The sequence below is a fragment of the Lactuca saligna genome, chromosome 4, assembly GCF_052625555.1.
Source record: "Lactuca saligna cultivar CGN05327 chromosome 4, ASM5262555v1, whole genome shotgun sequence".
Classification (NCBI taxonomy): domain Eukaryota; kingdom Viridiplantae; phylum Streptophyta; class Magnoliopsida; order Asterales; family Asteraceae; genus Lactuca; species Lactuca saligna.
The window spans coordinates 272,509,569-272,653,747 of NC_136420.1; the positions used below are offsets into that span (position 1 = coordinate 272,509,569).

Consider the following 144,179-nt stretch of genomic DNA (forward strand, 5'->3'; position numbering starts at 1 on the left):
TGCAATTTGTCTATTCCACAAAAGTAAGAACCATAGGTAAACATTGTGTGCATGCTAGGAGCATGGGACAAGTGTAATAATTCAAGTAAGAAGTTGATTACCCGAAACGAAAAATAATGAGTAATCGATATGGTGATAAATAAAAGGAGTTTTATTTATACTCAAAGTTTTGAGGCCATATGGGATTAGTATTATTCTTGTGTTTCACTTTGCATGTTTTGACTTCCAGAATAATTGAGTTTATTAAGAATAATCGAATTATTCAAACGGGCCACAGTCTTTCATATGTTGGAAGTAGATATGAATGAAGACTGTCGTGAATTGGTGTGTGTATTGTCTAAAAGAGTATTAGACATAAGAAAATGTTTGTTGCAACATTCATGAGTGCTTATGAATATGAATTTGAGCATTGGATTAAACCCACGCTCACTTGGATCACTCCATGAATTGTATCACGAGTGATTGGTGAGACGATAACATCTTATATTCTTGAAACCGAGATGTGTGAGTTGTATCTTGCTAATCGGTTGCACATTGATAATATGAAAACGCACTAGTAACTTGGTGTTATAAAACATATTGTTGTGTGTGATTTGGTTAGCGAGTGCAAGCAAGCATTGTATCAAAGTTTATCCGTTCCTTTTATCCAAAGAAGGATAAAAGCGATATCTTTTGGGCCCCTCGATGGTTTAGCGTTGACAAACATAAATGCTCAGCCGGGCTAGGGCTAATTTGATTTGTTCAATTAGTCAGTCGTCATAAATTACCAATCGAGATATAGTACAAAGAGAATGATTAGAAATCATATCTCATACGATATCTAGAATGGAGGAATATATGATCCCTTATCTATGGACACGCGTATCTGATAGGATCAGAGTTGACAACGGCTTTGGAAAGCTACGATTGCAGATCAGGATTTGAAGTCATACACAGAATAGTTATTAGACTTATCCAAGTGGGAGACTGTTGGATTAGTGTCTAAGTCCATAACTATTTTGGTATGTACTTGACCCAATGGTGTATGGTCCTTTTGGGTTGCCTTCACCGAAGCAACTTGATTGGAGAAATAAATAAAGAGAGAAAGGTTATTATGATTTATTAATATGTTATAAGAATAATATATTAAAGGATAAATCATATTTGTTTAATTAATATTGGTCAATAATTAATTAGGAATTAATTTTGTGATCAAGTGTAATTAATTAAACTAGAGGGGTTGATTTGTAATTATGTGATAGTTACAAAATAAGGTAAGGATTATCTTAAATATAGGGTGAATGAATTTATGGAGATAATGCCTTAGAATTCGACTAGGATAAGGGTTTCTAAGACTTATCTTATGGTTACTTGGTAGGCAAGCAACTAGATAAGGATAAGGATTAAAACCCTAATCTTTACACCTATATAAACCCCCTAAGGCTCATGAATTCGTCTAAGCCTTCCCAAGAAGTCCTAAGGACGAATTCTAACCTCTCTCCTCTCTCTTTATACCTTCTCCATTTGCTCTTGGTGTTTGTAAGCCATTAGAGGAGTGATACTTGTGACTCTAAGCCTTCCAAAGTCAATACAAGGAGATTTGGGATTGTTATTGCTACATAACAATCAAGGTAACATTATAAACTTATTCTTATGTTAATATGATTACTTGTATGCTAGAATTAGGGTTTATAGTGTTGGATTCAAAGCATGCACAATAGAGAAACCTAGACCCAAGCATTAGGGTTTGTATGAGCACATAGGATGTCTTATGACCAAAACCCATCAGGAACCAGTTGCTTCGTTTGACTATGATAACTCCAAAGACTCATAGTTTGACATGCCTATCACCAAAAAAGCATTTACATTTCACTGCTTTGAGGCAACTGTTGAGGTTCCATATCCACATCCAAAGGTTGACAGGGAATTAATTGATTTTTACTTGAAGAATGGTCAACCGCAGTACTTGAATTGGAGTGCACAGAAGATTTCTAAAGTCAAGGTACTGAAACCTTCACCTGTAGGGAGATTCATAAATGTCAATTTCAAGATCAACCGTGGTTCAGCAAATACGGAGTCTTTTATCTCTCTGGCAGATCTTCCTAACCTTAATCCGCATGATTGGATTCTGCTATACAACATTTTGCTCTCTAATCTTAGGGAGTATGAGCCGATTCTTGAACATCTAAAAAGAATGTTGGCCTCCTATATTCATGAGCTTGCAACCATGGATCAGGAGATATCAAAGGTTATGAACAAGAAGCCAACTGTGAAGCCGACATCTAAACCTGGTGACGTGAACAAAATGAAATTGGGGTAGATAGATTCAACAAATCTGACTGTTATGTTCACTAAAGGTGATAGACACAAGTTTCTGTTTGCTCTAGTCGATAAGCATCTGTTTTCAACAGATTGTTTAGATCATATCATCGGTATCATACACCGATGCAAGCAGAACTCGACGGCTGACAAGAAGAACTTTACAGACATGCTTCGGTGGTATATTACCTTTCGACATCTGTGACATCCCCATTTTCACGGCCAGAAAAGGCCGATTTTGTTTATGATTTATAAAAATCAGAGTACTTCTTTTAATAAAAATGTTGCGGAATTTGTTCCCAGAAAAACATGATAAATACGTTATTAAAACATTTTCGAAGAAGCGTATTTTATTCATTTCAAAACGTTTGGGATGTCATCGTTAATATAGAAACATAAGCATAAACATAACTTACATTTATTTACACTAGTGATCTACATCTCTTTAAATCTCTTAGTGTAAAGTGACTTCGTATCAACACCTGTGATATAAATAAACTGAGTGGGTCAGGTTGGGAAACCTGGTGAGTACATAGGGTTTTCAACCCACAATAATATAATTATTATGTTTAAACAATCAAACAATCAACCCAATTACCCATCCCCATTATCTTATTTAGTCTTAAGGATCTACCCTAAGAATCAGCTATTCCTCGTTTATTTATTCCTAAGGATCATCCTAAGGAATCGACACGAAGTCCATCATTACCAAGGCTTATAGAATATATCTGGTGAACACGTAGTCCGAAACATCTGGTAAACACTTAGTTCAAAAGTAACTAGTGAACACACTTATTTCAAAATACCTAGTGAACACACTCAGTTCAAAGATACGTAGTGAACACACTCAGTTCAAAATACCTAATGAGCACCTAGTTCAAAAACACCTACAGGTTATGAGCTTACTAGTTTTCCACCGGACCATCTAGTATCGCCCATTGTTATCATCTATACTCCACTAGATGACTGGATCACTGACAATATTGATGTCTCCCATCGTGTTATCACAAAACAACTATTTCATCTACCCATGTTTTACCCAACACATTTTGTAGACATAAAATACATATACAGTTTAAATCATTTAAAACATGTATAAAAAAATCTTTCACCCAGCATAGACAGCAAGTATTCAGACAATATGCACACACAACACGTAATTTATATTAAAATACTTCATATCTATGTGTAAGATGAAAAAGACTATGCACTCACCTGAGAAGGTGGTGATTCAGCACTCGGACAACGCTTTGATACTCTCAAAACAATTTCCTTCGATAAAATCTAGTACCAATACCACTAGGGTTTAGTCTAACGATAACCGCGACAAATTAATTAGTCTGACTATTATTATTATTATTATATAAGCGTTAATAACACTCAATATAACTCATAATAATATCCCAAATAATTATTTTAAGGACCTAATAACATTCCTTTAATTATTCGAAAGCCATATTAAAAGTTGCGTAAGCGTAGCTCACTTACAGCGAATTTTATCGAAAACCGGAACTTTATTTGGAGCAGCGTTTCGAAACCAAAAAACTCCTTTTTCTCGGGACTCAGGGAGCCTCGGGGCTTCCCTAGGGTGCTAGGGGATCACCTAGGCTTAGGGGAGGGTTAAAACCCTTATAGAGAGAAAGAAATCTAGAGAGAGAAGGAGAATGGTGTGGAAAATGAAGGATGCTTCACCCCCTTTTATAGCCTGCGAGGCCTCGGATTACGCTGGGCGTAATCCTTGGGTACGCGGGGCGTAATTCCGGATGAGGCTGCCAGCGACCCTCCAGCTGTCTTGCACTCGGAGGGGATAAGAGCGAGGGTAAGCGGAGCATACCGAACTCAGACGCGGGGCGTAGGCGAGGAGACGTGTCCTCATCGGATGCGAGACCGTGGGGGGCAAGGGAAGGTCAGGATCGTGCCACGTCATCGTAGTTTCGCAAATTGCACACTTAACTTCTAAAAATCATAACTTTCGCATACGAGCTTCGTTTTCGACGTTATTTATATCCACGTGAAGGTGGGAACGTACTCTACAACTTTCGTTTAGACTTCGTCGGCTAATTTTGAGTCGATTTTAAATTGTATATTTTTAACAGACCGGGACAGGATTGGTCCGTTAAATCCTCATAACTTCTTCATCCGCCGTCAATTTTCACCCATATTTTTCTCGTTACGCTACTGTTAACGAGATCTTCGATTCTCGTTTAGGTCGTGTCGGCTGAAAACTGCTCGATCAAATATTCGAATTTCGGGTTGTACACTGCTAATCCGAAACTTCGAAAAATCATAACTTCTTCATACGAAGTCAGATTTGGACGTTCTTTTTATCGATGTTCTTAGTTTAACACATTCTACGACTTTTTTTAGATCGTTAAGGCTAAATCTCACTCTATCATAAATTCACTATTTACTTTTCCCGGTATTGTTTCGGTTCCGTCGCGAAACTTCAACGGGTCATAACTTCTTTGTTATAACTCGGATTTCGGTGTTCTTTATATGTACGAAAACCTTGAGAAATATTCTACAACTTGGTTAAGATTATTTATTCTAAATAATCTTTTGTAGAAAAGTCATTTTCGACCCCTATTACCTGTAAATTAACTAGCCCGGATCTACGGGCGTTACAACATCATATCTTGGCCATTATACCGAAGGTGTTTAAAACAGTGAAGAAGCCTTTTGCAGTTAAAAAGGAATGAAGTTTCTGCTCCAAGGACGCAAAGGGGGAGATTGTTGAGTCTATTTGTGTTGCGTCTTGGGCTATGTATTTTGTATCCGGATTGGGCCTGTCCATCTGTGTCTATCTAGATTAGTTTCATTGTTATCTAGATTAGTTGTTAGGGTTATAGTATATATATATGCATGCATGTATGCATATATTAACAAGTTATCTATTATGTTGATTCTTGTAACCCTAAACGCCTCTACAGATTGAAGTTTTTTATCGAGCTCTTCTGAGGTGTTATTTCATTAATCATTCGACATATTCAGTGTCATACTTGTGTTCTTTATTACGTTCTTATTTAATATCTTGCTTAGAATCATACGATCCTAAAAGAACTTTGTTCTAACATAGCCATTTCTTGATCTTTGTGGTTGATTCTTGCAAGAAGGAGGTGATTCAAGCTTAGAGGAGACCAAGGAAGTTGGGCATATGTGGATTTTGAACAAAAGACTTCACCTTTGAGGTATTATATCGCCCTTTATTATGTTTTGTTGGAGGGATCCATAGATGTGGAGTTTTTATGTCCTTTATTGGAATGAAGTGTGGGAATATGGCCCCTATTCATATTGAGACTTCTAATCTGGACCCGTAGTGGTTTAAAGAGCTTATTCCAGCTTGCTTTATGTTGAGCTATGGAGGTTTTGAGCTTAGGATGTTATTTTTAGGGCTAAATCACCAAGTGAGACCTCCTAAGCGTCCCATGAGTGTCAAGATTCTAGCTTTACGTGATTATCGGGCTTGGGGAGGTCAGATCTATGGATCAAAGGAACAGATCTGACCTCAGGAGGTCAATTGAGTTTGTGCATGTCATGAACTCACCGAGTCCAAGAGCAGACTCGACGAGTAGGATTAGGGTTTTCCCCAGAGTCCACCCAGTGGGTACTTGCCGAGTTGGGGAATGACTCAGTGAGTTAGAGGAATTTAGAAGACTGGAGTTCAAGGCGGAACTCGTCGAGTTCATTATGGGACTTGGTGAGTTGAGTCGAGGTGGCCCCGCGATTCATGTTAGGTGTAACCCATCGAGCAGGGGGTAAGACTTGATGTGTCATGCGGGACTAGAGGAATATTGGACACGTGTAGACTCGCCGAGTCACCTAAGTGTACTTGGCGAGTCGGGTCAAAGTTTGACCATTGACTTGTTGACTTTGAGGGTTGGTCAACAATGGAGTCTTTGTGTCAAGATAGGGTTGAGTCTAGTCTCGAGAGTTATATTTATGAGAGTATTTTACTTTATGTGATTAGGCGGAGGCTAGACCATATTTCCACCGAGTCGGAGATTTACCGAGACATCTGAGGTGAGTCCTCTCACTATACCTTACCTAGAGTGGTAACATAGTTTGTGTTAGTGTACTAGTGAGTTATGTGCCAGTGCATCTGTATGCTATTTATGTGTGTTATTATAATATGTGATCTGCATGATTAAGAGTTTCCAGAGATAGGACCAGTGGGTCCATAGAGTTAGGGCTAGAGAGCCTACAGAGAGTTGAGACTAGAGGGTCCCACTGAGACATACTGACCAGAGGGTCAGCAGAGCTATAGCCTTGAGTGGCTAATATATGTGTTAGAGTGGTATTTTGGGGAACTCACTAAGCTTTATGCTTACAGTGTTATGTGTTATGTATTTCAGGTACCAGTGATGATCGCGGGAAGGCGCCGACATGATCTGTACACACACCTGCGGAGTTTATTATGATTTGATCCTGGGATTTGTAATGAGATAATGTTGATACGATGTTTTCTTGAAAGTGATTATGAATGAATTTAAATGGTTTTAAAAAGCATGTTGTGTACCCTATCTGCACGCGAGGAAGCTTTTTTTTTCTTTCATAAATTCATATCTTTGTCATACGAGTGTCATTTTTGACGTTCTTTATATCCATGCATAGTTATCGACGAGTACTACAACTTTCATTTATACTCTGTCGGCTAATTCTCATTTTACTTTTAAGTTATATTTTTAATAGACTTAGATTGTTAAACACTATCTTTATATCGACGGATTCATACTCACGAGATCTTTGATTCTCGTTTAGATTGTTTTGCATAACAATCGACTGATTTTAATTTCAGTTTCTGTGTCGCACACTGCTACGCTGAAACTTCAAAATATCATAACTTCCTCATACGAAGTCAGATTTAGGCGTTCTTTATATACACGTTCTCACTATTTTGATAGCTATTATTTTTGTTTAGATTACTTAGGATAATAAGTAACCTAACTCCAATTCACTTTCATGACGTGCATAGATGTATCATTTTGATGGGGAAACTTCGCAGATGCATAACTTCTTCATACAAAGCCGGATTTAAGTGCTCCTTATATTCACAAGATAGTCATTACGACTACTACATCTTTATCTATGATTATCTATTATATCTTAAATTTTTAGATTGAATTTGTGGATGTTATAGATAGTTTGGTTTAGCTCTATGAATTTGTTATTACATATTTCTGTTTATATCTGCAATATGTCTATGACTAGGCAGAGAGGGAGTGGTTCAAGCACTAATTTTGTTTCTGGTTCAGGTGTGAGTGACCAAGGAGGATTGGGTCCGACTGATACAGACATGTGTAATATAGTGATTGATGGGGTTTTGAGAGTAGTTATTGACTTTACCCTCGAGATGTTAGGCAGGACCAAGACTAAGTTGATAACCATGTTCGATAAGCGATACACCATTGATGTTGGTGTTGGTCAATTGAGGCCAGGACCGTGACATAACGAGACTTTACAACTACCCAACCTCCCATGTTTGAGGGAGGAAAGGATATGATTACCACTATGCATTGGATTGCTGAGGTAGAGAGTGCCTTTAATACTTGTTTCTTTCTGGAGGAGGCGAAGGTCAGGTTCGCGGTGAACCTTATGCACTATATAACGAAGGACTGGTGAGGTTTGGTTACGCAACCCCTATCTATGGTTGAGTGTGGGGCTATAACTTAGGAGCAGTTCATTGCTATCTTTAGGGAAGAGTATGGTCCTTTGGTGGATATAGAGTGTCTGACTTAGGAGTATTCGACCCTCACATAGATGATTGAGAGTCTGAGACGACGACAAAGATCACCAACAAGTTCACGAAGAAGGCATTGTTTTACCCCAAGTACGTAGCTACTAAGAAGATAAAGATGTCTCGGTACTTAGGCATGTTGAGCATTGATATCAGAGAGTTCGAGGTAGTAACTAAGTGCTAGATGCTAATGGAGATGGTGGTTGGGGCCAGAGCGATAGAGGTGGAGCTTGAAACCCACCATAGACAAAAGAAATAGGTTCTTGGCGCTTACTAGATTCTTTTTTTATTACTTTTCTTTCCTATGCGTAAAATTGAATCACATTAAATTAAAAGTTTATAGCTCATTAATTTCTTTTCTATAAAAACCATATTTGCTTCTTCTTTTTTTTTTTTCTAAATATTTTTAATTCATAATTCTCTATTTTTTTTAATCATCTATTTTTTTTTCTAAAATCCACATTGTCATTGGTATTGTTACTTGTGAATTCAATATTTTGATTTAGTTAATTATGATAGAATTAATGAATTTTGGTCATAAGTAAAAAAAATATATTTAGGGCCCATTTTGTAGTCTTTGTACAGAACCCCTAAAATCCACGGACCCATCAATGATCATACTATTCATTGGATTGACATGCAAATGATCTTGCTGGTGCTACTTAGATTAATATAATATCATACACATGGTCCAAGTTGCTATAGCATCTAATGAGTTGATCTCTTTTTATCTCATGGTCATAATTTTCGTTTCATTTGGTTGGAGTTTAGAGACTTTGCTTAGATTAAATGATCTTGGTGATGTTTATTCTATTAGGTGGATGGCTTTGGTAGTCTTCTTTGAGTTTGTTCCTTTTACTTCGTTTTAAATATGTTTGTTGAGATTTTTTTATTTCTATTCGGTTCTCTAGATCTTTGTAATTAGTCCAACACTCCAACTCTTCCACGACTATTTTTTTTATTTTTTTTATTTTGATATATTATTGTCATTCTTAAAAAAAAAAAAAAAAAAAAAACATAATCATTTTTTAAAAAAAGTTGATTTTTCACAAATTTACAAACCTATTTGTGACATAACTCGAATACTTCACATCCCAAATTATAAGTGTTGAAATAGTTTGGGGACATTTCATAATTCATTTTAGTTTGGTGTCTAAATTCATAATTTCAAATTTTCAACTTCCTAAATAAAGTCAAAGCGAAAGATTACAGTCAAACTTTGAGTCACTCGATATTGATCCCCTAAACATAAACAAACTCCACATTCCAGAACTGATGCACACCCTTTCGAGACTGAGATGCCTTTCTCTATTACAGAACTACAAATCATCATTTTCCACAAACCATATCATACAAATTCACTCTCAAATCATCTCCAATGGCCTAACTCAATCACCCTCCATTGTTGCCCAACTTGTCGAACGTTACTGTGCATCATCATTGTCATCATCATCAGCTCCACATGCCAACAATTACGCTCCTCTCATTGTTTCCCAATTTTACAGTGACGATCATAAATCCAATCCATATCTCTTAAATGTTTTGATTCGATGCGCTCCTCCAACCGACTCAATTCTTGTTTTTGCCAATTGGGTATCTAAAGCGACGCTAAAGTTCGACGATTTCACTTACATTTTTGTTCTCGGAGCTTGCGCTCGACGTGTTAAAGCGCTATGGGAAGGGCTCCAGATACACTGCCGAGTAATCAAACATGGGGTTCTCTCAAACGTCAAGTTGCAAACTACTTTGATTCATTTTTACGTGAACCACAACGCATTTGCGTTTGCAGAGAAGGTGTTCGACGAAATGCGTGTGAGAACTTCCGCTACATGGAATTCACTAATAGCAGGTTATTGTTCTCAGATACAACACGCCCGAGATGGATTGCTGTTGTTTATCTGCATGTTAAGAGGTGATTATGGAGTAAAACCTAACGACACCACCATTGTTTGTGTTCTTTCAGCTGTTTCACGACTTGGTTCTTTAGAAACAGGCGTTTCAATCCATGGATACATCATAAAAACAACACCCAACATTGAAAGCGATGTTTACATAGGAACATCTCTTGTTGACATGTACGCAAAGTGTGGGTGTTTGGATACAGCTTTAACCTTATTCCACAAAATGTCTTATAAGAATGTTCTCACTTATACATCCATGGTGTCTGGATTAGCTATTCATGGGAAAGGAAAACAAGCATTGAAGCTTTTCACTAACATGACAGAATCGGGTATTTTACCTAATTCAGTCACCTTCACAAGCTTATTATTCGCTTGTGCACAATCAGGGCTTTTGAATGAAGGTGTTTCTTTATTTCAAATTATGAAAGAAAAGTTTCATATTTTGCCTCTTCCACATCATTATGGTTGTATAGTTGATCTTCTTGGGAGAATTGGGCATTTAGGTGAAGCGTATGAGTTTATTATGAGTGAAAATGTTGAAGATGATGTGGTTTTGTGGAGGAGTTTGATGCATTCTTGTAGAGTACATAATGATATTGTGATGGGTGAGAAAGTGGCTAAGATTGTTATGAATCTTGAAAATTATGAAAAAAGTGAAGATTTTGTTGCTTTGTCGAATATTTGTGCTTCTGTGGGAAGGTGGGAAGATGTGGAAGTCGTGAGAGAGATGATGAGTGAAAAAGGGATAGAGATTAATCCTGCTATTAGTACCGTTTTCGCTTAGAAACACAATATAGTCGTGCAAGAATCATCTTTATACTGTCTTTTGCATGCATTGAACTGAGTCAGATATAAATTCAACAAAATTTGCAAAGAAAATTCTCAACCAGAACGCCAAATTTTATAAAAAACATTGTAGTTTGTTGATTTTTCAGTTTAATCAGCAAAAGAATATTTATTTTGATTTAAACTTTCAATTTTTTTTTTAAAAATAACTATGTAAAACATAAATTCCATAATAAAAACATTATAGTTTTGAATTTGTTTTCTTTAAAGAAACAATTTTGACCAAAAAATATCGTTCCCATTATAGTTTGGAATTTCTTTTGATTACTTTCTTCTCTGATCCGTGCAAATGCCATGAATACCCTCTTCATCCTCATCACTGAAAAAGACCCATGATGTATTATTACCTTTTTGCCCTTGGTTAGATGCAAGGTCTAATTTAGGGCAACAAACAAGTACGGAGGCCAAAGAAGAAAATGAGGACTAAAGATGAACAAGGAGATCAAGGGAGCAACAAAGTACAACATGTAGATGTCAATCAATCTTGAATTCAAATTTACCCATCAATTCAAATAACAAACTCTCAAAACCACTATACAAATAGTCTTAAACATTAAAAAAAATCAATCTACAAATAGAAATCAAGATCTATAAAGCACGAAAACTATCAGCTTTATCAAGTCTTGCAGTCCCTGAGCTCGATGTTTCCCCCATTGCATCCGAAGAGGCAACCGCTACTTGGGATGTATCCCTCTTTAGGGAAGTCGGCATCCCCGATATCTCCTAAACAGTATTTCATTAATCAACATCTAAAGACTACAGATACTGATAATATTGATACTGATAATATTGATACTGATACTGATAGACAGGGTTTCTAGGGAGTATTTTAGTTTTTCTTACCTTCATTAAATGCAATCTCATGTCACAAGGCCGAGCTTGAAACCCAATACACGCCATTACAAAATTTGAATATTGAAACGTGACATCAGCAGCACTTTGCTTCTTCTGCTCAATCTGCAGTCAATATTTATGTTTACAACAAGGAAGAGAAACATCACAAGAAATTTGATCATCATCATGTTTATACAAATCTTAATTTATGATCGAAATGGGATATCTTTTCTATGGGACATAATAACTCATCAAGTTATGCATACCTAATTACCTCATCCAATCTGGTTGTTGAGAAACAAGATTACTAAACACTAATGGAAAATCAGTCGCATATATCATATTTACGCCCTCATCTTGATTCATCGACCCATGATTTAGATTTGATATTCATTAACTAAGCTGAGATTATGAGGATTAAGGAACACAATTATTAGTGAGAAAGATTAAATTTCGGTTGTTCTTTATGATTCAGCTGAAAACTAATAATAATCACCCTTCGATGAAATGACTCATGGAAGAAGAACCCTAACGAACCATGAATAATTGCCGAAACAGAACGGCTAAACGATTCGGAAATAAGAATGTCATGGATACATACAGACCAACAAGATAGAGTAAAATGGAAATCTAGGGTTTTACAGATAAGAGGGAAACCAGAAAACCTTTTACTGATGAATTATGGAGAAGGATGTATAATCTAGGGTTTTTTCGTACCTCATAATCGTCATTCATCGTGAAAAAGAGAAAGCTTGGTAAATCTCCGCCTTATCAAATTGATCAATTTTTGCTGTCTCTAATCTATCAAATTCTCTGAAATTCACTTCTTGAAAGATCGTACGGAGTCCTTAGATCCAATAGCTATACTAAAAACATGAATAAGCTTATTAAGGGTTATTCGGTTTGTTAAGGGGGGTGTTTGGGTAAGTGCCTTATTTTTAGAGTTATTTTTTCTAGTTTATTTTTTAATGGATTGGTTCAGGTTATGATCTGAAAAGTTGGTTGTTAGCTGAAAACCTAAAAATGTTAAATAAAAAATCAACCGATAGCTGAAAAGCTACTTGATAAAAAATAGTGTTTGCTAAAACTAGCTGAAATATATAAAATTACATAAAATGACATTTAAGAGTATATGTTTTTATAATTAATCGAAGGGTATATTTGAAATTTTTTTAAAAAAGCTAGTCTAAGTAGCTTTTCAAAAATCTATCTTATAAACTACTTTTTATCTTGCCAAACACAATAACATAAAAAAATCTCGAAAAATAAACTAGCTTATCAGCTAGTTGTGACGCTTCAAACATAGCCTTATTTTCTTAGGGGCTGTTTGGCAGGATCTGGATTTTTAAGAGGTCTGAATTTCTAAGAGGGTCTGAATTTTTAAGATCTGAATTTTTATCATGCTGTTTGGTTGGAACCTCTGAATTGTTGTCTGAATTATGAAAATGACCATTTTACCCTTGTGTATTATATTTTTCTAAAAAATGTTTTTGTTTAGAATATAACTAGACCAACTTCTTGGATATATATATATATATATATATATATATATATATATATATATATATATATATATATATATATATATATATATATATATATATAATCCAAATTAAACAAAAATCAAAATCAAACATAAACATTTGACAAATCTAATCCAATTAGCAATCATAGCTGCTTTGTTTTGGATGAAATTGCTTTAACTAAATAGATTTTTTCAAAATACAATACAATGGTCTAATAGGACGAGGTGAAAGTTTTACTTTACAATAAAGAAATCAATAAAAGTACATTGTTATTTCTTACATATCATGACAAGTATAAACGCATTCTTGAAAGAAAAACCCTTAATAGTTATTCTTGAAAGTAGTTTACAAGTTGTATCAAGGAGAGTGGTAACTCATGAACTGGAAACAGAGCACGCAAAAAGGCATAGAGACATGCCCAATTAATGAACCAGAGATATAATCTTCGATGAACTAGATTTGAAATTAGAGCCCATATCATTGATGGTGGTTCCTTTTGTTTTAGCTGGAATCAGAACCTATGCAGAGGACTTCGGAGTTGGAATTACTGGTATCATATCACTTGTCAGCAATAGCTTTATGCTCAACTACATAACCACAAAGAGGGACAAATACATCATGAAATAGATATAACAGATTTCACAGCTCATAAATAGAATAAAAAGAAAAAAAAGTTAATAGAAATAGATATAATAGATTTCACAGCTCATGATTATAAGGGCCCGTTTGGTTGGATGAAACATAGTTTGAATACACCTCACAAACAACTCTCTTAACACACACGGGAATTGAAATCTTCAATGTTCAATTGCCCTTATTTCAAGAAAGTAGGAGATTTTGTGGTTTTAGATCTCAATGGACAATTCCATCCATGAAGTTTTAAATATACAAACAAATTCAAATCAAAATTTAATTAGATAAAAAGATTACTTAATTTTTTGAAAATTAATTTCACATATACTATCTATTGAACGCAAATATTGATTTTGATTTTTGAAAACCGATTTCACATAAACTATCACATAAAATCAAGCATAACATCAATATTGATTTTGATTGAACAAATCAGAAACAGATAGCATAATATCAAGATCTTATTTGGATTTTTGATTTTCAAGTTTTGGGGAAAGAAGGAAGAAACAGAAGAAGAGTAATAGATTTGATTTTAAAAGAAGAAGAGAAACAAACCTGTTGCGCCGGCGGAAGAACGAGTTGGAGACAGAAGAACTTGCGGCGGTGGCGGCGGCGTTGCTGGGTGCAGCGTCGTCGACGTTTTGGGTGGGCGGGCGTCGTTTCATCGGCATCGTTGGAAGGTGTAGAGAAACAGACGCGGAGAAGCAAACACGAAGGGAAGAAAAGAATAGGAGGCGGTCAATCTAGTTTAGGGCAAATAAGGAACGTGTCTCTTTTTTATTTTTCAAACTTTGTTTGATATCTGAAAAAATAAGAGGCATTTATAATTTTAAGAGGTAAAAAATAATATGCAAACAAACAATCTAAATCTAAAAATTTAAGACATTGCCTCTTAATTTTACAATTAAGAGGTAAACAAACAGGACCTTAGTGTAAGTCTTAATAAACTTTTAAGTTGGAAAATAAATCAGAAAAAATAAGCTCAAAAAATAAAACATTAATAAGCTTAGACAAACACCTCCTAAGGGAAAAAAAAAAAAAAAAAAAAAAAAAAAAAAAAAAAAAAGCCTTTTAGTTTTTATATTTCTAATTCAAAAAGTTTGGTTCTTATATGATTTTACGTCTTTAAAATTTATAAGTTAATTTCATTTTACCAATAATTTTGCAAAATGAGAAATTCAAGCTTTCAATTACCTTTTGGTTTTATCAAATTATTATATTGACATTAGAGTGTTAGTCTCTTAGAATCCAAGTTGTGCGTTGATGTCATTAACTCAAGGTAAAGTTTAACAAAGATAAGATAAATCAATTATTAAGGTAATTTTTTCCAGTCCAATTATCTATGAAAAGTTTAATATTATACACCAATTCAATTTAATCGGATATATTTAATCAAATTGAATATATCCAATTAAATATTATATTGGATCAGTTTTATTTATTAGACATATCCGATTGATTCATTTAATAAACCTAACTTTTGTCTATATGTCACACTTACTTGACCAAAAGATGATTCATTTGATAATCCATAATATAAGATGATACATATAAAAGTTCAAAATATACACTTGTCTTCTAGTAAAAGAGTGTTAGAGGTTATTTTTAGCATAACCTAATGGAATATTTGAAACTTTAGAAACATATGTGTGTTTATCATTCGAGACCTAGATAAGATAGATTATTTGATGATATTGTTGTTTTTTATTTTAATTAGGTTATTCATCGGAAACATAAATTCCATATTTTTTGGAATTTATGGCTATAAAATCATATTTTGAACATTTTGTTGTAATTGTTTCTTTTGGCCCTAGCTCCTTGCTAGGGTCTTTATTTATAGAGTAAATTACATGAATGATCATTATGGTTTGGGATAATTTGTGTGTTTGGTTCATAACTATTTTTTTTAACTTGGGAGGTCCCTACTATTTGTTTTTGTTACATGTTTGGTCTCTACTGTTTGTTTTTGTTACGCGTTTAGTCACCTTTTACCTAAAAAGAATATTATTTAAATAGGAAAAACTGTAGGATGGGTAAGGTAAGGTGAAGAGATGGGGTTGGGGGTGTGTTTATTTAAAGAAATTAAAAAATAAAAGGCAAAATAGTTTTTTTAGGTAAGACATTGACCAATTGCATAACAAAAACAAACAGTAAAAACCTTATGAGTTAAAAAAAACAAGTTAGGAATCAAACACGCAAATTACTCTGAACCATAGGGACCATTCATGTAATTTACTCTTATTTATATATCTATTCAACGTTCAAAAAAAAATGTAACCTTATTTTTAATTTGTCATGGACATTTCCTTGTAAATATTTAAATACATAATTAGATTGGATCGGTTCAATTTTTATTGGATCTGTGTACAAAATAACCAGAGCATCTAATTGGGATATTACAAATTTGGAATGACGATTTATTTTAAATGAATTGGTTAATTTTTACATACAAAAATACCAATGTTGTAGGAATATATTTAATTAAAACTAGGTAAGAGACCCCGTTCCGCGGGATTCAGTTTTGACCATAGTTTTCGTACGAATGGAATGGTGGATTCCAGTATAATATGATAATATTGTACCTGAGGAGTAGGGTACCCTCCAACATGCCAAGCCAAAGGCCACTTCATTGCTTAATTCCAATACATAAATCATATAAAATGTATATAACTTTTTCTTCAAAATGAAGATAATTATGAAAAAATAATTAAAATTCACTCAAAAAACCTAGCGGGGAACTTGTGTACAACTTTAGAATCACTGAAAATCTCAGCAACCTTAGCACGTTTGTTTGTAGGGATAGGCACTCCTTGTGGAGTGTATGTGACAGAAACAAAATAGATAATTTAAGAAAATAGCAATTTTTCAAAATATTAAGAAAAATATTTAAAACTATCAGGATGTTGTTGCCACCACAGAAAGGGTCATTAAAGATTGCATGTGGACTACAAAAATAAAATTATAATTATAATTACTTCAAGTAAAATGAAATTTGTTAATTATTTATTTATTTATTTATTTATTAAATATTGTTTTATAAATATGCATGTAGCATGTTTTGAGGAAGTAACTTAAGAATAATGTTGGAATAGTATGAAAGTTTGGGTCTTTCATAAATACGAAAGTTGGGGTCTTTCATCATCGTATCGGTGGAGCGTGTGTGGTTAACCGACACATCGATTAAAGGGTAAATATTAAGGGTACCAAGTATATTTGCATGGTTATTCACACCTTGTTTTGTGATCCTCGGCATCCCAGTCACAAAACTTGAGAGGGCACAATCGATATTGAAACATGTCATTGAAAAGTTCAATGAATCTCAAAAGATCTAGGAGTTTCAAATCCAATTAAAACCTAATAAATTATTTCGTTTTTCATGGTGGAAATTGGTGAATTGTCATTTACATACCTTCAAATATTTTATAGCTTGGATTATGGCATCCCTCTTTCAAGTTATAAAATATTGTGTTGGGTTCTAGCCTTAATATTTCATATTGGGTGTCATATTAAAGACTTTAAATCAACAAATTTGAATTTCTCCCATTAGATGTCTAGTTTAGACATCTATGATCATTCCCAAATCCCTTGGAACAAGCTTTCTTAATGAAGATGACTTCCTGAGTTTGGCTCATGGAAATCATTCTTCACTTCCTCCACCTCCTCCAATTAATTCTTCTTAACCCACAAGTTCAAGGTCACTCAAGCTCTATTGGCAAGCAAAGTGTATGTGTGCTCACATCTTGGAGATAAAGTCAGATATGGACATGTCGGGAGAGTTGGGTGTCAAAGTCTTGAGAAATTTGGATGTTTAATCACTTTTTATGTCACATAGTAAGTTCCTTTAGGACTACTATGGAACAGACTATGACATAACCCTTAATGATCTTATCTATTTGCTTGGTGCTTCTAAATCAACAATGATTAGGAGGACTAGTAAAGAAAATTTGATTTGAAGATCAACTTAGGACATTGACAAAGGTACATGGTAAAGGGGCATTGGTTGTGAAGCTGCCACATTTACCTGAAAGATCATAAGGATGGTGAAGTCAATTAGTTTGACTCTACTTCAGGTAAAGTCAACTCTGTTAAGTTTCTATTCTGAGATTCTTATTACATGATGTGGCTGGGTCAGATGCTGATGTTTAAGAATCAAAGAAAAGTGAAGAAACTTAAAGGAAGTATATGTTGATTCTGATCGCGGAGATGGATTTCGATCGCATGGTTCGGTGATTAGAATTTTGAGTTGTTACTTAGGAGTTATGATATATTGCTTAGGAATAGATAACAACAAGTTTTTCATATGCTTTTGCATTGTAAGGATAAGTTTTCCGCAAAGTTTTAAAATAAATTTTTTGTTTTTAATTATTCTAAGTATCCTTACAATGGCATTTGTGAAAAATTGTTGTTTATATGATTCCATTAATATCAATGCTGGAAAATAGATTTGATTCTTTCATTTGTGGTAGTGTCTAAATTTACCAAACAAGGAAAAATTCTCATCACCCAAGTTTCAGTGGGATAGAAACTTGGAATCATGTAAGTTGTATGATGAATGAGAATTTCCATCTTTGAAAAAAATTACGATTGATTTCTTGTTCACATGTATATGTGACTCAAGTAAAGGACTAAGGGATCGAGTACACATTCTTGTGCACCGATCAAGTCCACCACAAAAGATTGTTAAGACCATTCGTCATGATTTACTAAAGTTAGTATATATGGTTATACTTACAATTTTAATTATAATTCTGAAACATTGGAAAATTTTCAGTGTATGGTAGAACGGATGAGAAGAATTAAATAAGGCAGAAAGATAAAAGTTTCTCCAATCTGAAGAGATAGGAGAGTACTTGAGTATCTTGTTTTATGACCATCTTAATGAATAAAGAACCATATCACAATTGGTCTTCTAAGGACATCTTAGTGCATTCTTATGGCTAAGAAGAGGAGTCATGAATTGTTGAAATGGTTAAATCAAGAAGATGAGTCATACTTTGTTCCAAAAACAATTCTTAGATTCATACTCCAAGATTGTAACGTGAGGTTTATAACACTTGTCAAATGTAAGAGTAAAAGTGTCCTACTCTTGTACATTTGAAATTGGTAAGTTGTGATGTTTTGGATAAAACAAAGACCAACTAAGGCCAATTGCATGAAGTGTTTGTCTTGATAAAGAATCCGCACTATGTCTTGAATATTTGGCAAGTGAGTCTTATATGTCAAGAGTACAGTGGGAGTCTTAAAAATCCTGAAAGAGTTTCAAGAATCAAGAATGAAACCTATGGTTTATTACTAGCACACGATGTGAGGTTTATAGCCTATCGTATCGACATATTCCTATTTATGTGCCCATTCCAGTTAAAGTTGGCTTTGCATATGAGTTCTGAGAGTTCTCAACTGGTTGCATAACAATTTGGAAGCAATGGCAGACCCTTGTGCTGCCAGGTGGCAAGACGTTAAGACTGCACAAGTTCAATCCATAAGAGTTTTGATTTGTCACTAACCTTGTCTTGTGATTATGGTTTTGACAAATTCACATGGATAGGAACACATACACCATAAAATCGAAGTGTCATAAGGTTTCTCTCCGATTTATGAAAATGATGGTGAGGATGGTAAGGAAACGCTTTCACTAAGTAGATTTTAAGTAGATATCATTTGTGATATTTGCATTCTCAAAGTCGTTAGTGGAGCGTGTGTGGTTAACCGGCACACTAACATAGACTTATGAGGAATGGCAAAAAGTCTAAACAGTTGAGACTATGATTACAACATCCCTTTTCATAGTTCTAAAAAAGTTTAGATACACCTGTGAGCTATCTGAGATAAGGTGTATGATTTTGATAAAGTCTTATCAAAGCAATATTGTATCAAAAATCTAAACTTTGGTAAGAAAGTCAATACAATATTGACTTCGAGAAGTCCAACTATTTTCTTTTACATGTCAAAGCTAGTGGGAGCATAAGTGCTATGCTAATAATCATCATGTTAGTGAGAGCACAATAATTATGATAAGTATTGCAAGTTAGCAATGTTAATTATAGAAAACAAAAGTTTCAATTCGTGAGGTTGCAAGGGTTGGAGAAGTTGTTTTGCTATAATTTGGGGAGAGGAAATTATACTTCGTTTCAACTCAAAAAACTTAGATTGATATTTTAATCATCTTTAGTCAATGATATATATATATATATATATATATATATATATATATATATATATATATATATATATATATATGAATTTTATGTTGGAATGGCTCAACATAAGGAAATTCTATATATGAGTACATTATTTGCGTTCTAAAATTCGATTATGATTACGATATCTCTTTTCATAATCTGAATTATGAGAACATGGCAAATAGAAATAGAAATATTATAGCAAAAGGACTAGTCTAGTATCATGTCTTTATGTGAGACATCATGAATCGTGTCCCATATGTTGCGGATATAGGATCGATTGCATGTGTTACAATATTCATCGTTTCTAAAATTTTCAAATGCGTAGAGCATTAAGAGAGAAAAATATAGAAGTGGATATGACTAAACTGATTAAGCAATTGTCAAGGAAAATCTAAGGTTTACCAGATATTGGTTGCTCAAGGACAAATTGAAGTATGGTGTAAATTTTGGAGAGGACCTTATTGACGTATTCTGAAAAGAGGAAACTCTTGTTCAGAAGTAATAGTCAAAATGGGAATATGGAAATGCTTCCATAGGTGGAAGTTATTCAAGGATTAGAAAAACTTAATGCAAGAAGGATGTTTCCATGGAGTTGATGTAACACCCGTAAAATTCAAGCCAATTTAAAACTTTTTAAACAATCTAAAACCCATTAGTCATTACAAAATGTTTTCAAAATAGTTTAATATCGGAGTATCCTAGAAAAAAGGTCATAAAAAGTGAGGAGTTGTACGATCACGCCTTTGCCTTGCACGATCCCCTGAAGTACCTGAAATAATAAACTGAAACTGTAAGCCCGAAAGCTTAGTGAGTTACCCCCAAAATACCGATACACATACAATCCATATAACGATATCATCAATATCATAATATAACAAACTGAACAGAATAGCACATAATAGCCTATAGACTGTAATACCCACGAGCCCACAACACGAGACCCCCTCAACCCGTAACTGGAATGCTCCTGAGGCCACATTATGAGTCTCCCTTAGCCCGTAACTGAAATGCTCCCAAGCCCATAGTACGAGTCTCCCTTAGCTCGTCACTGGAATGCTCCTAGGGTTTGTTGGCTACCGTACAAAGCAGTACAACCTCAACCCCTTCCATATGACAAACACATAAATCATAAGAGTCGAGCATGCAATAATCACATAACATCACAAATAGTCCTACGGACCTACCTAACAGGCATAATAACTAGCATGGAACACTAAGTCATACTCAACATTTAACACAACTCAAGATAACATATCCAATGGGTCGGCCTTGGTGCCTTAGACCCCTTATTATAGTGAGGATAACTCACCTGGCACTGCTGAAGTCCCACAGATACAACTGCAGCTGCTGGTGGACATATTCCCGAACTGTCAACATCAAACAATACCCAATTAATAATTAGGTTACAAGCCCAAGGTTCAACTCACACTATGAAAGCCCAATAGCCAAAGGATGGGCTAAAGCCCAACATATGGCCCAACTTTCCAAATTGGGCCTAGACCTCTACATGGTCTTTCCTTAAGGCCCATCCAATTATCCCAATCCAATTCCCATGGCCCAATATTGCATGATCATAAAGGCCCATTCATGGCCCATCTATGTTCCAATTTTCCAAATTAGGCCCAAGACTCTCACATGGGCCTTATCCTAATACCCATATAATTATTTAGTCCATTTGCTTATTCTTGGAAGTCCATTGATAGTCCAATTACCAAAGCCCACTAGGAAGGCCCAACTCAAGGCCCGAGTAAGATTAGGGTTTCCACATGAAATGACGATTAGGGTTAAGTATTTCTTACTTAACCTATTAAGGCTTAATCCATTAAGTCTCATATTATCTAAGGTTAATTTGCAATGATTGTTAATTATTATTTTAGGTTATTTAATAATTCTCGTGCATGTCCCGATCAATTCCAAAATTAGGGTTTTAAGCCATCAGGGTTTTCCAAACCCTAATTAGGGTTTCCTACCCAATACTAGCCCATTTAATTGATTAGTTGGGCTATTAGGTCACTTTGGGCCTCATTGGGCCCATTAAGATTTTATTAGCTCAATTAGGGCTTTATTGGGACCCATTAAGCCCACTAGCGTTTCATTAGGCCCATTAGGGTTCCAAGCATCCCAACGAATCGATACCACAATGCAAAGCACACCGCCACCCGACACGACGGCAGGAGGCGGTAGCCACCACCTTACGGTGGTGGTTAGGGTTTTCTTTACTATTCTGATGGATTACACAGTACGATGCCATATTCCAATACACACACACAACAACATACACACCCTCCATGGCGGTCTTGAGTCGGCAGCCATTGTGGTTTTTTCCTTGATCTTTCTTCGGCAGCAGTAACCCAAGACACCCACAATCTTGTGAGACACGGTTGAACACACACATACCCAAAACAACAGAAGCGCTCGACTTGCTAGGAAAGGACGCCACCAATCGGCGAAAGAAGGATGCCGGAGAACTTGACTGGATGAACCAACCGCAAAGCGGCGGCGGCGGCAACAGCGTGATTCTTTGGCGGTGACAGCCGTGACTAACGGCAACATCAAGGTCCAGCAGCCACCGGCGAAACGGAAGAGGGAGGCCCAACCACAAAACACATCGGCCTCTACAATCGTTGGCTTCCGATATCTAAGACTGAATGACGATGATGGCGTCTTGCAACAGTGGAGTGGGTTGGCAGACGTCGACAGCCAAGATTGATACCGGCGGTGAATGGAACAGTGACGCTCGTGACCTACGTCAACACAACGATCTCGGGTGATCATGACTTGGGATGAACGGAGGTCGATGCCGGTTTTCTTCCAGTAGCCTTAGCTGATCGGAAAGATGATGAGGGAGTTGGCAGTTGAGTTGGGCGGCGATGATGGAGGTTGGAGCATAAGGTGGCGGCTCCCCTCAACAGATTAGGTTTAGGGTTCGAATAGTGATAGCGGGTTTATATACCCCCGGTTCCCTTATAACATTTTCCCATAATAACATAACTAGTCCCCCCCATTCTTCCTTTTAAAAAACCCTTAATTTACAATCTAAACACTCATTTCTGAAATCCTTACACATTAAGTCCAAGTAATTACCATATGGCCCCTCCATAATGAATTCTTTTCAAATCAGATCCAAAACTTAAACTTCAGCCCCTTACTCCATAAAATCCTTTCAATATAAGTCCCGCACTTACACTTAAACCCTCGGAAATCAAAAGTATCTCATTTGGCACCCCGAAACCAACCCCCACTAATTAATATCAGAATTGAACTATAATAATATAAAATAATAATAAAAACTACTTCTCGGGGTTCCAGGTTTATTATATAATTATTCTATTAACACAAGATGTTATAGTTGATCTCCATTGGAATACTCTGTAATGTATGTTGATAAGTCTTTGTGACTTTGTGCACAATCATTACAAGAGGATCAGTGCATATAAGTTTAGAATCTAACGGATTTAGGCAAATGACAGGAATTTAGAGTTCTTTCATTTTCGGTAAGGATTTTGGATTGTGAAATGAAAATCATTGGAATTATGTTCAATCGATCTATTTCACAAAGTAAAGATCATAGACAAACTTAATATGCATACTTTGTGTATGTCATGACTAGTGTTTAGAAAAACATAGTGTACATGCTTGGAGCATGGCATAACTATTGTTTTAATTCAAGTATAAAGTTGATAGTTTGAAACAGTATGAAATGAATGATGGGTAATCAATATGGTGATAAATAAAAGGTGTGTTTATTTATATTCATAAGTTCTGAGACCATATTGGATTCGATTATTCTTGTGTTTCATTTTGCATGTTTTGACTTCCAGAATAAACTAGGTCATTCTTCCCGAATGACTAAGTTATTCAAACCATCCATAGTCGGTCATATGTTGGAAGTAGATATGAATCAAGACTGTCATGAGTTGGCTTGTAGAGGTCTAAGATGTTGGACAAAGCGGTGCTACAACACTCATGAGTGCTTATAAGTTTTGAGTATTGGATTCAACCTGCACTCATTTGAATCACTTCATGGATTTTATCACTAGTGATCATGAGATGATAATATTATATATTTATCAAACCTAGAGATATGAGTTGTTACTATGAGTTGGTTATACATTGATTGCACGAAAACGCATCGGTAACTCGATGTTATAAAACATGCATTTATGTATGATTCAATAATTAGTAGAACAAGACATATGAATCAAAGTTTATCCATTCCTTTTACCTTCAAGATAAAAGCGATATCTGTGGGCCCCTCGACGATTTAGTGATGAAAAATGTAAGTGCTCGGTCGGGCCTGGACTAATTTGATTTGTTCAATTAGTCAGTCATCATAAATCGGAAATCGGGAAACAACAAATGGACATAGAGAATGATTTATAATCCATGTCTCAGTCCATATGATATCTAGAATGGAGGAATATATGATCCCTTATCTAATGGACAAGTCATTGACAAAGTACAGAGTTCATCGACAAGGTTAGAGTTCGACAGTGGCTTTTGAGAGCTACGATTGCCAGTTAGGTTTTGAAGTCATACTCAATAATAGTTTTAGACTAATCTAAGTGGGAGACTGTTGGAATAGTGTCTAAGTCCATAACTATAAGTGGTATGTACTTGACCCGACTTGACATGGTCCATTTGGGTTGCATGGATCGGAACATTTGGATAGACCGTTTGTGAGAAGAGGACATTTGTGACATATTAATATATTGTAAGTTATAATATATTAATATGAAATCATGTTATTTAATTAGTATTGATCAAGAATTAATTTCGACTTAATTTAGTGATCAAAAGAGACTAATTAAATATATGAGGATTGATTGTGTAAATCATTCATTCTTATATATGTGGGCTTATGATCCATGATTCCTTATGTTGGGTTTATCCCATGTGGTGATCCATGGATACTCCATGGAGGTTAAAACCCATGGAGCATAATGAATGGGTAAAGTCATGGGTTACATGGTGTAACCCTAATGTGCACGATATATAAAGACCCCATTGCTTGGAGAAATCTGCACTAGTGCATAATATGGAGGGCAAGCCCATTTTCAAGTCTTATGTCTTCTTCTCATGGTTATTCCAAGTGTTGATGATGTTGTGTGAACCATTTGAGGTGCCACACTTGAGGCACTAGGCTCTCGAGCTTCATGGAGTCAAGCTACATCAACAAGGTATGTATTCTAACTTGTTATATTACCCAAGTTTCAAAGATTGTATGCTAGATAGGGTAATACCTTGGAATATTCATATTTGCATGTATAATAGAGAAAACATAAATCCAAGGTATTTAGGGTTGCATGTACACTTAGGAGTGTTAGAATGCTCAAAACCCAACATAAAGTTCATACCTTGGAGTTTGTTTTGATAGATCTTGTTTAGGCTTAGATTTTTGTCCATTTTATCCCAAAACTTTGACCTTTGTGACTATGGAATACTCTGGAGCATACGAGCTGTCCTTTCAAACGTTTTATGGTACTTAGAGTCATAAAAATGTTATCTTGGTCCTTTCCTTTCTTCCATTCATGTGTTATGGACTTTTTGGTGATGTTAGAAGTTAGAGTTTTAGTATTAAGCTCTCTTTAGCCATGCAAAGGCATAAATTCAGAGACTTGATGTATCAGGATGTAATTTTAGGGTCAGATCTGAGGTTGCAGCAATTGTCTTAATGATTAAGATCTTAAAAATAGAGTTTGGGATCAACCGCATATGTCAAGCGTAATTCTAGCTACGCCCAGCGTAGCCAGTTGCGAGCTCGATCCTTTCCTACCTTGAACTCTACGTCCAACATAAAGCTAGGTACGCCATGCGAACGACCACATGCTGACTTTCGTTGACTTTATGACCATTTGTTCCTTAGGTGGATTTATGAGGGATTTGAAGGGGAAAATGGTATTTTTCCCTAAATGTGGATTAGACTTGTCTTGGGATTAATGGAGTATGAAAAATTACCTTGATTATTAATTAGGGTTAATTGGTGTAATTATTAGGCGGAGTCTAGTTCCGGCAGTTCGGGTGTGAGTTCTATTAGTTGTCTGTGCGAGGTGAGTCTCCTCACTGTTCTTACCTGCGTGGTAGAATATATCTATATTTGTGATGACAAACTAGGTCTATATGTTATTACTGTGATTTGTGTTACTGTGTGTGCTAAGACTTCAGGTAATCTCCAGGGTTGTTGATAACCCACCGGGTGTATTGTTTCCCCACCGAGACTTCGGGTAGTCGGAGGGTTGTTGATAGCCCATAGCTATTTATTTTGTGATGTCTTGTATGTGGAATTTTGGGGAACTCACTAAGTTTTGTGCTTACAGTTGTTGATTAAATGTGTTTCAGGTACTTCTGAGGATCGCGGGAAGACGAATGCTTGATTGTACACACTCGTCTATAGTTTATGATTCCAGATATTTTGGGACACTCTGATATTTTGATGATAATTTGTATTTTACACTTGCGGTTTTCTTGTGATGGTTTTTATGAACAATGTTTTTATACAAATTTAAAATAAAAATTTTGGTTTGAAAATTTGGATGTTACAATGCATGAGGAATTGTGTTATGTTTGTCATCCCGCCACATTAGATTTTTGGCATCACCTCACTGTCACATCATATTTGCCACACACCATGCATGGCATGTCATTTTGAGGGGGTGGGTCTATATTGATTTTTCTTTTTCTTTTTTATTTTAAAATATAAACTATATTTTTTTATAAAAAAAAAAACCAAACATTTTAGTGAAATAAAATATAAACTTACAACATTTGAAATATTATAACTAGACTTAATACTAGACTTAAAACCTGACATAAAAATTTAACTTAAAACATGACTTGAAACAAAAGATCGTTGAAAATTAAATTGGTAAGTTAAATATTTAATATTGAAAAAAATAACAAAAGAGTTGTTACCCTTTCCCTCTCTTCTCTCTCATCGACATTCCAATGTCATTTGCCATCTTCTTACTCAGCTTCATCGCGGGATGGCGTTTGATGAGAATATCGGGGTTTTGTCATTCCCTTTGTCGAGCCACTTCGTCGGGTCTTACGCAAATGTATTTTGAACACTTGAGTCATACGATACATTTAATATCAAATATCCATTTATATTTTGTTTTTATGATTCATTTTTAGTAACTTTTAAACATTATTAATGAATATGCGTTTTTATAAATTATTTTATTTTCAATGTTATTAATATAAATCCTATACCATATATTGGAGTTTAACAAAACAAATGTCGTGGCCCATTAGCTCAGTTGGTTAGAGCGTCGTGCTAATAACGCGAAGGTCGCAGGTTCGAAACCTGCATGGGCCAAATTTTGTATTTTACTTTTGTTCAACTTCATTTACGTTATAAACCCTGAATTGTTGTTACATTTAGAATCTCAGCCCTCTACAAAAACAACATTTATCTATATTAAATACCCTTAACTCCGTAAGTGTGAGAAGTTATCAAAAAATCCCCCATGTCCGCAATTATGTATATTAAAAAGTAAAATTTTGGAGAAAGACATGAAATGTTCTTGAAAAAAGGGCAACAACTTGCAAAGAGACCAAAACTGAACATGTTATCTACTTATCTATGCAGCTTGTGTTATTACATTAACACAATAGAACAAAATATTAAAATTCTAAACTTATTTTAATATCAATATCGATAGATAACCCTATAACTCATCTTACGTAAATATGCTGAAATTATTACCCAAGTGATCTCTGAAGATTGAATCATGACAATGGTTGAGTTTTGATTATGGGTGTAGGTTTTCTTCAGTCCATGTAACAGAAAACTCCAATTACAATCGAGTAGAATACCTCATATATATGAGGATTAACAAGCCATAAGCTAACTACAGAAATGTATGGAATGAACACTCAATTATGAGAAAAAGGAGGCCTGTAAAATCATGTAGATATATCACACAAGCAATAAATATAGAGTTTTGAAGAACAATGTCATTAATATTAATCTACTTCAAGATAATTCATGTGAACTAAGAGATTTACAAAGAATAGGGTTCTTTATTACGTCATAAGTCATGATCTTTATTGACCTTAATCATTTTAACAACAATTAATTAATTAACGCATTTTCAATAGACATCATCGAGGCCTATTAGCTCAGCTGGTTAGAGCGTCGTGCTAATAACGCGAAGGTCGCAGGTTCGAGACCTGCATGGGCCAAAATAATAATCCCTTTTTATAATCTTCTTTAACGTAAATACGTAATATACCCTGAAGTGTTGCTTATTTTCAATTCAACATGTGCAAAAAGTCGTTTTTTTTTCAGCAGTTTTAAAATTATAGATGCCGTGGCCCACTAGCTGAGTTGGTTAGAAAAGGTTTTACTGTGTTACTTAAGTTAGAACTTTTTTAATATGTATCTATTTTCATTTTGGAATTTATTGATAACATTCAATTTTGAATTTCCTAATTTTTTTAATAGTTGAGAACATTGAGCTTGTCTTGATTTCATGATCTGGATATTTGATAACAAAACATTGATAATTGTTTTTTTAGTTTGAAACCTTTGTAACTTTAATTTCATAATCCAATTTTAGAATCAAGAATGTCTTTGTATAATTTTTTTGAAACGAAAGAAGATAATGAGAAACATAAGTATATGAAGGTTGATATAAACTCACTACCTATCGATCCGACTACATATCTAAGTATCGATCCGACTACACATCTAAGTATGAAATTTTATCATGTGAATCAAAAAGATGAAACTAGAAGAGTATATTTGCAATGTTGGGTTAATCGGATTTATGAGTGTATGAGTATTTTAGGGAAACCCTTTTTATTTTAAGTATTCGATTTAGATTAAGAAGTTGTTTGCTTGCTTAACAAGTATTATGTATTATTTTAGGTTTCTGCTTTCATTAGTATAAATAAGGACATGTATTCGTTAGTTTAGATACAGATCTATAGCAATAAAATGCTTTGTCACAATTTTTTTTGTTCTTCCTTTGTTTCATGTACGTAGTTTCTCTTGGGTATCAAGGTATTACTAGTTTAATACCTTACACTTGGTATCAGAGCCTAGGGCTCGTGAAGACGTAGGGCAATCGGTTTGAGAGTCGGTTTCAAAAAAAAAAAGTGTAGCCCTTTGCCGCGGGGCAGACGCAGCGGAAATCGGGTTCAGTTTAAGGGGCGTGGATTGTTTTTGAGCGCGAGTTGAAGCATCTCAACAACAGCCCTGATTTTTCTTGATCGGGTTTGTTCTAAGGTAGAGAGAGACTAACTGGAGGGGCGGAATAAAGGGACGAGAAGACGTCAAAGCGAGTAGCTTTGATTCGGTTTGTTTTGCGGGTGACGGAAAACGGTAAAAGTGATCGTGACCTTGTCTTGTTCGGTGGAAAAGTGTTTTCGGTACAAGCTTGATTAAAGAGGTCGGGGTTGTCAAAAGAAGAATAGGATGTTGTTGGTTAAAGAAGAAGGTTTGATGACGTATCAAGTTTCGATTTTGACTCCAACAAATTATCTGGTGTTTTCAATCAAAGCCAAGTTGATTATTGATGCATACGACATATGAGAGATGGTTGAATTGAAGGTGTTCGGTGGAAGAAAATCTCGGAATATGATTGATCGGAAAAGGTATGGTTGTCAAGACATGAGGGGAATGGACAAACAACACGGTGTGAATACTATAGTGGTGGAAGTTCAAATCGGATGGCTTTGGATGTGGCCGGGGAGAGGTCGTGAATCCGGGAAAAGTCTAGATGGTAATGAACGTATCCAACGAGATGCCATGTTACATGTTACGTGTGTTGTGAACAATCAAAAGGGTATGGAGGACTTTGGACTTGACCGGGATGGAGGTCGGCTGTCCGGGAAAAGTTGAGAAGGTTCGGGAAGATGGTGATTCAACAATGTTGTGAACGAGAGGTATGACCAATCCGATTAAGGGGGTGATTGTAACACCGTAAAAATTTGAACAATTTTTCACTTTTGTAACCCATAAAATATCATTTGAAATCATAAATAAAACATTGTATCAACATTGTATTAGTACAAAACTCAAGATCAAAGTATATATAAAAACTTCGATGTGCGTATGTACGAATCATGCCGGCGCCTTCCCGCGATCATCACTGGTACCGGAAACACATAACACATAATACTATAAGCATAAATGCTTAGTGAGTTCCCCAAAATACCACTCTAACACATAATAGCCACTCGAGGCTGTAACTTTGTTGACCCTTAGGTCTATGTGTCTCAGTAGGGCCCTCCAGCCCCAACTCTCTATGGGCCCTCTGGCCTTAACTCTATGGACCCGAAAGTCCTAACTCTGTGGACCCGAAGGTCCTAACTCTGTAACTTTGAATCATACATAGCACATATCACAATAAATCATAGCACATAAATAACATGCAAGTACACTGGCATATAACTCTAAAATACTCTATCACATAACTCTGTTACCACACTAGGTAAAGTATAGTGAGAAGACTCACCTCGGGTATCTCGGTAATCTCTGACTCGGTAACGCTGGTCTAACCTCCACCCAATCAAAATAAATACCCTAATTATTATAACTCTCAAAGGCTAGACTATGTCTTCTTATGACACTCTCAGAAGGGTAAAAGACCATTTTACCCCTCTCATATCTCAAAGGCCCCACAATAGACCATACCCTAAAAGTTAACTTTCCGGGTTACGCTGCGCGTACCAAATGTGTACGCTGGGTGTACCCGGCTGCCTCTCAGGATCGGGGGACGCTACCCAGTACGCACGGCGTACTGGGATTACGCCCGTCGTACTCCCAGCTTCAGCACCTTAACTCTTTTAGGTCTTAAACGGTTAAGACCCACGTCCAACTTTTAGATCTGACCATTTCTAAGTCTCTTAAACCATAAAGTCGATGACTTTAAGCCTTTGCATGGCTTAATAAGTCACTAGCACCCAAAACATTTCATTCTCTAACCCTAGAAAGCATAGAACTCAAGCATGACCTCCTATCAACGACCAAGATGGGAACTTTATGGATCTAGACCTCAAATACCACTGAAAAGGGACAGATCTCTGACCATGGAGCACCTTACACTCATAAAGTCTCCACCTTTAGGGTTTTTAACCCTAGAAATGGCACATGCAACATCAAACCAAAATAAAGAGGAAAGTTTTAAACTTTATACCTCTAAATGCAGCTCCTTTCTCTGAAGATCTCAGATCCAAACTTGCACTTCAATCTTTTAGTCTCCACAAGCTCCTTTCTTCCTTCTTCACTAACACACCAAGGCACTATTAGCTCCAAGAACACACACACTCATAAAGGACGATGGAAGGCTCTCTCTTAGGGTTTTACTCACTGATATGGAGGCTGAGAAATGAGCCTTAGCATCCTTTAAATAGTGCACAACACAAAATTAAGGTTTTGCACCTGGATCGGGTATGCCCGGCGTAACTCTTGGTACGCCCAACGTACCTTGGCGATAACGCGTTCTTTTTAAGCGCTTAAGTACGCGCAACGTACCCCTATGGTACGCCCAGCGTACTTGCTTGCTAAACAAAATTTCATCCAAGGCTAAAAATGGCCAAACAAAAAGAGCAAGGATGAAAGAAGAATAACTTAATCTCGGGGTGTTACAATTATCCCTCACTCGAACCAGACTTCACCCCCGAAGTCTCATTCCTCGAACAACTCTGGATGTTGCCCCCGCATCTCTGACTCTGACTCCCAAGTCATCTCGGACCCCTTCCGATGCTGCCCTTGAACCAAAACCAGAGGCACTTCCTTGCTCCTCAAAACCTTGATCTTCCGATCCCTGATCGCCACCGGTCTCTCAGCATAATTCAGGCTCGCATCCACCTGAACATCCTCCAAGGGCACCACTTCCGACTCATCTGCTATACATTTTCACAACTGCGACACGTGGAAACTGTCATGAATCTGACGTAACTCTACAGGTAGCTCCAAGTGATACGCTACCCTTCCCACCCTCGCGATCACTTTAAATGGCCCAATATACCGGGGTCCCAGCTTGCCCCTCTTTCTGAATCGGATCACTCCTTTCCAAGGAGATACCTTCAGAAGCACCAAATCACCGACCTGAAATTCGAACTCGGATCGTCGCCTATCAGCATAACTCTTCTAGCGACTCTGAGCGGTCAACAACCTCTGTCTGACCTGTTGCATCTGCTCAGACGTTTGAAGCACTATCTCCATACTACCCATCACACGCTGCCCCACTTCTCCCCAACAAATGGGGGTCCGAAACCTCCTCCCATACAACAGCTCAAAGGGTGGCATACCAATGCTCGAATGATGGTTGTTATTGTAGGAAAACTCCGCCAAGGGTAAGTACGTGTCCCAACTCCCGCCGAAGTCCAACACACATGCCCGGAGCATATCCTCGAGCGTCTGAATCATCCGCTCACTCTGTCTGTCAGTCTGGGGGTGGTACGCGGTACTGAAATGCAGTCTAGTACCCAATTCCTCATGGAATTTTTTCCAGAATCTAGAGGTGAAACGCACATCTCGGTCTGAGACAATTGAGATCGGTACTCCATGCCGTGATACCACTTCCCTCACATACATCTCTGTCAACCTCTCTGCGGAAGAGCTCTCTCTAATAGCGAGGAAATTAGCGCTCTTCGTCAACCGATCTACAATCACCCAAATTGCATCGATGCCCCTCGCAATCCTTGACAATTTGGTGATAAGGTCCATGGCAATCTGTTCCCACTTCCACTCGGGAATCTGTGACAACCCGAAATTTCCATTTGTACGAACATTAGCTATTCAATAGAAGCTAGTCCAGTTTCAGTGATTTTCAGACTTGTCCGAACAAGTTTGTGTACATTAGGGTTTACGTTTCTGGATATATCAGGAGAGTGGATGCTCCTGTAATTGTGAAACTTGAACATTGTAAGTTTCATAATGTTATAGTTCGACTTCCGGAATAAAAATATTTTCTATCAAAATATTTCAGGACTATAAATAGATTTCTGAATTTAATTAATTCATTATTCACAATTCCAACTAGAGAAAAGCCAATTCTCTTTGACGGATCTTCGGGTTTTCATCCCGGATTGTGAGTCTACTTTCCTAAATGTGTTTTAATACTTGTTATATGCTTTATAACATTGTTTACATGTCCAAAATACAAGATCCGGGAGCTTACGGCCCAAGAACGTTCTTGGGGTGTAAACTCCAAAACGGAGCCTAAAGGCTTCCTAGTCCCGATTCCTTGTTAGACAACTTGTTTAGGGGTTAATGTATAAACATTTGAGACTAGAAACCAACAAAGAAACCCTAGTTATAGGATTTTACGGCCAAGGAACTCTCTTGGGCCGTAAACCCCTTTTTAAGGGTTATAAATGCCCTAAATCACTCCCTAAAGCTTAAGGACTTTTCCCTCTAATGCTTGTGCTTAATTTGGACACCAAAACACTTTAAAATCTTAGGGTTTTAGGAGTTTACGACCAAGGAAAGATCTTGGGCCGTAACCCCTTTTTCAAGTGTTAAAGATGCCCTAAACACTCTTAAAGCCTTAAGACAATTAACCTTGACTACTTGGGACTTGAATGGGGAACAAACTACATCAAAATCATCCCTTAAAGGGAGTTTACGGCCAAGGAACATATCTTGGGCCGTAAACTCCAAGTAATGACACAAAAGTGTGCCTAATGTCCCCTTTAGCCTTAGATAAAAACATAGAAGCTATCCTACATGTGCAAGGGCCTCAAATGAATTAAAACCAACACCCCATAGGAGTTTACGGCCGTAAACTCTAGGGGATATGGTCCTTCGGCCGTAAACTCCCCAAAGGAGCATTCCAAGGCCTTAAACTACTTCAAGGATTATTCCAACAAGGCTAGGCTTATTCTAGGATCAAGATAACACTTCAAAACACCCAAAACCACCAAGTGAGGAGTTCACGGCCGTAAACTCATGGGTTCACGGCCGTAAACTCCAAAGGGTGGGATTTTTTGGGTGGTGAACTCATATACAAGGTCATTGGTGCATTAAACCCCCTTTTGCCTTGTCCCGTATCAACTTAGATGCAACCATTAGGACCTATAACACTTATATAAAGTCTATACATGTTCCTAAGTGTCTTAACTTACTTGGTTAAGTTATTATTTGGCTAATTAGTTATATATATGCTCATTATATGATAACTAGGCTCGAACGTGTGAACAAGTCTCCGTTTGCCACCTAGCACGGTACCCGATACATCAATCCAATCTACTCACCACAAGTGAGTTCATACCCCTTTAATCAACCTTTGAAATGCTTTTAAATGTTTTAAATACTTTATGGGGGGGGGGGGGGGAATACAAGTTAAATACTTATAGTTATTACATCAATCACATGTGATTGCATTAATCACATGTGATTAATAACTAGAAAATCAATGATTTTATCACTGTTCAAACTGTTTATCAAACTGTTTTATTTCAAAATGTTTTACAAACTCTTTTACTTATCAAATGCTTTTATTAAACTTTGTTTTACTTCTTATAAATTGCATGCCCATATATGTATAGATATATAAGTAATGTTTAAAGGGCTTAGGAAGGCCATCCGCCCTATTTCCTTTTCGCGCACTGAGATGTGGTCTGGTGGGATTTCGGGTGACCATCCGAGGGTCGTTTCAATATTAGTTATACGTCATATATACATATATAGACATAAAAGTACTTCCATATTCATATTCACCAGTACATCAATAGCTAGTTACCATCGGGGTAATACAAGACATATACAACTATACTAGAAACGATACATATACAGCTAGACTAGAAACAATACATATACAACTATACTAGAAACAATACATATACAATTATACTAGAAACAATACATATACAATTATACTAGAAACAATACATATACAACTATGCTAGAAACAATACATATACAACTATGCTAGAAACAATACATATACAACTATACTAGAACGAGAAACATTACATATACATGAATACGTTAATTATTGTGATTTAAATTGGAGCATGACTTAAATGTCATGGCTCGAGTTGTAGCCAGAATTCTCTTGGAGGGAGAGCGTGAGTTTGCGTATAGATCTATACTGGATTGACAATCCTACACCTTGCTGCTAGCTACAGCCGGACCTGCAGGTCTGCGGGTGCCAAACGTCATTCCGTTATTACGACCATTCATTATGTCGTTGTTACCAGTCGATAGCATGGTGCAATTTATCACATTATACCTTAATATAAATCCGGTTTAAGGTAGTTAGTACAACAGTAGTTCTTATAATACAAGACTACAATACTACAATGATTTACCCATTACATATTTTAGTGATAACCTCACTTAAACGTTAATGTACAAACTATATTTTGTTAAATGATAGTTACACTTGGGAAATCACACACTTTTACATCAAACGAGCATACAAAACAGTTAAGCCTTGGTAGAAGGCTACTTTAATAGAAAATATAGGTTTTTCTGAGAGATTCAAACTTTTACAAACAATTACAAATCTTTACATACATTTTACAAACTTATACTTGATACATGTTCAAACATTTTTGGATGACAAATACCAACACTAAAATACTTATGAACTCACCAGCTTAATGCTGATAAACTCTTTCAAAATAACTTGTATTCTCAGGTCGTCAGTAGACAGGTACCGATGCCAGCTTTTGAGAAGATGGAGCGCATTCAAGACTCATCTTATTATTTTGATATACATTATTTTTGGTGTCTATACTGTACAGAACACGCTTGTATTAAAATTATATATTTAATGCAATGGATGATGTTGTTTGCGTATTTACATTTACTGTGTTGTGATACTTTACATGACGTCCTCCACCCCAGAACGTTTCCGCCGTTCTTGGTTTTGGGGTGTGACAGAATCTCCAACAGCTGCAACTTTTCGTGCGGTCTCTGATGTTCGGCCTTAACCCTACGACATGTTAGACACCTCTCCACGAACCATGCAATGTCCCTCTTCATACAGGGCCGCCAATACTCCCTTTTCAGGTCCAAATACATCTTAGTGGCACCGGAATGGATCGAGAACTTCGATCGATGAATCTCTTCCATCAAAATGGTACGCGTTCCGCCCACATGCGGTACCCAGATCCGACCCTGAAACATCATAAGCCCCCGACCATCGGTGACGAACTCTGATACTTTCCCGACAACCCACTCTCTCTTCTGGTTTTCTGGCCTAACGGCCTCGGTCTGAGCTCCTCGAATGGTGTCCAACACCGGAGTCATCACCGTCAACCTCATACAAATGCACGCATCGGAACACTCTCCACCCTACGACTCAAGGCATCGGCCACCACGTTGGCTTTTCCTAGGTGGTACAGGATCTCGTAATCATAATCCTTTACCACATCCAGCCATCTCCTCTGTCGCATATTCAGGTTGTGTTGATCCATCAAGTACTTCAGGCTCTTGTGATCCATGTATATGGTACACCGGACCCCATATAAATAGTGACGCCAGATCTTGAGGGCGAACACTACTGCCCCCAACTCTAAATCATGGGTAGGATATCTCGCCTCATGAGGCTTCAGCTGTCTCGATGCATACGCTATCACATGACCCCTCTGCATAAGTACTGCTCCCAACCCTAATATCGACGTGTCACAATATACCACAAAATCGTCCATTCCCTCTGGAAGGGCTAACACCGAGGCTTCGCATAATCTCTGGCGAAGTGCCTCGAAGGAGGCCTGCTGCTCTGGACCCCAAGCAAAAACTACACCCTTCCAGGTCAACTTAGTGAGTGGCACAACGATCTTGGAGAAATCCCTGATGAATCTACAATAATAGCCTGCCAGACCTAGAAAACTCCTTATATCCGTGGGTGACATCGGCACCTCCCAACTCATCACTGCCTCAATTTTGGCCGGGTCGACCAATATCCCTTTCTGGTTAACGAGATGTCCGAGGAACTGGACCTCTCATAACCAGAAATCACACTTGGAGAACTTGGCATAAAGCCTCTCCAATCTCAAAACCCCTAGGATCTCCCTCAGATGCTCCTCATGCTGCTCTCTAGATCTCGAATACACCAAAATTTTGTCGATGAGTACGATCACCGAGCGATCCAACATCGATCTGCACACCCTGTTCATGAGGTCCATGAACACCGTTGGTGCGTTGGTGAGCCCGAAAGGCATCACCACGAACTCGTAATGCCCGTAACGAGTCCTAAATGCTGTCTTCTGAATATCCTCATCTCGCACCCTCACCTAATGATATCCAGACCTCAATTCGATCTTGGAAAACCAAGATGCTCCTTGCAACTGATCGAACAAATCGTCAATCCTCGACAACGGGTAACGGTTCTTGACCGTCAATTTGTTCAACTCCTGGTAGTCAATGCACATCCAGTTTGAACCATCCTTTTTCTTGACAAAAAGGATAGGAGCTCCCCACGGTGAACTACTTGGCCGAATAAATCCCTTTCCTAGCAGCTCCTGCAGCTGCGAGGATAACTCCTGCATCTCTGGAGGTGCAAGGCGATAGGGCGCCTTGGCGATAGGCGCGGCCCCTGGAACCAAATCGATACTGAACTCCACCTGTCTCACAGGAGGTACACCCGGGAACTCCTCCGTAAATACATCCAGGAACTCACGCACTATTGGAACCTCTCCCACAGACCTCGGTCTCTCTGACTCAACCCTCGCATCCATAACATATGCTATTAATCCCTTACATCCCTGCTGAAGGCTCTGCCTCGCCCTGGCGGCTGAGCAAAATGCTGAACCGGAACGTGTAACCTCGCCGTACACCGTAAGAACTCCCCCACTAGGGTCTCGCATGGTCACCAGATGTCGCTCGCAGTCGATGATCGCTCCAAATCTGCTCAACCAGTCCATGTTCACGATGACACAGACATCCCCCATCGCAATAGGGACCAAATCTATCGGAAACTCAACCTCGGAAATCTCGAGTACACAACCACGAATCACCTCGGTGGCATACACCGCTCTCTCATCCGCTATGGAAACTCTCAGAGGTCGACTCATCGCCTCTCTACTAATACTGATGTGTCGGCTCAAGGCCAACGATAAAAAATATCTACTCGCACCCGAGTCAAATAACACTAGAGCAGGTACAGAATTCACAAGGAAGGTACCTACGCATAACATAATATAAGCACAATCATCACAGAATATAAAAGAATACATGAAAGAGTACATACCGGCCACGACATCGGGTGCTGCGCGGACCTCCTCCACAGTCAACTGGAAGGATCTCCCACGTGCATTCGGTGCCTCAACCTTCGCAGGCTGAACATTCGCAGCTCTCATCGCAGCAGGGGCTGATCCCGGAAATGCTCCCTGCGCTGACCCCCGTAACTGTGGACACTCTGCCTTCCGGTGTCCAATCTGGTTGCAATGAAAACAAACTGAAAAACCCTTGGGGCAATCCTTGGCCATGTGCCCCTCCTTGCCACACTTGTAGCAAGACCCTGCTCTGCATATCCCATCGTGACTCTTGCCGCACTTGCCACAAGTGCAGGCCTTCTGGTTCCCAGATCTCAAATCAGCGGGTTTGGCCCGCTTGGCTGCCGGCTGAGACTAAGCCGGCCGCTGATCCCTTCCCTGAGACTCAGCCTCCTCCCTGGCTTGGGTCACCAACTATATCTCCATCTTCCGGGCATTTTCCTGAAGCTCGAAAAATGTCCGGTATGTCGAGTTCGCCACGAACTCACGTATATCCCTCCTCATAATGCTCAAATATCGGCTCATACGTGCATACTCGGAGGACACGTGCTCTGGGCAGAACATCGCCAGCTCATGGAACTTCCTCGTAATCACTGTGATAGAATCAGTACCCTGCGTGAGGGTCAGAAACTCCTAGGCCAAACGCTCCCTCTCCACCTGGGGAACGTACTCATCTCGAAACATAGCGGTGAACCTCTCCCAGGTCACCGCAGCAAGCTCGGCAGACATAAAATGCGCAGTCACAAACTTCCACCAGTCCTTCGCTCCCAAGCGAAGCTGGTTCAGTGTGAACCGGACTCTCAAATGCTCTGGAGATGAGCAAGTAAAGAAACACCCCTCTATGTCTGAAATCCATCTCATCGCCGCGATCGGGTCCTGGGTCCCATCAAACTCTGGTGGTTTTTGATAGGTTTTGGTCATAAGACATCCTATGTGCTCATACAAACCCTAATGCTTTGATCTAGGTTTCTCTATTGTACATGCTTTGAATCCAAGACTATAAACCCTAATTCTAGCATTCAAACAATCATATTAACATGAGAATAGGTTTATAATGTTACCTTGATTGTTATGTAGCAATAACAATCCCAAATCTCCTTGTATTGACTTTGGAAGGCTTAGAGTCACAAGTGTCACTCCTCTAATGGCTTACAAACACCAAGAGCAAATGGAGAAGGTATAAAGAGAGAGGAGAGAGGTTAGAATTCATCCTTAGGACTTCTTGGGAAGGGATACACGAATTCATGAGCCTTAGGGCCTTTATATAGGTGTAGAGATAGGGTTTCAGTCATTATCCTTATCGAGTTGCTTATCCATAAAGCAACCCATAAGATAATCCTTGAATCCTTAGTCGAATTCTAATGCATTATCTCCTTAAATTCGTTCACCCTATATATAAGATAATCCTTACCTTATTTTGTAACTATCACATAATTACAAATCAGCCCCTCTAGTTTAATTAATTACACTTGATCACAAAATTAATTCCTAATTAATTATTGATCAATATTAATTAAACAAATATGATTTCTCCTTTAATATATTATTCTTATAACATATTAATAGATCATATTATCCTCTCTCTCTATATATTTCTCCAATCAAGTTGCTTTGGTGAAGGCAACCCAAAAGGACCATGCACCATCGGGTCAAGTGCATACCAAAATAGTTATGGACTTAGACACTAATCCAACAGTTTTGTGTTGCTGAACTCTCGGAACAACAACACATCACCACCCTGCGGCCTAGTCGCAGCTATAGCCGCAGTGGCCGCAGCAACAACAGCCTCAAAAAGAGCAGTGTATCCAGGGCTGGTCCAAACATATATGGGGCCCAGGGCGAAAAGAAAAAAAAGGACCCCTCAAATACAAATATAATAAAGATTCAGAAAAATATCATTACTCTTCAATATAGACGTTTTCAATTAGAAATAAAATGCAAACTAAATTGTTTATATTTTGAGCTAAATTGAGTTTCAACCAACTTTAGGCCCTAAAAATCATTTAGATAATAATTTATATATATATATATATATATATATATATATATATATATATATATATATATATAACTACATAGCCCATAAATTTTGGGCCCCTGGAGTCGTGGGCCCTGGGCGGTCGCCCAAGTTGCCCACCGTCTGGACCGGCCCTGAGCGTATCTCTCATCAAATGTCTCCATCAGAGTGGTCTTGATAGACCCGAACATCTCTAGTATCTTGATATGTGCATAATTAGTTAATTATTTAGTATATATTCTTAGTTATTTTTGATTAATTATGTGAATAATGTGGACAAAAGGTACTTAAAATGTTGTGAATTTTGTTTTCAGTCCAAAAGATATGCTTGGAAGTAAAAAGGAGAAAAGGGAAGCAATTGAAGATCAAAGAGTGAAAGAAGGTGATATACTCGGCGAGTAGATCGACCCTACTCGGCGAGTACACTAGGATGTTTCAGAAGATAAATACGACTGCTGATTCAAGACGGATAAGTATGGACCTACTCGGCAAGTTGGTTCTGCTACTCGCCGAGTACACCCTGTTTTGGGATATCTATAAAATACGAATCCTTATCTCATGGGATCACACTCCTAGTGATTTTTGAAGGTTTAGCTGCGACTAAGAGCCCCAGGAGACGCTAAGGAACCCTAAGCTTCAATATTTGGAAGAATTCAAGCAATTAGGTTAATTCTACCACTTAGACTTAGGAATTGAATATGTTTGCTTTAGTAAACTTTGTTTTTATGTTTGTTTCTACTGCAATTATGAGCTAAATTCGTTTTTGTTTCTATTTGGGGAATTCCAAAGAACTCCTATGGTTTGATTATTGATTTTTGCTTAATTGTCTATTGGTGATTTATTAAATTAAATTTGTTAAAGAACCTTATGTATTAATCACTACTATTTTCTGTTAATTGGAAGGCAATTAGGTTGCATGAACATCACTTAATTGTTAACCGCATATGTCTATGTGAATACTAAACCATATGCTTAGAAGTAATGATTATGAAACTAAGATTAATAAGAAAATAGGAAGATTAATGTGTGAGCTTGTTTGAGAAACCATCAACAAGAGGTTAATTGAATTAATAACTTAATTGACCATTACAAATCTTATTTAATCCAAATAATTAATCTAAGGAATTAATTAGTTTAAACACTTGATCAACGCTTAAATTAGTTAATTGTCTAAGGGTTAGGAGTAATGAACATGAACCTAACTATTATAATTGGTAACCAATAGCAATTAATCTACCTTAAACTTAAATAACCATAGGAGTGAATTGGTTGAACCTAAATGGAAACATCTTTATCAAATTTGGTGAATGGTTGTTGCTTTATTTAATTAGTAAATTTAGTTTGTCTAAGTTTCTAGTCTTGCAAAACTAGAGAAAAACCCTTTACTTTTATTATTTGTTTTAATTAAAATTAGTTATTAGTTTAATTTTCCGTTCCCTGAGTTCGATACCTTACTTATCAATCTATACTACTTAAGGACAGGTTCACTGCCTTTGTGTGCTCAATTTATTAACTAAAAGTAGGGATAAAACTAGTTGGTTTTACACACATCAAGTTTTTGGCGCCGTTGCCGGGGAACGGTTCTAAATAATTAAGCTAATTCCTAATTTTTCCGATCCTTTGTGTGAGTTTACTTGCATAAAGTTCATTTATTGCAATTTAGTAATTAGTAATTAGGTTTTAGTATCTGTTTTAGTTCAGTTTAAAACTTAGAATTTTTTTTTTGAAATACCACTCATACTCGCCGAGTGCAATCGCACCTACTTGGCGAGTAGCAGTTTAGTCAGTAGTAGATTTTCTTTTTTTTTTTTACAATCTTTTTGTTCTTTTTACGCTTTTTATTCTATTGATTTCAGGACTTTCATGACCAAAGGATCAAACACACCACTGGTACCCCCGTTTAAAGACCCCGAATCTGCATTGAAAAGAAACAAAGGGAAGGACGTGGAGAGTTCAAGCACACCAAATAAATCACCATTGTCCAACTTGAAGACTGTTTTTGGGAAAAAGAAGAGCAGTAAATCAGGAGCTTCTAGCGTTTCTTTGATAATTGAGGAGCCAATTCAAGAAGATATTGGGTACGAGACCGAGGAAGAAGAGGAGGCAACGTACGAGCAAGAAACCGATTCGGAGGAAGAGTTAGCGTTCACTATGACTAACATTGATGAAATCCCCATGGGAGAATGGAAGAAGAGGATGCGCGACGACAATGGCCCGGGACTTGTGCAACCCGCAATTCCTGCGACTGCTACCTTCGAGCTAAAAGGTCATATCCTAGCTTCACTCAAGGAAATACCTTTCTATGGGAAAGATCATGAAGATGCCTACAAACATTCGGATGAAGTCAATGATGTTGCTAATTACTTCAATATTCCAAATGTAACCCGCAAAACTCAACTACTTCGTATGCTTCCGGTAACCTTCAAGGGTGCTACTAAAGACTGGCTCAAGTCACTTCCCCCCGGATCAGTCACTACTTGGGCCAAGATGAAGGAAGAATTCGTTGATCACTTTTGCCCACCATCCAAGATAGCCAAACTGAAGAAGGCCATTGCAAACTTTGAACAACAAGCTGGAGAGTCTCTATATGAAGCATGGGAGAGGTACAAAAGTCTGCTAAGAAACTACCCACACCATGATCTAAACAGCCAGCAAGAAGTTTCCATCTTCTATGATGGAGTAAATGTCACAACCCGGCAGTTGCTAGACTCGCAAGGCCCACTTACAAAGAAGCCACCCCCGGTGATTAAAGAATTGATTGAAAAATTCTCTAAACACTCTAGAGAATACCACAACCCTAGGCATGATGTCACAAGGGGAGCCGCGTATGCTGCTACTGAAGACTTATCCGCGGTCATGGCTATGTTAAAAACCATGGATAGGAGAATGGACAAAATGGATCAAACTATCCATGTTATTCGGGTGGGTTGTGAAAACTGCAATGGACCTCACCTCACTAGAGATTGCGATTTGGATGAGAATGGCAACAAGAAGGCGCAAGCATGTTATTCGAGCGGTGACCGATATGATGAGGACTGGCGCAAACAAAAGAAAGAGTGGCTTCCTTACGAAGAGTAAAAGAAGGCTAAGGAGGAGAAGTATAGACAAAAAGGGAGAGGATTTTATCAAAAGGAGGAGCCGGTGCAAGAAAGGAAGCCAAGCTTGGAAGATATGTTTACTAAATTTGTGGCTGCTTCCGAGAAAAGGCATAGTGACCATGATGCTGCTATCCAAGAAACAAGAACCATGCTCAGGAACCAGCAAGCATCCATCCACAACATAGAAACGCAGCTTGGGCAACTTGCTCAACAACTTAACCAAAGGTCACCGGGTGAACTTCCTAGCAAAACCGAAAACAACCCAAGAGGCGCACAAATAAACATTGTCACAACGAGAAGTGGGAAGATCATCACTCCCCTGGCCCCCATTCGAACTGAAGCAACCAGGGACTCGCAGAAGGAAGGAACGGAAGAACAAGCAGAAAACAAAGAATCACAATCTGAGAGTTCTACTCACCGAGTAGGGCCGACGGACTCGGCGAGTACCCCATCAAAAACGAATGAACAGCCTCCCTTAAAGCCTTACCAGCCTCCAATGCCATACCCAGTCCGAGCCAAGAAAGAGAAGCAGGAAGAGGAATATCATAAGTTTCTAGACCACATTAAAACTCTTCAAATTAACATTCCTTTCATTGAAGTCGTCATGCAAATGCCCAAGTATGCAAAGTTCCTTAAGGAACTCCTCACCAATAGAAGAAAGATGGAGGAAGTGCAGAAGGTAGTGCTTAATGAGAACTGCTCCGCCGCAATGCTAAACAAGCTACCAAAGAAGAAGGGTGATCCGGGGAGCTTAACTTTACCTTGCCAATTTGGCAACTTGGATGCAATTCATGCCTTAGCTGATTCTGGAGCAAGTGTGAACCTTATGCCCTACTCGTTCTTTAAGAAGCTAGACCTCCCGGAGCCAAGGCCAATTCGCATGGCAATTCATTTGGCAAACAAGACTATCACCTTCCCAAGAGGCATATGTGAAGATTTGCTAGTGAAAGTGGACAAATTTGTCTTTCCAGCTGATTTCATCATTCTAGACATGGAGGCAGATCCGCAAGTGCCAATTATACTTGGAAGGCCTTTCCTCAACACAACTAGCGCTATCGTAGACATGAGAGATTCTAAGCTCACCTTGCGAGTTGGGGACGATTCAGTAACATTCGGGGTAGACCAAGCCATGAAGTACTCTAGGAGTAGTGACGACACGGCGTTCTCAATCGACATGCTCGACGAACTATTGGAGGAAGACATACCTGAAGATTTCAGCAAGTTTGCAGCTTTAGATGAAGCATTTGATCCAGAAAAGGATTTATTAGAGATTGAAAGACTATTGGAAGAAGCGGAGTATGAAGAAATAATGAAGCAATCTGAGAGCCCTACTCGCCGAGTAGACCCGATCTACTCGCCGCGTACATCTGAAGAAAAGATAGAAGTCGTGAATGCAGCTGCAAACTCGCCGAGTACCACACCTGCACTCGGCGAGTCCGTCACTAAGAACAACCAAACAGAGCTTAAAACGTTACCTGACCATCTGGAGTATGCCTTTCTGGAAGAAGGAAATCAGAAGCCTGTAATCATAGCCTCGGATCTATCCAAGACGGAAAAGGAAGAACTTGTACACGTGTTGAAGAAACGGAAACAAGCCATTGCATGGAGCATCTCCGACATCAAGGGAATAAGCCCATCCTATTGCTCTCACAAAATCAATCTAGAAGAAGGAGCAAGGCCGGTGGTGCAACACCAAAGACGTTTGAACCCGAACATGCAAGAAGTCGTCAAGAAGGAGGTGGTCAAACTCTTAGATGCAGGAATCATCTACTCCATTTCCGATAGTCCATGGGTGAGTCCGGTCCAAGTGGTGCCCAAGAAAGGAGGAATGACGGTCATCACCAACGAAAAGAACGAGTTAATTCCGATGCGAACGGTAACCGGTTGGCGAGTGTGCATCGATTATCGAAAGCTAAACGATGCCACTCGTAAAGACCATTTCCCCCTTCCTTTCATAGATCAAATGTTAGAGAGACTATCGGGCCATAGCTATTACTGCTTTCTAGATGGGTTTTCAGGGTATTTTCAAATACCCATAGACCCAATGGACCAAGAAAAGACCACATTCACATGCCCAAGTGGGACTTTCGCCTATAGACGCATGCCTTTTGGACTATGCAATGCACCTGCGACATTTCAAAGGTGTATGACCGTCATATTCCATGATATGGTGGAAAAATTCATGGAGGTCTTTATGGATGACTTTTCTGTATTCGGATCTTCTTTCCATGAATGTCTCACAAATCTTGACTCAATGCTTGCTAGGTGTGAGAAAACCGACTTGGTCCTAAATTGGGAAAAATGTCACTTCATGGTCAAGGAGGGTATAGTTTTGGGACACAAAGTCTCTAAAAAGGGAATTGAGGTGGATCGGGCAAAGATAGACACCATTGCCAAATTACCCCCACCAACTAATGTGAAGGGCATTAGGAGTTTTTTGGGACACGCAGGTTTTTACCGGCGTTTTATAAAGGATTTTTCCAAAATCACGAAACCTCTAACACAATTATTACTTAAAGATGCACCCTTTAATTTTACTAAAGAGTGTTTAGAGGCATTTGAATTTCTAAAGGAAAAATTAACTAATGCCCCGATAATTATTGCACCTAATTAGAACTTACCCTTTGAGATCATGTGTGATGCTAGTGACTATGCATTAGGAGCGGTCCTTGGTCAAAGGGTTGATAAGCACTTTCAACCCATCTATTATGCTAGTAAGACCTTAAACCCCGCCCAAGAGAATTACACTACTACTGAAAAAGAATTGTTAGCTGTGGTTTATGCTTTTGACAAATTTCACCCTTACTTGGTTTTATCTAAAACCACTGTTTTTACTGACCACTTGGCTATCAAGTATTTGTTTTCCCAACAGGATGCTAAGCCAAGACTGATACGATGGGTGCTGCTTCTTCAAGAATTCGATATAGAGATACGAGACAAGAAAGGAATGGAGAATGTAGCGGATGATCATTTATCTAGGCTCGAGAACCCGTAATTGCAAGAAGATAAGGATGGAGATGACTTTCCGGATGAATACATTATGGTGTCCGTGGGAGAGGAGCCATGGTTCGCAGACATAGCTAACTATTTAGCTACAAATTATGTCCCGAAGGATTATAGTAGTCAACAAAAGAAGAAATTCTTTGCGGAGATCAAATATTACTTTAGGGATGATCCATACCTCTTCCGAAGCTGTGCGGATGGAATTATAAGAAGATGTGTGTTCGGGAAGGAAAGTCGAAGAATATTAGAACATTGCCATAGCGGGCCCACGGGAGGACATCATGGAGCACACTATACTGCAAAGAAGATCTTTGACATTGGGTTCTATTGGCCTACAATCTTTAAAGATGCAGCCCAATATGTCAAAGAATGTGATGCTTGTCAAAGGGTGGGAAACATTTCATCTCGAAATGAAATGCCACAACATAGCATCCAAGTGTGCGAGGTGTTCGACGTATGGGGCATTGACTTCATGGGACCTTTTCCCACATCCAAAGGAAACAAGTACATACTAGTGGCGGTCGATTATGTCTCAAAATGGGCGGAGGCGCAGGCTTTACCTACAAATGACGGACGGGTAGTGGTACGATTCTTGAAGAAACTATTCTCACGGTTTGGTGTTCCGAAGGCCCTAATCAGTGACCGAGGCACACATTTTGCCAATGATCAATTGGAAAAGGTGCTCAAGAAATATGGGGTTACCCATAAGTTCTCCACGTCATACCATCCACAAACTAGTGGACAAACTGAAGTGACCAATCGAGCCTTGAAGCGTATTTTAGAGAAGTCGGTGGGAAGCAACCACAAGGAATGGTCGGATAAATTGGATGACGCGCTATGGGCATTTCGTACAGCTTTCAAAACACCTATTGGTACTACACCATATAGGTTAGTTTATGGAAAGCAATGCCATTTACCGGTCGAGATCAAGCATAAGGCATATTAGGCTTTAAAAAGGTGCAACTTCGATATAGAAGAATTGAAGACCAACCGTTTGATGCAAATGAATGCCCTTGAAGAACTCAGAAATGATGCCTATTCTAGTTCGTGGCTCTATAAAGAAAAGACCAAGAGATGGCATGATAAAAGAATCAAGAGTAAAGACATTCATGAAGGCCAAAAAGTATTGCTTTTCAATTCCCGATTAAAACTTTTCTCGGGCAAACTCAAATCAAGGTGGGATGGTCCCTTTTTGGTCAAGACGGTGTTTCCACATGAGGCTATAGAGTTGATATCAAGAGACGGCACACCATTCAAAGTCAATGGTCATAGAGTAAAGAAATATGAAGAAGGTGTCCCCCAGAATGAAGGATTGGAGGAGTTGCTACTGTGCGGGATTGCAAATACGTAGATGGGGCGGAGTCCAGCTAATGACTCCATCAAAAGAAGCGCTTCTCGGGAGGCAACCCGAGTTTCAAGTTTGCATTTTCTTTCCTTTTCTTTATTTTTCGTTTTGTTTTTTTCATTCTTCTTCGTTTATTCTATGTCTCTAAATGCTTGAGGACAAGCTATGCTTTGAGTGTGGGGTGGATGGGCTAAACAAATGAATTGATACATTAAATTTTGCCAAAAATACAATTTTTTTCAACCTGTGACATCTACTCGGCGAGTATATCGATTATACTCGGCGAGTAAGTACCCGACTGCAGCCAAAAGTTGATAATACGCGCGTCTACTCGGCGAGTAGACCCATTCTACTCGGCGAGTAGCCGGTTCAAAACCAGTAAAATAAAGCCTGTAAAAAAATGTTATTATTCACCATTTCATCCAAACACTCGTCGAGCACTTCCTCTCAGCCGCCTCTCTAAGCACTTTTCAAGATCTCTCCAAATTTCTACTTGTTTCTCTTCATTCAAGCAACAAGGTAACATCTTTACCCTTTAATTTCATGAAAGGTTCAATTTTTATCACAAATCTGCCCAGATTTGATGTGATTTCAGATTTGGGGAGTTTTTCCCAAATTCTAGGGTTTTGATTTATTCATAAATTAGATGTTGTTAGGAGTAATTTCTTCAAGATCTATGGTTAGATAAGTAATTACAACAAAACCCTATGAACAATTTGGACTAATGCACAGATTACACAGATCCGATCTCGATTTGTCAAGAAGTTCATACTACTCGCCGAGTAGGTTCGTGTACTCGGCGAGTAGGTCACAGTCAGATCATATATTTTCTTGTTTTAATTACTGGGTGTTGTTTGTTGCTGTGTTCTTGATATGTGTATGCAGGTAACATGGCGAGAAGAGGCCAATCTTCACGTGGGGGAAGCCATGGTGATATGCCATGGTTAGCTTTTCAACAAATCACCTCCAAATCATCCAAGACACGAGCTCTAAACAGGTTGGAAGCACTTCGACAGAAAGAAATCCACCTTCCAAATGCAGTGGATTGGGGATGGATGGGCAATGTTGGCTTGGAAGAAGAACTCACCCCATACTTGGTGAAAGATTGTAATTTGGGCTATGCCAACATCACTTGTGATGGTTGGTTGCAATTGTTCAAAATCCAAGAGCCGGTATACGCGGAGTTGTGCTGGGAATTCTTTGCTACCATCTCATTCCGAGGTGGTAGTGAGTTTTACAATCCTAACACGATCTCGTTTTCTTTGGGTGGGGAGCTGCGACAATGCAGCATGGTCGAGTTCTCTTGGCGGTTGGGCATTTATGACCAAGACATGGCGATGACGGATTATTTTGAAGCCTTCTTGGAGAATACCTACAAAGAACTTCCCAAGGAGGTGGTGGCATCGACATGGTGGAGTACAATTGCTAACTGAGTCTACATACCTTCCACTGCTCAAGAAGGTCATATCCGTTGTCCGATCCACCGACTCATTCACCGGTTCGTTGCAAGCACGATCAACATGAGGAAGGATGGGGACAAAGTTCCCACCCCTAACATCTTCTACTTGTGGAGTATCATCACTCCAGACGTTTTCTGCAACCTTCCGTACTGCATTGCCAAATTTCTTGCGGATGGGGCGGTCAAGGAGAAGATAAATTCGAAGATAAATGGGGGCATGTTCATTACCCGACTTGCTAAATCATTTGGGATCTTGGATTTGCCGCAAGCTCAAGCGCTAACGATTATCCACCCTCCTCTGTTCAACACTGAACTTTATAGGAGGGCGCGGATAGTTGAAAATTTTGGTGATTCCTTTACTATTCCGAATGAAGATGAGCTGGCGGTCCCCGAGGAGCCGGGAAGGCGGGTTCGGCCAAGGAGCGAACGGGTACGGGAAGACCCACCGGTTATTCTGGTGGAGGATAACGATGGTTGGAACCAAGTAGAATACCGACACTACTTGGATGATATTGGGAGAGGGGTTAACTACACTAATCAATCCTTCGAATATCTTTTCCAACAAATGCACATTGCCCCGAGACCTGGACCCGGCTACCCTTATATCATGGATTGGGACGAGAGGATGCGAAGAAGGGATGGAGAAGGAGGTAGTGGAGCAGGAGGAGCCGGAATGGAAGAGGAAGATTGAAGACTTTGTTTTTTTTTTATGATGTTTTGTTTTAAGATAATTGTTGACATTTTTTGGATTTTGTATGGTGGTTGAAATATTAGTATCACTGTTAGTTTTCTTTTCAGGTATTGAAGATAGGAAGCATGCTAATTAGGAAGGGTCAAGAGAGGAATGAGAGCCTTTTTGAGTGATTATGGAGTCTTGTCCCTAGGATTGAGTCCGTACAAGTCAAGAGTCTTATGGAGTGTTGCTGCTTAGGAAATTCGAGTGAGAGTACATTTATATTTCCATTTCAACACCAAAGTCAAGAGATACAGCAGTTAAAAGAGATCTGGAAATATAAGCCCTACTCGGCGAGTACATCTTCTTTTACACGAACTGCTTTACCATCGAGTTCTACTCGCCGAGTCTTCGAGGCTACTCGCCGAGTAGCCTGCTGCATGAGGAGTTTCTGAATTGCTCGGGTTAATTTTTCTGCAACATTCATACACTTTTTATGAATTACTACTGAAGATTTTTCAACACCCTGTTCCTTGGAGTTTTCGAGCTATCAACCACATGAGACGTACGACACCCGTGCCATGGATGAGTTGTTCCCATGGCTAAAGTCAATAGAAGAAGGAGCTGAAGAGGAGAGTGTCAACCTAGCGACTACTACCCCAGGGGAGTTTGTTCCAACTTTCTCTTTATTTGCATTTTTAGTTGGTATAATATGCAATGAGGGCATTGCATAAAATAAGTGTGGGGTAGGGGGTTAGTCACATCTTAGAACACTTAGAATCTTAATTTAGGCTAATTTTTAAAAAATTGTTGCATACCAAAAATGCTTAGGTCATATTATCTCCTTAAATTCGTTCACCCTATATATAAGATAATCCTTACCTTATTTTGTAACTATCACATAATTACAAATCAGCCCCTCTAGTTTAATTAATTACACTTGATCACAAAATTAATTCCTAATTAATTATTGACCAATATTAATTAAACAAATATGATTTCTCCTTTAATAAATTATTCTTATAACATATTAATAGATCATATTATCCTCTCTCTCTATATATTTCTCCAATCAAGTTGCTTTGGTGAAGGCAACCCAAAAGGACCATGCACCATCGGGTCAAGTACATACCAAAATAGTTATGGACTTAGACACTAATCCAACAGTTTTGTGTTGCTGAACTCTCATAACAACAACGCATCACCACCCTGCGGCCTAGTCGCAGCTATAGCCGTAGTGGCCGCAGCAACAACAGCCTCAAAAAGAGCAGCGTATCCAGGACCGGTCCAAACATATATGGGGCCCGGGGCGAAAAGAAAAAAAAGGACCCCTCAAATACAAATATAATAAAGATTCAGAAAAATATCATTATCATTACTCTTCAATATAGATGTTTTCAATTAGAAATAAAATGCAAACTAAATTGTTTATATTTTGAGCTAAATTGAGTTTCAACCAACTTTAGGCCCTAAAAATCATTTAGATAATAATTTATATATATATATATATATATATATATATATATATATATATATATATATATATATATATATATATAAACTACATAGCCCATAAATTTTGGGCCCCCTGGAGTCGTGGGCCTTGGGCGGTCGCCCAGGTTCCCCACCGTCTGGACCGGCCCTGAGCGTATCTCTCATCAAATGTCTTTATCAAAGTGGTCTTGATAGACCCGAACATCTCTAGTATCTTGATATGTGCATAATTAGTTAATTATTTAGCATATATTCTTAGTTATTTTTGATTAATTATGTGAGAAATGTGGACAAAAGGTACTTAAAATGTTGTGAATTTTGTTTTCAGTCCAAAAGATATGCTTGGAAGTAAAAAGGAGAAAAGGGAAGCAATTGAAGATCAAAGAGTGAAAGAAGGTGATATACTCGGTGAGTAGATCGACCCTACTCGACGAGTACACTAGGATGTTCCAGAAGATAAATATGACTGCTGATTCAAGACGGATAAGTATGGACCTACTCGGCGAGTTGGTTCTGCTACTCGCCGAGTACACCCTGTTTTGGGATATATATAAAATACGAATCCTTATCTCATGGGATCACACTCCTGGCGATTTTTGAAGGTTTAGCTGCAACTAAGAGCCCCAGAAGACGCTAAGGAACCCTAAGCTTCAATATTTGGAAGAATTCAAGCAATTAGGTTAATTCTACCTCTTAGACTTAGGAATTGAATATGTTTGCTTTAGTAAACTTTGTTTTTATGTTTGTTTCTACTGCAATTATGAGCTAAATTCGTTTTTGTTTCTATTTGGGGAATACCAAAGAACTCCTATGGTTTGATTATTGATTTTTGCTTAATTATCTATTGGTGATTTATTAAATTAAGTTTGTTAAAGAACCTTATGTATTAATCACTACTATTTTCTGTTAATCGGAAGGCAATTAGGTTGCATGAACATCACTTAATTGTTAACCTCATATGTCTATGTGAATACTAAACCATATGCTTAGAAGTAATGATTATGAAACTAAGATTAATAAGAAAATAGGAAGATTAATGTGTGAGCTTGTTTGAGAAACCATCAACAAGAGGTTAATTGAATTAATAACTTAATTGACCATTACAAATCTTATTTAATCCAAATAATTAATCTAGGGAATTAATTAGTTTAAACACTTGATCAACGCTTAAATTAGTTAATTGTCTAAGGGTTAGGAGTAATGAACATGAACCTAACTATTATAATTGGTAACCAATAGCAATTAATCTACCTTAAACTTAAATAACCATAGGAGTGAATTGGTTGAACCTAAATGGAAACATCTTTATCAAATTTGGTGAATAGTTGTTGCTTTAGTTAATTAGTTAATTTAGTTTGTCTAAGTTTCTAGTCTTGCAAAACTAGAGAAAAACCCTTTACTTTTATTATTTGTTTTAGTTAAAATTAGTTATTAGTTTAATTTTCCGTTCCCTGAGTTTGATACCTTACTTATCAATCTATACTACTTAAGGATAGGTTCACTGCCTTTGTGTGCTCAATTTATTAACTAAAAGTAGGGATAAAACTAGTTGGTTTTACACACATCATATCTCTGCTCTGATGGCCGCAACCACCTCCTCCTGGATGATCCTACGGATCTCCTCATCACCCGAACTGCCGATCACTGGTGTGTGGTGCGTCCCAACCATGGTCTCCTTCTGAAATACAATATAAGAATATTAGAGACCCTTTTCGAGTATAATCACACTCGATAACTCCACCCTACTCGTTCCTTGGTTCCCAAAGGATTCTTACTTGGACTGCGTACCACCCCGGTATCTTCAGTAGTACGGGCCCAATACTACCGTCTATACCGCATTGGCATTCATCCCAAGTCCTCCTCCTTGAGCCTCAAATCCCAAGTACTCTACTCTCTCTATCATGTGCTACTCACTAACAAAACTCTCATAAGCACCTCGCTGCTATCTAAATCACTCTTAAGCATCTCTAGCAGCAAAACCCCTAGACTAAGGCATCATATATCAGGCCACTCTAGTCCTAATAAGAATACCTAGTCTACTCTAGCATGCATATCATAACTCATCATATAGCATACATAACATATCTGATAATCACTTATTATGAGGGTATTTGGGGAAATCACCGTTCGGGTGCTGGCTGATCGTACACACGGCTCTGCTCTGTTTGTCTCAAGACTCTTTTTACTCTTTTTCAAAAATATTATTTTTATTACTAAAAATTTCCTTAAATCCCCAGTTTGAGTTTAGATACGCCCGAAGATATATCAGAATCCCTCAAACCAAGGCTCTGATACCAACTTGTAACACCGTAAAAATTTGAACAATTTTTCACTTTTGTAACCCATAAAATATCATTTGAAATCATAAATAAAACATTGTATCAATATTGTATTAGTACAAAACCCAAGATCAAAGTATATATAAAAACTTCGATGTGCGTGTGTACGAATCATGCCGGCGCCTTCCCGCGATCATCACTGGTACTGGAAACACATAACACATAACACTGTAAGCATAAATGCTTAGTGAGTTCCCCAAAATACCACTCTAACACATAATATCCACTCGAGGCTGTAACTCTGTTGACCCTCAGGTCTATGTGTCTCAGTGGGGCCCTCCAACCCCAACTCTCTATGGGCCCTCTGGCCCTAACTCTATGGACCCGAAAGTCCTAACTCTGTGGACCTGAAGGTCCTAACTCTGTAACTCTAAATCATACATAGCACATATCACAATAAATCATAGCACATAAATAACATGAAAGTACACGGGCATATAACTCTAAAATACTCTATCACATAACTATGTTACCACACTAGGTAAAGTATAGTGAGAAGACTCACCTCGGGTATCTCGGTAATCGCTGACTCGGTAACGCTGGTCTAACCTCCGCCTAATTAAAATAAATACCCTAATTATTATAACTCTCAAAGGCTAGACTATGTCCTCTTATGACACTCTCAGAAGGGTAAAAGACCATTTTACCCCTCTCATATCTCAAAGGCCCCACAATAGACCATACCCTAAAAGTCAACTTTCCGGGTTACGCTGCGCGTACCAGATGTGTACGCTGGGCGTACCCGGCTGCCTCTCAAGATCGGGGGACGCTACCCAGTACGCGGTGCGTATTGGGATTACGCCCGTCGTACTCCCAGCTTCAGCACCTTAACTCTTTTAGGTCTTAAACGGTTAAGACCCACGTCCACCTTTAGATCTGACCATTTCTAAATCTCTTAAACCATAAAGTCGATGACTTTAAGCCTTTTCATGGCTGAATAAGTCACTAGCACCCAAAACATTTCATTCTCTAACCCTAGAAAGCATAGAACTCAAGCATGACCTCCTATCAACGACAAAGATGGGAACTTTATGGATCTAGACCTCAAATACCACTGAAAAGGGACAGATCTCGGACCATGGAGCACCTTACACTCATAAAGTCTCCACCTTTAGGGTTTTTAACCCTAGAAATGGCACATGCAACATCAAACCAAAATGAATACGAAAGTTTTGAACTTTATACCTCTAAATGCAGCTCCTTTCTCTAAAGATCTCAGATCCAAACTTGCACTTCAAGCTTTTAGTCTCCATAAGCTCCTTTCTTCCTTCTTCACTAACACACCAAGGCACAATTAGCTCCAAGAACACACACACTCATAAAGGACGATGGAAGGCTCTCTCTTAGGGTTTTACTCACTGATATGGAGGCTGAGAAATGAGCCTTAGCATCCTTTAAATAGTGCACAACACAAAATTAGGGTTTTGCACCTGGGCCGGGTACGCCCGGCGTAACTCTTGGTACGCCCGGCGTAACTCTTGGTACGCCCAGCGTACCTTGGCGATAACGCGTTATTTTTTAGCGCTTGAGTACGCGCAGCGTACCCCTATGGTACGCCCAACGTACTCACTTGCTAAACAAAAGTTCATCCAAGGGCTTAAAATGGCCAAACACAAATAGCAAGGATGAAAGAAGAGTACCTGAATCTCGGGGTGTTACAGTGATTGTTGGTTTAATCTCGTTGATTACTCATTCCATTATAATATGCATATTTCATATCCTCAACTTCAACTTTGTTCTCTTGTTCCAAAAAAAAAAAAAAAAAAAAAAACCTTCAACTTTGTTTTATCACAATATAAAAACAAAGTAATCTTCCTAAAAAGTAGTTTCCATCCTTCATCCCTAATTTCTTGAATTGAGTTTTTAGAGCTACTTACTTGATCATATGATTATTACTTCATGTTATGACCATGGTTGCTAATCTTTGTCCGACATACTCCTTTGTTCTATAGCCCTGAGGCTATTTACAACTATCAAATTAATAATTCTTAAATGTATTATTACTAGAAGTGCAGCAAAGATGTGGTCACCGATTCTCCTCTGGCACAATCAATTGAAGAATTCAAACACGTGTGTGTGTGTGTGTGTGTGTGTATATATATATATATATATATATATATATATATTTGTAAAGTAGTTTGTTTCAATGTGATGGATTGTCTTTGGTTCATAAAATTTTGACACTTTTGCATAGCAAGATTGTGTGGAGTTCCAGCTTTATGACTATCTATTCTTGATTTCCTATTTCAAGCTTTGAATCCGAATTTTACAAAATGATATGATCCATCTTGTTTTGGTATAGTCTATTTGAATAGATAACAACATAAAGATAATGCATAATCCTCTTTTGTACTATATTCTAACCAATAGTTATATTAATAAACCAAGATAGAATAAATCTTTAAGGTTTACCTCTAAAATCACGTGGTGGTAACTTTTGGTCTTGAGGTTAGAAAGGCCCTTGTTGCAAGTGTAAGGTATTAAACTAGCAATACCTTGATGCCCAAGAGAAACTATGTAGACGAAACAAAGATGGAATAAGAAAAACTGTGACAAAGGATTTTATTGTTGTAGATCACTATCTAAACTAACAAATACATGTCCTTATTTATACTAATGAAAGCAGTAACCTAAACTAATACGTACTACTTGTTAAACAAGCATACAATTTCCTAATCTAAATCAAATACTTAAAATAAAAAGGGTTTTCCCAAAATACCCATGCACTCATAAATCTAACCGTATAATCTCAACCGTTTGAATGAGTTTTACATGCGGGTTACTCATGAATAAAATTAAATATAATATATGGCTTAATGTTATTTATAGTTTTTGTTATTGTTAATTAATTTTTTAAAATTTATTTTTTTAACATTTTAATTTCTATCATTGCAATTATTTAAAAACATCAGACATTGTTTTTTGATTTTAAAGGTAACAATATAATCATTTATATAATTTTTTCTTAACTATTGTTATTGTAAGTTATTTTAAGCTACTTATTTGAAAACTTCTAACGATTATACAAATATCTTTAGGAAATATTTTAGTTAAATTGATATTATAATTTAGTTTTTGCATTTAACACTACAATTTATCACTTTTAACTATTCACAAAATATTTATTGAGTTTTTTAAGTGGAACTGAAATTTATATTTAAGTCGATACTATAATGTTATATTTTTAACAATTTGAGTATTTTTTCCAAACTGTTCCAAAGTTGTAGCTTTAAATTGATAATGGTTTACATACAACAACATATTAAATCTAATAAATTAAGTATAATATGTTAAAAGTTAAAGACATTACTTTATAAGTAGAAATAAAGATATTATTTTAATATTGAAATTTAGTTTATTTATGATTACAGTTTATGTTTGATATTTATTTAACCTTATTAACCAAATTATAATCATTATTAGAAAGATATTACAATTTATTACTTTTAACTACTTACAAAATAGTATTTAGGCTGTTTAAGTTAAACAAAAATTTATACTTAAGTTGGTCATGTAATGTTATATTTAAGTTTATTATTTAAATATTTTATACAAATTGTTCAAAAGTTGTAGCTTTAAAATGATAATGGTTTACATCCAACAATATATTAAAACTAATAAATTAAGTATACTTTATAAAAAGTTAAAAAAAAACACAACTTTATAAGTAGAAGTAAATATATTCTTTTAATATTGAAATTTAGTTTATATATGATTACACTTTAGGTTTTATATTTATTTAATCTTATTAACCAACTTATAATCATTATTAGAAAGAAATTGAAAAGTCATGGGAGTTTCAAATGAATGTGGTGAAAGGAAAAATGCATGGGAGTTTCAAATGAATATGATTACACTTTAGGTTTTATATTTATTTAATCTTATTAACCAACTTATAATCATTATTAGAAAGAAATTGAAAAGTCATGGGAGTTTCAAATGAATGTGGTGAAAGGAAAAATGCATGGGAGTTTCAAATGAATATGGTGAAAGGAAAAATGCATGGGAGTTTCAAATAAATGTGGTGAAAGGAAAAATGCTTCTTTTATAATATAGTATGATATGATATGATATGATATGATATGATATGATATGATGTTTTGTCAATGGTTATTAATATATAAACTAGTTTTTTTATTTAAAAGTTAACAACTTGCATCGCTATGGAGTTGATATATTTAAGGCGATGATTGATATATAATTTGAAGCGTTAACCATCGGTTTAAGGAAATCAACACAAATTTACTTATTTGCATTGCTTGTTTGTGCCCGAGTGAGTCTTTCAAAGACTTTAATTTGGATAAAATAATGGAAATAGCTACATTTTATTTGGAAGAATCTCCAACAAAATATGATTTTCGAGTTGTTGAAGTGAAATTTAGAAATTACATTAAAGATGTGAGAGAAAATGAATGATTCAATCATTTGAAGACCATTGAATTAATCATTTGAAGACCATTGAAGATCATGCCAAAAATACGGTGGAAGAAAATAAGTATTATATTTCATAAGGTTTATCTTCTTTTGAAACTTGCATTGATTTTACCTATTGCAACAATAAGTATGGAACACATATTTTTAGCAATAAAGTTGATAAGACTAATATACGCAACAAAATTGGTGATCAATTTTTTAGTGATAGTTTAGTTTGTATATTTGAAAAAATTATTATAGAAAGTATCGATAACGATATAATTATGAATACATTTCAAGATATAAGATATCGTATTGTCCAATTGCAAGAGCTTTGTTATAAGTATCGAAGTTACTTTTAAATATTTGAAGGCATATGAACCGACACACCACTATTTTTTACATTTTCATTTTTTTCGATTTCATTTACCCCCGACATCCGTGTACCTCATTACTCGGAATATAACCATAAGAAACTCAACTTGTCTCAAATAAAATCCTACTAGATATATTAATGCCACTAAAATCACCAACAATTTGGAGTTTAGGACCGTCCAATATAACAATATTGCTAACCAATCTTAACCCTCGATAAGTTATATCAGCTTGATTCTAAGTTTCTAACTTGATACTCAGTGTATCATTAGGCTTTAAAGTTTAGAGTTTAGGTTTTAGGATCTAGTCTTTTAAATTAACCTAAGTCAGACACCCATAATTAAGAACATGGTATATCAATATACGTCTTAAAGGTTTCTTGAAGAGGACAACAACTCGATCTACGCTTAAAGAAATGTTCCAAGTGTATCCAAATACAATTGGAAATTAATCTGTGTATCTAGTGGCGGAACTAGAATTTTTTATATGGGGTACAAACATTATCAATAAATATTCTATGTAGTTATCATATTCGGAGCATTAAAAAACATAATATAATCTCTTTAGTTGGGGATACAATAACAATAACATAAAACAATATTTTTAGGGATGTTATAGTACCCCCAACGCATGTGGCTCCGCCACTGTGTGCATCCGTCCTAAAAAATTCCTAATCTTGGATCTCATCAATGCAATAACCAAAAGACATGGCATGCATGCATTCATCTTAGATATATATGACTCATTTGAATTCGGTAATATGATTTTTCGTTTGCTAGCTCTTCATTAAATTGGTAGATAATTAAGCAAGAGTTTTAACTATATAGATACCCTGAAATTATTACCCATGACAAGTGATATCTGAAGATTAAATCATGACAATGGTTGAGTTTTGGTTATGGATGTAGGTTTTCTTCAACTCATGTAACAGAAAATTCCAATTACAATCGAGTAGAATACCTAATATGAGGATTAACAAGCCATAGGTTGACTACACAGATACTGCATGGAATTAACACCCAATTATGAGAAGAAGAAAAAAAAGAGGCCTTTAAAATCGTGTAGATCACTATAGCATTTTTGAGCAATTGGAAGAGCATTAATCTACTTGACAAACTAATGAGATAACTCATATGAATTAATAGAGTTACAGATAATGTTGGGTACTTTATTGTTCACAAACATCGAAGGGGCCTATTAGCTCAGCTGGTTAGAGCGTCGTGCTAATAACGCGAAGGTCGCAGGTTCGAGACCTGCATGGGCCAATTTTTGCTATCTTTTTGTTTTTAAACATCATTTGCGGAATATGCCCTGAAATTTTGCTTATTTTCAATTTCAACTCAGTGCAAAGAGTTATTTTTCATATATTTGATTTTAACAAAAAAATGTCGTGGTCCATTAGCTCAGTTGGTTAGAGCGTCGTGCTAATAACGCGAAGGTCGCAGGTTCGAAACCTGCATGGGCTAAACTAATAATCTTTTTTTTGGTTGAACAATTTCATTTACGCCAAACTAGAAAACAACATTTTTGCTCACATTCCACAACTGTATTAGATCATCTTCAAGGTTTTTTGGAATGTCAAATATGAATAGTCAATTCAAAATTTTGTTTTTCTAATCAATCGGTTAGTTTTACATTAATAATACCAACTATTTTTATATTATTAATTTTTTTTTAAAGTTTGATGTTTTATACAATTTATCGTTTTTATTTAATAACATTCTATTTTATTATTATTTTGCATACTTAATTTTTTACTCTTTTTGATCTATATTAACTAATAAATCTGTAATGGTCATATAATATTTTTATCATTTCTTATTTTTATAACTATATACATAAAATGTTTGATTAGATAAAAAAGAAATATCAACTTCAATTTACTAGTATTTATTGTAATGTTTTGTTTAATACATTAATTTGTATAATTTATTATCAAGTCCTTTTTTATTTGATAAATATTACATATTTTTAAAGATAAAAAATTAGATATAAGGGATTCATAATATATTTTCAAACTCAAAATTATTCAAAAGACATAAATACTCTTCTCATCTTACTCATAAAAGATAAACCTAGAATGCCTACTATTCAATTCCATCACACCTAGTTTTGTCTCAAGTAACAAATACAACTCTAATGCATCATGAAAGTACCAAAAAGGTCGAGATGAGAAAAAGACATAAATACCCTTCTTACCCTGCTAACAAAAGCTAAACCTAGAAAACCTACTATTCGGTTTTGTCTCATGTAACAAACACAACCCTAATGCATCACCAAAGACAACCAATGGCTCATAAAACATTCAATCAAACCACAAATCAAAGCTTCTTAAATGTCAAATTTAACAAATTCCTTATAACTACCATGCCAAAAGTCTTAAAACAGATGTATCCAAAATGTCAAATAAGAAAACAACAATAAAAAACCGGGTGAGAAAAAGACATAAATGCCCTTCTCATCCTCATGTTTCCTTAGCAGGACCCTTCTTTGCCGCCTCAGCAGCCGCCTTTTCTGCTTCAATCTCTGCAACAATGGCATCAATTTCAGCCTCCTCAAGTTGCCTCAGCCCTTCCTTTGTCATCACAGCAACTTCTATATTCTTCCCTCCACTTTCAACAACCTAAACACATCATAAATCATAATCCCTAAGTTTCAATCCCAAAACAAACAAAATCAAAATATAAATTTTACTCTAAAAAACCTTACTTCAAGCAAAGCACGAATTGCAAGTTTGATAGTTTCTTGACCAGATGTTTCTTTGTAATTCTTTTCAAGAAATTCCCTCATGGAATTGGAGTTTCTACCAGTGGCATTAGCTTTCCAAGCAGAAAATGTTCCTGAAGGATCAGTCTGATATAATGATGGGACACCAGTATAAGGATCAAATCCCACAATTAGAGTTGAAAGCCCAAATGGCCTCACACCTCCACTTTGTGTGTATTTCTGTTGAAGACCTGCAATGTAACGTGTGATATATTCAACAGTTACTGGATCTTCAACAGTTAGCCTATGGCTTTGGCATTCAATTCTTGCCCTGTTGATGAGAACACGGGCATCTGCTTTAAGTCCAGCACAAGCCAATGCTATGTGATCATCCAAGCTTACAATTTTCCTTACTGATCTGCAAACACAGGGAATTAAAAGTTTCAGAAAAGAATAGATAAGAACACACAAACATACATGTCATAAACAATCAGTAAAGTAAAGGACTTGTATGTAAATTGTAGCAAACATTATTTGCGTCGATTCTCTCCATTCAACCTAATACACGACATGATCTTCAGATCCGAATTCCGAGCTGATACAAAATCGCAATTCCAGTGTATATGATTTATAGTGTCAATGAAAAGTCGAAGAGCAACTTTATGTGCTCAAAAGGCTGTTAATTTGTGAAAACTGGATCGCAATTAGGGTTTGAAATGTACGAGCATGTCTGCGATATTTCGCATCAGTATTGGCAAATATCAGTTGAAGGTAAACGAAGAAGATGAAATCGGAAAGAAAAGGTGTAAACACAAATGAAAACAGAAGTAAATTTAACCATAGCTCTTCCTATTGAAGAGTCACGATGATGATTTTTTGTTCATGTAAATAAATTACGAGAGAGTTTCGGTGTGGACCTTGAGTCTTGAAGTTTAACGGTGGACTTCTTCTCGACGCCAAGGACGATAGTGTCAGTGCCACGAACACCGACGGCGGCGTTACCCTTGCGTACGGCTTCCAGGGCGTATTCAACTTGGAAGAGGTGACCATCGGGGGAGAACACCGTTATAGCTCTGTCGTATCTCGCCATAGCTGATCAGATTCTACCGGAGATTTAGGTTTTCGTTCTCGGATTCGAACTTTTAGTTTTGATCCGGGACCAAAAATACAGAGCTCTTAATAATGGGGGATCTCTCGACTTTGGGAGCAAGGCAACTCATTTAGAAAAGAAACAAATAGACCCCCAAACTTTAAAACATTCTAGTTAACCCCCCAAAACTTTTTTTTTCTAGTTAACACTTTACTACCTCGTGGGTGGGTTTAGAGATAAAAGGAGAATAAAATAAAATAAAAATAAAAATCAGTTTCGGGTTTTAGCCAACGGGCAACCCCAACTAGAATGGTGACCTTTTTAGTTTTTACACCAAATTTTATTTTATTTCAAGCATGTATTGAAATATCACATCAATAAACATATTTAATATTTTAACAATAAGATGATGTATTTTAGTACTATAATTTATTCACAAATTGGTGTAACTTTGTCAACAAGGGGATTATATATTTGTATCACATGCTCAACACATACATATAAAAGCATGGCTAAGAGCGAAATTCGGTTTCCATCATGACATTAAAAGCTAAACAATCTTCAAAATGTATGCATACACTTGGTAAGTAACAATGATAATATCTCACAAGGAAATCTCAACTCATCAATATCACATCATGTATAAACAATGTACTCCTAATGTAAATGCAATGACATTCTATGCAATGAGATGAAAATACAAAATGCAACACACACTACATCTATGAATCATATGCTATATTGTATGTTTGTTTCTCTCTTTACAAATAGACACATGTAAACAATTTTACACTAAATTCTTAAAATCATTATTTATATTTACATTTTATTTTACGAATCCATCTATTAATCTGAGTACCTTTTAAGGTTGCGTTTGTTACACGAGACACGATTATACAGTATGGGATTAAACTAAACTCAACTGTACAAGGGATTGTCTGTCTCACTCTCAGTCTCAGTCCCTGTCCCACCTTCTTAGACAAACACAGTACAAAGCTGACTGTTCAACAAACTAGGTATTATCTATCTATAATGATTCACTTGGATGTTTTTTGGGAATCTTTAGCCTTTATGTCTTTAAGTGCTTTATTCCTCATCTCTTCGGTTGCATCTTTAAGACCAGTTTTTGTAAGCACAGAAGGCGCCACAACTCCTTTTGGATTCATTGCGGTTCTAATTTTGAAAACTGTCCATGCGGCTCCTACCGCATGGCCCGCCGCATCCAGCCCTTCATTTGTTGCCTTCGCCGCCTCTTCTCCATATCTACACCCAAACAAATTGCACTGAACAGGTTATACTGCGTTTCACATGCATTGTACATTGTACTGGATCTCAGACTGATGTCAATAGTACAAAAGATGGAACATATATTCATAAGACTTACTTGTAATTAACGAGTTCTGTTGTCACAGTAGATGATGTTGACATTACATTCTTTCCAGAAACTTCAAAAGCATCACAAATTTTGCCTATACACAAACATTTATATCAAATTAGTTGATAGCTTTTAAATTTAAAAGTTGCAGTTTTTAGTTTTTGTCAAATTGAGAATAATGTAAGAGAGAGCTTACTAAATCCATCCAGAGTCGCGAGTGCTATTTCCCCAGGCAAAAATTTGAAGAACTTCTTGCCAAGTTTAGAGCTAGCAACAGAGCTTGTAAAGAATCCAGTAATCTTCAGAACGCCAGAAAGAAGTCCACCAACAACTGTCTCTGTCATCTTCGTCACCTTATTAACCCTAGAAGAATCACCCACAGAATCAAAATGCAAATATTCACAGAAGAATCTTGGAAAACATATAAGAAAATAGTTTCAACTTTCAACATCAACTTCAAAACCTGTGTATAGCCTTTAGAAGTTCAGGATTAACTGCTGTGTTGCTGGCAGGTCCGATCTTTAGCTTCAAAATCTCATTACCCTTGATTAATCTATCCACTGTAACATCTCCACACCAGAGAATCCCTTTAACAAGTTGCCCTGAACCCGCAGCAATTAATTTTGCAGCCTTCGTACTGTAATCCTCCACATTTGGGGCTAATGTCGTCCAATAAGCTCGACAAATCTGCTCCATCTCTTCCTTGTTTGCTTCCATTTTCAGATCTGAGGGACTCATTCGTTCCGCCATTGTTAAATCCAAAGCCCCCTTCTTCTCCTCCACTTTCTGCACCGAGAAACTACTGCAATGCTCCAATAACTCATCCATCTCTTTCAACAACTTCTCTTGTCCTTTCGAAGCAAATGTCAATCCGTAATTTAACATCATAGCGTCGTGTTCTTTCTCCTTTGGAGCGCGTAACGAGAAGAAATAATGAGACTGGTCTAACTTAACGCAAGCCTCGTGTCTCGCCAAAGGCCATTGGATCTCTCCACCAACGCGTGCGAGAATGGCGATCAGGCTGTCGGATTGACGTAGTTTGACTATCGAGAAATCTCCCATCGCTAGTTGCACGCTGTGATTCTTATCGATTAAATGTAGGATCGCGCCTGGAACAGAAACGATAACTTCTTCAAGTGATTCGGATGGATCGTGTGGCGAATTTGGGCCAGAGTCCGGGAAGAGATTGTCGGACGCGTCATTCGTGTCTGCGTTTGGATGAAGCGACGATGACGATGATGATGGTTGATTAGGGTTTGATGACGAGGGTAATGGAGGTGCGTAAGGGCTTTGGGATGTATCGCTTTTAGGGCACATTAGGGTTCTTGGAGATTTTGGGGTGGAATTAGGGTTTTCTGACGCCATGTTTGTTGAATTTAGGGTGAGGAAGACCAAGATACGCTAGGGGAACATGGCAATGGCAATGGCAATGTTAACTGCCCGAAAATGGGAATCACGAAGAAGAAGAGCGCGTGGGCGTACAAATACGCGCGAAAGAAACAGTTGAATCTCTCATTGTTTAACTTCTTTCACTTGCGTCTACAAGTTTTTTATAATATCATGTTTTCCACTTTTATTTTGATATATTTCAATTTGGTCCTCCTGCCCCAACATTAAATATTTTTATAGCGACAAAATTGCAAATTTGGTCATTGTGGTTTGTAAAAATCTTGGGATCCAAAAAGTTTTCAGCTTGCACAGAAGGTCTGAAATCAAGATTTTTCTAGATTTTTGGTCAAAAAAATGAAATTACCTATCTACCTTTTTAATTTCAGTTTTGTATTTTCTTTTCTTATTTGTATTAATATTTTATGAAATAAAATAAAAAACAAAGAAGATGACCCTTACTCCACCCCTACCGGTACCTCTCTCTTTCTGTCTCTCTCTCTCTCTCTCTCTCTCTCTCTCTCTCTCTCTCTCTATCTCTCTCTCGTTTCACACACATGACCAGATGAACTCATTCATCCTTTATCCTACTCTTTTAGACTTCCTGAATCTCCAAATTCACTCTCAATGTCCTCTTCGTCTTTCTCAATCTAACCATTCTCTTAAATCATAATGTTTTGGGATTTCTCTGTAACCATTGTTGTTTGAAATTGCAATCTTACATCCAACAACAGTTTCTGGGTTTCAGAAATCCATGATGAGGTTTTCGCCTCTGTTCCTATGTAACCTACCTGATTCGAATACCATTCGGTTCGGGTTTAATTTCCCATTTGTTGTTGATCAAGGAGAAGAAGATTTCAAAAGAATCGGGCAAGTCTTAGCCAAGAAAACCTCAAGAAATTCACTCCTAATCGAGGTTTCTACTGATCATGTCCTCGTTGATTCACAAATTCTTTAAAGATGGGTAAAACATATTTCTTGCCTACCAAATTACAAGGATTAAACGTAATCAACATCGAGAGAAGGAGATCCGTGAATTTCTTGTTGGGAACTTGAGTGGAGATATGATGAATTTGAAGTTAAAGGAGGTAAGAGACAATGTCGACACTTGCACAAGCTCCAATGTGATTCTCAATCTCGGAGAAATGAAGTTGTTTCTTGATGGGACTTGAATCTGCTTCTAATCTCCTCTTTTTTGTGGTGGCGCCGTGGAAGGCAGCAGCAACTCCGGTTGTTGTTATGTTGTTTTTCTCTTATGTTCTTGTTTTGTTCTTGACTGGTTTGAAAGGGAATATACAGGTGTTTGAGTTGAGGCTTGGTCACCAAAACAGGAAGGGACAGAGGTGGAATGGTGGTAGGGTGGTGACTGTAACGACGTAATTTTTTTAAACAATTTTTTTAGAACACATAAAACTCATATATCATATTTCATAAAATCACAAGTGTCTCAAAGTCAACATAAATCCACAAGAAAAGTCAAATCCGAAAACCCTCAGCAAAATCTCGAACAGGTGTGTACAATCATGTCGGTGCCTTCCTGCGATCCTCGGAGGTACCTGAAACACATAACACATAACACAGTAAGCATGAAGCTTAGTGAGTTCCCCAAAATATTGCGCACATATAATTAGCCACTCGAGGCTATAGCTCTGTAAGACCCTCTGGTCAATGTGTCTCAGTGGGACCCTCCAGTCCCATAAATCTGATGGACCCTATGGTCCAAACTCTGTGGACCCTCCGGTCCTAACTCTGTAAACTCTGAGTAATACACATCATAAATCACAAAGAAATAATGCAGGATATCACAATACACAAATAAGCACATAAGCATCTCTATTACACAAAATACCACTCATGGTAAAGTATAGTGAGAAGACTCACCTCGCAAGAACTCATATATTCTCGAACTCAAATCACCGGTCTAGCCTCCGCCTAATACACACACAATAATCATCCTTAATTAATAACGATTATCACAAGGCTAGACTAATCCTTCCATACACTCACAGAAGGGTAAAAGACCATTTTACCCCTCTATGGGCTTAATAGACCACATGTTGACCAAACCCTAAAAGTCAATAGAAAGTCAACGGCAGGGAGTACGCTGCGCGTACCAACTCCCTACGTTGGGTGTACTCGGCTGCCATGCATGCATCGGGGATACTCGACCCATACGCTGCGCGTACTGGGATTACGCCCAACGTACGTTCCAATTCCACTCTCCTTACATTTTTGCTCTTAAATAGTTAAGACATTGGCCCATAATTCATATCTGGGCTCCTTAATGTCTCTTAATCCATAGATTCGGTGACTTTAAGCCTTTGCATGGCTGAATAGGTCACAAACACTCAAAACACCCATCCCCTTTCCTTATGAAGCTCATAACTCATGCATGGCTCACTCCTAACGTCCAAGATTGGATTTTCATGACTATACTTCACAAAATACACTGAAAAGGGGTAGATCAAGGTCTCTGGTGCTCATTATCTCATAAAGTCTCCATCTTTCGGGACCAAAACCCTAAAACATTCCATAAGAATGAACCAAACCATAGAATGAGAAAGCTTGAAGCTTTATACCTTTTTGTGAAGCTTTCCACACAGCTAAGCTCAGATCTAAACTCATGGGCTCTCACTCCTTCTTCTCCAAGCTCCTTCTCTACTTCAAGAACACAAAATTACACTCACAAGCTCCCAAATGCACTCTCCGGGTATAAGGACGAAGATTTAGAGTTAGGAGGGTTTGGTATAAGGAGCTCAATAACAATTAGGGTTTTATTATGAGCCTAGTACACCCAACTTACCCACTTGTACGCCTAGCGTACAAAGTGGCCTCTGCGTCACATGCACGCATTCAAGTACGTTGAGCTTACACTATAGTACGCCCAGCGTATTCGTTTGCCATCTTTTCTCTAATAAGGGCCAAAATGGACAAGAGCTCAAAAGATCAAGGTTTACAAGATATACTTGGACTTGGGATGTTACAGTGACAATGTAAGTTGGTGTTGGGGGAAGCAGCAACTCCGGTTGCTGTTGTGTTTTCCAGTGAGCAGGGCAGAAACGAGAGAGATAAATGAGGACTTCGGGGGGGGGGGGGGGGGGGGGGGGGGAGGAGGAAGAGATAGGGGGTGGGGTAGGTATATATATATATATATATATATATATATATATATATATATATAATTCGTTTTCTTGCATTAATATTTATAAAATAAAAATATAAAAAATACAAAAAAGAAATTTAAAGGGCAAAACAGTCAGTTCAAGTATTCCATGGACCAAAACTACAAAAATTTCTTAAGTTTAGGACTAAAAACCTAAAAAAACCTTGATTTCGAACATTTTTTGCAAGTTGAAAACTTTTTAAACATCATCCAAAGATTTTTGCAAACCACAAGAACCAAATTTACAATTTTGTCCTTTATAGCGGACATTTACCCGATAACCAACTTTTCCAAATATCATCTCATTAAAAAATTTATAAACTAAACAAGATAAAATATATATATATATATATATATATATATATATATATATATATATATATATATATATATATATATATATATATATATATATTTATCTTATTCTCGTAGTGGCATAGTGGTCTCAGTGCATAAAGCCTAAAATGATTTATTTGTATCCTAAAATAACTTTCAAAGTCTATATTAAAACGTACAGATTGGGTTTCACATATCTTCAAAAATGAAAAGATATGTAAATTTTCTCCATTTTTCTTCATATATATAGTGTAATGTGAATTAGTATTTTGTTAAGTTTTTAGATGAAAAAGCATTGTGAACATCAAGAACATGTTTGAAAATGATACACCAATTTTCGAATATGTTCTACGTGTTTGCAAATGTGTTTCTAGGTTTTATTTAAAGAGTGTTCATTTATATTGGTCTATTAGGTCGTAGATAAAAAGATTTTTTTATCATATCATATTCTTCAAAAACTATGAGCATGTTCAGAAAGTATCATTGAAGCTTTGAACTATTTTGAACATCATGTTTTCAAAAATAATATTTTGATAATTATACATTTAAAATTTTGAAAATCTATTTTGAAAACAAATATTAATGCAAAATGGGTCGTTTTCTGGAAAAAAATTCCAAGAAAAATAAGAATTTTAAAAACACGTTTAGTTCGTCTATTTTTTTAAAAATTTCGTTTTTCTAAAATTACAAAGAAATTAATTTTTTTTGGAAAACCAATAATCATTGTTTTCAACATTTTTTTAATTCTAAATTTTTTCTAAAATATAAACACACATATTCTCATCCCACTCACCTCTACTCAACCCACCTTAACACCCCAAACTCACCATACCCCTACCTATCCACCTCGCACACACACACACACACACACCCCCACCCCACCCACACCCCCCACAAACACACACACACACACATACAAACACCCCCACCCCCACAAACATACACACACCCACACAAACCTACACCCACCCCATCCCCCCACCCCACCACACACACACACACATACACACCCCCACAAACGTACATACCCACCCCTACAAACACACACACACACACAGAGACAACCCCCCCCCCCCCCCACACACACATATATATATATATATATATATATATATATATATATATATATATATATATATATATACCCCACAAACACACCCAAACCTATCTCATACCTACCCGCCCCTACTACTTACTCCAAAGATATGAATTAATGCATTAAACTTAGCCCAAAACATCATATGAATAGCATTAAAATAAAATGCACCATGAAATGATTTAGTAACCATGGATGATCCATCTTAGATCAATATGAGGTAGGGTAAAGTGGGGTGGGAAAGGGTGGGTAGGGGTTGGTGGGGTGGGGTGGGGTAGTGTGGGATGCTGTAGGGTAGGGTAGGGCGGGGTGGGGTGGAGTGTGAGTGGGGTTGCGGGTTTGTGTTATGGTAGTTAAAATAACAAAAATTGGAAAATGAAAACTGATAGAAAAATGCATATCTAAACGTGTTTTTTAATTTTCTAAAATAGAAAATGAATAATAAATAAGATTTAACTAAACGCGTTTTCTAAATTTTCCAATGAAAACTGAAAATGGAAAACGAAAATTGAAAACGGAAAATAGAAAACAGAAAATGAAAACTGTTTTTCCGCAACTAAACGCAATCTAAGTTTTCAAACTGAAGAATACATGGCATTTTCAGACCTCTTTATATATAACATTGAATTGTAAAGTACTTTACATTTATAGTCTTTTTACAACATCTACTAACCAATGATGTTAATTTCAAAATCTTTTACAACAAAACATGTTTAGGTGAACATGTTTCGCCCCTTACCTACCTACCACTGCCAAAGACCTACTTCCTATTCATACGGTCCTCAATTGCAAGGTGATATATGATCCACCATTTCCCAACCATCTATTCTTATTTAGGATAGATAGGCATGATCTTATATTGAAACATCCCAAAAATCATGACCAAAAATTTCGTTTTAATTTAGTATATCTAAACCATAGTTTCCAAACATTCGATTCATAACGAAAACACTTGTATCAATTCATAGTATCATCTCAATACATGTTCTTATTATCAGAGTAAATATCCCAGGCTAAACTTCTTGGTGTGTGTGTGCCATGCAGTCATCCCGAGCTCTGCCCTCCGCTACCGGAAGTACCTGAAACCAAAACTGAAATTGTAAGCACGAAACTTAGTAAGTTCCCCAATCTACCACATACCATACATAATTATATACTACAAACATTGGGCCTAGCTCGCTACATCGGGCCCTGCCCGATATTAGACTAATCCGGCATCATGCCCTGCCTAGCATCGAGCCCCGCTCGGTATACATATCTATTTCTCTTAAGCCTCGCCTGTCTCTGGGCCCCACCCGCTAAACATACTCAAACATACACATAAAACATAATACATAATCTAAACATGTTCTATTGCAATTTATGTTCTAAGGCTTCGCCTATCTTGGGCCTCGCGCTTGTCCTGTTACCGGTGAGTCATGGAACCCCGTCCATGCTCCTGCAGATAGTGAGATATGGGCCCCCACCCACACTCACCTCTCTACTACCTCGGACCTCGCCCCTGTCCGCTGCTAATGAGATACGGAACCCCGTTCGTACTTTGCTAGTGATGAGATATGGGACCTCGCCCATACTCACCTCCCTACTAGGTATTGGATTAGGTGTCTAATCCTATAACTATTATTGGTATGTATTCGACCCGAGAGTAGCATGGTCCATTTGGGTTGCATATCATCAGGACAATTTGTTAGGATGGACTTTTGAGAGAAGAGGTTATATATGATTTATTAATAAATTATAAGTTCTAATATATTAATATGAAATCATATGTTTTAATTAGTATTGATCAAGAATTAATTTGGAATTAATTTAGTGATCAAAAGAGACTAATTAAAACTATGGGGACTAATTATGGTAATTAGTTATATTTATATGTGTTGGGCTTATGATCCATGTTGGACCAAGTTTATGTATGGATACATAAAAAGTTGGGCCACATGAACCATGGATCATAAAATCCATGGATATGGGTTTGGGTTATACCCATGACTCTTAGAATTCAACACATATAAATACATATGTTATGACCTAAAAACTGCCACTTTTAGTGTGTGTGTGTGTGTGCATGTTCTTGGAGTTCATGAAGGTTTTAGAGTGCATAAAGATTCTCTCTCAAGTCCTACCTTTGTCCTTGATGTGTTGTGACTTCATTTGAGGCTTCCACACTATTGGGGCTAAGTTCTTAAGGCCAAATACACCAAGAACTCCAGCCACACAAAAAGGTATGTTACATTATCTAGTATTCTATATAGTTTGTATGACAATTTCATGCTAGCTATAGGTTCAATACCTTGGAAATCATTTGCATGTATAATTAGTGAAAACATATATCCAAGGTATATAGGGTTGTATGTGCACCATAGGATGTTGTATTATACCAAAACCCAACAGTGGTATCAGAGCCATGGGTTGTTTTTCAATTATACTTGATGCAAATAGCTGAAAAAAAACCGAATTTTTTGCTGTCTGGACAGCAAACTCGACGAGTCCAGTGTGTGACTCAACGAGTCCATGAACAAATGCATCCAACTCATCGAGTTTGTTCATGCACTCGACGAGTTGGACCCCTTGACAGCACATATTCGTGTTTTTTGGCCTGTTTTGGATTAGAATCATTACCCCAAAATGTTTTTGTTCATAAAATTTGTTTTTGGCACTATGGTAATGTTTATTCTCATCCAAATAAATTTATAATCAAAGTTTCAAGTTTTATACAAGTTTATATGATGCTTGAAAATTGTTGATTATGAATGTCCATGTTTGTGAGTTTGTTTAGATTAATAGAAAAAATTATGTGATAGTTGTTTTCAATCCAAATTAATCTAGAAGTTGGTAATAATATATGTTTTTTGTAACTTGTCCTCAGGTTACTTGAAAAGTCACATTTATGAGTTTTAAAAACTCAGAAAATTGCCATAGGTTACAAAATGAAGAGTCTTTTTGTCATAAATAGTTTTATGAACTTCATAACTTGTCCTCAAGTTATGAATGTTCAAGAGTCTCTTCATTAAAGTTTTCTTAATACCTTAATTAAACTCATAAGTTATGAAAATCCAAGGGTTTTGAAAAGTTTCAAAACTTGCCCTCAAGTTTTGGAATTTGTAAATTCACCCATATACACTTTAATTCCAAACCCTAGAATTTTAAAAGTTAAAATTCAAACTTTATGGACTTCATTAAATTAATTAAAGTGTTTAATTAAAAGAGTTAATAGTTCCATAATGGCATGGTTTAAGTTTAATTAAATTAAGAGTATAGTTTAATTATTAGATTAAACCACCAAGTATTTTAATGTGTAAAATACACTCTTATACTATTATAATATTAAAAGTTAATATTTATATATATGTATAAGATTAAAATTCATTCTTACCGCTAGTAGGCCTCATTCACGAAGCCGGTCTATAAGGGGGGTATAAGGTTACTGCCTATAAAATGGTAGTTTAATGGGTATCCACTCTCACCCACCGCTTCCTTGACTGGTGGAGGGTCGTTAGCTGAACAGGTAGGAAAGGACTATAATTCTTCCTTCATTAAAAGTATTAATGATAAATACTTAGGAAAATGTGAATTTGGTGCTAACCCATGAAATTCACACTTTGTACCTTACCAAGTCGTTGGTGGAGCGTGTGTGGGTAACCGACACACTAACTTCGACTAGTAAGGATAACGAAGGGTGACTTAATGTTTGTCATGGATCGGTGGAGCACGTGTGGGTAACCGGTACATCGATTAGGTGATAATATTAAGGGTACCAAGTGAATTTGCATGGTTATTCACACCTTGTTTTGTGATCCTCGGCATCCCAGCCACAAAATTTGAGAGGGCACAATCGAGATTGAAACATGCCATTGAAAAGTTCAATGAATCCAAAAGATCTAGGAGTTTCAAATCCAATTAAAACCTAATAATTTATTTCGTTTTTTCATGGTGGAAATTGGTGAATCGTCATTCGCATACCTTCAAATATTTTATAGTTTGGATTACAGCATCCCTCTTCCAAGTTATAAAATATTGTGTTGGGTCCTAGCCTTAATATTTCATATTAGGTGTTATATTAAGGACTTAAAAATCAACTAACTTGAATATCTCCCATTGTAGATGTCTAGTTTAGACATCTATGATCTTCCCAAATCTCTTAGAATTTCACTTCCTCCACCCCCTCCAATTATTCTCCCTAACCCACAAGTTCAAGGTCACTCAAGCCCTATTGGCAAGCAAGGCCTATGTGTGATCACATCTTGGAGATAAAGTCACATATTGACAAGCCGGGAGTGTTGGGTGTCAAAGTCTTGAGAAAGTTGGATGTTCAATCACTTTCTAAGTCACATAGTGAGTTCCTTTGGGACTACTATGAAACAGACTATGACATGACCTATTATGATTTTATCTATTTGCTTGGTGTTGCTGAATCATAAATGATTTAAGGACTAGTAAAGCAAATTTGATTAGAATATCAACTTCCTAAACCTTCTATTGCCAAAGGAAGGGGCATTGGTTGCGAAGCTGCCTAATTTACCTAAACAAACATCAGGTTGGTAAAGTCAAAGAGTTTGACTCTACTTCGGGTAAAGTGCACTATCTAACTCTATTAAGTTCCTATTTGAGATTCTTATACATGATGTGACCAGATCACATTTTGATGTTTTTGTAGAATCGAAGAGAGGAAGCTTAAAGGAAGTATATGCTGATTTTGATCGCGAAGATGGATTTCGATCGCATGGTTTGGTGATCAGAATTGTGAGTTATTGCGTAAGAGTTGTGATATATTGCTTAGGAATGGATAACAACAAATTTTTCATATGCATTTTCATTGTAAGAATAAGTTTTTCCGCAAGTTTTAAATAAAAGATAAGGTTTTATTTTATTTATTTTAAATATCCTTACAGTGACACTTGTGAAAAATGGTTGTTTATATGATTCCATTGATAGCAATATTGGAAAATGGATTTAATTCTTTCGGTTGTGGTAGTGTCATAATTTACCAAATAAGGAAAGATTCTCATCATCCAAGTTTCAATTAGACCAAAACTTGGAATCATACATGTTGTATGATGAAGGAGAATTTTCATCTTTGGAAAATTAAGTCAAGTGAAAGGACAAAGGGATTGAGTACACATTCGTGTGCACTGGTCAAGTCCACCACAAAGATCTATAAGACTATTCGTCATGGTTTACTAAAGTATAGTAAATATGGTTATACATACAAGTTTAAGTATAATTCTGAAACATTGGAAAATATTCGATGTATGGCAGAACGAATGAGAAGAATCAAATTAGGCAAAAAGATAAAAGTTTCTCAAATCTGAAAAGATGGGAGACTACTTTAGTATCATGTTTTGTGATCATCTTAATGATTAAGAAATCATATCACAATTCGTCCTTTAAGGACATCTTAGTGCATTCTTATGGCTAAGAAGAGGAGACATGAATTGTTGGATTGGTTAAATCATGAAGATAAGTCATAGTTGGTTCCAAAAACAAAGTCTTAGAGTCATACTCCAAGATTGCAACTTGAGTGACATATCTTGAATAAGGTTTATTAACACTAGTCAAATGTAAGAGTAAAATGTTTTCTACTCTTGTACATTTGAAATTGGTAAGTTGTGATGTTTTGGATAAAACAGAGATCAACTAAGGCCAATTACGTGAAGTGTTAGTCTTGATAAGAATCCGCACTTTCCCTTGGATATTTGTTTTGTCAAGCAATGGTTCTTGACAAGAGAGTCTTATATGTCAAGAGGACAGTGGGAGTCTTAAAGGTCTTGAAAGTTTCAAGAACTAACAAAGGATAAAATCTATAGTTCTTCACTAGCACACGACTTGAGGTTTATAATCTATCGTGTTGACATTTCTGTGTCCATTCTAGTTAAAGTTGGAATTGCATAGGAGTTCTGAGAGTTCTCAATTAATTGCATAACAACTTGGAAGCAATGATAGACCCTTGTGCTGCCAGATGGCAAGAAGTTAAGACTGCACAAGTTCAGTCCATATGAATTTGAAATTGTCACTAACCTTGACTTGTGATTATGGTTTTGACAAAATTCACATGGAAATGAACACATACACCATAAAATTTAAGTATCATAAGATTTCTCTCCTATTCATGAAAATGATGGTGAGGAAACACTTTTACTAAGTAGATTTTAGTAGATAGCAATTGTGACATTTGCATTCTCAAAGTCGTTAGTGGAGCGTGTGTGTAACATCCGGATTCCCAGGTATATTATTCTAATATTTTATTTCTGGAATTTGTGAATGAACTCGGCGAGTTGATGCTTAGACTCGCCGAGTAGGGTCGCGAATTATCATCCGGTTTCGCGACTGGACTCGGCGAGTCCACGTTGTTTAATGAAACCCTAATCCCCCGGGGTTGGAGCCTATTTAAGGGCACTCATAGTCACCCATTGCGGCTACCAGTCCCTTGAGAGAACCCTAAGTGAGCTAAATCGTTTGGGAGGAAGGAGAAGCCATATTTGATCTTTCTATCTTTGGTTTAGCAAGAAGAAGGTGACCAAGATCAAGAGGAGACTGAAGGAGGTGTGATTCTAGTGGTTTCAGAGTCCAGAGACTTCAATTTGAGGTATTTATTCGGACCTTCTTCCGTTTTGGTATTGATTCTTAGAGTTAGGGTTTTCTAACCTCTTTTGAGGATGTCTATGTGGAGCAATTGGTCCCTTCTCGAGTTTATGCTTTGGATCTGGACACAAAGAGGTCCAGAGACCTTAACCCTTGGAGCTTTATGAATTATCTTGGGAGTCATGAGCTTAGAATGTCATTTTTGGGGCTAAATCACCAAATGAAACCATCTAGATGATATATTAGTGTCAAGGTCTGGACTTTATGTGATTATTATGCTTGGGAAGGCCAGATCTATGGATTAGAGGAACTGATCTGACCTCAGGAGGTCAATGGAGTTTGTGCATGGCATGTACTCGCCGAGTTGTTCTTGAGACTCGGCGAGTTGAGTCGAGGTGGCCCCGCGATTCATACCTGGGGACTCGTCGAGTAAAGGGAGGGACTCGACATGTTAAATGGGACTAAAGAGTTAGTGGACTCACCGAGTTGCCCAAGTGCACTCGACGAGTCGGGTCAAAGTTTGATCGTTGACTTTGGTTGACTTTTAGGGTTTGGTCAACAATGAGGGCCTTTGAGCCAAAGGAGGGGTAAAATGGTCTTTTACCCTTATGAGGGTGCCTAGAGAGGGTTGAGTCTAGTTCTGAGAGTTATATTTATGAGAGTATTACTTTATGTGTTTAGGCGGAGGCTAGATCGTAATTCTACCGAGTCAGTGATTTACCGGGACATCTGAGGTGAGTCTTGTCACTATACTTTACCTTGAGTGGTAATTAGAGATATGTAACAGAGTTATCGTATGTTATTATGTGATGCGTTGTACAACATTATTTCTATCTGGTTTATATCATGTGTATATCAGAGTATATCAAAGTTAGAACCGAAAGGTTCACAGAGTTAGGACCAGAGGGTCCACAGAGTTAGGGCCCATGGGCCTACAGAGTTATAGCCTCGAGTGGCTAGTATGTGTTATGTATGGAATTTTGGGGAACTCACTAAGCTTTATGCTTACAGTGTTATGTGTTATGTGTTTCAGGTACCAGTGATGATCGCGGGACGGCGCCCGCATGATTCGTACACACGCATGGATTTTTATGTATTTTGATCTTAGGGAATATTTGTGAAACAAAGTATGATACAATGGGGTTTTTTATCAATAAATGTGTTGGAAAAGTGTGTTTAAAAATGTGAAAAGTTTGTTTTGAATTTTACGTTGTCACAATTTGGTATCAGAGCCTTGATTTGAGGGATTCAGATGCATCTTCGGGCGTATCTGAACTCAAACTGAGGATTTGAGGAAAAATTTGATAATAAAGTAAATTCTTTTTTAAGGAGTAAAAAGAGTTTTGAAACAAACAGAGCAGAGGCATGTGTACGATCAGCCAGCGCCCGAACGGTGATTTCCCAAAATACACTTACAATAAGTTGTAAAAGAAATGTTATGCTATGTTATATGATTAATTATATTATGCATGTTAGAGTAAGACTAGGTATTCTTATTAGGACTAGAGTGGCCTGATATATGATGCCTTAGTCTAGGTATTTTGCTATTAGGAATGCTTCAGAGTGTTGAGATAGCAGCAAGGAGCTTATGAGAGATTTGCTAGTGAGTGGCACATGATTAGAGAGAATAGTGTACTTGGGATTTGGGGCTCTGGGAGGAGGACTTGGTGTGAATGTTGAGTCGGTGTGGTCGGTAGTATTGGGCCCATACTATCGAAGGCACCGGGTCAGTGCGCAACCCAGGTAAGAATCCTTAGGGTACCAGGGATCAAGTAGGGTTGGGATATCGAGTGTGTGTACATCCAAGCAAATTACTGATATCTTATGTTGTATTTCATAGAGGCATCATGGTAGGGACACGCCACAGACCAGGGACCAGTAGAGGGGGTGTGAGCGACGAGGAGCTCCGCCAGATGATTCATGAGGAGGTGGCTGCTGCCATCCACGATGAGATTCCAGAGATGTTCGGGTCTACCAAGACCACCCTGATAGAGACATTCGACGAGAGATACGCTGCTCTTTCTGAGGCTGCTATTGCTGCAGCCACTGCAGCTGTAGCTGCGGCTAGACCACAGGGTGGTGATGCGTTGCTGTTCCGAGAGTTCAGCAACACAAAACCACCGGAGTTTGATGGGACCTAGGACCCGATTGCGGCAATGAGGTGGATATCGGACATAGAGGGATGTTTCTTTACTTGCTCGTCTCCTGAGCATTTGAGGGTTCGGTTCGCGCTGAACCAGCTTCGCTTGGGAGCGACGGATTAGTGGAAGTTTGTGACGGCGCATTATTCGCCTGCTGAGCTTGCTGCAGTGACTTGGGAGAGGTTCACTGCTATGTTCCGAGATGAGTACGTTCCCCAGGTGGAAAGGGAGCATTTGGACTAGGAGTTTTTGACCCTCAAGCAGGGTACTGATTCTGTCACAATGATTACGAGGAAGTTCCATGAGCGGGCGATGTTTTGCCCAGAGCACGTGTCCTCCTAGCAGGCACGTAGGAGCCGATATCTGAGCATTTTGAGGAGGGATACATGGGAGTTCGTGGCGAACTCGACGTATCGGACATTTTCTGAGCTTCAGGCAAATGCCCGGAAGAGGGAAATAGAGCTGGGGACCCAGGCTAGGGAGGAGGTTGAGTCTCAGGCGAGGGATCGGCGATCAGCACAGTCTCAGCCGACAGCCAAGTGGGCCAAGCCCGCTGATTCGTGATCTGGGAGTCAGAAGGGCCGCAGTTGTGGCAAATGCGGCTAGAGCCACGAGGGGGTGTGCAGAGCGGGGTCTTGCTATAAATGTGGCAAGGAGGGGCATATGGCCAAGGATTTCCCCAAGGGGTTTGCAGTATGCTTTCACTACAACCAGACCGGACACCGCAAAGCAGAGTGTCCACAGTTACGAGGGACTACCTAGGGAGCACCTCAGGGATCTGTCCCTGCTGCTATCATAGCTACTGAGAGCCAGCCAGTGAAGGCCGAGGTACCGAAGGCGCGAGGGTGAGCCTTCCAGTTGACTGCGGAGGAAGTCCGCACAGCGCCCGATGTCATGGCTGGTATGTATTCTTTCATATATTTACTTTTATGTTGAGATATTGTGCTTATATTATGATATGTGTAGGTACTTTTCTTGTGAATTCTGTACCTGCCTTGGTGTTATTTGACTCGGGTGCGAGTCGGTCTTTTGTATCTTTGGCTTTTAGTCAGCACATCAGTATTAGTCGAGAGGCGTTGAGTCGACCTCTGAGAGTTTCCATAGCTGACGAGAGAGCGGTGTATGCCACCGAGGTGATCCGAGGATGTGTACTCAAGATTTTCGGCGTTAATTTTCCGATTGATCTAGTTCCTATTGCGATGGGAGATGTCTGTGTCATCGTGGGCATGGACTGGTTGAGCAAGTTTGGAGTGGTTATCGACTGCGAGAGACAACTGGTGACCATACGAGACCCTAGTGGGGGAGTTCTTACCGTGTACGTCGAGGGTACGTGTTCTGGGTCGGCATTTTGTTCAGCCGCTAGAGCGAGGCAGAGTCTACAGCAGGGCTGTAAGGGGTTTGTAGCATATGTGATGGATACAAGGGTTGATTCAGAGAGACCGAGGTCAGTAGATGAGGTTCCGATAGTGCGTGAGTTCCCGAATGTATTTCCGGAAGAGTTACCGGGTGTGCCTCCCGAGAGCCAGGTTGAGTTCAGCTTCGATTTAGTTCCGGGAGCTGCGCCTATCGCCAAGGCACCTTATCGCCTTGCGCCTCCATAGATGCAAGAGTTATCCTCGCAGCTTCAGGAGCTTTTGGGGAAGGAGTTTATTCGGCCGAGCAGTTCGCCATGGGGAGCGCCTATCTTTTTTGTTAAGAAGAAGGATGGCTCACACCGAATGTGTATTGATTATAGGGAATTGAACAAGCTGACGATCAAGAACCGTTAAACGTTGCCAAGGATCGACGATTTGTTAGATTAGTTACAAGGAGCATCTTGGTTCTCCAAGATCGATTTGAGGTCGAGATATCATCAGGTGAGGGTGCTAGATGAGGACATCAAGAAGACAACATTCAGGACTCGTACGGGCATTACGAGTTCGTGGTGATGCCTTTCGGGCTCACCAATGCGCCGGCAGTGTTCATGGACCTCATGAACAGAGTGTGTAGGCCGATGTTGGATCACTCGGTGATCGTGTTCATTGACGACATATTGGTGTATTTGAGATCCAAAGAACAACATGAGGAGCATCTGAGAGAGATCCTCGTAGTTTTGAGATCGGAGAGGCTTTACGCCAAATTCTCCAAGTGTGATTTTTGGTTACGAGAGGTCCAGTTCCTAGGGCATCTCGTTAACTAGAAAGGGATATTGATCGATCCGGCCAAGATTGAGGCGGTGATGAGTTGGGAGGTGCCGAGGTCACCTACATAGATCAGGAGTTTCCTAGGATTGGTAGGCTATTATCGGAGATTTATCAGGGATTTCTCCAAGATCGCCGTGCCACTCACCAAGTTGACCCGGAAGGGCGTTGCTTTCTCATGGGGCCTAGAGCAGTAGGCCTCCATTGAGACACTTCGTCAGAGGTTATGTGAAGCCCCAGTGTTAGCCCTTCCGGAGGGAATGGAGGACTTCGTGGTATTTTGTGATGTGTCGATATCAGGGTTAGGAATGGTGCTTATGCAGAGGGGGCACGTGATAGCATATGCATTGAGGCAGCTGAAGCCTCATGAAGCAAGGTATCCCACCCACGATTTAGAGTTGGGCGCAGTGGTGTTCGCCCTCAAGATCTGGCATCACTAGCTATATGGGGTTCGGTGTACCATATACAAGGATCACAAGAGCCTGAAGTACTTGATGGATCAGCCCAACCTGAACATGCGGCAGAGGAGATGGTTGGATGTGGTGAAGGATTACGATTTTGAGATCATGTACCACCCGGGTAAGGCTAACGTGGTAGCTGATGCCCTGAGCCGTAGGACGGAGAGCGTCCCGATGCGAGATGTTTGTATGAGATTGACAGTGATGACTTCGGTGTTGGACACCATTCGAGGGGCCCAAGCTGAGGCTGTGAGACCAGAAAACCAAAAGAGGGAGCGAGTTATCGGGCAGGTATCGGAGTTCGTTACCGATAGCTGGGGGCTTATGACATTTCAGGGTCGGATTTGGGTGCTGTTTATGGGCGGGACACATACCATTTTGATGGAAGAGGCACATCGATCGAAGTTCTCGATCCATCCCGGGGCCACTAAGATGTTTTTGGACCTAAAGAAGGAGTATTGGTGGCCCTGTATGAAGATGGACGTCGCGTGGTTTGTTGAGAGGTGCCTAACCTGTCGTAGGGTTAAGGCCGAGCACCAGAGACCACATGGTAAGTTGCAACCGTTAGAGGTTCCTGAGTGGAAGTGGGAATAGATTGTTGGATTAATGTCTAAGTCCATAACTATAATTGGTAAGACTTGACCCGACCCGACATGGTCCATTTGGGTTGCATACCATCATGCACTTGGATAGACTAAATGAGAGAAATAAGACACTTATGGTTATTAATATATTATAAGTTCTAGTATATTAATAATAAGAATAATGAGATTATTTAATTAGTATTGATCAAGAATTAATCTAGCATTAATTGAGTGATCAAAAGAAGACTAATTAAATATATGGGTTGATTGTGTAAATCATCCATACTTGTATAGTGGGCTAATGCTCCTTGGATTATCTAGTTGGGCCAAAACCCATATGATGCTCCATGGATGTTCCATGGTGTATTTGAACCCATGGATCCAAGGAAATGGAAAGTCATGACAATTAGGGTTTACCCTAATTGTATAACTATATAAGCATCTTATTCTTGAGGAAAAATCGGCCACTAGTGAGAGTAAGAAAGGGCTAGCCAATTTTCATGAAGTGTAGAACTCTCTCAAGTTATTCTAAGTGTTTTTGATGATTGTGAACCATTTGAGGTGTCACACTTGGGGCACTAGGCACTCAAGCTTCATGAAGACATTCTACATCAAAGAGGTATGTATTCTATCTTGTTATATTCATAGTTTTGTATGCTAGATTAGGATAATACCTTGGATGTTCATATTTGCATGTATAATAGAGAAAACATAGATCCAAGGTATTTAGGGTTGCATGTACACTTAGGAGTGTTAGAATGCTCATAACCCAACAGTGGTATCAGAGCCTGGTCTTGTTTTCTTGTTATACTTGCAATAGAAGTTGAGAAATCGAGTTTTGTTGCTGTCTACCCAGCAGACTCGCCGAGTCCAAGGCAAAATGCATCCAACTCGCCGAGTTATGTTCATGCACTCGACGAGTTGGACCCCATACAACATATTTTCGAGGTTTTTGGCTAGAAATGGACTAGGAACATTACCCTGAGTTGTTTTTGAACTTATAAACTTGTTTTTTAATGTGGTAATGTTCATGCTAATCCATTTTCAAAGATAATTGTCAATAGATTCATGTTTTGTATTAGTTTAAAGGTTAGACTAATTACATGAAAAAGTTTGATTTGAATTATCTTGTTCTTATGAGTTGCTTAGATTAATAGAAAAGTTAATTGAAATAGTTGTTTTCAATCCATTTTAATCTAAGAGTTGAGTATAAAATGTGTTTGTGTAACTTGTCCTCAAGTTACATGAAGAGTCACATTAAAGACTCATAAAACTCATAAAATTGGCAAAGGTTACAAAAATGAAGAGTCTAGTTCTAATTAATTGGAGTTATGACTCCATAATTTGTCCTCAAGTTATGGAGGACCAAGAGTCTCTTCATTAAATAAAAAAAAATAAAAAAAAAGGTGTAACCTTAATTAATTCCATAAGTTATAAAAATAAAGAAAAGTTAATTCTTTTATTAGTTTAAAGTCTTCCATAAGTTATGGAACTTGAAGAGTTTTTGGATTAAAACTACTTTAAACACATAAGTTATGGAATTAATTAGTTTTGAATAGTTTCAAAAACTTGCCCTCAAGTTTTGGAATTTGTAAAGTTTTCTCTTATGAATACTTTAATTCCAAGTTAGCCCTTAGAATTTTAAAAGTTAAAATTCAACCCTTATACTTTATAATATTATAAGTTAATAATATATATATATATATATATATATATATATATATATATATATATATATATATATATATATATGTATAAGAGTAAAGTCGGTCTTACCGCTAGTACGCCTCATTCATGAAGCCGGTCTATAAGGTGGGTATAAGGTTGTTGCCTATAAAATGGCAACTTAATGGGTGTCCACTCTCACCCACCGCTTGCTTGACTGGTGGAGGGTCGTTAGCCGAACGGGTTTGACAGGACTATAATTCTCCCTTCATTAAAAGTATTAATGATAAAGAATAAGTAACTAAACTCTTAATAATACCCAATCTTAGTTACTTAGGAAAATGTGAATAAGGTGCTAATCCATGAAATTACACTTTGCACTTTGTTTAAGTCGGTTAGTGGAGCGTGTGTGGTTAACCGGCACACTAACTTGGACTTAACAAGGTAGGTAAAGGGTGACTTAATATTTATCATAGTATCTGTAGCACCTGGTTTCCGGTATGTGAATTTTATTTGAGAATTGCCCTATTTTAGCCTTGGACTCGGCGAGTCATAAGGTCCGACTCGCCGAGTAGGGACGAGACTCAGGACACGTTTAAGTGGGCGACTCGGCGAGTCCATATCCTGGACTCGGCGAGTCACCGCTGCTGGATGAAACCCTAAGTTTCAAGGGTTTGCACCCTATTTAAACCCTCATTCCGCCCCAACTCGTCCCCATTCACCCCCATAACTCCCCCAACATCGTTTTCCCTTATTTCCTTGAGAGATTGAAGTGTTCTTGGTGTGTTCTTGAAGGTTTTGAGGAGAAAGAGGAGTAGATCAAGAAGAGGAGAAGGAGATCAGCCATCTTTGTGTCATTTCAACATTTTCCTTGAGGTATATCTCGTTTTTCCCCTGTTTCTATGCTTAAGATCCCATTTGAGACACTCTTGAGCAATTCTTCAAGCTTGTTTGTGCTTAATGTTTCGTAATAAGTGGATTAACCTTTAGATCTAGGCAAGATTGAGCTCCAGGAGCTCAGATCTGTTAGCTTTATGGCCCCATGTGGCTTGTTCATCCTAGATCTACCCTTTTGAGGCATTTTGCACCCTAAAATCCACATTAGTGAATATCCACACGTAAAGTTGGAAACTTTACGTGTGATTTGTGTCCTAGAAGTCCAGATCTATGAATGGCATGGACTGAAATCGAGTAAATCGGTGTATTTGGTGGATGCATGGCGGCGACTCGGCGAGTCGTATTGGCGACTCGGCGAGTTTGGTCGCGAGTCACCGATTTGGTCCCTTCATGATGTATCGAGTTGAGCCGTGAGTCACAGGGGGTGACTCGGTGAGTTGGGAGCTGAACTCACCCATGTTAGGACTCGGCGAGTCAATGCCCTGACTCGGCGAGTCCAAGGCAATCTTCATAGATCAAGAACAGACTCGGCGAGTTGTTCATACAACTCGGCGAGTCTTAGCATAAAGTGTTCTTCGGATGAAGATGAACTCGACGAGTTGTTCATACAACTCGGCGAGTAGGACGAAGGAGTTGAATGGCAGTTAGAAGATGAACTCGTCGAGTCATAGCCCAACTCGACGAGTAGAACCAGGGACCCAGGACAATAGTTTGCTAGGGACTCGGCGAGTGGAGATCCACTCGGCGAGTCGGGTCAACTGAAAGTTGACTCTAGCATTGGCTTAGAGCTAGACCGGGGGTAAAATGGTCATTTTACCTAAAGGACAGTTAGCAGTGTTTGATTGAGTATGTTGTGGGAATTGCAGCCGGAAGACTCCCGGAGCAGCAGCAGTCAGTTAGTTCCCGATCAGTTCAGCAGCTACTTTGAGGTGAGTTACCTTCCAGTAGCGGTGGGTCTAAGGCCACAATGCCGGCCCACCAGTAGGAGACATATGATAGATGATTGTCTTTGTGAAATCATCTAGGTTTGCTATTACCTGTTATGTTATATGCTATCATGATACGTTATATGCAATAGTAGTAGAGTTCGGTCGTTAGGACCGCTGGGTAGTCAGACACCCCAGAATTATCTGACTGTATGTGATGGTATGCTTGTATGTTGGTCTGTTATGTTATGCGATAGAGGTAGCGGGAGGGGACCAGTCCCTGAGGATCGGTTGTTAGGACCGATGGGTAGTCAGCACCCCAGAATGGCTTGACACGGGTAAGACGGCACCCCAGAATGGCCGCATGGGTAGGCCGGCACCCCAAAATGGCCGTACCGGGTAGTCAGGCACCCCAGAATAGCCTGGCAGTACGTATGTTATGTGTTTGTGTGGTATGTGGTACGTTGGGGGAACTCACTAAGCTTTGTGCTTACGTTTATAGTTTTGTTTTCAGGTACCTCGGCACCGAAGGGGAAGGAGCCGGCGCGGTAGCGGCACGTCATACACACACTCTTCGGTTTCCGCATTTACGAGATTTACTGGGATTGTACTCTGATATTTTGATGGGATGTATGGTTTGACCTTTTAGAACATGGTTGCGATGTGTTATGGTGTGATCAAACAATGTTTTTATTTATTAATGTTTTCTAAAGTAATATTTTAAAATGAAATTTTCGGACGTAAAAATTGGGTCGTTACAGTATCGATGGAGCGTGTGTGGTTAACCGGCACATCGATTGAGGGGTAATTTATTAAGGGTACCAAGTAATTTGCATGGTTACTTCACACCTTGTTTTGTGATCCTCGGCATCCCAATCACAAAACCTGAAGGGCACACTCGAGATTGAAACATGCCATTGAACATTTCAATGAATCTCAAAGATCTAGGAGTTTCAAAAACCAATTAAAACCTAATAATACATTTCGTTTATCTTGGTGGAAATTGGTGAATCGTCATTCACCTACCTTCAAATTGTTTTATAGCTTGGATTACGGCATACCTCTTCTAAGTTGTAAAATAGTTTGTTGGGTCCTAGCCTTAATATTTCATATTGGGTGTCATATTAAGGACTTTAAAATCAACTATCTTGAATATCTCCCAAAAAGATGTCTGGTTTAGACATTTATGATCCTCCCAAATCTCTTGAAACAAGCTTTCCTAAATGAAGATGATGTCCCATGGAAATCATACTTCTTTCACCTTATCCGAATGCTGCTTGCTTCGTGCTTGGTGGGATTCTGAGTAATGGGAATTAGCCACTAGGTAAACACGTCACACCGCATGTAATCAGGGTTGAATAATCCCAAAGTATTGGAACTGGCCCTATTGCGCAGCTCTTGTTTGAGTCCAACCGTTGTAGGGACGGATCTTTTACTTGAAGGATTATCTAATCCTCATCACATGTGATGGTGTTTAGGTGGTGGCTAACTGGCATTATGAGGAGACCTACAGCAGCTGAGGACCAGTCGTGTTGAACTTGAGTTTTCCCTTGGGCAAGCCTAGGATGAGAATAACAGAGAGTAGCAGTAGTAAAGGGGAGCTGGTGGAGTCGAGGAATTCCTCGGAGAAGGTACGGGTAGATGTGGAAGGTAGTATGGGCCCGTACTACTGAAAGCAGAGGATCCGTACCCGAGCCGAGGAAGGCCTAGACGAGACCAAGGAACCTGTAAGTAGTTGAGATCCCTCAGAAAGTAGCAGTACCACTAATGATTATTATGATGTTTTGCAGAATGGTGGTACTTCGACCGAGATCGACAGATGGCGGGTCAGGAGAGGGGTCAGGTTCAGGATCAGGCATCGAGCCGATTGATGAGAGGCTACGTGAGTTCATCACGTCGGAGATCACTAGGGGCATCCTTGAGTCGACCCCCATCATGTTTGGGTCGATCAAGGAAGGGATCGTGGAGTTGATGGAGGATCGCCTACGGGCATTCAGGAGCGACTTGGCCTCTAGCCAGTCGGGATCTCGCACACTGTCCTTCAAGGACTTCAGGGGCAGTGGTGCGCCGGATTTCCATGGGGTGAAGGACCCCATTGTCGCCAGGCGGTGGATTGTGGATATTGAGTCCGCCCAGTTGACCAGCTTCTGCCCCGAGGGGTCGAAGGTGAGGTACGCAGCAGGGTGTTTACGGGACCGAGCCCGGGATTGGTAGGAGTCAGTGGGTGACTCGTTGGGAGCCTCGGCTATCGAGGCAATGACCTGGTCGGACTTTGTGGCTAGGTTCAGGGTAGAGTTTGCACCAGTGGTCGAGCTTCAGCAGCTGGCCAGGGAGTTTCTAGACATGAGGCAGACGACAGAGACCGTGGCGGAGATCACCGCCAAGTTTCGGGAGAGGGCTTTATTGGTGCCCCAGTATGCAGGTGATGAGGATATGAGGAGGACTCGTTACCATGATATGCTACGAGCTGACATTCGGGAGCATGCTAGCTTTTCGGCTTGCCCTACCCTGGACTCCATGATTGCCAGGGCTAGGGAGAGAGAGATAGATTTGGAGCACATCCGGAAACAGAAACTTGAGGACGGTCAGGCAGCAGGGGCTTCGGGGAAGAAATCCAAGGGATCAGATGGGAGGCCGAAAGGCCAGTCGGGACCGAGCCGCTGCAGGAGGTGCGGCAGGCCGCATGAGGGGGCGTGCAGGATGGGATCGTCAGACTGCTACAAGTGCGGCAAGTTTGGGCATATCAGCAGGGATTGCACTGCTCCTGCGACAGTTATTCAGACATCGGAGTTGCTGTGTTTCCACTGCAACCAGAGGGGCCACAAGAAGGCCAATTGCCCCATGTTGATAGTTTCATCGCCAGTGAAGGCGCCAGCTCCAGCGACCCTGCGGATCACGGATGGTCGTCAGGGCAAGGCAGAGGCTCCAGTGGTGAGGAGTCGGGCATTTCAGTTGACTGCCGAGGAGGCACGCGCCGCGCCCGATGTGGTGACGGGTATGATTCCTTCCTTCTATCTTTTATTTTACGTTGTTATGATATTGATATGTGCTCCGTATGTATACATGTGTATTAGGATCGTTCCATGTGAACGGCATCCCGGTTCAGGTATTGTTCGACTCGGGTGCATCCCGATCGTTCATTTCTCTTGCTCTTAGCAAGAGATTTCATGAGACTTCAGGTGAGTTGGATTGCCCGTTAGAGTTAGAGATTGCTGACGATCGATCGGTGCGAGCATCGATGGTGTTTCGAGATTGTGTTCTGCGACTGTTTGAGGAGCGTTACCTGGTAGACTTGGTTCCCATTCCATTGCGTGGGAACAAGGTGATTATTGGTATGGATTGGTTGAGCCCTAATGGGGCAGTGATAGATTGCGCGCAGCAGCTAGTGCGAGTCAGGACCCCAAGCGGGGGAGAGTTAGTGATTCATGGAGAGCGGCCGCAGTGTGGACCCACTGTATGTTCAGCAGCGAGGGCTAGGCGCTACCTTCAGCAGGGATGCGCGAGTTATGTCGCGTATGTGATGGATACTCGGGAGGCGGGTAAGGCGACCGTGAGCGAGGTCCCGGTGGTTCGAGATTTTGCTGATGTTTTCCCGGAGGAACTACCTGGGATACCTCCGGAGCGACAGGTGGAGTTCAGGATCGACCTCATTCCCGGTGCGGCTCCGATAGCCAAAGCACCATATCGGTTGGCTCCTCCCGAGATGCAGGAGTTGTCTACGCAGCTGCAGGAGCTACTGGACAAGGGATTTATTCGGCCGAGCAGTTCACCCTGGGGAGCCCTGATTCTGTTTGTAAGAAAGAAGGACGGGTCGCATCGGATGTGTATAGATTATCGGGAGCTGAACAAGGTAACGGTGAAGAACCGATACCCGCTTCCGAGGATTGACGACCTATTTGACCAGCTTCAGGGAGCATCTTGGTTCTCCAAGATTGACTTGCGTTCGGGGTATCATCAGATGAGGGTCAGGGAGGAGGATATACAGAAGACTGCGTTTCGGACGCGCTATGGTCATTACGAGTTCGTGGTGATGCCGTTTGGGCTCACCAATGCTCCTGCCGCGTTCATGGACCTCATGAACCGCGTGTGTAGACCGATGCTGGATCGGTCTGTGATAGTCTTTATCGATGATATCTTGGTCTATTCCAAGGCTCGGGAGGAACACGAGGAGCATCTGAGGGAGGTATTGGAGACCCTGAGGAGGGAGAGCTTGTATGCCAAGTTCTCCAAGTGTGAGTTTTGGTTGCGCGAGGTGCAATTTCTTGGACACCTCGTCAACCACAACGGGATTCTGGTTGATCCGGCTAAGGTCGAGGCCGTGATGAGATGGGAGGTCCCGAAGTCTCCATCCGAGATTCGGAGCTTCCTGGGATTGGCGGGCTACTATCGGAGATTTATCCAAGATTTCTCCAAGATAGTCGTACCCCTGACACGACTGACGAAGAAAGCCGTGGTCTTTCGGTGGGGACCCGAGCAGCAGGCTGCGTTTGAGATGCTGAGACAGAAATTGTGTGAGGCACCGATCCTAGCCCTGCCTGAGGGCGTAGAGGATTTTGTGGTTTACTGCGATGCGTCCATTTCAGGGTTGGGTGCAGTTCTGATGCAGAGGGGGCATGTCATTGCCTACGCTTTGCGGCAGCTCAAGCCTCACGAGGCAAATTACCCGACGCACGATTTGGAGTTGGGGGCGGTGGTCTTTGCCCTCAAGATTTGGCGGCATTACCTCTACGGGGTTCGGTGTACCATCTACACGGACCACAAGAGTTTGAGGTACCTCATGGACCAGCCAAATCTGAATATGAGGCAGCGGCGGTGGTTGGACGTGGTGAAGGATTATGATTGCGAGATCCTTTACCACCCGGGGAAGGCCAATGTGGTGGCCGATGCGCTTAGCCGCAAGACGGTGCCGATCAGGGACGTCTGTTTGAGGATGACTGTGGTGACTCCCCTGTTGGAGCAGATTCGGGAGGCTCAACAGGAGGCTATCAAGGAGGAGCATCGGAAGAGCGAGCGTGTGGTGGGTCAGGTTTCCTCCTTTGGTTATGATGGCAGAGGACTTTTGACATTACACCGTAGGGTGTGGGTGCCGTATCACGGTGGCGTGCGTCAGATTTTGATGGAGGAGGCGCACAAGTCCCGATTTTCTATTCATCCCGGGGCGACGAAGATGTATAGGGATCTTCGTCCGGATTATTGGTGGCCTTGCATGAAGCGGGATGTGGCATGGTACGTCGAGCGGTGTTTGACCTGCAGAATGGCCGCATGGGTAGGTCGCATGGGTAGGTCGGCACCCCAGAATGGCTTGACACGGGTAAGACGGCACCCCAGAATGGCCGCATGGGTAGGTCGGCACCCCAGAATGGCCGTACCGGGTAGTCAGGCACCCCAGAATAGCCTGGCAGTACGTATGTTATGTGTTTGTGTGGTATGTGGTACGTTGGGGGAACTCACTAAGCTTTGTGCTTACGTTTATAGTTTTGTTTTCAGGTACCTCGGCACCGAAGGGGAAGGAGCCGGCGCGGTAGCGGCACGTCATACACACACTCTTCGGTTTCCGCATTTACGAGATTTACTGGGATTGTACTCTGATATTTTGATGGGATGTATGGTTTGACCTTTTAGAACATGGTTGCGATGTGTTATGGTGTGATCAAACAATGTTTTTATTTATTAATGTTTTCTAAAGTAATATTTTAAAATGAAATTTTCGGACGTAAAAATTGGGTCGTTACAGTATCGATGGAGCGTGTGTGGTTAACCGGCACATCGATTGAGGGGTAATTTATTAAGGGTACCAAGTAATTTGAATGGTTACTTCACACCTTGTTTTGTGATCCTCGGCATCCCAGTCACAAAACCTGAAGGGCACACTCGAGATTGAAACATGCCATTGAACATTTCAATGAATCTCAAAGATCTAGGAGTTTCAAAAACCAATTAAAACCTAATAATACATTTCGTTTATCTTGGTGGAAATTGGTGAATCGTCATTCACCTACCTTCAAATTGTTTTATAGCTTGGATTACGGCATACCTCTTCTAAGTTGTAAAATAGTTTGTTGGGTCCTAGCCTTAATATTTCATATTGGGTGTCATATTAAGGACTTTAAAATCAACTATCTTGAATATCTCCCAAAAAGATGTCTGGTTTAGACATTTATGATCCTCCCAAATCTCTTGAAACAAGCTTTCCTAAATGAAGATGATGTCCCATGGAAATCATACTTCTTTCACCTCCTCCAATTATTCTCCCTACCCCACAAGTTCTTAAAAAGTTTAAGGTTACTCGATCCCTATTGGCAAGTAAAGGTCTTGGTGTGATCACATCTTGGAGATGTAGTCACATATTGACAAGCCGGGAGAGTTGGGTGTCAAAGTCTTGAGAAAGTTGGTGGTTCAATCACTTTCTAAGTCACATAGTGAGTTCTTTTGGAACACCTATGAAACAGACTATGACAAGACCCTTAATGATCTTATCTATTTGTTAAGATCAACTTCCTGAAACTTTATGGACATTGACAATGGTGACACTGGAAATACAGAAAAAAAAAACATTCTCTTCCCAAGGAAAGGGATTGACCATAGTCAACTAGGTTGACCAAATGGTAAAGAGAAAAAGGCTAAGTCTATAATAGTCCTGTGTACCATTATCAAAGGGTCCATATGTTTATATTGCCAAAGTAAGGGTCATTAGTTGCGAAGCTGCCTAATTTACCTAAGGATGTTAAAGTCAATAAGATTGACTCTACTTCAGGTAAAAGTCCACTAATCTAACTCTGTTAAGTTTCTATTTTGAGATTCCTGATACATGATGTGACTGGGTCACATGGTAATGTTTTAAGAATCAAAGAAAAGTAAAGGAACTTAAAGAAAGAATATGCTGAATCTGATCGCATAGATGGATTTCTATCGCGTAGTTTGAAAAATCGGATTCTTGAGCTAATTCTTAGGAGTTATAAGATATTGCTAAGGAATAGATAACAACAAGTTTTTCATATGGGTTGTAAGGATGAGTTTTTCCGCATAGTTTTAAAATAAAAGAAAAATTTTGGTTTTATTTATTTTAAAATATCCTTACAATGGCATTTGAGGAAAAATTGTTGCTTATATGATTCCATTAATAGCAAGAGTGGAAATATGAAATTGATTCCTTCATTTGTGGTAATGTCTAAATTTACCAAATAAGGAAAGACTCTCATCATCCAAAGTCTCAATTGGACCAGGACTTGGAATCATGCAAGTTCTATAGCATGATGAATGAGAACTTTCAAGTATTGGAAAATTAAGACTGATTACTTGTTCACGTGAATGTGTGAGTCAAGTAATGGACTAAGGGATCGAGTACATAGTCTTGTGCACTGATTAAGTCCACCACAAAAGATATAAGGCTATTCGTCATAGTTTACTAAAGCTTAGTAAATATGATTATACTTACAAGCGTAAGTGTAACTCTGAGACATTGGAAAAGGTTCCAATGCATGGCAGAGCGAATAAGAAGAATCAAATTAGGCAGAAGGATAAAAGTTCCTCAAATTTGAAAAGATGGGAGAGTACTTTAGTATCAGCTTTGTGATCATCTTAATGATTAAGAATCCATATCAAAATTAGTTCTCTAAGGAAGTCTTAGTGCATTCTTATGACTAAGAATAAGGGATCTTGAATTGTTGAAATGGTTAAATCAAGAAGATGAGTCATACTTCGTTCCAATACGAGTCTTAGAGTCATACTCCAAGATTGTAATATGAGTGACATGTCTTAAAGAAGGTTTAAGAACACTTATCAAATGTAAGAGTAAAAGTTTTCTACTCTTGTACATTTGAAATTGGTAAGTTGTGATGTTTTGGATAAAACAAAGACCAACTTAGGCCAATTGTGTGAAGTGTTTGTCTTGGTTAGAATCCACACTATCTCTTGGATGTTTGACAAGGGAGTCTTATAGGTCAAGAGGACAGTGGGAGTCTTAAAGGTCTTGAAATTCTCAAGAACTAATCAAGAATAAATCCTGAAGTTCTTCACTAGCACACGACTTAAGGTTTATAGCCTATCGTGTTGACATATTCTGTGCCCATTCCAATCAAAGTTGGCTTTGCATATGAGTTCTTAGAGTTCTCAATGTGTTGCACAACAACTTGGAAGCAATGGCAGGCCCTTGAGCTGCCAGGTGGCAAGAAATTAAGATTGAGTTCAGTCCATATGAGTTCAGATTTGTCATTATCCTTGTCTTGTGACTATGGCTTTGACAATTCACATGGATAAGAACACATACACCATATAAATCTAAGTGTCATAAGGTTTCTCTCCGATTCATGAAAATGATGGTGAGGAAACACTTTCACTAAGTAGATTTTAGCTAGATAGCAATTGTGATATTTGCATTCTCAAAGTCGTTAGTGGAGCGTGTGTGGTTTACCGGCACACTAACTTGGACTTGTGAGAAGTGGCAAAAAGGTCTAACCATTATGATTACGGCATCCCTCTTCATAATTGTTTAGACACACAAGTGTGCTATCTAAGGGAAGGTGTATGTTTTTTTATAAAGTCTTATCAAAACAATCTAGTATCAGAAATCTGAACTTTGGTAAGAAAGCCAATAAAGTATTGATTTCTAGAAGTCGAGCTTTCTGAGTACATGTCAAAGCTAGTGGGAGCATAAGTGTTATGCTAGTAATCATCATGTTAGTGGGAGCATGATAATTATGATAAGTATTGCAAGTTAGCAATGTTAATTATAGAAAACAAAAGGTTTCAATTAGGAAAAAGTTGTTTTGCTATAATTAAGGGAGAGGAAATTATACTTCATCTCAAATCTATAAGCTTAGATCGTGAGGTTTTAATCATTTAGTCAAGGATATATATGAATTTCATGTTGGAATGGCTCAACATAAGGAAATTCTGTATATGGGTCCATTATTTGCGTTCTAAAATTCGATTATGATTACGGCATCCCTTTTCATAATCTGAATTATGAGAACTTGGCAAATAGAAATGGAAATGTTATAGCAAAAGACTGGTTTACTCTTTATGTGAGACATCATGAATCGTGTCCCATATGCTTCGGATATAGGATCGATTACATGTGCTATATTCATCCTTTCTAAAAGTTTCCAAATGCCTGGGGCATTAAGAAGGGAAAAGGTTTAGAACTGGATACGACTAAAAGGATTAAACAATTGTCAAGGACAATCTAAGGTTTACCAAAGATTGGTTGCTCAAGGACAGTTGGAAGTATAGAGATAATTCTGGAAGGACCATATTGACATAATCTGTAAGGAGGCAACTCTTGTTCAGAAGTGATAGTCAAAATGAATATGGAAATGTTTCAAAGTCAGAAATTTCAATCTGTGTAAGATTAAGGAAACTTAATGCAAGAAGGATGTTTCCAAGGAATTGATCTCCTTTGGAATACTCTGTAATGATTGTTGCCAAGTCTTTGTGAATTTGTGCATAATCGTTACAAGAGGATCAATGCATATAAGTTTAGAATCTAACAGATTTCAGTAAATGGCATGAATTTGGAATTCTTGCATTTGCAGTAAGGATTTGGGAGTGTGAAAAGAGAATCATTGAAGTTATGTTCATTTGATCTAGTTCACAAAGTAAAGATCATAGACAAACATAGTATGCATACTTGGTGTGTGGCATGACTAGTGTTAGAAAAACATAGTGTACATGCTTGGAGCATGGGACAACTATTGTTTTAAATTCAAGAATAAAGTTGATAGCTGAAACAGTATACAATGAATAATGTGTAATCATATGGTGATAAATAAAAGGTGTTTTATTTATGTTCATAGGTTTTGATACCATATTGGATTCAATTATTATTGTGTTTCACTTTGCATGTTTTGACTTCCCGAATAAACTAGGTTATTCTTCCGGAATGACTAAGTTATTCAAACCATCCACAGTCGGTCATATGTTGGAAGTAGATATGAATTAAGACTGTCATGAGTTGGCTTGTAGAGGTCTAAGATGTTGGACAAAGGGCTACCACACTCATGAGTGCTCATAAGTTCTAAGTATTGGATTCAACCCGCGCTCATTGGAATCACTTCATGGATATTATCACGAGTGATCTGTTGGGTTTTGACACCTTATCCAACAGACTCCCTCGATGATTTTGTGTTGACCCATGTACCAGGCCTGGTCAGAACTAAACCGATGTGTTCAGTGAAGTTCTTCGTCAAACAAATCGGAAAATCGAGAAACAACTGCTAGACAATAAGCAAGACATAGTTCCATGTGTTTGTCCGGCTGATATCATGAGAACAGAGGATTATGTGATCACTTATCTAAAATGGCGCTTCATAGTTCGACAGAGTCTTCATTGTTCGAGGGAGTTTTCGAGAGCTACGATTGTTGGTTGGTTCCTAAAGTTATAGGCAAATATAGTTATTAGACTTATCCAAGTGGGAGTCTGTTGGATAAGGTGTCTAATAACTATATTTGCCTATAAATTTTGGATGACACCTTATCCAACAGACTCCCACTTGGATAAGTCTAATAACTATATTTGCCTATAACTTTAGGAACCAACCAACAATCGTAGCTCTCGAAAACTCCCTCGAACAATGAAGACTCTGTCGAACTATGAAGCGCCATTTTAGATAAGTGATCACATAATCCTCTGTTCTCATGATATCAGCCGGACAAACACATGGAACTATGTCTTGCTTATTGTCTAGCAGTTGTTTCTCGATTTTCCGATTTGTTTGACGAAGAACTTCACTGAACACATCGGTTTAGTTCTGACCAGGCCTGGTACATGGGTCAACACAAAATCATCGAGGGGCCCAGATATCGCTTCTATTTCTTAGAAGGAACAGATAAACTTCGACTGATATGCTTGTTCTACTACTTATTGAATTGTACACAAAGGCACGTTTTATAACATCAAGTTACTGATGTGTTTACGTGCAATCAATGCACAACCAACTCATAGGTAACAACTCATATCTCTAGGTTTAAAGATTTATATGATGTTATCGTCTCACGATCACTCGAGATAAATTCCATGAAGTGATACAAGTGAGCGTGGGTTTATACCAATACTCATAACTTATGAGTACTCATGAATGTTGCAGCAACCATTGCCATGTCTAAACACCTTTAAGGCATCTACAAACCCAATTCATGACAATCTTGATTCATACCTACTTCCGACGTATGATCGATTGTGGAGGTTTGAATAAATTAATTATTCTGGAAGTCAAAACATGCAAAACTGAAACAATAGTAAATAATTGACAATGATAGTAACACTTTACTCATAAATAAATCACAAATTTTATTCATCATCAAACGTCGATTACATTTTACAAGTTTCAGGAAAACTATCTAATCTGTAAAACTAATATCGTCCCTCAGACCGATGCATCTCGCATGCTGAAAATGCTTAACCCTCGTCAGTCCCTTCGTAAGGGGATCTGCAGGATTCTCATCCGACGATATCCTCCTTGTCACAAGGAGTCCTTCTTCAATCTTGTGTCTTATGAAGTGATATTTTCTGTCAATGTGTCGGGATCTGCCATGATCTCTTGGTTCCTTGGCTAAGGTAACCGCACCATTGTTGTCACAGAAAATCTCTATAGGTTCCTTAATAGCTGGTACAACTCCAAGGTCTCCGATGAAGTTCTTTAGCCATATCGCCTCCTTCGCTGCTTCACTCGCCGCTATATACTCTGATTCACAAGTCGAATCAGCCACCGTCTCCTGCTTGGAACTCTTCCAAGAAATTGCTCCTCCATTTAAGGTAAAGATCCAGCCCGACTGAGAGCGGAAATTATCCCTATCAGTCTGAAAACCAGCATCACTATACCCTAATATTCTCAAGTCATCACTGCCACCAAGGGTAAGGATCCAATCCTTAGTCCTCCGTAGGTACTTGAGAATGTTCTTTACCGCGGTCCAATGAGCCTTGCCAGGGTTCCCCTGAAACCTGCTGACCATGCTCAAAGCAAATGCCACATCAGGATGGGTACAAGTCATAGCATACATGATCGAGCCAATTGCGGAAGCATATGGTAATTGGCTCATCTCAGCTATCTCTGCCTCTATACTCGGACTCTGAGTCTTACTCAGTTTGGTATTGCTTTGGATCGGTAAATCTCCTTTCTTGGAATTCTCCATGTTGAACCTTTTCAACACCTTATCCAAGTATATACTCTGACTAAGTCCAATTAGTTTTCTACTCCTTTCTCTTAATATCCTTATCCCTAGGATATAGGTAGCCTCCCCTAGGTCCTTCATAGCAAAGCACTTCCCAAGCCAGGACTTAACCTCCTGCAAGGTTGGGATGTCATTTCCTATGAGTAGTATGTCATCCACATATAGTACCAAGAAGCTAACTATACTCCCACTAGCTCTGACATACACGCAAGACTCATCTTCGCTTCTCAAGAAGCCAAACTCTTTTACCTTCTCATCAAAACAAAGATTCCAGCTACGAGATGCTTGTTTTAATCCATAAATGGATTTCTCAAGCTTGCATACTCTATTAGGGTACTCTGCATTGACAAAACCCTCTGGCTGATTCATGTACACATCCTCAGCCAACTTTCCATTAAGGAAAGCGGTTTTGACATCCATTTGCCATATTTCATAATCATGAAATGCTGCAATGGCTAACATAACCCTAATAGACTTAATCTTTGCTACCGGCGAAAAGGTTTCATCATAATCAACACCTTGAGTTTGAGTAAAACCCTTCGCAACCAGTCGAGCCTTATAAGTATGCACTTTTCCTTCCATGTCTGTCTTCTTTTTGAAGATCCATTTGCACCCGACTGTTTTACGGCCTGGTACATTGTCAACCAAGTTCCAAACTTGATTGTCATACATGGACTGTATCTCGCTGTCCATAGCCTCCTTCCATTTAGCAGACTCCGGGCCTGCCATGGCTTCCTTAACACTGCTAGGTTCATCCAAATTTACTAGTGTACTATCACTAATAAACGTATCACCTTCCGTAGTAATATGAAAACCATAATAAAACGAAGGTGTGTTCCTAACCCGTGTGGAACGCCTCGGAGGTACAGACTCGTCAGTTGGATCAACAGGAGTTTCCTCCTCAGGTTGATTGCTAGTGTCTGAGGTTCCTTCACCAATTGATTCTTGAATTTCTTCAAGATCAATCTGCCTCCCACTGTCTCCTTGGCTTATAAATTCTTTCTCGTGAAAGATCCCTCTTCGTGCTACAAAGACCACATTCTCACTGGGTCTGTAGAAGAGGTAACCGAAGGATTTCTGTGGGTAGCCGATGAAAATACACCTTTCACTTCGGGGTTCAAGCTTATCATGAGTTTCACGCCTCACGAAGGCTTCGCAACCCCAAATTTTGATGTGGTCCAAATTGGGAACCTTCCCAGTCCACATCTCATGAGGTGTTTTGGTAACCTTCTTTGTAGGGACTAGATTAAGGATATGGGCGGCAGTCTCTAAGGAATACCCCCAAAAAGAGATTGGTAACGAAACTCGACTCATCATAGAGCGAACCATGTCCAACAAAGTTCGATTACGCCTCTCAGCTACACCATTCAGCTGTGGTGTCCTGGGAGGAGTCAATTGTGAGACAATCCCACACTCCTTAAGATAGTCAAGGAACTCGGTACTAAGATACTCACCACCTCGATCGGATCGAAGCATCTTAATGTTCCTGCCCAATTGATTTTCTACTTCCTGCTTGAATTCCTTAAACCTTTCAAAGGTTTCGGACTTATGTTTGATTAAGTAGACATACCCATATCTACTAAAATCATCAATAAAAGTCACATAATACCGATTAGCATCCCTTGTGGCGGTTTTGAATGGCCCACATACATCAGTATGTATTAGGTCCAACAAACCCTCAACCCTCTCACAAGTTCCAGTGAAGGGTGATTTTGTCATTTTTCCAAGTAGACAAGATTCACAACTATCATCTGATTTAAGGTCAAATGATTCCAAGACTCCACTCTTTTGGAGTTGGCCTATGCGTTTCTTGTTTACATGTCCAAGACGACAATGCCACAATGATGCTTTATCTAGGCTAGTAGAAGAATCAATATACAACACATTATTTCCTAAGTTGTCTACAATCGACACAGTTTCATACACGCCATCACAAGGTAATGCTTTAAAATAAAACACATTATTAAAGAAAGCATTAATACCACCACATTCATTATCAAATGAAAAGGTAAAACCTTGTTTGTACAAAGCATGAAAAGAAATAATATTCCTCGCCATTTCAGACGAGTACACACATTTATTCAAATCTAATTTTAACCCATTATTAAGCAACAAAGTATAAACTCCAATCTTGGAAACAGGTGAAACCTTCTTATTCCCCATGATTAGGTTTATCTTCCCGTGCTCCACATCCTCACTTCTTCTTAGGCCCTGCAAATCAGAACATATGTGAATACCACATCCTGTATCAAGCACCCAAGAGTTAGAATATGTTGAGTAATTAGACAATATAATGTAAATACCTGCATAGGTGGGTTTCACTTTCCCATCCTTTAGATCCTGCAAGTACTTAGGGCAGTTTCGCTTCCAGTGTGCCTTTTCATGGCAATAAAAGCATTCAGCATCCTTGGGAATGGCAGAAGGAGTGAAAGAACCGTTCTTAGTATTTGATGAGGAGCCTTCAAGAGACTTTCCCTTGGTACCCTTCGAAGGGTGATTCCTCTTTTTCCCTTTGCCTTGCCCAATAGCTAAAACAGGGGTAGAAGTCGGAGTAGGAGTAGTAGAGGTAACAACCGCTTTACCCTTAAGACCGGTTTCAGCGGTCTTCAAGAGTCCTTGAAGCTTGCTGAGGGTAACTTCCTCCTTGTTCATATGATATGTCATTCGAAAATGATCATAACAAGAAGGCAAGGAGTGCAAAATGATGTCAATTGCCAACTCCTCGGGGATGTTAACATTCAGCTTCAGCAAACGGTCCACATACCTTTGCATCTTTTGCATGTGACCCGTGACGGATTCACCATCCTTCATGCGGGTAGTTATTATGGAGGAGATTATTTCATACCGCTCCTGACGAGCACTCTGATGGTACCTTTCCATCAGGTCTTGGTGCATCTCAAAAGGGTAGAAATCTTCATACGACTTTTGGAGCTCGGTTATCATCGTGGCCATCATGATACATGCCACCTTAGTAGCATCTCTCTCATGAGTCCTGAATTCAGCGATCTCCTCAGGAGTAGCAGTAGACTCATCAAGTTCCTTTAACTCCTTATCGAGGACATATTCCTTGTCCTCGTAACGAGTAACCATCCTGATGTTCCTAATCCAATCCATGAAGTTGGAACCATCAAAGATGACCCTCCCACAAAGATTCATGAGAGAGAAAGAACCAGTTGGGTTAGAGCCTGAAGCATTAGTGTTGGAAGACATCTGAAAGAAGAAAGTAAGTTTAGATTAGATATTTAGGATCCTTAATAAGACACCCAAATGTAATATTAAGGCTAGGATCCAATCACAATATATTACACTTAGAAGAGGGATGTCGTAATCTAAGTAATAATATATTTGAAAGGTAGGTGAATGACGATTCACCAATTTCCACCATGAAAACGAAATGATTTATTAGGTTTAATTGGATTTGAAATTCCTAGATTCTTTTGAGATTCATTGAACTTTTCAATGGCATGTTTCAATCTCGATTGTGCCCTTCAAGTTTTGTGACTGGGATGCCGAGGATCACAAAACAAGGTGTGAACAACCACGCTAATTCACTTGGTACTCTTAATATTATCACCTAATCAATGTGCCGGTTAACCACACACGCTCCATTGATCTATGACAACATTAAGTCACCCTTGGTGATCCTTACTAGTCCTAGTTACTGTGCCGGTTAACCACACACGCTCCACCAACGACTTGGTAAGGTACAAAGTGTGAATTCCATGGATTAGCACCATGTTCACATTTTCCTAAAATAACTAAGATTGGGAATTAAAAGAGTTTAGTTACTTTATAATATTCATTATACTTTTAATGAGGATTTAAAGTCATTGTTCTACCCGTTCGGCTAACGACCCTCCACCGATCAAGCAAGCGGTGGGTGAGAGTATACACCCATTAAGTCGCCATTTTATAGGCAACAACCTTATACCCACCTTATAGACCGGCTTCGTGAATGAGGCCTACTAACGGTAAAACGACTTATTCTTATACATATATATAATAATTAACCATTAATGTTATAAATAGTATAAGGGTTGAATTTTAACTATTAAAACTCTAAGGTTTGGAATTAAAGTTTATTAAAGTGTGTGAAACTTTACAAATTCCAAAACTTGAGGGCAAGTTTTGTAACTTTGCAAAACTCTTCATTTCATAACTTATGAATTAAAGGTTCATAAAAATGAAGACTCTTCATTTTCATGTAACTTATGTGTTTTAAGTGTGTGTTAAATGAAAGTGACCTTTGGTAATCCATAACTTGAGGACAAATTATGGACTCCATTAAAACACATAAATGATAAAGAATTAATCCTAAACAATTCAGCAAATAATTCCTATCATTTTTTAAATTCATAAGAACATGAACATGATCATCAAAAATTCAAGAATTATATGAACACATAAAATCATGGAATTTTGATATATGCTATTGTAAATGGATTAGAACAACCATTACACTAACTAAAATAAGTTTTATAACACCAAAACAGTTTAGGGTAATGTTTCTAGTCCATTTCCAGCAGCAAAAGTCGAGGTTCTGCATTCTTTCGATCCTACTCGTCGAGTGCATGAACTGACTCGTCGAGTAGGTTGAATTTTGCCTTGGACTCGTCGAGTCCCCCCAATGGACTCGGCGAGTCCACCATGCAGACAACAACGATTTCGACTTTTTTTCACTATTTTGCATCAAGTATCAAACAAGCAAGCCTAGGCTCTGATACCACTGTTAGGTTTTGAGCAATCTAACACTTCCTAAGTGTGCATGCAACCCTAATAAACCTTGGATCTATGTTTGTCTAAATACATGCAAAATAATAATTTTCCAAGGTTTATAACCTATCTAACATGGCATGGGGAACATTTCAACATAAAAGAGTTAGAAGAGATTACATACCTTTTGGTGAGTTTGGTTCTAAGGAGTTTGAGGGCCAAGCACCAATAGTGTGAATGCCTCAAATGGAATCACAAACACCACAAACTCTTGGAAAACTTTGATGAGAGTATACACCTTGTATAAATCGGCCACACACATGCACACACACACACTAGTTCACTAGTTTTCTCTTAGGCTTCATTTCATGCTCCATAAGCATGCTTATATAGTGTGCATGGTTAGGGTGAAACCCTAATAACCCATGTCTTTTCCTTTTCCAAGGATCCACGGGTTAAAAGCTCCATGGATCATCCATGGACTTCCACATAAGCCTAGCCCATTAACAAATGAGTATTAGCCCACACTATATAAAACAAATAGCCCATAATTTAATTAGTATTCCTTTTAATCTCTAAATTAATTCATAATTAATTTAAGACTAAAACTAATTAAATAACGTAACTTCATATTAATATATTATAACTCATAATATATTAATAAACATATGTGTATAACTCTCATAAAATTATCCATAATAGTTTGGATGAGATGCAACCCAAATGGACCATGTCGGTCGGGTCAAGTATATACCAAATAAGTTATGGACTTAGACACCTTATCCAACATGATCATGAGACGATAATATCTTATATTCTTCAAACCTAGAGATATGAGTTGTTACTATGAGTTGGTTGTACATTGATTGCACGAAACTGCATTTGGTAACTCGGTGCTATAAAATGTGCCTTTGTGTATGATTCAACAAGTAGTAGAACAAGCCATATGAGTCAAAGTTTATCCATTCCTTTTACCTTCGGGATAAAAGCGATATCTGTGGGCCCCTCAATGATTTGATGATGACAAATGGAAGTGCTCGGCCGGGCCAGGACTGATTTGATTTGTTCAATTAGTCAGTCGTCATAAATTGGAAATCGGGAAACAACAAATGGATAGAGAGAATGATTATAATCCATGTCTCAGTCTATATGATATCTAGAATGGAGGAATATATGATCCCTTATCTAATGGACAAGTCATTGACAAGATCAGAGTTCATCTACAAGGTCAGAGTTCGATAGAAGCTTTTGAGAGCTACGATTGCCAGTTGGTTCCTGAAGTCATACGCAATAATAGTTTTAGACTTATCCAAGTGGGAGACTGTTGGATTAATGTCTAAGTCCATAACTATAATTGGTAAGACTTGACCCGACCCGGCATGGTCCATTTGGGTTGCATACCATCATGCACTTGGATAGACTAAATGAGAGAAATAAGACACTTATGGTTATTAATATATTATAAGTTCTAGTATATTAATAATAAGAATAATGAGATTATTTAATTAGTATTGATCAAGAATTAATCTAGCATTAATTGAGTGATCAAAAGAAGACTAATTAAATATATGGGTTGATTGTGTAAATCATCCATACTTGTATAGTGGGCTAATGCTCCTTGGATTATCTAGTTGGGCCAAAACCCATATGATGCTCCATGGATGCTCCATGGTGTATTTGAACCCATGGATCCAAGGAAATGGAAAGTCATGACAATTAGGGTTTACCCTAATTGTATAACTATATAAGCATCTTACTCTTGAGGAAAAATTGGCCACTAGTGAGAGTAAGAAAGGGCTAGCCGATTTTCATGAAGTGTAGAACTCTCTCAAGTTATTCTAAGTGTTTTTGATGATTGTGAACCATTTGAGGTGTCACACTTGGGGCACTAGGCACTCAAGCTTCATGAAGACATTCTACATCAAAGAGGTATGTATTCTATCTTGTTATATTGATAGTTTTGTATGCTAGATTAGGATAATACCTTGGATGTTCATATTTGCATGTATAATAGAGAAAACATAGATCCAAGGTATTTAGGGTTGCATGTACACTTAGGAGTGTTAGAATGCTCATAACCCAACATAGATTACCATGGATTTTATCACCAAATTGCTGAAGATTGCAAGGGGCGTTGATGCAATTTGGGTGATTGTAGACAGGTTGACGCAGAGCGCTCACTTCCTTGCTATTAGCGAGAGCTCTTCCGCGGAGAGACTAGCAGAGTTGTATGTGAGAGAGGTGGTATCGCGACATGGAGTACCGATCTCGATTGTCTCAGATCGAGATGTGCGTTTCACTTCCAGATTATGGAAGAAATTTTATGAGGAGTTGGGTACGAGGCTGCATTTTAGTATCGTATACCACCCACAGACTGACGGGCAGGGCGAGCGGACGATCCAGACGCTCGAGGACATGCTACGAGCGTATGTGTTGGATTTCGGTGGGAGTTAGGACACATATTTGCCTTTGGCCGAGTTTTCCTACAACAACAGCCATCATTCGAGCATTGGTATGCCACCCTTTGAGCTGTTGTATGGGAGGAGGTGTCGGACCCCCATTTGCTGGGGAGAGGTAGGGCAACGTGTGATGGTGTGACATCCCCAAAATCTCGGCCAGAAAAGACCGATTTTCATTTATGCTTTTAAAATAATTTCACAGTAAATCCTTTTGATTTGAAAGAGTTGTGGAATTTGTTCTCAAAAACAAAGTATGATAAAATAATATTTACCAAAGCATTTCATAAAGAAATATATTTTCATTATATAATCAAAACTCGGGATGTCATGTTCTTATACAGACCTTAAAGCATAAACGATATCATTACAAGTCATTCAACAAATATATACATATACAGACTTGTAAACAAAACAACTTGATGATTCATCCATCTTATGCCCTTGCGCCACTTCCTGTAATACAAATAATCTGAGTGGGTTAGGCTTGGGAGCCTGGTGAGCATACAGGGTTTTCAACCCACAATAAATAATTATATTTAATTCCACCAACCACAATAACCCAATTACTCATTCCCGTTATTCTCAGTTTACGTCCCTAAAACAACTAACACATGGGACCTAGTCTTAGAATATTTCATCGGGGCGAAAACACATGCATTCGGGGGTTTCCCGGCAATATATGTCAAATAAGGCAACCATGAGGGGGATGGAGTACAACACGTGAACACCTGAGTTCATTAACACCTACAGGTGGCGAACCTGCTAGCGTTCCACATGACTGTCTAGAAAAGTCTGTGGTCGTCATCTAAACTCCGCTAGATGACTGAATCAAAAACAACATCGAGGCCTCTCATCTGTTTATCACACGTCAATTATCTACCCATGTTCTACCCGACATATTAGTAGATAAAAATATATATTTTTATACATAGTTTAAAACCTATATAGCATTCTCATTCAATACATATTCCAAAACAACAGATGAGACACATACACATAACACATATTTCATAGAGAATAAATCATATCTATGATATAGAAGAAAGTGAATATACATTCACACATATAACACAAAATATACACATAACACGTATTTCATAGAGAATAAATCATATCTATGAGATAGAAGAAAATGAATATACATTCACACATATAACACAAAATATACACATAACACGTATTTCGTATAAAATACTTCATAATTATGCGTTAGAAGAAAGAAACCACACACTCACTTGATCAGAAGATGATCGGACAGCACTACGGCTTATAGAAGTAGTATTCTTCGGTAGATCTGGAAGATCTTCACAAAAACCAGACTCCTCGCGGGCAGAGCTTCGGCTCGGGAATCGCACTTCTCGGGATCTTCGGGGCTTCGGGACTTGCTTCGGGGCTCGGGATTAACATCGGGGCTTCGGGGTATAAATGGCACGTAAATCAAGGCAAAAACTAGAGAGAAAGGAAGAATTTTGCAAAAGAATAAGGTTGTCCTCGCATGCCCTTTTATAGGAGGTTGGCCTCGTAGTACGCTGGGTGTACAGCTTTACGCGGGGCGTACTACCTCAGATCATCATTGCATGCGTCATCGGAGCACTCGAGTCCGAGGCGGTGCATGCATCGGGGTGCGCTAGGCGTACTCAACTACGCTGGGTGTAGTTCGGATCAGAATCGTGACTCCTCCCCCCTTCAAATATTATACGATATATATATATATATATATATATATATATATATATATATATATATATATATATATATTAATAAACTTTAAAAATTCATATCTTCTTCATACTAACTCTGTTTTCGACATTCTTTATATCCACACGTGGGTGAGACTACGCTTTACAACTTTCATTTAGACTCCGTCGGCTAATTTTGACTTTTATTTTTATTATTTATTTTTAGTAGGCCGGGACAGGAAAACTTCGTTATAAATTCATAACTTCTTCATCCGACGTCCGTTTTTGCCTATCTTTTTATCGTTTTACTACTATTAACGAGACTTTCGATTCTCCTTTAGATTGTTTCGGCTAAAAACCGCTCGATCTCAAATTGAGTATTCGGGCTGCATACTGCTAAGTCGAAACTTCGAAAAATGATAACTTCCTCATACGAAGTTAGATTTGGGCGTTCTTTTTATGCACGCTCTCGGTTTAACGAACTCTACGACTTTCGTTTAGATCACTAAGGCTAAATATTGCTCTAACATAAATTTCACTTTTTACGTCAATCAGCGTTGTCTGTTCTGTCGTGAAACTTCGACAGGTCATAACTTCTTCGTTATAACTCGAATCTTGGCATTGTCGCGAAACTTCGACAGGTCATAACTTCTTCGTTATAACTCGGATCTTGGCATTCTTTATATCTTCAGAATCCTTGTTTCGACCACTACATCTTTATGTAAAGATACTGGGCTTATCTTATACTTTAATTTTGATGCTTATTTTATTCTTAATTCATTAATTTATAATAATTAAGAAAATAAACACATAATTCACATAATACTCAAATATTTCATCATTAATACTCCAAAAAGAGTTACAAGGGTTAACCTAGACTATTACATCAATGATAATGCCTTGCCTAGAAACGCGGGCGTTACAATTCTCTCCCCCTTAGGATGATTCCGTCCACGGAATCACACATCAACAAACAAATGCGGATAGCGACTCAACTTGTCACTCTCCGTTTCCCAGGTGAGATTTGACTCATTCGTATGTTTCCAACAGACAAGCACTAATTCGACCAACTTGCGTCGAAGCTTCTTAGTCTTTCGGTCAACAATTGCCCATGGTTCTTCAATTAACCTCTTGTTTTCATCAATTCTCAATTCATAAATTGGACTTATATCGGGAACTTCTCCCGTGATCTTCCTCAAATAACACACATGAAAAGTGTTGTGAATTCCATTCAGTTCTTCGGGTAATTCGAGGTTGTAAGCTTGGTTCCCAATTCTCTGAAGAACTTTAAACGGTCCAATAAACCTTGGACTCAACTTTCCCCATTTACCAAATCTTATAAGTCCTTTCCACGGCGAGACTTTAAGCGAAACCGAATCTCCAACCTCAAAAGTCATCGGTCTTCGCTTCTTGTCAGCATAGCTCTTTTGACGATCCTGAGCTGCTAACATTCTTTCCCTGGTTACTTTCAACTTCTTAGCTGTTTGATGGACCATCTCGGGACCCATAAACTGCTTTTCCCCAGCCTCAAGCCAACAAGACAACGTACGACACTTTTGTCTGTACAAAGCTTGATCAAGTGCCATATTTATGCTTGAGTGGAAACTATTATTGTAGGAAAATTCTACCAAAGGTAAATTTTCATCCCAATTACCTAGGAATTCCAGGGTACATGCTCTTAGCATATCTTCGAGTGTTTGTATTGTTCTTTCCCTCTGACCATCAGTCTGCGGATGGTAAGCTGTACTTAAACACAACTTAGTACCCATTTCCTCTTATAGACTTTTCCAAACCCTTGAGGTGAAACGGCTATCACGATCCGATACAATTGTTAATGGAGCACCGTGAAGCCTCACAATTTCCTTCACGTAAGAATTCGCAAGCTTTTCCATAGACCATCTCTTATTGGCTGCTATGAAATGCGCACTCTTAGTGAATCGATCAACGACCACCCAAATCATGTCGTGACCACTTTTTGTTATGGGTAGTTTGGTGACAAAATCCATCGCAATGTCTTCCTATTTACCCATAGGCACAGGTAAAGGTTCTAAACTCCCATATGGTTTCTGATGTTGTGTCTTGACTCTCGCACAAGTCACACACTCTGCCACATACTTTGCAACATCAAGCTTCATCGTTGGCCACCAGTAGTAGGGTTTTAGGTCCCTATATATTTTAGTGCTACGAGGATGAATCGAGTACATGGTTTTGTGAGTTTCTTCCATCAGAAGATCTCTAATTCCTCCTGACTTAGGTTACCAAATCCGATCTTGGAACACCTTTAGTCCATGACTGTTTATACCGAACACCAACATTTTGCCCAAACGTTCCTCCTTTCGGTCATTTTTCTCAGAAGCTTCTTCTTGAGCTTTCTTTATACTCTCCACAATTGTCGAGACAACTTCTATTCTCAACGCTTTTGACATCATTCTTTCAAGATTGACTTTCCGACTGAGAGCATCAGCGACAACATTAGCTTTACCGGGATGGTAAAGTATCTCACAGTCATAGTCCTTGAGTAACTCCAGCCAGCATCGTTGCCTCATATTCAATTCTTTCTGATTAAAGAGATATTGGAGACTCTTATGATCAGTGAAAAGTTTGCACTTTGTGCCATAGAGGTAATGCCTCCATATTTTCAGAGCGAAAACTACCGTTGCCAACTCCAAATCATGAGTCGGGTAGTTCTTTTCATGCTCTTTCAATTGTCGAGACGCATATGCGATCACCTTATCTCTTTGGGTCAAAACACAACCCAATCCAACCCTAGACACATCTCTATAAACAACAAATTCTTCAACTCCATCGGGTAGAGAAAGTATCGGTGCCTCGCATAGCTTCTTCTTTAGCTTCTCGAATGCTTCTTTGTGCTTATCACTCCAAGCATAAGTAGCTCCTTTGTGGGTCAAAGTTGTTGATGGAGTAGCAATCGAAGAAAAGCCTTGGATAAACCTTCAGTAATATCCGGCTAATCCTAAAAAGCTTCGGATCTCCGTGGGACTTTTCGGTTGTTCCTACTTCATCACAGCTTCAATCTTTGCTGGATCAACCATTATCCCTTCTTGGTTGAACACGTGACGAAAGAATTGGACTTCACGAATCCAAAAATCACATTTGGAGAACTTTTCATACAACTTCTCCTTATTCAAAACTTCTAACACTTCTCGCAAGTGTCTGCCATGCTCCTCTTGGCTTTTCGAGTAAATCAGAATGTCGTCTATGAATACTATCATGGATTTATCAAGGAATGGATTACAAACCCTATTCATTAAATCCATGAATGTTGTTGGAGCATTGGTTAGTCCAAACTACATAACCAAGAACTCGTAGTGTCCATATCTAGTTCTGAATGCAGTCTTCTCGATATCCTGCTCTCTCACTTTTAGCTGATGATATCCTGACCTTAGATCGATCTTTGAGAAATAGCTCGAACCATGCAATTGATCAAATAGGTCATCAATCCTTAACAACGGGTATCTATTCTTTATTGTTGCCTTGTTTAGCTCTCTGTAATCGATGCACATTCTCATACTTCCATCTTTCTTCTTCACGAATAACACTGGAGCTCCCCAGGGTGATGAACTAGGTCTAATGAAACCTTTGTCCAATAACTCCTAAAGTTGCATCATCAGCTCCTTCATCTCCGTCGGTGCTAATCGATAAGGTGCTTTTGCTATTGGCGTGGTCCCTGGTAACAAGTCTATTCTGAACTCCACTTGTCTATAAGGTGGTAATCCAGGAAGATCTTCGGGAAATACTTCCGGATAATCACACACCACTGGAATACTCTGCATCACCTTCTTTTCCTTCTTAGCATCAATCACGAATGCTAAGTATGATGTACATCCCTTTATCAAACACTTTCTGGCTTTCATTAGAGAAAGGATTCCAGAATTTACTTTGCATTTGTCCCCATACACCGTAAACGAATCTTTCCCAAGCGGGTTTACTTTAACTATCTTCTTCTTGCACAATATATCGGCATCATTGGCGCTAAGCCAATCCATTCCCAACACGATGTCGAAACCATTAAGTTCGATAGGTAATAATTCCTCGTGAAACTTATTCCCATTAAGGTCGATTAAGATGTTTTTCATACGATGGCTAACAGGTACAAACTTGCCACTAGCAACTTCGACTAATAAAGCATTATCTAGTCTATCAATAGGCAAAGCTAGTTTTCTACCAAACTCATGCGAAATAAAGGAGTAGTTGGCTCCAGAATCAAACAAAATTTGAGTAGGTAATTCATTTACGAGAAAGGTACCTGAAGCGACATCAACTTCATCTTTAGCAGACTCAAGTGTCATTTGGAAGACTCTCGCCTTCGGCTTTGGTGGAATGTTGGGCTTAGCTGCCTCCTTCTTCGAACAGTCTTTCAAAATGTGCCCCTCTTCATTACAACCAAAACACATCCTTTTGTTGTTCGGACACTCATTGGCAAAATGCCCAATCTTTCCACACTTGTAGCAGGTTACATCCTCACTACATTTCCCAAAGTGCTTTTTCTTACACTTATCACACCATTTCGCTTCGCCTCCTTTTCGTCCAAACTTTTTCGAATCAGACTTCGAAAATTTGCTTTTCTTATTGGAACCTGAAGTTCCTTCAAACTTTCTCTTCTCGCCAACTTCAACCTTACTGGCGGATCTTCCCTTGATCATGTCCACAACAGACTTGGTAGCCCAAATAGTCGCCTCTAGAGCAGGTGCCTGGCGAACTAGCACTACGTACTCCCATGAGTGTCCCTTTGCGTACCGGTCAACCTTTGTCAGCTCATCTGGAACGATGCGCAAGGAAAACTTCATCTTGTCTGTAAAGTTATTAGTGTATTCATCAACTGACATGTTGCCTTTCGTCAATGTCAGAAACTTATTCTCCAATTCCAACAGATTTTGAGCCGAGCAGAACTTGCGCTTGAACTGCACCAAGAATTATGCCCATGTCAGTTACAGTGGATCATTAGGGCTTAAAGTCTTCCCCAGAGTGTTCCACCAATGAACAGCTCCCCCTCGAAACTGACACACTACATAGGTAGTCTGCAACTTGCCTCTGCAGCCACAAGTCATGAAGGCTAACTCCATTTCGGAGATCCAATCCATCACTCCGATCGGGTTCTCCTTTCCAGTGAAGGTCGATGGTTTGCAAGTCAGAAAATCCTTGTACTTACATCCCATTCCATCATATCTTCCATCATGGTTGTTTTGCCTAACTATCGGTGGGTTGGCTTGACCAACAGATCCACTGAAGTTTCCACCTTCAAAGTGACCTTAAATTAATTGAGGCTCTTCCACATGATTTGACAGTTCTTCACGGTTCTGTTGAAGCAACCGCCTAGTCTCCTCCATTTGACGATCCAACATTGTTTGAATCATCATTTGTACACCAGTCATTGTTATTGGCTCCGGTGCTGCAGCTACAACAGGTAATTGTTCAATCACTAGTGGTTGATTCCTATTTTCATCAACATTTCCAACTCCACTTCTTGTTCTCACCATTTTGATCTACACACCGAATAAGGTGAAATTAGGTCCTCAATCACGATAGATATTCAAATCATCCTTATCACTCTGAAACGTTTACATGCTAGTTCTAATATCTTAGACGTACGCTTAGAATCCTACACACATAAGGTTTTCAGATCCGGTCGGCAACAGACCATAGATCCGAACAAATAATATCATATATCGCAACATATAACATTTAGCACATAAAAGCATTTTAGGAAACTTTCCTAAAATAAACTAGTGCTCGTGTCTAAAACATAACAGACACACATCTCAAAATTTCACTGAGCATTTTAAGTTGAAGTCTAGAAATCACACAAATTCCTAGTTCGCTTAAACTAATGCTCTGATACCTACTGTGTAATCCCCAAAATCTCGGCCAGAAAAGACCGATTTTCATTTACGCCTTTAAAATAATTTCAGAGTAAATCCTTTTGATTTGAAAGAGTTGCGGAATTTGTTCCCAAAAACAAAGTAAGATAAAATAATATTTACCAAAGCATTTCATAAAGAAATGTATTTTCATTATATAATCAAAACTCGGGATGTCATGTTCCGATACAGACCATAAAGCATAAACAATAACATTAAAAGTAATTCAACAAAAATATATACATATAAAGACTTGTAAACAAAACAACTTGATGATTCATCCATCTTATGCCCTTGCGCCACTTCCTGTAATACAAATAAACTGAGTGGGTCAGGCTTGGGAGCCTGGTGAGCATATAGGGTTTTCAACCCACAATAAATAATTATATTTAATTCCACCAACCACAATAATCCAATTACCCATTCCCGTTATTCTCACTTTACGTTCCTAAAACAGCTAACACAAGAGACCTAGTCTTAGAATATTTCATCGGGGCGACAACACATGCATTCGGGGGTTTCCCGGCAATATATGTCAAATAAGGCAACCATGATGGAAATGGAGTACAACAAATGAACACCCGAGTTCATTAACACCTACAGGTGGCGAACCTGCTAGCGTTCCACATGACTGTCTAGAAAAGTTTGTGGTCGTCATCTAAACTCCGCTAGATGACTGAATCAAAAACAACATCGAGGCCTCTCATTTGTTTATCACACGTCAATTATCTACCCATATTCTACCCGACATATTAGTAGATAAAAATATATATTTTTATGCATAGTTTAAAACCTGTATATCATTCTCATTCAATACATATTCCAAAACAATAGATAAGACACATACACATAATACGTATTTCATAAAGAATAAATCATATCTATGAGATAGAAGAAAGTGAATATACATTCACACATATAACACAAAATATACACATAACACGTATTTCGTATAAAATACTTCATAACTATGCGTTAGAAGAAAGTAACCACACACTCACTTGATCAGAAGATGATCGGACAACACTACGGCTTATAGAAGTAGTATTCTTCGGCAGATCTGGAAGATCTTCACAAAATCGGATTCCTCGCGGGCAGAGCTTCGGCTTGGGAATCGCACTTCTCGAGATCTTCGGGGCTTAAGGACTTACTTCGAGGCTCGGGATTAATACCGGGGCTTCGGGGTATAAATGACACATAAATCAAGGCAAAAACTAGAGAGAAAGGAAGAATTTGGCAAAAGAATAAGGCTGCCTTCGCATGCCCTTTTATAGGAGGCCGAGGCCTCGCAGTACGCTGGGCGTACAACTTTACGCGGGGCGCACTGCCTCGGATCGTCATTGCATGCGTCATCGGAGCACTCGAGTCCGAGGTGGTGCATGCATCGGGGTACGCTGGGCGTAGTTCGGATCAGAACGGTGACTCCTCCCCCTTCGGATATTATCTGATATATATATATATATATATATATATATATATATATATATATATATATATATATATATATATAGTTATATTTTAATTATTTAATAAACTTCAAAAATTCATATCTTCTTCATACGAACTCCATTTTCGACGTTCTTTATATCCACGCGTAGGTGAGACTACGTTCTATAACTTTCGTTTAGACTCCCTTGGCAAATTTTGACTTTTATTTTTATTACTTATTTTTAGTAGGCTGGGACAGGAAAACTCCGTTATAAATTCATAACTTCTTTATCCGACATCCGTTTTTGCCTATCTTTTTATCGTTTTACTACTATTAACGAGACCTTCGATTCTCGTTTAGATTGTTTAGGCTAAAAACCGCTCAATCTCAAATCGAGTATTCGGGCTGCATACTGCTAAGTCGAAACTTCAAAAAATCACAACTTCCTCATACGAAGTCAGATTTGGGCGTTCTTTTTATGCACGCTCTCGGTCTAACGAACTCTACGCCTTTCATTTAGATCACTAAGGCTAAATATTGCTCTAACATAAATTTCACTTTTTACGTCATTCAGCATCGTCGGTTCTATCGCGAAACTTCGACATGTCATAACTTCTTTGTTATAACTCGGATTTTGGCATTTTTTATATCTTCGGAATCCTTGTTTCAACCACTACATCTTTATGCAAAGATACCGGGCTTATCTCATACTTTAATTTTGACGCTTATTTTATTCTTAATTCATTAATTTATAATAATTAAGAAAATAAACACATAATTCACATAATACTAAAATATTTCATCATTAATACTCCAAAAAGAGTTACAAGGGTTAACATAGACTATTAAATCAATGATAATGCCTAGCCTGGAAACGCAGGCGTTACAGATGGGTAGTACGGAGATTGTGCTTCAGACGACTAAGCAGATACAACAGGTCAGACAGAGGTTGTTGACCGCTCAGAGTCGTCAGAAGTGTTATGCGGATAGGCGTCGGTCCGAGCTCGAGTTTCAGGTCGGTGACTTCGTACTCTTGAAGGTCTCTCCTTGGAAAGGAGTGATCTGATTCAGGAAGAGGGGCAAGTTGGGGCCTCGGTATATTGGACCTTCCAGGGTGATCGCGAGAGTAGTTAGGGTAGCCTACCGTTTGGAGCTACCCGCGGAGTTGGGTTAGATTCACAACACTTTTCACGTGTCGCAGTTGAGAAAGTGTATAACCGACGAGTCGGAAGTGGTACCGTTAGAGGATATTCAGGTGGATGTAACGCCCGAACTATGTTGAGAGATCGATGTCAATTAGGGATCGGAAAGTCAAGGTTCTGAGAAACAAGGAAGTGCCTCAGGTACAGGTGTAGTGGCAACATAGGAAAGGGTCAGAGCTGACTTGGGAGCTGGAGCGCGAGATGCGTGAGCAGCATCCAGAGTTGTTTGCAGAATGAGACTTCAAGGGCGAAGTCTGATTCTAGTGGGGGAGAATTGTAACATCGGGATTCCTATGTATATTATTCTAATATTTTATTTTTGGAATTTGTGAAGGAACTCGGCGAGTTGATGCTTAGACTCACCGAGTAGGGTCGTGGATTATCATCCAGGTTCACGACTAGACTCGGTAAGTCCATTAGTGGACTCGACGAGTCCATGCTGTTTAATGAAACCCTAATCCCCTGGGGTTGGAGCCTATTTAAGGGCACTCATAGTCCCCCATTGCGGCTACCAGTCCCTTGAGAGAACCCTAAGTGAGCTAAATCGTTCGGGAGGAAGGAGAAGCCATATTTGATCTTTCTATCTTTGGTTTAGCAAGAAGAAGGTGACCAAGAGCAAGAAGAGACTGAATGAGGTGTGATTCTAGTGGTTTCAGAGTCCAAAGACTTCAATTTGAGGTATTTATTCGGACCTTCTTCAGTTTTGGTAATGATTCTTAGAGTTAGGGTTTTCTAACCTATTTTGAGGATGGCTATGTGGAGAAATTGGTCCCTTCTCAAGTTTATGCTTTGGATCTGGACTCAAAGAGGTCCAGAGACCTTAACCCTTGGAGCTTTATAAATTATCTTGGGAGTCATGAGCTTAGAATGTCATTTTGGGGCTAAATCACCAAATGAAACCATCTAGATGATATATGAGTGTCAAGGTCTGGACTTTACGTGTTTATTATGCTTGGGAAGGCCAGATCTATGGATTAGAGGAACTGATCTGACCTCAGGAGGTCAATGGAGTTTGTACATGGCATGTACTCGCCAAGTTGTTCTTGAGACTCGGCGAGTTGAGTCGGGGTGGCCCCGCGATTCATACTTGGGGACTTGTCGAGTAAAGGGAGGGACTCAACATGTTAAACGGGACTAAAGAGTTAGTTGACACATGTGGACTCGCCGAGTTGCCCAAGTGCACTCGACGAGTCGGGTCAAAGTTTGACCGTTGACTTTGGTAGGGTTTGGTCAACAATGAGGGCCTTTGAGCCAAAGGAGGGGTAAAATGGTCTTTTACCCTTCTGAGTTTGTGTTTAGGCGGAGGCTAGATCGTAATTCTACCGAGTTTGTGATTTATCGGGACATCTGAGGTGAGTCTTCTCACTATACTTTACCTTGAGTGGTAATTTGAGATATGTGATAGAGTTATCGTATGCTATTATGTGATGTGTTGTACTGAATTATTTCTATCTGGTTTATATCATGTGTATATCAGAGTATATCAGAGTTAGAGCCGAAAGGTTCACAGAGTTAGGACCAGAGGGTCCACAGAGTTAGGGCCCACGGGCTTACAGAGTTATAGCCTCGAGTGGCTAGTATGTGTTATGTATGGAATTTTGGGGAACTCACTAAGCTTTATGCTTACATTGTTATGTGTTATGTGTTTCAGGTACCAGTGATGATCGCGGGAAGGCGCCGGCATGATTCGTACACACGCATGGATTTTTATGTATTTTGATCTTGGGAAATGTTTGTGAAACAACGTATGATACAATGGGGGGTTTTATCAATAAATGTGCTGGAAAAGTGTGTTTAAAAATGTGAAAATTTTGTTTTGAATTTTACGTTGTTACAATGTGTGGGTAACCGGCACATTAACATAGACTTGTGAGAAATGGAAAAGGTCTAAACAATTGAGACTATGATTACGGCATCCCTTTTCACAGTTCTATAAAATTGTTTAGATACACATGTGAGCTATCTAAGGAAAGGTGTATGATTTTGATAAAGTTTTATCAAAGCATCTAGTATAAAAAATCTGAACTTTGGTAAGAGTGTCAATAAAGTATTGATTTCTAGAGGTCCAACTAATTTCTGGATACATGTCAAAGCTAGTGGGATCATAAGTGTTATGCTAATAATTATCATGTTAGTGGGAGCATGATTATTATGTTAAGTGTTAATTATAGAAAAACAAAAAGTTTCAATTCGTGAAGTTGCAGGGATTGAAAAGTTGTTTTTGCTATAATTAAGGGAGAGGAAATTATACTTCATTTCAAATCATCTTAGATAGTGAGATTTTAATCATGTATAGTCAAGTATATATATGAATGTTATGTTGGAATGGTTCGACTTAAGGAAATTCTATATATATATTGTGTTTTCAAAATTCAATTATAATTACAGCATCCCTCTTCATAGTCAAAATTTGAAAACATGGAAAATAAAAAAAATATATATTGTAGCAAAAGATTGGTCTAGTATCATGTCTTTATGTGAGAGTATCATGTCCCATATTCTTTGGATATAGGATCGATTACATGTGTTGTAATATTCATCCTTTCTGAATTTTCCAAATGCTCAAGGCATTAAGAGGGGAAAAGTCTAGACTTGAATATGACTAAAATGATTAAACAATTGTTGAGGACAATCTAAGGTTTACCAAAGATTGGTTGCTCATGGATAGTTGGAAGTATAAGTGTTAATTTTGGAAGGACCATATTGACATATTCTGAAAAGAGGTAACTCTTGTTCAGAAGTGATAGTCAAAATGGGAATCTGGAAAGGTTTCCATAGGTGGAAGTTGTTCTTTCAAAACTGTGTAAGATTAGAAAGCTTAATGCAACAAGGATGCTCAAAGTAATGTACTTTGAATTTGAGACTTCGTTTCCATGGAATTGATCTCCATTGGAATACTCTGTAATGTTTGTTGACAAGTCTTTGTGACTTTGTGCATAATCATTACGAGAGGATCAATGCATATAAGTTTAGAATTTAACAGATTTCGTTAAATGGTAGGAATTTGGAATTATTACATTTACGATAAAGATTTGGGATTGTGAAATGAGCATCATTGGAATCATGTTCAATTGATCTATTTTACAAAGTAAAGATCATAGATAAATGTAGTGTGCATACTTGGTGTATGGCATGAATAGTGTTTAGAAAACATAGTTTACATGCTTGGAGCATGGGACAACTATTGTTTTAATTCAAGTATAAAGTTGATTATTTGAAACATTATACAATGAATAATGAGTACTCAATATGGTGTTTAAATAAAAGGTGTTCTATTTACTCTCAAAGGTGCTTGGGACCATAGAGGATTAATATTATTCTTGTGTTTCACTTTGCTTGTTTTGACTTCCAGAATAACTAGGTTATTCTTTCCGAATGACTAAGTTATTCAAACCATCCACAGTCGATAATACGTTGGAAGTAGGTATTAAGGCAAGACTGTCATGAATCGGGTTTGTAGATGTCCAAGGTAGTGGACATAGTAAGAGTTACTAAAACATTCATGAGTACTCCTAGAATAGGGATTCGAGTATTGGATTCAACCCACGCTCATTTGAATCACTTCATGGATTTTATCATGAGTGATCATGAGACGATAATATCTTATATTCTTCAAACCTAGAGATATGACTTGTTGCCTATGAGTTGGTTATACATTGATTGCACGTAAACGCATTTGGTAACTCGATGTTATAAAACTTGCCTTTGTGTATGATTCAAAAAGTATTAGAACAAGCATATGAGTCGAATTTTATCCATTCCTTTTACCCTTGGAGGGATAAAAACGATATCTGTGGGCCCCTCCATGATTTGGTGATGACAAACGTAAGTGCTCGGCCGGGCCTAGACTGATTTGATTTGTTCAATTAGTCAAGCATCATAAATTGGAAATCGGGATACAACAAATGGACAGAGAGAATGATTACAATCCATGTCTCAGTCCATATGATATCTAGAATGGAGGAATATATGACCCCTTATCTAATGGACATGTCGTTGATTTGTTCAGAGTTCGACAGCGGCTTTAAGAGCTACGATTGCTAGTCGGGTTTTGGAGTCATACGCAATAACAGTTTTAGACTTATCTAAGTGGGAGACTGTTGGATTAGGTATCTAAGCCCATAACTATTATTGGTATGTATTCGACCTGAGAGTAGCATGGTCCATTTCGGTTGCATATCATCACGACAATTTGTTAGGATGGACTTTTGAGAGAAGAGGTTATATATGATTTATTAATATATTATAAGTTCTAATAATATTAATATGAAATCATATGTTTTAATTAGTATTGATCAAGAATTAATTTGGAATTAATTTAGTGATCAAAAGAGACTAATTAAAACTATGGGGACTAATTATGGTAATTAGTTATATTTATATGTGTTGGGCTTATGATCCATGTTGGACCAAGTTTATGTATGGATACATAAAGAGTTGGGCCACATGAACCATGGATCATAAAATCCATGGATATGGGTTTGGGTTATACCCATGACTCTTAGAATTCAACACATATAAATACATATGTTATAACCTAAAAACCACCACTTTTAGTGTGTGTGTGTGTGTGTGTGCATGTTCTTGGAGCTCATGAAGGTTTTAGAGTACATGGAGATTCTCTCTCAAGTCCTAACTTTGTCCTTGATGTGTTGTGACTTCATTTGAGGCTTCCACACTATTGGGGCTAAGTTCTTAAGGCCAAATACATCAAGACCTCCAGGCACACAAAAAGGTATGTTACACTATCTAGTATTTTATGTAGTTTGTATGACAATTGCATGCTAGCTATAGGTTCAATACCTTGGAAATCATTTGCATGTATAATTAGTGAAAACATAGATCCAAGGTATTTAGGGTTGTATGTGCACCATAGGATGTTGTATTATACCAAAACTCACCACTAGGTACATACAAGTATCACACAGACAACTAGTATAAACTATCATGCAAACATTCCTCGGGCTTACCCTGGCATCAGACCTTGGTTCGGAATAACATACACATAACAATCTTCCTCGGGCGCCCTCCAAATAACTTACTAGCATACAATGTCTAGGGCTAACCGTCGGGTCTTCCTACCATACATAAACTAAATGGGTCGGAATTGGTGCCTTAGACCCATTCACACAATGAGGAGACTCACCTCTCAAGCCGACTATCTGCTGAAAATCCGAATGAGAAATCCCTGCCTGCTGTTCCGGTGACTCCTCGGCTACAAATTTCCATAAAGATGCTTAGTCAAAAGCTGATAACTACTCTTAGGGTAGAATGACCATTTTACCCCTGGCTAAAGTCAGCATCCTGGTTAAAGTCTACTTCCGGTCAAATTCAACATCCAGTTGACTTGACTCGCCGAGTTGGTCCACCAACTCGTTGAGTCCCTATGCTTTCATCTGTCCCCAACCCCGAATCTACTTGTCGAGTCTAGCAAAAACTCGACGAGTTCTCCTTCAACCATAACATTGGGACAATCTTCAACCGACTCGCCGAATTCATCCTTGAACTCGTCGAGTTCATATTCATCATATGAGTGTGTCTAGTTTATGACTCGCCGAGTTGTATGAACAACTCGTCGAGGCTGTCTTCATGAGTTGGGAGATTTCCTTGGACTCGCCGAGTTTGTTCATACACTTGTCGAGTCCCATGTTTTCCAGGTCTATAACTACGTCCATTTTGTTGAATCCCCCTTCTAGACTCAACCAGATTCCTTCGTAACAAAAAAGGTTAGGGAACCAATCCCCGACTCACCGAGTCCCATGAACGACTCGATGAGTCCCCCAAATCCCATGTCCATAAACTCGATTTCTAATGAGCTCATCTTATCCAAAGGGTAGATCTATACTCCTAGGATTGATATAACACGTAAAGTTAAGGACTTTACGTCCATGCATGGCCCTTTTTGCTCAAAAGGCCAAAAAAAACCTCTTAAACTTTGCATGGGGAGTTCTAATGGCATAAAGTTTGCACCTTTATGCCTTAACCACCCTAATTACTTTTTGTAACGCCTGTAGAACCGGGCTAGTCAATTTAGAGATAATAGGGGTCGAAAATGACTTTTCTACAAAAGATTATTTAGAATAAATAATCTTAACCAAGTTGTAGAATATGTCTCAAGGGTTCTGTACATATAAAGAGCGTCGAAATCCGAGTTATAACGAAAAAGTTATGACCCGTCGAAGTTTCGCGACGGAACCGGCACGACACCGGGAAGCGTAAATAGTGAATTTATGATAGAGCGAGATTTAGCCTTAGCGATCTAAACTAAAGTCGTAGAATATGTTAAATCGAGAGCGTCCATAAAAAGAACGCCCAAATCTGACTTCGTATGAGGAAGTTATGAATTTTCTAAGATTTGGCTTAACAGTGCACGACCCGAAACTTGATTTTTAGTTCGAGCGGTTTTTGGCTTACGCGACCTAAATGAGAGTTGAATATCTCATTAATAGGAACTCAACGGTAAAAAGATAGACGAAAACAGAGTCCATATGAAGGAGTTACGAATTCTTCGCGGTCATTTAACAGTCTAAACGTCTCCTACTGTTAAATTTGAGATCGGTCCAGAATTAGCCAACGGAGTCTAAATGAAAGTTGTAGATCTTGATTTTACCTACCTTTGAAAAAAAGAATGTCAAAAACGGAGCTCGTATGCGAGAGTTATGATTTTTCTAAGTTTGAAGGCTGATACGCGATAAGGGGTGACGTGACACCACCCGAATTGGAAACATGGCACCACTAGAAGGCTGCCACATGCCCCAACTCGGCGAGTAGGTCCTCCAACTCAGTGAGTCCATCAGTCAGCACCCCTATAAATAGAGGTGCCGGGTCTTGCCATTTCTTCACACCTCTCAAACCTTCTTTCTCTCTCCAATTTCTCTCTCTAAAGCCCCTAACCCCCCTAAAAGCCTAGGTAAGCCCCTTAGCACCCGAAGGAAGCCCCGAGGCTCCCGAAATCCCGAGAAAAGAGCCTTTCGGCTCGGGAACGCTGCTCTGGCGAAGCCCGATTTTCGATAAAACCCGTTGTAAGTGAGTTATGCCTACCCTATCTTTAGTATAGCTTATGTTTCAATATAGTAATGTTATTAGGACCTTATAAGGAGTATTTGGGCTATTATTATGGGTTATATAAGTATTGTTTAATGCTTATATAATAGTAATAATAGCTAGACTATTAGTTAATCGCGGTTAACGTTAAACTAAACCCTAGTGATATTGATACTAGGTTTTGTCGAGGAAAATTATTTTAAGAGCAACGAAGTGCTGTCCGAGTGCCGAGTCACCACCTAATCAAGTGAGTGCATAATCCCTTTCATGAACATGATTTTAATACAAGTATTGATTGAAGTATTAATTATATGTTTATGTGCAAGTTAATTGATGTTGCCTGAAATACGTGTTAAAGAAAATACCTGATTATATATGATGATTTAGGATAAAGAGTAAACCTAAATTAATTATGAAGAATATTAGGTAGTATTTTCCAGACAACAACTATTCAATGGACCCTTAGTAAACAAGTGTAAAATTCACGGACACTTTCATAATACCTGTTGGCTTTGTATGCATAAAAGAATGTAATGGATTCATACCCTTTAAATATTAAAATGTTGAAATTTGATGTATAAATTCACATTACTGGAAAAGGGCTAATGGAATACACCACATAGGCACATATAATATGGTTGTAATAAAAGTCCATGTTATAAGGGGATACTACTAATCAAGGATATGCTACGGTTAGTAGAGGGGATAATGACTTAGGAGGGTAACTACCTCTTATCCGTGTTCACATATTAACAACTTCTTCTTTTTTTGTACATAATAAAGCAATTAACTTGTTTTAACTGTTTAAATTATACCAATATTACCGGCTAATACATGTTTTAACCGGTAACTCAAAGAGAAAATGACTACGGAGGGTAACTACCTCTTATCCGTGTTCACATATTGGCAACTTCTTATTTTTTGTGCATAAGAAAGAAACTAACTTGTTTTAACTGTGTAACATCCCAAAAATCATGACCAAAATTTTCGTTTTTAATATCATACTAAAACCATAATTGTCAAACAATTAATTTAATACTCCAGCATCGGGCCTCGACCGACATCAGGCCCCGCCTAGCACCGAACCCCGCTCGGTATTATACAAATTTGTCTCTCTTAGGCCTCGCCTGTCTCCAGGCCCCGCCCGCTAAACACATACAATCATCTAACATGCTAACACATAAAGAAACATACTCTACTGTATCCATGTCCTAAGAAACATACTCTGATAATAATGAGATACAGAACTTCGTCCGTACTCAGCTAGTTCCAACCAGGGCTTCAGCAGTGCAAGGTGAGTCTCCTCACTGTGTGAATGGGTCGAAGGCCATAATGCCAGCCCATGTAGTCTATGAGTAGGAAGACTCGGGGGTTAGCCATAGGCATTGTTTGCTAGTATGTTATTCCAGACCAAGGTCTGATGTCGGGCGGGTGCCTGAGGAATGTTTTCATGTTAGATTATACTTGTTGTATGTGTGATACTTGTATGTGCCTGGTAAAGAGGTGAGTGTGGGTGAGCTCCCGTATCTCATCACTAGCTGAGTACGAATGATGTTCTGTATCTCATTATTACCAGAGTATGTTTCTTAGGACAGGGATACAATAGAGTATGTTTCTTTATGTATTACCATGTTATAGGATTGTATGTGTTTAGCGGGCGGGCCCCGGAGACAGGCAGGGCCTAAGAGAGATATATCTGTATACCGAGCGGGGCTCGATGCCAGGCGGGGCCCGATGCCGGAGTATTAAATTAATGGTTTGACAATTATGGTTTTAGTATTAAATTAAAAAGAAATTTTTTGGTCATGATTTTTGGGATGTTACACAGTTAAAACAAGTTAGTTGCTTTCTTATGTACAAAAAATAAGAAGTTGCCAATATGTGAACACGGATAAGAGGTAACTACCCTCCTAACTCATTTTCCCTTTGAGTTACCGGTTAAAACAGATATTAGCCAGTAATATTGGTGTAATTTAAATAGTTAAAACAAGTTAGTTACTTTATTATGTACAAAAAAGAAGAAGTTGCTAATATGTAAACACAGATAAGAGGTAGTTACCCTTTTAAATCATTTTCCCGTTAGTAGAGTATCCCATACTAGAAACAGTGAATATGGCTAATTTAATATTATTAGGTACTTAGGTTGAAATTGAATATGGCTTAAAACCTAGATCAAATACAAGCTCATTTTAATCAACAAAACAATTCATGCATTGTGCATTAAAGTGTAAGTTCATAAAGAACAAATTTAGGGTTAACTCTCCGCACTTCGTTGCCAGTTCAATCTCCCATCGAATTAGAGCAAACTGCCTTCAATTTTCATCAAGGTAAACGTTCAATGTACTCGCAATAATATTTCCGTACGATTTGCGTAAGAAACCTTAGTTTTCAGAACAATATGATGATGTTCAGGTAATCCGAAGAGCATGGAAGCGATCTCAAACTTGCCATTGCCTGATGCATTCCTTGAATTTCTCAACGAGAACGGAATCGACCCTTCAATTTATACTGCCACTGATTCTACACCTCGCTATATTAGGTAACTTCCCATATCCCATTTCCTAGGTTCTAACTTTTTCCTATGCAAAATGTTATCTTACTCTTGGAAATTCCTTCATGAAATATGTAGTTTCCTATAAATTTCGTTGAAATTGAGTGTCGCTAGAATCTAAATCCAGTTCACAGAAGTCCAATTACGACTTCTTAAAGTCAAACAAACCACTTCTAAACAAATAATCAAGATTTTTCATTAGTAGAATTCGAACTATACAAGAGCATATATGCAAAATATAAAGATTGACCATCAAATCCATCGATCTTCTCTCGATTTCTTCAGATTAAAGCCTGGATGTGAGGAGCAACTTGAAGCAATCGAAGCTGACATCAAATGTAAGCTAGAGAAAGTCGAATGGTTGCCCAATTTTTATTCTTTACCACCCCACATTCAGATTGCTAGCTCAAAGTCATATCAAGAAGGAAAGGTGATCTTTCACATCATCTTCACTAATTACTACAAAAACGAGTTTCATGACATTGAATACAATTAAAAGATACGTGACCTAAAGAACAAATTGTATTAGTATACTATTGGTTGTAATTTCATGACATTAACCTATCTACCACACATTGTTAAAAACCATATAAATAAATAAAAAACTTTCAATTTCTTCCTATTTGCAAATACATATTATGCATTTGGTAAAAAAAAACTTCAGATATATGGAATTGATGCAGCATCTGGAGCTGCAGTTTCAGCTTTAAACATCTCACCTGGAGACCATGTTCTTGATCTTTGTGCTGCTCCAGGTATACATATATATAACTTATTCTGAGTTGTATTTATGTCTCAAATCTCAATTAGTTTACATAGTTAATTGTTATCTAATCCATTAAAATAATCACATTACTAAATTTGTCACAAGGTGCTAAACTTTGCATGGTGTTAGAACTTCTTGGAAACTCAGGCTCTGTAACTGGTGTTGATGTGGCAAAACATCGGTTAGCTGCTTGTAGAACTTTAGTCCAAAAATATAAACTTGGTGATAATTGTCGCCTCTTTGTAGCTGATGGAGCTTCATTTTCTTTAATCCCAATTCGTGTTCATTCTGATTTTAAATCAGGTAAATTTCTGCCAAAAGAGGCGTATTACATTGGAAATTGGAATTGAAACTGGTGTTCAAGTTTTTGTTGTTTTTAGTGAACAGGGAATTTGGTGTGGAAAAAGATGAGTTTTTGTTCAAAGAGTGGACATCTAGGAGGCCTTGGAAGGAAAGAAAAAGGGCAAATAAGGAAATCAAAAATGGTTCTTTGGAATTAGTTCAAGATCCTGAGTTGATATATTATGGGAGGTGTTCTGGGGTTGTTGGAATGAGTAAGATTGAATTATTTCAAACTGTTTCAAGCCATGAGATTTCACAATATGGTTATGATAAGGTATTGTTTTATTTGTTTTTTGTATTTTTTGGATTGATTGATTTAGTTTTTTTTTTTTAAAATTTGAAATATAAGGTACTTGTGGATGCTGAGTGCACACATGATGGTTCAATTAAACACATACAAAAGTTTGAAAATTGGGGGTGGTCAACCATGGAGAGACGTGTCTTGGATGCAGAGAGAACCGATGATTTGACTGTTCTTCAGGTGGGATTAGGAGGGCATTTATGTCTTTTACACATAGCATTATTATTATTAGAGTTTTGTATCTTTTATTGACATGTTTGACTCAATGCAGTTTCGGCTTTTGACAAATGGTTTTAAACTATTGAGAGTTGGAGGGAACCTTGTTTATAGCACTTGCAGGTATAAAAAAAAATCAATATCTTACTTTGGTTTGACCGAATGTTGACCATCGAGTTTTCTTGTAATTTTTTATGGAATAGTTTAACTCATGCTCAAAATGAAGACGTTGTTGAGAGATTTCTTTCTTTGAATCCATGTGCCGGTAATTTCCCTCATCTTTACTGCATCTGACATGCATTGGACTGAGACCGAGACAGATGCCAACAGAACACAAATTACAATCTTTTGTCCCATCCAAAAAGGCGAAACAAAGTGGGACAGGGACTCGCTCTCGACCTCGCGTCTATCCAAAAGACATAAACGCCCTCCCCATCATCATCATTGAAAATAGCTCTAGAAAGCTTGTCCCATACAGTCTTGTCCCGTGTAACAAACGCAGACTGTGTTTGTTACACAGGACATAACTAGACTATACAAGCTTCCTAGGGCTATTTTCGATAATGAAGATGAGGAGGGCGTTTATGTCTTTTGCATAGACGAGAGATCGAGAGCGAGTCACTGTCTCACTTTGTTTTGCATTTTTGGATGGGACAAAAGATTGTAATTTTTGTTCTGTCGACATCTGTCTGAGTCCCAGTCCAATGTATGTCAGACGCAGTAAAAACTGTTGTATTTTATTTTGCAGAGTTGTTGGTGATCGATGGTTCCGAATCTTGGCCATGCAAGAGTGGAAGGATACCAAAGACTTTGCGTTTTGATCCGTTGACTTCTAGAACAAGTGGCCTTTTTGTTGCCAAGTTCACAAAACTGGCAAAAGATAATATATGATGAAGGGGTTGCAATCTACACTCGCAATTAGTGAGTGATGTTCATCTTGGGTCTTGCAAGTTGTGCCAAGTTTGATGGTGTGCAGTTGATAGTTGTACCACAAGCTTCATATACTTGTACCTTTCCTTGCTTGACCAAAAATTCTCCATGTTGTTCATCAAATTGTAGAGTATAGCTTGAATGACTTTGAAAGGTCAAATTAACAATAGAATTAAGTAGTAAGTTAGTATTTGATATAATGGAGAATCATAATAGCATTTTTCATCCATTTGATTTAGAAAAATGATTTGTTTTGTTCAATGAAATGGAATCGATAGGATCATGATTTCTTTTATTTTGTTAAACTTCATAGCTTAGGCGGTATAAAATATTTTAATTTGTGTAACTTCCGATGACAATTTTTTAAGGGGTAAGAAATAGTAATATTAGTTAGAAAAAAATTATACTATTGGCGCATGTGGATCACCAAAATTCGTTTACTATAAAAACATCTACGCATTTGGTCCCTCTAGTTTCAAAAATTGTCTATCTAGTCCTTTTGGTTTTGGTTGATTCCGTCTGATCATCATCTATAATGGTATGCAAAATTGTTAAGAGGTAAACCCTCCTTGATGAACTTTCAAACACTGGACTTATCGTACACCTTCCTCACGTATTCCCTCATATTCCTTGGAAGAATTGACTATAATGTTAAAATCATTTTTAAATTGTTGCTTCGTTAAACTTGATTATTGGTCAACCCTACTATGAAAAATCCTTCTTCTTTGCAGATGATAACGTTGAAGAAGCTAATAGGTTTTTTTGCTGGATGAGTTATGACGATACAAGGACGACTAGCTTCATCAATTTAATTAAATGTGATTAGATGACAGGGAACAATGAAAAGACGAATATACCCTTGTGTGAAGGACTGATTTGGGCTCAAATAACATCTAAAATTAGACATGACAAGCCCTGTAATTTTTTAAAGCCACAGGACCAAGCGCGTAGACGTTTTCATAGTTATCTTTACCAAACGATTTTTGGCAAACCATATGGATCATTCGTGTAATCTTGCCTAATAGATATATATAGTTTTTTTATCGTAGCATTGTACTTCCATTTTTATATTTTACATTGTATTTTTTATTTTATTTTTCTTGTTAAAACATATTTTACGTCCGTAATTTTTACCGGATGATTGGAGATGGTGACATGGTAGAAGTCGCAACAACTCAACAAGCATTAATATTCTTTTGTTCCATCTTTGAGGAAAAAAAAGAATGAATTTATCCTCTTTGAGGTTGGAGTTTAAACCTTTAGTTATTAAAGTGAAATGAATATCAATAAACTAATCATATACTACATAATATAATTATTTAATATAACTATGTGGTTCGATTTTTGAGGATTGCTTTCCAAAATAAAACCACACCAAACCGATTTGGCTCGGTTTTTGCTAAATTGAAAAACACACCATCAGTTTATGTTTCAATTTCTTTTTTTTTTGTTGGATCGATATGCATAAAGATCACTTTCTCTGCTCTATGTTAACGTACTAAAATAATGTAAAAATAGATCATTGAAATAAGTGTCGTCTTCTTGAGTTGAAGTTAATGGAAAGATAAATACTCAAGCGACTGACTTGAAACTGAAATAAAAGGTCGTTTCAAGAATCTTTTCATCACCTCCTTTGGCTCTTATTGGTTCTCTTCGCGATTCGTTCCCTCTTTTAAATAGAGAGATGTTCTTGTGGCAAAGAAATGGTCATATCCAATAGTAAACTTCGACAATAAGGACCGTTTTACTTGTCTAGATAGCAACATCTAACCTTGTACTTATATGCAATACCGACATAAGTCGGGTAATGCTCACGATGGACTTGCCTTTTCGGCAAAGTACTTGACTTCAAAAACAGCCAACTAATTTAATTCAAGAAATAAGATTTATACAAAAAGAACGAATTTTCTACCCCTCTAACTAGTTATTAGCATCTGAGAGTTTTAATGATTGAATTGTCCGCATCTCTTACAGGTTTCACTGCTCTAACTAGGGTATCCCTTGAAAAAAAGTCAACTAGAAGGCAAAATCTAGTTGGTCAAAAGTGGCACACTAATGTACTTGAGCCTATTTTCTAAGATCGAGAAACGATTTTTATGCTATAAACTAGTTAATTTTTTTTTTAAAAAACTTTACCCTCAAATCCAAACACTCTTCTACATACAAACATTTTTTTTTTATAAATATACTCTTTAATTCCATTTATGTTCATGACGAGACTTGAACCTTTGATCTTAAGGAAGGAGGACAACACTAGAAACCATTTGATATGTTTCACCTCTGTTAATAACACATGATCAGAAACGTGAATGAAAAACATTTTCTTTAAATATCAGTTATCTAACAGTATAACCGACCAACAATATTTTGTGCAAAGAAAACAAGAGAATGTTTTTCTTAAGACTATAACAATGTATTGATTAGTTCAATATCAGTTATCTAACAATATAATTGACGAAAATATCTTGTGCTAATAAAACAAGAAAACAATCCTTCTCGAATCCTGGGAGTTATGTTCCATTTCGTAAGCGAGTGTTTAGTGTGAAGTACTTCCATTCGCCCTCCTCCAATTAGGGACTTCTTGTCTGAATAGTTATCAAGCGCAAGGGAAAAGATATATTTCAATATTTTTTTATTAGTATAGATTCTATTATCTATTTATTTATCATTTTGTTTATATTTATCTCAAAATTTTACTTTAAAAAATATTTAATGTTTACATTTTGATATACAACACAATTATTTAAAATATGTCAATATTTTTTAATCAATATATATTGAATTACTTGATTATTCATCATTTCGTTTTTATTATTTAAAATAATACTTTTAAAAATTTTAATATTTATACTTTTATATGTAATATTTTTTAGAGTAAATTACACGAATGGTCCCTATGGTTTGGGGAAATTTACACGATTGATCCCTAACTTATTATTTAACTCGGAAAATCCTTACTGTTTGATTTTGTTACGCGCTTGGTCCCTAGTATTTGCTTTTGTTACACGCTTGGTCCATGTCTTACCTAAAAAGATTATTATTTAAATAGAGAAAAATGATGCAGTATGTAAGGTAAGATGAGGGAGGGGGTGATGGGAGTGTGTTTATTTAAATAAGTTAAAAAATCAATGACAAAATAATATTTTTAGGTAAAACAAAGACCAAATTCATAACAAAAACAAACAGTAAGAATTTTTCAAGTTAAAAAAATAAGTTAGGGACCAAACATGCAAATTAATTTAAACCATAGGACCATTCGTGTAATTTACTCAGTTTTTTATAATCAACCCAGAAAAGGAAGAGATTAACTATAACCGCTCTACAAAAGTTCTTGGTCACGGCCTCTGGTAAGCTTCGCTGTTTTGATTCAATAGTTCGTTGAAACAGGCAAATCCCAAAATAATTTCTTTGTTGCTTCTTGTCGCAAACCGGAAACGACGAGTGAAGAAATGACTTAGGGTTTCGTTGTTGCAGCTGGTTATTGGTTTTCTTCTCTTTTTGCTTCTTTTTCTTTTTCAAGTCCGAATACCTGCAAGTAAGTATCTCTCTCTCTCTCTCTCTCTCTCTCTCTCTCTCTCTCTCTCCATAAAAAATTTCACTCTATCAATTTGGCAATTTTTCGATTCTTTTGCGGCCGAATAGAGTGGTTGATTGCTGGTTATGAGGAAACGTATCTCCTTAAACCTGTTCGACAAAATGCTCCAATGAATGCTCTATGATTAATTTGCTTATTACAAGCTTAATTTTCTTTGTAATCACTTAGGTTGCGTTTCTATTTTCTCCTTTCATTTCGTAGGTGGAAGTTCGCAACTCATAGTGGTTGATTTTATCAAGCAGTGTCGGTTGTAAATATAAGTCAATTATAAATATGGCGCTTCAGGCATTCCCCAGGCTTCTGCAATTCAAGAGCTGTGATCTCTTTGGAAATGATTCGTTGAGTTTTCCTCCAATTCAGAGTAGAAGTAAGTGAAATTATATCTTGAAACCAAGCATACAAATTCATCTTCAAATATGTTGTTTGAAATCTTTGACAATATCTGTATACTAATTCCATTTTCTATCTATAGCTGTTCATACAAAGCCATGGGTGATTGAAGCAAGAGCTAGAACAAGGGTAGAAAGCCCAAAAGTTCGGAACAGAAGATTGCAGAAAAAGGTAAAATTTTCATCCTCAAACTCTTATTATCACCAAAATAGGATAAAATTCTCTGAGTATTTTTCCTGTTTTTAGCCCTATATTTCCAATTTCATCATTTTCAGTTTTCAAATGACACTGATTTTGTGTTTGGTTTGAGTAGTACAATGGCACACAGAAGAAACCAAGGCTTTCTGTATTCTGTTCAGAAAAACAATTATACGCGATGCTTGTTGATGATCAGAACAAAAAGTGCTTATTTTATGGCAGCACTCTGCAACAATCAGTTCGTACAAACCCTAATTCTACCACCATTGTAAGTTACATAAAAACTAGACAGACTTTCTAGGGCTATTTATAATGATTAGGATGAATAGGGGCATTTATGTCTTTTTCATATACAACATTTTGAGAACCCTTTTTGGTGGGACAAAAGATTGCAATTTGTGTCCCATCAACATTAAACTCTCAGTCCACTGCATGTCAAACACAGTATAAGGTTGTGTATTGTTCTGTTATGTTACAAATGGGCCCACGTAATTTGGGTTTGACAAGATTTTAATTTTTTTAGGAAGTGGCACAACGTGTTGGTGAAGAGCTTGTTAAGGTGTGTAATGATCTTGGAATTGATGAAATTTCATCTTATGATCGTAATGGTTTTTCAAGAGGAGCGAGAATGGAAGCATTTGAGATTGCATTATCTAATCATGGTTTTTTGTTTCGGTAGATTTCCATACCAATTTGAACCTCTTAGAAGTATTGTAAAAAGATCAATCAAAATTTGTACCTTTTTTGGAGCTTTGTATGTCATATATGTGTAAAATCATGTATAAATGGTTGTGATAGATCTAATCGACATCGTATAAAAAGGACATCTCTTCACCTCTAGGACAAATATGTACCCTTGGTGCTATAGTCTTGTTCTTAGTTGTTATCAGTTATTAGGTTTTTTCAACTATTAATCGGAAAATTTTAGCTTAAGCACATTAACTAAACCTCTTTTTGTTGGTTTTGAGTTGTTAAGTGAGTGTGTTTAGAATTGAGTGCCTACTTTTCTCGTTTTTAGTTGTAATTTCAGTCATTTATTAAGGCTAGGTGTTCAAAATTAGTCAAAAACTCAAATAGTCAGAATTATATTTTAAATTTGTAATAAAGAAGTCAAAATAAGTCAACAAAAACTAAAAAAAGTCATAATTAAAGACAAAAAATTCATGAATAGCACTGAAGAAAATTCACAAATACTAGAAAATTCTTTCCATCTCCATCTATCTATGATTTCATAATCTCTAATAAAGTTATTCTTATAAAATACTGGAATGTATCAAAATTTACATAAATTGCGAAGTTGCTGTTTGAATAATCTAACCTATATAAATGAATTTTTTTGAAAAATTACTTTTTTATTTATTTAAAATAACCACTTTGTTCGGAATATATCTTTCCGGAGAGTTCTCTAGAACACGACAATCGTTTATATATATATATATATATATATATATATATATATATATATATATATATATATATATATATATATATATATATATATATATTCATTTGCCCTCTGCATTCTCTCTCTTCATCCTTTATTCCTCTTCCCCAAATCCAACTTTCGGTTATAAGGCTAAGGGGTATGGTTACACCCAACTCATCGAAAAAGTGACGTTACCTCAGCTCTACTACAAACTCACTACCAATCGTCAACGCCATGTCAGCTTCACTACAAACCCACCACCAACCCTTGGAAATGGTTACCACTCCACATATAAAAAGGGCTTAACGGCACAACTTGTTGTCTGTTTGCCTTCTTATTCGTTGTACGATCATAACTAAAATGTTTTGTTTATTCACCAATCCGACAATATCTTTGGTAAAATAAATGTAATTTACTTATTTATTATTATATTAAATTAAAAAAATAGTTCAAATAAAACACACATTAAAAACATTAAATTAAAACACATTACATTAATTTTAAAACACACAAATTTAAATCCTAAAATACTTAAAAAACGTTAAAAAACAAAATCATAAATTACTTATTTATCATAAATTACTTAAACAAACACACAATATACCAACTACAACATAAATATTAGAACCTAATTTTCATATTTAGCACGGAAAAGTTGGTTGGTTGGGTCAAGATCCGGTTGGGGATTTGTGTTTATGATTTGAAAATCGGTAAAAGCGATTTTTTGACGACGAGATTCCTCCGTTGATTGATATTTTTTTTTCTAGAAAACTTAGAGTTTTATCTATAGATTCCATAAGCCCCTCGTCGCTAGTTGCAGTTGCTTTTCCGCTTGAAGGCGCCGCCCGTTCTGCTTTGTCCCTTCCCGGTGGTCGACAACGTTGGACTTCTGGTGGACCCCTCCATCGGCAACATCGACATCATCATTGAGGTCTAGCCCAAAACCCGCGTTCGAAGCAGAAGTTCTTGGTCGTTTTTTTGGAGCTGGTGGTCGGGTCCGAATGCGATGTCTCCGGATTAAAGACCCATTTTGGACCGTTACGGCAAACTTCCCACGCTTTTTGGTGACCAAAATGTTTACAATTGTTGGTAACTTTGAATTTGTAGCATGTGGTTGATAAAATGTTGAAATCATTGGAACCACTGATATACATATTTTTTAGATTTTCAAATATGCCATTAAATTTTGTGCAAATCACATGAAGATCACGCTATTTTCCATTGACCGCATCATACGACCGATCCGTTTGCCTTCCAAGTAGCGTGTGAAAGTGATCCAAATCATGATTCCAAAAACTTTCTCCAGATTGCGCGTTGCCTCTTGTCGAGTCATAGGATATGAAAATCCAAGCTTTTGCTGAAGCTTCTTCCTCTTCTTCGTTCCAAGTCAATGCTTTCTTTTTCCCTTTTGCTTTTGGTTGCCTTCTTCGAGATGGTGTGGTGTTTCTTGGACCTGTTCATCATCGTTGTAAAGGTTCACAATTTGGGATTAAGATAATGGGACTTGAGATGATTGAGTTTGGAATTATGGAGAAGTTTGTTGCTGAAAACCTTTTGTTGTTGTGGTCATTATTGTTGGAAGAATTGTGGGTTGTATGGAAGGTTAGTGAATAAAGGTTGTTGTTGGATTGGAGAGTTCAATAATTGCATGTATGTTTGATAATCACTTGGAGTGTTTGGAGTGGGTGGAGTATTTTGGTTTGGATCCATTTTTTGAAGAAAAAAGAAAGAAAATAGGAGAATTTTTTTGATTTAGAAGTGTAAAATGAAGATAAATTGTAGTGTGTTTGTGTGTGTGTGTGTATTTATATATATATATATATATATATATATATATATATATATATATATATATATATATATATATATATATATGAGAATTTTTTTGATTTAGAAATGTAAAATGAAGATAAATTGTAGTGTGTTTGTGTGTGTGTGTGTGTGTATTTATATATATATATATATATATATATATATATATATATATATATATATATATATATAAGATGTTATTTAATTTTTAAAGAATATTTATTATTCTTTTTGTAAACTCCATAAACCGTCGAATAAGGACCGTTACACACACACACACACACACACTCTCTCTCTCTCTCTCTCTCTCTCTGTCTCTCTCTCTCATCACGATTGGTCGTCTTCATCCGTGGAAGGGGCTACACTACAAGGCGCCTATGCGCACCTGGGGCGGTGTTCACGTGTAGGAGGATTTGCCACGTCACCTCTACGCATCTTCTTCCCCTCCCATACCGCACAGTCTAATAATCCTTACCGATTTTCTCCTTACCACCAAACCTAATCACCGATTACGCTGCTCCCAAAACCACCAACAAGATCGGTGACTATCATATGTTGTTGCCGCCATCAATATCATGCACCACCGCCATCACCACCCCATAAAAGATCCTATTCCTCCTCCGACCTAAGAGCATCAAAGTCAGCGTTTTCTGTAACATCCCGATTCCCAGATATAATTTTAAAAGATTTGTATTCATTTTATTGAGGGAACTCGACGATTTGGAGGCCCCAATTCGTCGTGTCGAACCTAGTCAACATCATTTATGACTTCTACTCGACGAGTTGGAGGACCCCAACTCGACGAGTAGAGGATGCGCATGGAAACCCTAATTTTTAGGGTTTGCACCCTGTTTAAAGGACCTTTAGTCCTTTCCTCCAACCTCTTTACCACCTTTTGACGGCCAGAAGCAACCCTAATCGATCTAAACCCTATTCTTGAGTGTGTGAGAGGCTAAAAGTGTGTTTTGGTGCATTTGTTGAAGAAGCTTGAAGATTAAGAGGCTTGGAATGTGAAGAAGCTTGTAGATCCAATATCTAAATCAAATTGGCTTACATGTGTAGGTAAAAAGTCCTTACCCTGACCTTTCATTTGTTCGATCTCTTCTTATGTGAGAATATGAGCCTTTTGGTACAAAATGGAGTCACTTTCGGATTTGAACTTGTCACAAAGGCATGGTTTCAGATATGGACTCCTCTAGGCCCTTATGGACATAAAGCCTCAAGCTTTGGCCCATGATTGTTTGATTGGGAGTTAGGTTGAGGTGGACCTACTTTTTTGTCACACCCCCGAACCGTCAAGAAAAAAACGGCGGAAACATCCGGGTGGTGGGTGACGTCATGCGTAGTACCACAACAATTGTATCATACTAATCAAGTAAACACAACCATTACATTTCATATGAATATTTACATTTGTTTGAAAACATAGTTTGTATACATCAAAATGAGACAAAAGTAAAAGACGTGACTTCATAATGCTTCGTCTTCTCCAAAAGCTGGCAAGGGTACCTGTCTATTGTTGTCCTGAGAATACAAGAGGTTTTGAAAACGTATCAACATAAAGCTGGTGAGTTCATAAGCATGTTTTTATATTGAAAACTAGTCACTGAATTTGTACAAATGATTTATTTTCATTATAAATAAAATATCGTTTGAATCGAAACCCTGATTACCACCAATATATAAAATGTATTCCGTTTGAAAACCCTAGCTACCACCAATAGGTAAGGTATGTTCCGTTAGAAAAGCCTGGCTACCACCAGTAAGTAAGTTATGTTCCGTTAGAAAACCCTAGCTACCACTAGTAAGTAAGCTCTTGTTTGAAAGACTCTGGCTAGTAAGTAAAGTATATTCTGTTTGAAAACCCTGGCTACCACCAGTAAGTAAGTTCTTATTTGAAAGACCCTGTATATGTATTTTATATCTACAAAACGTGCTGAGTAAAACATGGGTAGATGTAATAGTTGCTATGTGACCAAATAAAATAATGAGAGACCTCGATATAGATGTTATTGATGATCCAGTCATCTAGTGGAGTATAGATGACGACCACAGATTATTCTAGACAGTCTAGTAGAACGCTAGCAGGTTCGCAACCTGTAGGTGTTTATTTGAATTGTGTACTCACCAGCAGTACTCCATCCCCCACATGGTTTCCTTATTTGACATGAATTGTTGAGGAACCCCCGAAGCATGTGTTGTCACCCCGATGAAAGTCCTTTAGACTATGTCCCTTGTGTTAGATGTTTTAGGGACGTAAAGTGAGGATAACGGGAACATGTAATCGTGTTTGTTTGGTTTGATAAAGTTAATTAACTTATTTATTGTGGGTTGAAAACCCTATGTACTCACCAGGTTTCCCAACCTGACCCACTCAGTTTATTTGTATCACATGTGTTGATATGAAGTCACATTACACTGAGAGATTTAGGAGATATAAATCACTAGTGATAACGAATGTAAGTTCTGTTTATGCTTATGTTTCTGTATTGACGACGACATCCCAAATGTTTTAAAATGAATAAAAATACTTTTCTTCGGAAATGCTTTGATAACGTATTTATCATGTTTTACTGGGAACAAATTCCGCAACATTTTTATTAAAAGAGGTACTCTGATTTTTATAAAGCATAAATAAAATCGGCCTTTTCTGGCCGTGAAAATGGGGATGTCACAATTGGTATCAGAGCATTAGTTTAAGCGAACTAGGAATAAGGATTTATTTCTAGACTTAAACTTAGAATGCTAAGCGATGATCGTGAGGAGTGTGTCCAATATATTTTAGGTAGTACACCTAAATAGACACAAGCACTTGCTTAATTAAGGAAGATGCCTAAAATGCTTTTATGTGCTAAATGATTTGTTATGCTTTATGCTACTGTTTGATCGGATTTATGGTCTGTTGCCGACTGGATCTGGAAATTTTATGTGTTCAAATTTTTAAACGTTTAATTATGATGTTAGAACTGGCATGTAACTTTTCGGAGAAATAGGGAGAATCACACATCGATCGTAAATAAAATATTTCCTATCTTAATTCTCATCATTGCACAACGAACGTCTGATTTGGTATATATATCAAAATGGCGAGAACCCGTAGTGGATCCGAGAATGCAAATGGGAACAGAAACCAACCTCCAGTAATTGAGAAAATACCAGTTGTGGTAGCCGCTCCTGAGCTAATGACGATGGCCGGAGTGCAGACGATGATCCAGATAATGTTGGATCGCCAAATAGAGGAAACCAGGCGTTTACTCCAACAGAATCGTGAGGAAGCTACCATACCAATTGTAGAGCCCGAGCTGAATGATGGGCAGTCAGAAGGAGGTAACTACAGTGGGACCGTTGGTCAAGCTGATCGGCCAGTAATTAGGAGGAACAATCAAGATGATGGAGTCGAGAGGAATGGATGCAAGTACAAGGATTTTCTAACTTGCAAGCCATCGACTTTTACTGGAAAGGAAGATCCGATCGGAGTCATGGATTGGATCTCGGAGATGGAGTTAGCTTTCATGACGTGTGGTTGCAGAGGCAAGTTACAGACCACCTTTGCAGTACATCAATTCCGAGGAGGTGTTGTATGCTGGTGGAATATCATGGGGAAGACTCTAAGCCCCAATGAGCCCCTACAATTAACATGGGTAGAGTTTTTGGTGCAGTTCAAACGCAAGTACTACTCAGCCCAAAACCTGCTCGAGCTAGAGAACCAGTTCCTGACCTTGAAGAAAGGAAGCATGTCAATTGATGAATACACCAACAAATTCACAGAGAAGATAGAGTTCGCCTTGCGTCTTGTTCCGGATGAGCTGACGAAAATCAACATGTACGCAAAGGGACTTCCATGGGAGTATGCGGTGCCAGTACGTCATGCACCTACTCTGGAGGCAACTATCTAGGCTGCCAAGTCTGTGGAGGATATGATTAAGGGAAGAGTTGCCAACAAGATTGAGGTTGGTGAAAAGAGGAAGTTGGAGGCGTCTATGAGGCCCAATAAGAAGACCGAGTCTGGTTCAAAGGATTTTAGCGTAGGAGGAAAAAAAGTGAAATGGTGCGAGAAGTGCAAGAAGAAGCACTTCGGGAAATGTAGCGAGGAAGTGACTTGCCACAAGTGTGGTAAGACCGGACATTACGCCAACAAGTGCACCGCCAGCAAAAGGGTGTGTTATGAATGCCGTGAAGAAGGGCACATTGCTAAGGATTGCCCAAAGAAGAAAGAGGCGGAAAGACCAAACATTCCACCGAAACCGAAGGCAAGAGCGTTCCATATGATCCTTGACGAAGAAGATGGAAATGAAATGGATCAGGAATGAGGATCTATGAAGTAGTCATGTAAATAGTACCACGTGGTGTAGCCTGTTAGAGGCATAATATAGGTTGAACTTGAATACCTATGTAATCATTTCAAGGAATAATATAATACCTTCGTTTTGTTATCTAATGTGTCAAGTTGTTATGTGATTTTCTTGTATGGTGACTTGGGTAAACTGCGAGACAATACTTGGGACGAGTATGAGTATGTGTGAAAGGTAGTAGAGGCATATACTACCTGAAGCACAAGACTCACGCTTGGATCAGGGAAAGTCACAATGTTACTAAGAAGCTAGTAATTGATACCGTTTTATTCAAATATGTTGTTACCATCGTTTCGGTCATGACTAAAAGGATGATTGTTATTCCAACCCTAGTGGTCATATCGAATTGAGTCCGACTACGATGAATATGTTACGTGATTCAGAGAACCAAATTTGATGTAGCATCTGACTTAAGTCGGAAGATTGAAATAAAAGATAATCAAAGCGATCGGTAGAGGTATCGCGATAGTTGCTTGTAGCTAGAAATGCTACCTTTAAGATAAGATTAGAACATGAAGGAAAGTATAGTCTGTTCTAGAAGACCCTAAGAGACCTGAGTCTAAGCATTTCAACATACGATGATAGGTCATTAGAATATGACACATCGTTCCATTATAGTAATAAAAGAACTTATCATAAGTTTGTATTCACTGAGGATTGATATTGTGACTTGACGGTCATAATTTGGAGTCTAACATGAGATAGGGAGCAAGTGCAAGATCGAGCACCACTTGTAGTCGAGAAGTCCAAGAATTAGATACTCATTCGAAGGAACATAGAAGTTACGATTATTACCTAGGATAAAGAGATAACGTACGAAGTCATTATACAACCCTGTTTCGTTGATGATTCCGGGACGTAATTATCCTAAGGGGAAGATAATTGTAACGCCTGCAAATCCGGACTACTCAATTTAGAGACGATGAGCATCAAAAATGAGTTTTTGATGGAATATTATTTAGAGTGATTAATCTTAACCAAGTTGTAGTATATGTTACAAGGGTTTCGTACATATAAAGAACGCCGAAATCCGAGTTATAACGAAGAAGTTATGGCTCGTCGAAGTTTTACGGCAAAAACCGGCACTACACCGGGAGACGTTAATAGTGAATTTACGATGAAAGACTTGTTAGCCTTAGAAATATAAACAAAAGTTTTAGTATACATTAAATTGAGAACATACAAAAAAAAGAAAGCCCAAATCTGACTTCGTATGAGGAAGTTATGAAATTTCTAAGATTTGGCTTAGTAATGCACAACCCAAAACTCGAATTTTAGATCGAGCGATTTTTGGCCTACGCGACCTAAATGAGAAGTGAAGATCTCATTAATAGGAACTAAACGGTAAAAAGACAGACGAAAACAGAGTCCGTATGTAGAAGTTATGAATTTTACGTGGACATTTAACAATATAATCTCTCCATACTGTTAAATTTAAGATTGCTCGAGAATTAGCCGATGGAGTAAAAATGAAAGTTGTAGATATTATTTTTACCTACGCGTGGATATAAAGAACGTCAAAAAAGGAGGTTGTATGTGAAAGTTACGGATTTTAGAAGTCGGAAGTGTGTTGTGCGAAAATGGGTGATGTGGCACAATTTTGGCCATTGCTTTCTCCCAAAGTCTTGCCACTAGATGGTGACATGTGGCACCAAGTTCAGTCATTTTTCACCCTATAAATAGAACATCTCCCACCCTCATTTTCTTCACACATTTCTATTCTTTCTTCTCTTTACTCTCTCTCTCTCTCTATAGCCCCGACCCACCCCCCCCTCGAAAAGCCTAGTGAACCTCCCTAGCACGAGGCGGAAGCCCCAGAGTGCTCGACAGCTCCGAGAAGAAGAGCTTTTCGGCTCGGGAACGCTGTTCCAAGCAAAGCCCGGTTTTCTATAAAATCCGCTATAAGTGAGCTACGCCTACGCTATTTTTAATATAGCTTTTATTTAATTATCGTATCGTTATTAGGAGCTTATAATAAGTACTTGGGCTATTATTATGGGTTATATAAGTATTTTTTAACGCTTATATAATAGTAATAATAGCTAGACTATTAGTTAGTCTCGGAGAATAATATACTAAACTCTAGTGGTAATAATACTAGGTTTCGTCGAAGGAAATTATTTTAAAGTAAACGAAGCACTGTCCGAGTACCGAGTCACCACCTTATCAAGTGAGTGCATTGTCCCTTTCATCTTACACATAAATATGAAGTATTTAATAGAAATTACATGCTATGTGAGCATATTTTCTGAATACTTACTGTCTATGCTGGGTGAAATATTTTTATACATGTTTTAAATGATTTAAACTATATATGTATTTTATATCTACAAAACATGTTGGGTAAAACATAGGTAGATGTAATAGTTGCTGTGTGACCAAATAAAATAATGAGAGGCTTTGATATAGATGTTATTGATGATCCAGTCATCTAGCAGAGTATAGATGACGACCACAGATTATTCTAGACAGTCCAGTAGAACGCTAGCAGGTTCGCAACCTGTAGGTGTTTATTTGAATTGTGTACTCACCAGCAGTACTCCATCCCTCACATGGTTGCCTTATTTGACATGAATTGTTGAGGAACCCCCGAAGCATGTGTTGTCACCCTGATGAAAGTCCTTTAGACTATGTCCCTTGTGTTAGATGTTTTAGGGACGTAAAGTGAGGATAACGGGAACATGTAATCGTGTTTGTTTGGTTTGATAAAGTTAATTAACTTATTTATTGTGGATTGAAAACCCTATGTACTCACCACCCAACCTGACCCACTCAGTTTATTTGTATCACATGTGCTGATATGAAGTCACATTACACTGAGAGATTTAGGAGATATAAATCACTAGTGATAACGAATGTAAGTTCTGTTTATGCTTATGTTTCTGTATTGACGATGACATCCCAAATGTTTTAAAATGAATAAAAATATTTTTCTTCGGAAATGCTTTGATAACGTATTTATCATGTTTTACTGGGAACAAATTCCACAACATTTTTATTAAAAGAGGTACTCTGATTCTTATAAAGCATAAACAAAATCGGTCTTTTTGGCCGTGAAAATGGGGATGTCATATTTTGTGATCTTTGAATTTTCATATTTTCCACTTTCAAGATTAGTATCCTGTAATAAGCTGACCTTTTTCCAAAGTATTTTCCTCTGTGTTAGTTACAATGTAGGCTTTAGAATCATTGTAATTAGATTAAGTTGATTATTTGGATCAAGTGACTTAAGGAATACTTAATTAAGTGAGTTGGGTATTACATTATGTTCGAATAAATTAAAAGTCTTTAATATCTAACATATTCTATTAGAATTTAGTGTAAATTACTGAAATCGTCCTTATGGTTTGGTCAAAAATATATGTTTAGTCCCTAACTTTTTTTTTTTTTTTTTTTTTTTTTTTTTTTTTTTTTTTTTGCACTTGGATCATCTTTGTGGTTTGATTTTGTTGCGTTTTTCGTCTATTGCATAGATAAAGTTAGGTACCAATTGTGCAATTTTGACCAAACTATAGGGACGAAAAACGCAACAAAATCAAACCATAGGGACGATCCGAGTCCAAAAAAAGTTGGGGACCAAACGTGTAATTTTGACAAAACCATAGAGACAATTTCAGTAATTTACTCTAGAATTTATAGTTTAATTCTTTTAAAATATATTGAAAGTTTTAATATTTTAAATTTGATTTTGTTTTCTTTGTAGATTTAGGTTTTGAAGAGACTATCACTAATGTAGAAAAGGAAAATAACATGTGGAACGAGAGATTCTAGCAGATTTATGCACACATGCACACCATAGATGTTAGGAACATATAAACCTAGCCCTATATATATATATATATATATATATATATATATATATATATATATATATATATATATATATATATATATATATATATATATATATATATATTATGGTTAGCTTCATGTGAAATAACCTAATTTTGTAAAACCGTGAGACGTAATCATATCCATTCATTTTTTAGATAAAAAAACATTTTTAAAATTCAAAATAATTGAAAATTTTCAAATTGTTTTTCAAATATTATTTTTGTCATTTGTATTTTCCAAAAAAAAAAATTAAATACAAAAAAATAAAAAATAAAAAAATACTATTTTTTTACATATTCTAGTAGAATATTATAATATTCTAGTAGAATATGAGAATATTTTAAATATCTGATAAATCTAGTAGAATATTCTAACATTCTAAAAATCATATTAGAATATTTACAGTATAATATTCTATTAGAATATTTCACGTATTTTTCAAAAAAAAAAAAAAAAACGGTATTTTTATTTTTATTTTTTTTTAATTAAAATAAGTGATGAAAATAAAATTAAAAAAAAAAAGAATTTTCAGATTTTTCCTTTTATTTTGCATTTAAAATTATTTTTAGATTGCGTCTTACGGTCTCATAAAATTAGTATAGTTTCAAATAAACCTAAACACACACACACACACATATATATATATATATATACTAATTTGCAAAAAGAGTTTGTGAGTATGTCGTGTTAATTTTTCTATGCTAATTCCAAAACACAAGGTGTTAAATACAAATCAACATAGGGAAAATTACTTATTAAGGTAAACAACTATTTCGTTTATCCATATATAGGTAATGTTCTTTTTGTTGTACTCATTAATGTAACCAACTTGTTTTGTATGTTCACATTTAGGTAATATGACCGACTATCACCTGTTTTCACATGCTTTACCCGGTAGCATCGATTAACCTCAGTTAAATTGAAATACGTGGAAATTACACCCCTTTCTCATTTATTTAGGGTTCAACTAGTTCAATTTGTCCGAAATCACCTCCTGATTAGTATCTATTCATCAAATTGAAGAGTAGAGTTTGGAGTTGAAGCTACATGTTGAAGTCGACTGTAAGATGGCTTTCCAATCATCTACAGGTAAGTATGTAATCGTCAATGTTCATTGCTATGGAGTATTTTCCCCCAAATCCGTTGAAATACTTAGACCCCAAAATAATAATAGTGTGTGATGTTGATTTTGGAGGATTTACATATAAAGAGTTTCTTTTGTGGCTTAGGAATTTAACCAAAGGAAGTTGTAATGTTGTGTATTACTACAGTAGAAAGGAAACCTTGGCTAAGGGTATTATACGAATCAACAGTGATGCTGATTATTGGGAGTTTGTTGAAGCTACTTATACTCCTGAAGCTGAGTTGGATGTCCACATCGACCACCAAAAAGAACCAATCCTTTATTGGGCTGACAATGAGGTGTTATCAGATGGTAATGATATGATTTGGATGACAAGGAAGAAGAGAATGATAAGGAAGAAGAGGATGACAATGATGAAGATGATAAATTGGATGATATTATGGCATATGAACTTGAAGTTGATAAAGTAGTCCATACCTTTAACAAAATGCCGGTGACGGTTTTTTAAACAAACTTTCAGGTATTGGTAACCTCAATGATGATGATGAACCTAATGATGGGGAAGATGATAAGGATGTATTCCCTGTCCATGATGAGAAACAAGAATGGGATAAGATGGTGCCAATTATAGGTATGAAGTTTGCTAACCCAACGCAATTGAAGCTATGTGTAACCAATTATGCAGTGAAGAATGGGTATGATTTATGGTATGAAAAAAGTGATCATAATAAGAAGAATAATGGTTGTCCCTTTAGGTTGTGGGCAATCTGGATGACCAATGAAAGGTCATTCCAGATTAAATATTTAATTGATAACCATAATTACTCAAGAGTCTTCAATTTTAGGTCTATTGTTAGCTATAAATGGATAGGGA

The 144,179-nt window shown here is 38.0% G+C and overlaps 6 protein-coding genes and 5 non-coding genes across 14 annotated transcripts; 7 read left to right on the top strand and 4 right to left on the bottom strand.

Annotated features, from left to right (window-relative positions):
* Positions 1–9,265: 9,265 nt before the first annotated feature.
* Positions 9,266–10,823, top strand: MEF20 (mitochondrial editing factor 20). 2 transcript variants are annotated; one of them, XM_078987252.1, is made up of 2 exons: positions 9,266–9,881; positions 9,996–10,823. In XM_078987252.1, the coding sequence occupies exons 1-2, from the start codon at positions 9,308–9,310 to the stop codon at positions 10,715–10,717; spliced, it is 1,296 nt and encodes a 431-aa protein (XP_078843378.1). In that variant the 5' UTR covers positions 9,266–9,307; the 3' UTR covers positions 10,718–10,823. The 2 variants fall into 2 exon arrangements, with proteins under 2 accessions (XP_078843378.1, XP_078843377.1); XM_078987251.1 differs by having other exon boundaries at positions 9,266–10,823.
* A 424-nt stretch (positions 10,824–11,247) lies between these two features.
* LOC145039139 (uncharacterized) lies at positions 11,248–12,513 on the bottom strand. The gene is made up of 3 exons (XM_078987253.1): positions 12,331–12,513; positions 11,623–11,736; positions 11,248–11,502 (listed from the first exon to the last, which is right to left on the bottom strand). The coding sequence occupies exons 1-3, from the start codon at positions 12,346–12,348 to the stop codon at positions 11,368–11,370; spliced, it is 267 nt and encodes an 88-aa protein (XP_078843379.1). The 5' UTR covers positions 12,349–12,513; the 3' UTR covers positions 11,248–11,367.
* Positions 12,514–27,198: 14,685 nt separating this feature from the next.
* TRNAI-AAU (transfer RNA isoleucine (anticodon AAU)) lies at positions 27,199–27,272 on the top strand. Its single transcript has one exon. It is a non-coding gene; the product is annotated as a tRNA-Ile (tRNA).
* Positions 27,273–28,067: 795 nt separating this feature from the next.
* Positions 28,068–28,141, top strand: TRNAI-AAU (transfer RNA isoleucine (anticodon AAU)). Its single transcript has one exon. It is a non-coding gene; the product is annotated as a tRNA-Ile (tRNA).
* A 14,548-nt stretch (positions 28,142–42,689) lies between these two features.
* On the bottom strand, positions 42,690–42,796 carry LOC145044542 (small nucleolar RNA R71). The gene has a single exon (XR_013681492.1). It is a non-coding gene; the product is annotated as a small nucleolar RNA R71 (small nucleolar RNA).
* Positions 42,797–59,544: 16,748 nt separating this feature from the next.
* TRNAI-AAU (transfer RNA isoleucine (anticodon AAU)) lies at positions 59,545–59,618 on the top strand. Its single transcript has one exon. It is a non-coding gene; the product is annotated as a tRNA-Ile (tRNA).
* Positions 59,619–59,745: 127 nt separating this feature from the next.
* Positions 59,746–59,819, top strand: TRNAI-AAU (transfer RNA isoleucine (anticodon AAU)). The gene has a single exon. It is a non-coding gene; the product is annotated as a tRNA-Ile (tRNA).
* An 838-nt stretch (positions 59,820–60,657) lies between these two features.
* Positions 60,658–62,258, bottom strand: PAD2 (proteasome alpha subunit D2). Its single transcript, XM_078992335.1, has 3 exons — positions 61,977–62,258; positions 61,063–61,477; positions 60,658–60,976 (listed from the first exon to the last, which is right to left on the bottom strand). The coding sequence occupies exons 1-3, from the start codon at positions 62,147–62,149 to the stop codon at positions 60,818–60,820; spliced, it is 747 nt and encodes a 248-aa protein (XP_078848461.1). The 5' UTR covers positions 62,150–62,258; the 3' UTR covers positions 60,658–60,817.
* A 715-nt stretch (positions 62,259–62,973) lies between these two features.
* Positions 62,974–65,000, bottom strand: LOC145039140 (protein EARLY-RESPONSIVE TO DEHYDRATION 7, chloroplastic-like). Its single transcript, XM_078987254.1, has 4 exons — positions 63,988–65,000; positions 63,721–63,887; positions 63,534–63,618; positions 62,974–63,412 (listed from the first exon to the last, which is right to left on the bottom strand). The coding sequence occupies exons 1-4, from the start codon at positions 64,887–64,889 to the stop codon at positions 63,187–63,189; spliced, it is 1,380 nt and encodes a 459-aa protein (XP_078843380.1). The 5' UTR covers positions 64,890–65,000; the 3' UTR covers positions 62,974–63,186.
* A 58,713-nt stretch (positions 65,001–123,713) lies between these two features.
* On the top strand, positions 123,714–127,708 carry LOC145043628 (S-adenosyl-L-methionine-dependent methyltransferases superfamily protein). Of its 2 annotated transcripts, none has more exons than XM_078992336.1 (10): positions 123,714–123,835; positions 123,921–124,047; positions 124,345–124,489; positions 124,724–124,814; positions 124,931–125,128; positions 125,206–125,441; positions 125,517–125,648; positions 125,740–125,807; positions 125,888–125,949; positions 126,433–127,708. In XM_078992336.1, the coding sequence occupies exons 2-10, from the start codon at positions 123,935–123,937 to the stop codon at positions 126,573–126,575; spliced, it is 1,188 nt and encodes a 395-aa protein (XP_078848462.1). In that variant the 5' UTR covers positions 123,714–123,835; positions 123,921–123,934; the 3' UTR covers positions 126,576–127,708. The 2 variants fall into 2 exon arrangements, with proteins under 2 accessions (XP_078848462.1, XP_078848464.1); XM_078992338.1 differs by having other exon boundaries at positions 124,955–125,128.
* Positions 127,709–129,895: 2,187 nt separating this feature from the next.
* LOC145039141 (Ribosomal L18p/L5e family protein) lies at positions 129,896–131,644 on the top strand. Of its 2 annotated transcripts, none has more exons than XM_078987255.1 (6): positions 129,896–129,961; positions 130,062–130,149; positions 130,411–130,576; positions 130,682–130,770; positions 130,913–131,065; positions 131,321–131,644. In XM_078987255.1, exons 3-6 carry the CDS (start codon positions 130,483–130,485, stop codon positions 131,474–131,476), a joined length of 492 nt encoding a protein of 163 aa, XP_078843381.1. In that variant the 5' UTR covers positions 129,896–129,961; positions 130,062–130,149; positions 130,411–130,482; the 3' UTR covers positions 131,477–131,644. The 2 variants fall into 2 exon arrangements, with proteins under 2 accessions (XP_078843381.1, XP_078843382.1); XM_078987256.1 differs by having other exon boundaries at positions 129,917–129,961; positions 130,089–130,149.
* The last annotated feature ends 12,535 nt before the right edge of the window (positions 131,645–144,179 follow it).

Excerpts from the sequence above, each read along its gene's own strand:
- MEF20 (XM_078987251.1), top strand. The coding sequence starts at position 9,308 with ATGCACACCCTTTCGAGACTGAGATGCCTTTCTCTATTACAGAACTAC.
- LOC145039139 (XM_078987253.1), bottom strand. Across the intron at positions 11,503-11,622 it reads TGAGATTGCATTTAATGAAG|GAGATATCGGGGATGCCGAC; the intron begins GTAAGAAAAACT and ends AATACTGTTTAG.
- PAD2 (XM_078992335.1), bottom strand. The coding sequence starts at position 62,149 with ATGGCGAGATACGACAGAGCTATAACGGTGTTCTCCCCCGATGGTCAC. Across the intron at positions 61,478-61,976 it reads GTTAAACTTCAAGACTCAAG|ATCAGTAAGGAAAATTGTAA; the intron begins GTCCACACCGAA and ends CTGTGTTTGCAG. Across the intron at positions 60,977-61,062 it reads CAATTCGTGCTTTGCTTGAA|GTTGTTGAAAGTGGAGGGAA; the intron begins GTAAGGTTTTTT and ends TGATGTGTTTAG.
- LOC145039140 (XM_078987254.1), bottom strand. The coding sequence starts at position 64,889 with ATGGCGTCAGAAAACCCTAATTCCACCCCAAAATCTCCAAGAACCCTA. Across the intron at positions 63,888-63,987 it reads CTTCTAAAGGCTATACACAG|GGTTAATAAGGTGACGAAGA; the intron begins GTTTTGAAGTTG and ends TGATTCTTCTAG. Across the intron at positions 63,413-63,533 it reads ACAGAACTCGTTAATTACAA|ATATGGAGAAGAGGCGGCGA; the intron begins GTAAGTCTTATG and ends GTTTGGGTGTAG.
- LOC145039141 (XM_078987255.1), top strand. The coding sequence starts at position 130,483 with ATGGCGCTTCAGGCATTCCCCAGGCTTCTGCAATTCAAGAGCTGTGAT. Across the intron at positions 130,771-130,912 it reads ACAGAAGATTGCAGAAAAAG|TACAATGGCACACAGAAGAA; the intron begins GTAAAATTTTCA and ends TGGTTTGAGTAG. Across the intron at positions 131,066-131,320 it reads ACCCTAATTCTACCACCATT|GAAGTGGCACAACGTGTTGG; the intron begins GTAAGTTACATA and ends TAATTTTTTTAG.
- LOC145043628 (XM_078992336.1), top strand. The coding sequence starts at position 123,935 with ATGGAAGCGATCTCAAACTTGCCATTGCCTGATGCATTCCTTGAATTT. Across the intron at positions 124,815-124,930 it reads TGATCTTTGTGCTGCTCCAG|GTGCTAAACTTTGCATGGTG; the intron begins GTATACATATAT and ends ATTTGTCACAAG. Across the intron at positions 125,129-125,205 it reads TCATTCTGATTTTAAATCAG|TGAACAGGGAATTTGGTGTG; the intron begins GTAAATTTCTGC and ends TGTTGTTTTTAG.